Below are 144,179 nucleotides of genomic sequence, written 5' to 3'. Positions count from 1 at the left end.
TCGTGAAACGGCGCGAGCGGGTCCGCGGTGAAGGCACCGAGGCTGCATCCACTACAGTGCATGCCGCCCGGTGCAGGATCCTCAGGGACGTGGAGGAGCATGGTGGAGTACAACGGCAAGGGTGATGTGGAAGGAGACGCCCTGAGCATTTTTTTGGACGCCGCGAGCATGGAATGACCTTACTGCTCCATCTCCAACATAACTCCAGCTGCTATTGCCAGTTTGGTCTTCTCTTCTACATTGATCCGTTTAGGTATTACGCTTCTATTTGTAGTAAAGAAATTATATTGTTTGCATCTGCTGTCTCTATATCATATCAGTAATATCTGCAGATCCCAACTAATCAAGAGATATGAGGACAGGGAGGATGAAGGAGCCGCAGTTGTAAGTGCTACGGCGGGCGAGTAGGGATGCAACTGGAGATTGGTCAGAGACTGCAACATATTGTTAGCTTCATGAGGTTGGGAGCAACTGGATCTGGACCTCCCCGCAACTGACTAGAAAAGTATGCACAATTTATCTTTATCTTCCTAGTTAATCCTTTAGTTTCTTCCCCTTCATCTAGCTCCTTAGTACTAACTTTCCAAAGCTTCCACTCTAACATAAGGAATTTTCAAGAATATTTAACTACTATATTTGATCTAGCAACTATTAATACCATAAAACTAGAAAAGGATCTCATTGTTTCTGGATAGGGCTATTGCACAAATAAGAACATTGTTAGACAAAAAAGACAAGTGCACTAAATTGTTTCCCTCATAGTCCTAACCACCTTTTTTACCATACAGGCATTGCATAATTTAGCAAGTATATTCTGCAAGATATGTCCGGTCATCCAAATTTCCTGACATATTAATTAACCATTGACTTTTGTATGTTTAATCGAGCGGTCTCTAATGCTTTTTGTTGCTGCTGAAATTCCTTATTTTGCTATTTATCTGTTAGAGCATGCAAGAGTTGGCTTCTAAGCATAGATTCTATAAGATTCGCCACTGTTATTAATAACTAGTTGTTTTTCTCTTTGTGCTCGCTGCAACTAGAATAAATTGGTTACTACCTAACTTACTATAGCTGTGTGGATCACCCAGAGTTCATGCCAATTATAGTTTATTACGATATTAAATATCATGTTGTGACAAACTTACCTGCAGCTGCATCTCATTGACCATTATTTCTGGTCTGTAGGATGAGTGAAAAGCAAGAAGTGTACTATATTTCCGACATGTAGCACCTCATTGATCATTATTTCCGACCTGTAGGATGAGTGATCATTATTTTCGACCCGTCAGGATCATTACTTCCAATCAGCTTAAGAATGTGACCTGTTTCGATGAAAACTTCAATGGTTGATTGCATGCTACATAGCAGGACACTGCAATAGCTAGATTGTTATTGATTTTCTTAGTGACATAATTTTCCTTGTTAGAACAAAAATGGGTAGTGGGTTGAACAAAAATGTGATTCGTTGTCCTCTGTCCTTTGCAGGTGTTGACGATGTTCTCTGAACTCTGATCTCTCTCCCGTGTTTTCAGACAACAATGATCAGTAGTCCTTGGCACAATTTTACTTCTCTGTTTGCAGTCTAAAAGCTTGGAAAAAAATGGGGGCCATGAATACCCGCATTGCTCTCATGAATGAAAAAGGGTACATAGTGCCATCATTGTTCATCCTCTCCCTTTGTTGCGAGCGTTGTCTGAATCAACTTAAACTTAGCTGACAAAAAGGCTTCATGTCTAGTTATTCATGCTAGAATTGTATTAACCGGAAACATAATACATGTGTGAATACATAGACAAACAGAGTGTCACTAGTATGCCTCTACTTGACTAGCTCGTTAATCAAAGATGGTTATGTTTCCTAACCATGGACAAAGAGTTGTTATTTGATTAACGGGATCACATCATTAGTTGAATGATCTGATTGACATGACCCATTCCATTAGCTTAGCACCCGATCGTTTAGTATGTTGCTATTGCTTTCTTCATGACTTATACATGTTCCTATGACTATGAGATTATGCAACTCCCGTTTGCCGGAGGAACACTTTGTGTGCTACCAAACGTCACAACGTAACTGGGTGATTATAAGGGAGCTCTACAGGTGTCTCCAAAGGTAGATGTTGGGTTGGCGTATTTCGAGATTAGGATTTGTCACTCCGATTGTCGGAGAGGTATCTCTGGGCCCTCTCGGTAATGCACATCACATAAGCCTTGCAAGCATTACAACTAATATGTTAGTTGTGAGATGATGTATTATGGAACGAGTAAAGAGACTTGCCGGTAACGAGATTGAACTAGGTATTGGATACCGACGATCGAATCTCGGGCAAGTAACATACCGATGACAAAGGGAACAACGTATGTTGTTATGCGGTCTGACCGATAAAGATCTTCGTAGAATATGTAGGAGCCAATATGGGCATCCAGGTCCCGCTATTGGTTATTGACCAGAGACGTGTCTCGGTCATGTCTACATTGTTCTCGAACCGTAGGGTCCGCACGCTTAAAGTTACGATGACAGTTATTATGAGTTTATGCTTTTGATGTACCGAAGTTTGTTCGGAGTCCCGAATGTGATCACGGACATGACGAGGAGTCTCACAATGGTCGAGACATAAAGATTGATATATTGGACGGCTATATTCGGACACCGGAATTGTTCCGGGTGATTTCGGAGAAAACCGGAGTGCCGGAGGGGTTACCGGAACCCCCCGGGGAAGCATTGGGCCTTAGTGGGCCTGAGGGGAGAGAGAGGGCTGCGGCCTAGGAGGTGGCGCCCCCCATGGGGAGTCCGAATTGGACTAGGAGGGGGGGGGCGCAGCCCCCCTTTCCCTTTCCCTCTCCCTCTCTTTCCTCCCCCCTCTCTTTTCCTAGTTGGACTAGGAAAGGGGAGTCCTACTCCCACTAGGAGAAGGACTCCCCCTCCCTTGGCGCACCCCAGAGGGCCGGCCGGCCTCCCCCTTGCTCCTTTATATACGGGGGCAGGGGGGCACCCCTAGACACACAAGTTGATCTTCGTGATCGTTCCTTAGCCGTGTGCGGTGCCCCCTGCCATCATATTCCACCTCGATCATATCGTTGTAGTGCTTAGGCGAAGCCCTGCGTCGGTAGAACATCATCATCGTCACCACGCCATCGTGCTGACGGAACTCATCCCCGAAGCTTTGCTGGATCGGAGCCCGGGGAGCGTCATCGAGCTGTACGTTTGCTAAGAACTCGGAGGTGCCGGAGTAACGGTACTTGGATCGGTCAGATTGGGAAGAAGACGTATGACTACTTCCTCTACGTTGTGTCAACGCTTCCGTTGCGATCTACAAGGGTACGTAGATCATACTCTCCCCTCTCGTTTCTATGCATCACCATGATCTTGCGTGTGCGTAGGATTTTTTTTTGAAATTACTATGTTCCCCAACAGTGGTATCAGAGCCTAGGTTTTATGGTTTGATGTTATATGCACGAGTAGAACACAAGTGAGTTGTGGGCGATATAAGTCATACTGCCTACCAGCATGTCATACTTTGGTTCGGCGGTATTGTTGGACGAGACGACCCGGACCAACATTACGCGTACGCTTACGCGAGACCGGTTCTCCCGACGTGCTTTGCACATAGGTGGCTTGCGGGCGACTGTCTCTCCAACTTTAGTTGAACCGAGTGTGGCTACGCCCGATCCTTGCGAAGGTTAAAACGGAGTCAAATTGACAAACTATCGTTGTGGTTTTGATGCGTAGGTGAGATTGGTTCTTGCTTAAGCCCGTAGCAGCCACGTAAAACTTGCAACAACAAAGTAGAGGACGTCTAACTTGTTTTTGCAGGGCATGTTGTGATGTGATATGGCCAAGACATGATGCTAAATTTTATTGTATGAGATGATCATGTTTTGTAACCGAGTTATCGGCAACTGGCAGGAGCCATATGGTTGTCGCTTTATTGTATGCAATGCTATCGCGATGTAATGCTTTACTTTATCACTAAGCGGTAGCGATAGTCGTGGAAGCATAAGATTGGCGAGACGATAACGATGCTACGATGGAGATCAAGGTATCACGCCGGTGACGATGGTGATCACGACGGTGCTTCGGAGATGGAGATCATAGGCACAAGATGATGATGGCCATATCATATCACTTATATTGATTGCATGTGATGTTTATCTGTTATGCATCTTATCTTGCTTTGATTGACAGTAGCATTATAAGATGACCTCTCACTAAATTATCAAGAAGTGTTATCCCTGAGTATGCACCGTTGCGAAAGTTCTTCGTGCTGAGAGACCACGTGATGATCGGGTGTGATAGGCTCTATGTTCAAATACAACGGGTGCAAAACAGTTGCACACGCGGAATACTCAGGTTATACTTGACGAGCCAAGCATATACAGATATGGCCTCGGAACACGGAGATCGAAAGGTCGAGCGTGAATCACATAGTAGATATGATCAACATAGTGATGTTCACCAATGAAACTACTCCATCTCACGTGATGATCGGACATGGTTTAGTTGATTTGGATCACGTGATCACTTAGAGGATTAGAGGGATGTCTATCTAAGTGGGAGTTCTTAAGTAATATGATTAATTGAACTTAAATTTATCATGAACTTAGTCCCTGATAGTATCTTGCTTGTTTATGTTGATTGTAGATAGACGGCTCGTGCTGTTGTTCCGTTGAATTTTAATGCGTTCCTTGAGAAAGCAAAGTTGAAAGATGATGGTAGCAATTACACGTACTGGGTCCGTAACTTGAGGATTATCCTCATTGCTGCACAGAAAAATTACGTCCTGGAAGCACCGCTGGGTGCCAGGCCTGCTGCTGGAGCAACACCAGATGTTATGAACGTCTGGCAGAGCAAAGCTGATGACTACTCGATAGTTCAGTGTGCCATGCTTTACGGCTTAGAATCGGGACTTCAACGACGTTTTGAAAGTCATGGAGCATATGAGATGTTTCAGGAGTTGAAGTTAATATTTCAAGCAAATGCCCGGATTGAGAGATATGAAGTCTCCAATAAGTTCTATAGCTGCAAGATGGAGGAGAACAGTTCTGTCAGTGAGCATATACTCAAAATGCCTGGGTATAATAATCACTTGATTCAATTGGGAGTTAATCTTCCAGATGATTGCGTCATTGACAGAATTCTCCAATCACTGCCACCAAGCTACAAGAGCTTCATGATGAACTATAATATGCAAGGGATGAATAAGACTATTCCCGAGCTCTTCGCGATGCTGAAAGCTGCGGAGGTAGAAATCAAAAAGGAGCATCAAGTGTTGATGGTCAACAAGACCACTAGTTTCAAGAAAAAGGGCAAAGGGAAGAAGAAGGGGAACTTCAAGAAGAACGGCAAGCAAGTTGCTGCTCAAGAGAAGAAACCCAAGTCTGGACCTAAGCCTGAAACTGAGTGCTTCTACTGCAAGCAGACTGGTCACTGGAAGCGGAACTGCCCCAAGTATTTGGCGGATAAGAAGGATGGCAAGGTGAACAAAGGTATATGTGATATACATGTTATTGATGTGTACCTTACTAATGCTCGCAGTAGCACCTGGGTATTTGATACTGGTTCTGTTGCTAATATTTGCAACTCGAAACAGGGACTATGGATTAAGCGAAGATTGGCTAAGGATGAGGTGACGATGCGCGTGGGAAACGGTTCCAAAGTCGATGTGATCGCGGTCGGCACGCTACCTCTACATCTACCTTCGGGATTAGTATTAGACCTAAATAATTGTTATTTGGTGCAAGCGTTGAGCATGAACATTATATCTGGATCTTGTTTAATGCGAGACGGTTATTCATTTAAATCAGAGAATAATGGTTGTTCTATTTATATGAGTAATATCTTTTATGGTCATGCACCCTTGAAGAGTAGTCTATTCTTATTGAATCTCGAGAGTAGTGATACACATATTCATAATGTTGAAGCCAAAAGATGCAGAGTTAATAATGATGGTGCAACTTATTTGTGGCACTGCCGTTTAGGTCATATCGGTGTAAAGCGCATGAAGAAACTCCATACTGATGGGCTTTTGGAACCACTTGATTATGAATCACTTGGTACTTGCGAACCGTGCCTCATGGGCAAGATGACTAAAACACCGTTCTCCGGTACTATGGAGAGAGCAACAGATTTGTTGGAAATCATACATACAGATGTATGTGGTCCGATGAATATTGAGGCTCGTGGCGGATATCGTTATTTTCTCACCTTCACAGATGATTTAAGCAGATATGGGTATATCTACTTAATGAAACATAAGTCTGAAACATTTGAAAAGTTCAAAGAATTTCAGAGTGAAGTTGAAAATCATCGTAACAAGAAAATAAAGTTTCTACGATCTGATCGTGGAGGAGAATATTTGAGTTCCGAGTTTGGTGTACATTTGAAAAATTGTGGAATAGTTTCGCAACTCACGCCACCCGGAACACCATAGCGTAATGGTGTGTCCGGACGTTGTAATCGTACTTTACTAGATATGGTGCGATCTATGATGTCTCTTACTGATTTACCACTATCGTTTTGGGGATACGCTCTAGAGACGGCCGCATTCACGTTAAATAGGGCACCATCAAAATCCGTTGAGACGATGCCTTATGAACTATGGTTTGGCAAGAAACCAAAGTTGTCGTTTCTGAAAGTTTGGGGCTGCGATGCTTATGTGAAAAAGCTTCAACCTGATAAGCTCGAACCCAAATCGGAGAAATGTGTCTTCATAGGATATCCAAAGGAAACTATTGGATACACCTTCTATCACAGATCCGAAGGCAAGACTTTTGTTGCTAAATTCGGAAACTTTCTGGAGAAGGAGTTTCTCTCAAAAGAAGTGAGTGGGAGGAAAGTAGAACTTGACGAGGTAACTGTACCTGCTCCCTTATTGGAAAGTAGTACATCACAGAAAACTGTTTCAGTGACACCTACACCAGTTAGTGAGGAAGCTAATGATGATGATCATGAAACTTCAGATCAAGATACTACTGAACCTCGTAGATCAACCAGAGTGAGATCCGCGCCAGAGTGGTACGGTAATCCAGTTCTGGAAGTCATGCTGCTAGATCATGATGAACCTACGAACTATGAAGAAGCGATGGTGAGCCCAGATTCCGCAAAATGGCTTGAAGCCATGAAATCTGAGATGGGATCCATGTATGAGAACAAAGTATGGACTTTGGTTGACTTGCCCGATAATCGGCAAGCAATTGAGAATAAATGGATCTTCAAGAAGAAGACTGACGCTGACGGTAATATTACTGTCTACAAAGCTTGACTTGTCGCAAAAGGTTTTCGACAAGTTCAAGGGGTTGACTACGATGAGACCTTCTCACCCGTAGCGATGCTTAAGTCTGTCCGAATCATGTTAGCAATTGCCACATTTTATGATTATGAAATTTGGCAAATGGATGTCAAAGCTCCATTCCTGAATGGATTTCTGGAAGAAGAGTTGTATATGATGCAACCGGAAGGTTTTGTCGATCCAAAGGGAGCTAACAAAGTGTGCAAGCTCCAGCGATCCATTTATGGACTGGTGCAAGCCTCTCGGAGTTGGAATAAACGCTTTGATAGTGTGATCAAAGCATTTGGTTTTATACAGACTTTTGGAGAAGCCTGTATTTACAAGAAAGTGAGTGGGAGCTCTGTAGCATTTCTGATATTATATGTGGATGACATATTACTGATTGGAAATGATATAGAATTTCTGGATAGCATAAAGGGAAACTTGAATAAGAGTTTTTCAATGAAAGGCCTCGGTGAAGCTGCTTACATATTGGGCATTAAGATCTATAGAGATAGATCAAGACGCTTAATTGGACTTTCACAAAGCACATACCTTGACAAGATTTTGAAAAAGTTCAAAATGGATCAAGCAAAGAAAGGATTCTTGCCTGTGTTACAAGGTGTGAGGTTGAGTAAGACTCAATGCCCGGCCACTGCAGAAGATAGAAAGAATATGAAAGATGTTCCCTATGCTTCAGCCATAGGCTCTATCATGTATGCAATGCTGTGTACCAGACCTGATGTGTGCCTTGCTATAAGTTTAGCAGGGAGGTACCAAAGTAATCCAGGAGTGGATCACTGGACAGCGGTCAAGAGCATCCTGAAATACCTGAAAAGGACTAAGGATATGTTTCTCATATATGGAGGTGACAAAGAGCTCATCATAAAAGGTTACGTTGATGCAAGCTTTGACACTGATCCGGACGATTCTAAATCGCAAACCAGATACGTGTTTACATTAAACGGTGGAGCTGTCAGTTGGTGCAGTTCTAAACAAAATATCGTAGCGGGATCTACATGTGAAGCGGAGTACATAGCTGCTTCGGAAGCAACGAATGAAGGAGTCTGGATGAAGGAGTTCATATCCGATCTAGGTGTCATACGTAGTGCATCGGGTCCAATGAAAATCTTTTGTGACAATACTGGTGCAATTGCCTTGGCAAAGGAATCCAGATTTCACAAAAGAACCAAGCACATCAAGAGACGCTTCAATTCCATCCGGGATCTAGTCCAGGTGGGAGACATAGAGATTTGCAAGATACATACGGATCTGAATGTTGCAGACCCGTTGACTAAGCCTCTTCCACGAGCAAAACATGATCAGCACCAAGGCTCCATGGGTGTTAGAATCATTACTGTGTAATCTAGATTATTGACTCTAGTGCAAGTGGGAGACTGAAGGAAATATGCCCTAGAGGCAATAATAAAGTTATTATTTATTTCCTTATATCATGATAAATGTTTATTATTCATGCTAGAATTGTATTAATCGGAAACATAATACATGTGTGAATACATAGACAAACAGAGTGTCACTAGTATGCCTCTACTTGACTAGCTCGTTAATCAAAGATGGTTATGTTTCCTAACCATGAACAAAGAATTGTTATTTGATTAATGGGATCACATCATTAGTTGAATGATCTGATTGACATGACCCATTTCATTAGCTTAGCACCCGATCGTTTAGTATGTTTCTATTGCTTTCTTCATGACTTATACATGTTCCTATGACTATGAGATTATGCAACTCCCGTTTGCCGGAGGAACACTTTGGGTGCTACCAAACGTCACAACGTAACTGGGTGATTATAAAGGAGCATTACAGGTGTCTCCAAAGGTAGATGTTGGGTTGGCGTATTTCGAGATTAGGATTTGTCACTCCGATTGTCGGAGAGGTATCTCTGGGCCCTCTCGGTAATGCACATCACATAAGCCTTGCAAGCATTGCAACTAATATGTTAGTTGTGAGATGATGTATTACGGAACGAGTAAAGAGACTTGCCGGTGACGAGATTGAACTAGGTATTGGATACCGACGATCGAATCTTGGGCAAGTAACATACCGATGACAAAGGGAACAACGTATGTTGTTATGCGGTCTGACCGATAAAGATCTTCACAGAATATGTAGGAGCCAATATGGGCATCCAGGTCCCGCTATTGGTTATTGACCGGAGATCTGTCTCAGTCATGTCTACATTGTTCTCGAACCGTAGGGTCCGCACGCTTAAAGTTACGATGACAATTGTTATGAGTTTTATGCATGTTGATGTACCGAAGTTAGTTCGGAGTCCCGGATGTGATCACGGACATGACGAGGAGTCTCGAAATGGTCGAGACATAAAGATTGATATATTGGATGACTATATTCGGACACCGGAAGTGTTCCAGATGAATTTCGGATAAAGCCGGAGCACCGGGGGGTTACCGGAACCCCCCGGGGGGTTAATGGGCCTTATGGGCCCAAAGTGGAGAAGAGGAAGGGGCTGCCAGGGCAGGCCGCGCGCCCCCTCTCCCCCTAGTCCGAATTGGACAAGGAGGGAGGGGCGGCGCCCCCCCTTTCCTTCTCTCCGCCCTCTCTCCTACTTGGACAAGGAAAAGGGGGAGGAGTCCTACTCCCGGTAGGAGTAGGACTCCTCCTGCGCCCACCTCCTGGCCGGCCGCACCCCTCCCCTTGGCTTCTTTATATACGGAGGCAGGGGGCACCCTAGGACACAAAAGTTGATCCTCGTGATCGTTCCTTAGCCGTGTGCGGTGCCCCCTGCCACCATATTCCACCTCGGTCATATCGTTGTAGTGCTTAGGCAAAGCCCTGCGTCAGTAGAACATCATTATCGTCACCACGCCGTCGTGCTGACGGAACTCATCCCCGAAGCTTTGCTGGATCGGAGCCCGGGGAGCGTCATCGAGCTGTACGTGTGCTAAGAACTCGGAGGTGCTGGAGTAACGGTGCTTGGATCGGTCAGATTGGGAAGAAGACGTACGACTACTTCCTCTACGTTGTGTCAACGCTTCCGTTGCGATCTACAAGGGTATGTAGATCATACTCTCCCCTCTCGTTGCTATGCATCACCATGATCTTGCGTGTGCGTAGGATTTTTTTTGAAATTACTACGTTCCCCAACAGATAGACAAACAGAGTGTCACTAGTATGCCTCTACTTGACTAGCTCGTTAATCAAAAATGGTTATGTTTCCTAACCATGGACAAAGAGTTGTTATTTGATTAACGGGATCACATCATTAGTTGAATGATCTGATTGACATGACCCATTCCATTAGCTTAGCACCCGATCGTTTAGTATGTTGCTATTGCTTTCTTCATGACTTATACATGTTCCTATGACTATGAGATTATGCAACTCCCGTTTGCCGGAGGAATACTTTGTGTGCTACCAAACGTCACAACGTAACTGGGTGATTATAAAGGAGCTCTACAGGTGTCTCCAAAGGTACATGTTGGGTTGGCGTATTTCGAGATTAGGATTTGTCACTCCGATTGTCGGAGAGGTATCTCTGGGCCCTCTCGGTAATGCACATCACATAAGCCTTGCAAGCATTACAACTAATATGTTAGTTGTGAGATGATGTATTACGGAACGAGTAAAGAGACTTGCCGGTAACGAGATTGAACTAGGTATTGGATACCGATGATCGAATCTCGGGCAAGTAACATACCGATGACAAAGGGAACAACGTATGTTGTTATGCGGTCTGACCGATAAAGATCTTCGTAGAATATGTAGGAGCCAATATGGGCATCCAGGTCCCGCTATTGGTTATTGACCAGAGACGTGTCTCGGTCATGTCTACATTGTTCTCGTACCGTAGGGTCCGCACGCTTAAAGTTACGATGACAGTTATTATGAGTTTATACTTTTGATGTACCGAAGTTTGTTCGGAGTCCCGAATGTGATCACGGACATGACGAGGAGTCTCGAAATGGTCGAGACATAAAGATTGATATATTGGACGGCTATATTCGGACACCGGAATTGTTCCGGGTGATTTCGGAGAAAACCGGAGTGCCGGAGGGGTTACCGGAACCCCCCGGGGAAGTATTGGGCCTTAGTGGGCCTGAGGGGAGAGAGAGGTCTGCAGCCTAGGAGGTGGCGCCCCCCCATGGGGAGTCCGAATTGGACTAGGAGGGGGGGGAGCGCAGCCCCCCTTTCCCTCTCCCTCTCCCTCTCTTTCCTTCCCCCTCTCTTTTCCTAGTTGGACTAGGAAAGGGGAGTCCTACTCCCACTAGGAGAAGGACTCCCCCTCCCTTGGCGCACCCCATAGGGCCGGCCGGCCTCCCCCTTGCTCCTTTATATACGGGGGCAGGGGGCACCCCTAGACACACAAGTTGATCTTCGTGATCGTTCCTTAGCCGTGTGCGGTGCCCCCTGCCACCATATTCCACCTCGATCATATCGTTGTAGTGCTTAGGCAAAGCCCTGCCTCGGTAGAACATCATCATCGTCACCACGCCGTCGTGCTGAAGGAACTCATCCCCGAAGCTTTGCTGGATCGGAGCCCGGGGAGCGTCATCGATCTGTACGTGTGCTAAGAACTCGGAGGTGCCGGAGTAACGGTACTTGGATCGGTCGGATCGGGAAGACGTACGACTACTTCCTCTACGTTGCGTCAACGCTTCCGCTTCGGTCTACGAGGGTACGTAGACAACACTCTCCCCTCTCGTTTCTATGCATCACCATGATCTTGCGTGTGCGTAGGAATTTTTTTGAAATTACGATGTTCCCCAACAAGCTGCACAAAGGAATCAGGTGTGGAGTTAATGGGTGACGATCATCAGTAGAAGTTTTACTAAAATATTGTCACACTTACAACCTATAGTTTACTAAAGCTAACACTGTCATATCAAAAAAAATACAGTTTAATGTAAAAGCACTGTTGGAGACACGCATGTTCCAGTTTAGTGTAAATGATATGTTTGTGCAGGCAACACTCTTTTAAGTGGAAATTTGAAGGGAAAACCAGTATTCGCAAAGTGGTTCAGTTCGAGAGAAGGTTGGAACTCGAGATATATTGGAAATTATAATATGACGATTTGAAACATAGATAAAAAAGATTCTCACATCATTTCATCCTTTGGAGAACAAAACTTGAAGTGAATGTCACTAAGGATACCTTTCATCCTGACCCGTGCGGATATGGAAGACAAAAATTCAAAGCCTACTAACAAAAACTTAAACCTACTAATGAACCATTCAACATCATCCTCGTTCTTAAGTTCTCTCTGCGTGCAGAATGATCATACTCGTTCGGGCTCACTAGTACCAAACTTAGAAGGACCCATAAGTATCGCTCTTAGTGGTTTGGGCCCACAAGTACTGATCTTATTAGTCTGAGCCTACAAGCATTGATCTTACTCGTTCAGGGTCACTAGTATTGATCTTTCTCGTTCGGGCTCACTAATATCGATCTTACTCACCAGGGTCCACAAGTACCAATCTTAGTCGTCTGGATCCACAAGAACAGATCTTAGTCCTTCGGACCCAAAGTATCTCTCTTAATGGTTCAGGCCCACAAGTATCCATCTTAGCAGTCCGAGCCTACAAGTACCGATGTTACTTGTTCGGGCTCACTAGTAACGATCTTACTCGTTCGGGCTCATTAGTATCGATCATCTTCACCAAGGTCCACAAGTACCGATTTTAGTGGTTCGGGCCCACAAGTATCACTCTTAGTCGTTTGGACCCATAAGCATCGATCTTAATCGTCCGGGCCTACAACTACCGATCTTAGTCATTTGGACCCACAAGTACCCGTCTTAGTTGTTCAGGCGCACAAGCATCACTCTTACTCTTTCAAGTCCACAAGTACTGGTCTTACGCATACATGCCCAAAAATACCGCTCTTAGTCGTTTGGGCCCACAAGTACCACTCTCAGTCATTCAGGGCCACAAGCACCGAACTTACTCGTTCAAGCTCACAAGTATCGATCTTAGTTGTTCGGGCCCACAAGTACTGATCTTACTTGTTCGGTCTCACAAGTAACGATCTTACTTGTCTGGGCCCACAAGTACAGTTGTGCTAGTGTGTCGAGACTACCTGTTAAGGTAGTTGTGGTTCCGGATGACTAAGAGCGATACTTGTGGGATCTAGAGTCCTAGTAGATCGAATGACCCATAGTGCTAGTTGTGTACCCATAAGTACCACTATGGCTCGTCCGGGCCACCAATACCTCTCTACGCTATCCAGGCCACCAATACCACTACTAGTAGTCACTCTCAATAACCCTTACCAACAAATACCACTAGAAATCACTCTGGGTCGTCAGGCCCCACATGCACCACTACAAATAACCGTGAGTCGTCCTAGGTCAAAAGTACCACTCTCTGAGTCGTCCGAGCTCACAAGTACCGATCATAGCTGTTCAAGGTTAAAAGTACTGCTCTTAGTCGTCCGGACTGGCAAGTATAGCTCTGAGGCGTTCAGGCTCAGAAGTATGGATCTCACTCGTTCGAGCTCATACGCTTACAAGTATCAGTCGTTCATGCCTATAAGTGTCGATAATACAACTTTGAGTTGTAGTATCTATTTTAGGTGATTTCCTTTAGTGACATTATAATGTAGATTATTTATGCCCCGCGGGTTGCCACTGCATCACAAGTGTTTTCCAAGTTTTTGAAACAAGAAGCTCAACCTCTGTCTAAGGTAGGAACTGATGTATAGTTATAAGCAAAATATATGGACTACAGATTGAAGAACAGATGGAAGAATCAGTTGCTGGTTCCAACTTATGACAAATCATACATATCAAGTTTCCTCGTTTAGCTGCAGAATACTGATAGGGAAATGCATATGTGCAGTAACTTCTTATAGACAAAGTATAGTAATTGCAAAGTAGATGGATCTTTTTTTGCCAAATCATCTCTTTCCATATCAACGTGGTGCTGTGATCCTCCACTGATCCAACATAGATGATGACGCCATGCACCATCCCGTGCTTTTCTACTGGCGGTGAGGCTGGGTCGTCTGGCTCCGGCAGCTCCATGTGCCAATTTTTTGCACGTTGGAGGGGTCCTTCATCCACACCTCCACGAGAAGATACTATATCTCACAGCTAGGAGAGAGCACTTCTGCCAAATATCTTCCCAGGTAAGGATATGTTGACTGGAGCCTCATCGTATATTTTCCTAGGGAATATAAATGATCACATATACCTTGATCTTCTCCCTCTGGCTCTAATGATGTGCTTTCGTATATGTCCAGGTCTGCAAAATAAACACTACAAGAAATATGTCAACTTATGACCACCACTATTGGTCACTGAAAGGTCACAAATTTCCATTTATGACCTTTTTGTGACCAAAAACATAAGGTCAAAAGCTGGGCGTCATAAACTGACTATAGCGACCTTTCTTCTGGAATGGTCGCAAACATTTATGACCAAAATACGTCTACTGTGGCGTTTTGGTCACTAACAACCTCCCCAGGCCACGTAGGCATCCAGCGTGGCAATCTGACGTGGCACAAGATTCAGCCCGGTCCAATTCGATTTTCTACATGGGCCTAGCCCAACAATTCGGCCTTTTCAATATATATTTATTTCTGTTAATTTTCACTAGCTACATGGGCCTGGCCCAGTAATTCGGCCTTTTAAATTTCTTTGCCTATCCCTTTTGACAGATTTTTTTGGTCTTGTTTTTTCTGGGCCATTTCTTTGCTGGGCCTCTCAAGTTTTCCCCTCAAAAATAATTGTTCAATATATCTTGGGCTGGGCCGAAATAATTGATCCAATCCAACTTCTTTTATTATGCCATTGACATTACAACACATCACACTACAAGTTATCTTGGGCCTAGCCCAGTTCCGATACATTTTCAAAGCAACATGAAATATTATAGGAGCCCAAAATATAGTTACATGCATTCATTCTAGCAGTACATATCTTTACATCCAACTAGTAAGTGCCAAACAGAACTATTCTACAACAAAGAAAAGAAAATAGATGACAAGACATCACAGAAGTTCCTATTGTCCTCCTCCTTCAACATTTGAAAACCTTCACCTGGCAGTAGATCAATCATGAGTGAGAAACAATACAGCAGCAAAACAATACAGAAACAATACGGTTGATTATTCAAAGAAATTAAACTAAGTGCAGGTCACCCAAAGCTGAATTTCTTGCAATCCAAACAACACAAACAGTAGGAAGATGGTTGCATAGATACAAATCCATGTGGTAGCAGCAAAATTGGCCAATCTGGACAGCATCTTCTCTGTTTGGTACTAACTAAAAAAACTGGACTTGTTCATACAAATCCCTCTTGAATTCCTTGCACAGCCAGGATTTGCATCAAATATTCCTTAATTTAGCGGCATTTGTAAGCAGAGAAAGAGAGGGAGGGAGATGGGGATGCTACGTACCTTGTCCTGAAGTTCCAACGACCAGACCAGAGAGAAGTTGCTCCTCGTCTTCTTTCCTCAGCCCCAAATTTGCCTGCAATAACCACAATTCATTGCATCAACCAGCGATCTGATCTCACAAGCAATCTGATCTCACAAGCCCCACCCAGGTGGTGGACTGGTGGTAGTACAGCAGCTAGAAGGCTCATCACTCACCAGTTGAAAAGCTCGACCCGGTACTCCATCTCCTTCTCCGCCATCCCGAACATCTGCATCGCACAACCACCACCATCAATTGACCTCAATCACAAGCTCGAAATCGAAGAGGAAGGCATATACGCACAAAAAAAGAACATGAAAATTCCAGAAAAGGGCGACTTGTAGCTGCCAGCAGCAACTTGAGAATGAATGATTGATATCCTGGAAGTTGTAAACTGGAAGCCAGAGAAGCTACTAGTCAGGTTAGTTTCCACAGGTTAATTAGTTTCAAGTTCTGAAACTGAATGCATGGGGTCGAGTATCAGTATTCTGTGTAAATTAGTCATATGATGTACCTGTAGTTACGCAATGATTTTGCTCACGTTAGATAGCATGTACTTCTATACGAGAGAAAGAAGGATTGCTAGCAAATCTGCTACATTTTATTGTGCAATGTCAGTCAGTTTGTGTAGCTAAACTGCCAACAATGAACCAACCAAGTGCATATATACTGCTCGTGAGCATGACCAATTTTTTAATCAGACAAAACCAAATATGTTGCAGAATAAAAAATCTACAAGGTGAATAGTAGAAGCCGAGTTTTCAAAGAATGTATCACTTTCAGCTATACAAGATTGCCCATCCTCAAGAAAACAATTACAATTTCGAGTCATGGCCTGAACAGCCCCAGTAACTCATCCTCAAGAAAACAATTATAAAAGACTAATCTTAACCCACTGGTAGCAGTCGAACACTAGCAACTAGTGAGCACTGAAGAAACAACACAATGAAATAGCTTACCCTGATGGTGTCAGCGTAGTTCCATCTGACCTCCTTGGAGAGCTGGCCGAGGAGGCAGTACCTGTGCGCAGGCTGCAGCCTCAGAACCCTGCAAAACCACAAGCAACGTCAACATCAAACACACATACAAGACACATGCCAAGATCTAGAAGGCAGTCCAACGCTGACGTACTTCAGCGTGTCGGGGATGACCATGCGCTTGGTCCTGTCATACGGTGGTGGTGCGCCCTCGTATGCCTTAGCCTGGGCGTCGTCCTCGAGGCCACCAGCGGCCCCGGGCGCGGCATCCGGCGCAGACGACTAGCAGGCGAAGCTGAAGCTGCTGCATTGGGACAGTACAAATAGTGAGCCATATGCCTGGACCCTAAACCTTGAAGAAAGCTGTACAAAATTGCACTTCGTATAGGACTGTCATGCAGACCAAAGTAAGCATGAACCGAGTAGATCCCACTAGCATTATGCTTTCTAAAAGATTGCTCGACTAGCATTTTTAAAATTGTCGTGTTGTAGAAACTGAATTGAGGGTAGTGAAAAGGTCCAGAATGTATGAAGATAAGAAAGAAGTTCTTCCCTGGACTGGTTAGTTTTAGAAGCTTTAGCGCAAAATCGACTCCAGGAAAGATCGACGATCCAATTCAAAGATGTAGAGAAAAGTAATACTTAAAAACGGGAAAATGTCTAAACAGCAAGCTAGCTGCACGTTATACAGCGTCAGCTTATTTCACTGCTCCATGGATGGAGCTTACAATACACTAACCACTTAGACGCACTAATGCAGATTAAAGGGATATGCATGTTTTGTGCCTGTTGGTTTAGGTAGATCTATTCTGGATACCAATGTTTATCTCCTTAGACCATAGGCATTCCATCAAACAGGTATGTTACAACAGACTGAATAATTCAAGGAATCACCTAGTAGTGGCAAGAATATACAATTGTACAGATGCAGTGCAAGAAGACTAACTACACGACAGTAACTTCCTAGAGAAGGCAATGTAAAAAGATGTGAATCTCAAATCTATAGCAGCTGTAGTGGTTCAATATAGTTTATGAAATATAATTTAAAGAGAGAGCAGACTGCCTTTATACGATTTTGGTTACTACCAATTTTCAGTACAATTGCATTAGTGCGTTAAGACGCTGAATAATTTATGCTATCGTTCCAACAGTTTATGCTACAAGCCAACAATATATAAGCCCGTGCCAGTGCTGCTGTTCCGCTGCTCTGCTCCTTGTGCTGCCGCCAGAGATCCCCCGATGGCCTAGAAGAAAAATACTGTTAACTGACAATTTCTCAATAAAGTTTCTGTACAACAGCACAAGGTGGTTAACATAAAGGGGAAACAAAGAATTAACATGGCAGCAGAGCAAACCAATACAGCTTGCAACTAATAAGCACATGATATTTCTTGGCAAAAGAAGCCACCAGGATCCAAGTAGATCTAGATTTACAGGTGCAATCTTCCATAACTATTAAAGCCATAATTACCACTACAACGAACACAAACAGAATTATGTACAGATGGAGCAACGGAGTCTATCGACTTGCCCAAAAAGTACATGCAAAAAAAGAAGGAATGCCAGTATCATCATCCATACAAAATAATCACTAGCATGGACCTAGCAGTAATCATCAGCATGCAACCCATCGCCTGACGCGACTGGGGAATCCAAAGCACTAGATCTAACAGGCAGTGCCTAAATCCACTCGAAAACAACGTAACTGCTAGAACCAAGCAGATCAAAGCACAACGCGTACGGATGACATATCCTGCATCGGATAATGCTCAGGAGAGAACCTACTGCGAAGTTTAAACATGCAGCTAGCACGGGCGGGACAATGCTCAGGCAACTCACCCCGCAGGCGAACTTGAAGAAGACCCCGAGCTACTAATCGAGCGAGAAGAGGGGCTCACTGGTGTGCCTTTGCTTGGCGGCGACGTGGAAGACGTCGAGGTCGAGGCGGGAGCGGAGCTTGGCGGCCTCGAGGTCGTAGAGCGGGAGGAGGAGGTGCACGACCTCGAGCGCGCCGGCCTCCGCCGCGACGTAGAGCGCGGACTCCTTGGCGACGGCCAGGAGGCGGCGCACGGCCTCGGCGTCCGCGGATCGGACGGCCGCGAAGAGCGCCTGGTGGGAGAGCGGCAGGAGATCCATCGTCGGGTGGGCGGCCAACCGGAGAGCCGGCGCGGAGCTGACCAAACGGAACCCTAGCGCGTTGGCCGACCTGCTCGACTCGATCTGGGGCATAGGGTAGGGAGAGATGGTGAGGGGAGGGAGGGACGAGGTCGGCGGCGGTGGTGAGGAGGGCTGCGAGGTTGGCGGTGGGTGGGAGCGGCGGGGAGAGAACTGGATTGGGGAAAGGAGGCCGGGGAGAGGACTGGATCGAGGGAGGAGGTGGCGGCGGCTGCGAGGACAGGAGGGGTGCGATGGGGGGAGTCGATGGGATCTGACCTAGGGTTTGGGCTGCGGGTGGGGGTATCTCTTTTTCATTTTATTTTCCTTTTTTTCTGTAGATGGATGGATGGATGGATGTGGGATGGAGAGATGGATGGATGGATGGATGGGCGCCATGTCATCGATCCGTGGGAAGAGTCCTGATTGGTCGAAAAAGCAGTGATTTAAAAAAGTGTCTAAGTACTAAAAATAGAGGGATTTTGTGAAGTAGCTATTCAAAATATTTTGCAAAATGGCACCACACAAATTTTCACTAGAGTTAGACCACATTTTATGGATAAGGACGAATTTCTATGCATTTCTGATCTTTCTAGCTATTTTTAATCATTTTCTGAGTGCCCGAAAGGAGGTTTTTTTGTGAGGAACTACCAAATAATTGTTGCAAAATTGGACCAAATCAATTTTCTAAAATACTAGGACATATTTAATGCACAATTGACAAAATGGTTGGGTGTAAATAGTTTTGATCCACCTCTCGTGAAAAAGACAAATTTCCGCCGATTCAGTTGGAAGCGGGTCAAATTTGAACTGCAGCTGCCTCATAGTTTGCTATTTATTTTTTACAAAAAATCATTTCTAGGTACATAAGTATCTATTTAATCAGAGAAACACCAAAAGTTTTCCAAGATTCAACCACTAGCTAGGAACAGTCAAGCCCGTCGTTTTGACCGCATTTTGAAACGGGTATAAAAAATTCAAAAAAAATCAAAAATTGGGAAACCTTCGCATTGTGTCATCATATGTGGCCAAGTTCCTAGGAAAAATAACAAACTTGTAATACATCAATTATTTTAAAAAAGTGTTCTCAGAAACGAGCTATCATGTGTGGAGATCAATGGCTTTCAAGCCAAATGATCAATCTTATGGCCACATTCATGGCATAGTTTGTTCAAATGATCTCATATTGTGCACAAGGGTGCATATTGGAATGGCAAACAATGTTGCCTAAGGAAGTTTTCATTCTCGTTGGACGAAAAAACCATTTTCCATTTTTCGAGTGCCCGAAAGGAGTTTTTTTGTGAAGGAACTACCAAATAATTGTTGCAAAATTGGACCGAATCATTTTTATGAAATACTAGGCCATATTTAATGCATAATTGACAAAATGGTTGGGTGTAAAATTTTTTGATCCACCTCTCGTGAAAAAGGCAAATTTCCGCCGATTCAGTTGGAAGCGGGTCAAATTTGAACTGCAGCTGCCTCATAGTTTGCTATTTATTTTTTTCAAAAATCATTTGTATGTACATAAGTATCTATTTAATCAGAGAAACACCAAAAAAATTCCAAGATTCAACCACTAGCTAGGAACGGTCATTCCCGCCGTTTTGACCACATTTTGAAACAGGTATAAAAAATTCAAAAAAAAATCAAAAAATTGGGAAACCTTCGCATTGTGTCATCATATGTGGCCAAGTTCCTAGGAAAAATAACAAACTTGTAATACGGCAATTATTTTAAAAAAGTGTTCTGAGAAACGAGCAATCATGTGTGGAGATCAATGGCTTTCAAGCCAAATGATCAATCTTATGGCCACATTAATGGCATAGTTTGTTCAAATGATCTCATATTGTGCACAAGGGTGCATATTGGAATGGCAAACAATGTTGCCTAAGGAAGTTTTCATTTTCGTTGGACGAAAAAACCATTTTCCATTTTTCGAGTGCCCGAAAGGAGGTTTTTTTGTGAAGGAACTACCAAATAATTGTTGCAAAATTGGACCGAATCATTTTTATAAAATACTAGGCCATATTTAATGCAGAATTGACAAAATGTTTGGGTGTAAAAAATTTTGATCCACCTCTCGTGAAAAAGGCAAATTTCCGCCGATTCAGTTGGAAGCGGGTCAAATTTGAACTGCAGCTGCCTCATAGTTTGCTATTTATTTTTTTCAAAAATCATTTCTAGGTACATAAGTATCTATTTAATCAGAGAAACACCAAAAAAATTCCAAGATTCAACCACTAGCTAGGAACGGTCATTCCCGCCGTTTTGACCGCATTTTGAAACGGGTATAAAAAGTTCAAAAAAAATCAAAAAATTGGGAAACCTTCGCATTGTGTCATCATATGTGGCCAAGTTCCTAGGAAAAATAACAAACTTGTAATACGGCAATTATTTTAAAAAAGTGTTCTGAGAAACGAGCTATCATGTGTGGAGATCAATGGCTTTCAAGCCAAATGATCAATCTTATGGCCACATTCATGGCATAGTTTGTTCAAATGATCTCATATTGTGCACAAGGGTGCATATTGGAATGGCAAACAATGTTGCCTAAGGAAGTTTTCATTTTCGTTGGACAAAAAACCATTTTCCATTTTTCGAGTGGCCGAAAGGAGGTTTTTTTGTGAAGGAACTACCAAATAATTGTTGCAAAATTGGACCTAATAATTTTTATAAAATACTAGGCCATATTTAATGCACAATTGAAAAAATGGTTGGGTGTAAAATTTTTTGATCCACCTCTCATGAAAAAGGCAAATTTCCGCCGATTCAGTTGGAAGCGGGTCAAATTTGAACTGCAGCTGCCTCATAGTTTGCTATTTATTTTTTCCAAAAATCATTTATAGTTACATAAGGACCTATTTAATCATAAATACATGGTTTGGTGGCGATACGTCGAGGTTTGGGCGGTGGCCGAGGGCCTCAACTCTAGAGCGCGTAAACTCGCATGCCCGTCGCGTGGTCACCGCGTGACCGTAATGTTGCCATGTGTTCTGGGTGGCTTAGGCATGTCTAGTGGGTTGGGCACTCCCCAGGTTGGTGCTAGGAAGAAAATTACAACATAAGATTCTCACGAGAAGACCGATCGATGCTCAAACATGAATTAGCAGCCAAGTGTTTGATTAGCGGTATGGGAAATGCACATGGCCAATGGGCGTGAGTTTTGGCTGAGGATGATCATCTACTAAGGAGAATGTATTCACAAATTTTTAGCTCAAAAGGAGGATCCTAGGTGGTACTTGCTTTGCAAAGTACCACGCTGGACAAAAATATGAATGTTGAAGCTGGGCTCAAAATAATGAATGGATTGAGCTGAAATTTTGTGGAGGATGGTTATTTGGGCATAGGAAAGCATTGTAGAAAATTGATACCATTTGGACATGCCAAAGTAGTACTTCCTTCACAATGCTCTTCTGTGGACAGAAACTTGGGAAAACTAGTGAGAGAGATTGGATGAATGAAATGAGCTCAAAATTGGTGTAGGTAAGTTACTTAGGTATGGTCATGCGCTGGTCAATTTTCAGATCATTTGGGTAAGTCTAGCTAGTACTTACTTCACAAAGCTTCTCTCGAGGTAGAAACTTTGGAAATTTCCCGAGAAAGATTTACTAGGAAAATTGAGCTGAATATTATCATGTGGCAATGATTTGGGTATGGAAGAGTGCCCGAAAAGTTTGAGGGTAATAGGAGGGGTCTATATAACACTTGCTTTGCAACGTGCCAATTTGGCCATAAAATATAAATTGAACCTGGGCTCACATAGATGATTTGACTGAGCTGCAATTTGTAGGAGGGTGATAATTTGGGAATATGAAGAAACTGTATAAATTTCATGTCATTTAGAGATATAAAAAAGGTACTTCCTTCACAATGCTTCTAGGTGGACAAAAACTTTGGAAATTTGCCGAGGAAGATTTGCTAGGAAAATGGAGCTGAATTTTGTCATGAGGTAATGATTTGGATAGGAAAGAGTGCCCAAAAATTCATAGGGCAATCAAGAATATAAATAGCACTTCCTTCATAAAGTGTTGTTGTGAACATAATAGGAAAATGAATATTGTTGAATTAGTTTTGAACTAGGCAAGGAAGGATTTTTACATATTTGATGAAGATATGACCCAAAGAATTTATGAGATTTTTTTGGGAATTTTGGGAATGATAGAAATATAGGTTGCTTCACAACCTAGGGCAAAAACTGCCACATGGACATGACACATAGGCAAAACTGATGAGATGGCGCCTAGTCATCACAACTCACCACAATCTACAAGGTTATGACCATCTATATTGGTCATTAACAACTAGAAATAAGGTAGCGGACTAGCACTGTTTGCTTTGTGACCATTTCATGTAAGGAAATTACGACCTTTCTGACCAAAATGGTCGCAATGGTTTAGGGTTTGAAGCCTCCTGAACAGCTTTTGACCAATTGGTCTAAAATGGTCATAAATTTATGACCAATTCTTTGAGGGTCACTGACAGAAGGTCATAAGTTGACATATTTCTTGTAGTGAAAAAACACAGAAATTATGAGATTAATTGTGGTAATCAATTACGTGAAGAACAAAAGAAAAACTTACTAGCTAGTTGTTCTGAGGCTCGACCCTGGAGCAAGAAAAACTGCTCATGTGTAGTCACTCAGGATGCGTCCTCCGGAAATAAAAGCATACTCAAAAGACTCTGTGAACACCGAAGTAAATGCATTTAGAAAACAGTAGTAGCGGTACATATATAATGTGATACTGGGTTAAACAGAAGTATATAACAAAGAATGGAGCGGCTTCCAGATAAACACGTAATATATGAGAGATTTAATATTTTCTTATGAAGCGAGAGGCACCAGAAATTTTGAGACATAAATATAAAATCATCCTAGTAGATCAACTTCAGTACTGACCGCTACTGCTACTGCTTCTGCAATTCAAGCTATTCAGATAGTTCAAGCTAGCTTGTTGTGGAATTTAGTTGGGCATGGCACTGCAATGCAAAGAGTTCAGGTTAGTTGCAATCCAAGATAGGCAAACAGAGCTTTAGAAATTCATCAGAAAGTATGTAGAGACTAGAGGACATGAAGTAATGTAAGCAGAATGAAGTGAGCAAGTTAAATGTGTCTAGCAAACTGGGCATATTTAGTTTCAGAGGATTCCAATCAGTCAGTTCTACCGCTTAATTTCTATGTATGACTTGAAATGTAAATTATGACCTACATGATTTCCTTGTCTTTTAACCACTTATTTCCTTGGAGACTCAACCATTTCCTTTTGATTTAGAATATTTTCTCTTCGGATAGTTCTAGTGATAATTTATTTTACATTTTGAGTACATGAACAGAAGAAAATATTACTTCTTATACTAACCATTTTTGTGCTAGATCTGCAATTATGAACTTAGTGACATAAACTCTGTAGCCTACCAGTTACTGTTAATTTTCAACACTTGTAATATTCCTCTTGTATCTCCTGTTATCTAGTACACATATGTGGAGTTTCTAGTGTTCTAGAATTATGTTTGCCACGGAAGCACATCAGTATCATGATTCATGCCATTCTGGTATAAGATGAACTAAACCTTATTCATCAACTCAACAAATGAAAATACTACATCCTATTTGTACAGATTATGTGTTCTATTATCCTAATGAAACAAGACCTCATTGATGTGTTCGTGTTCCTACTCGAACCTCGAACCTGCAGACCATCTAGAGAATATGCTAATTGGAGAACAAAGGGGAGAACTTGGAGCTTTTATGCTAATTGGAAGAGGGGGTTTACCTTATTGTAGATTGTTACAAATTCTTCTCTGACGTTGCAATCATCTAGTCCTCTTGGATCTTGATCTTGGGGATTCATGTCAGCCTCTTCCAGCGGACCTTGCCGGCGATGGGAATGGTCGGATAGGGGGATGGATTGGTGATGGGAAGAATTGTTGGGGGCCATGGTCGAGGTAAACAACGGCACTGGGCTGAGCACGGTGGAGGTAGGCGGGGTGGACATGGGGGAGGTGGAGAGCGGCGCCATGGCAGCCACGGAGGAGGTGGACAGAGGCGCTAGGCCGGTCATGGCGCACGTGGACGGCGGTGCTAGGCCGGCCATGGCGGAGGTGGACGGCGGCGACGTGGCCATGGCGGAGCCATGCGGTGGCGATCCCTAATCCCCGCGGCGGCGTGGCCGGCTAGGTAGATACGTGGGTTCAATGTGGGCACCGCAGGCTATCGTGTGACGGATTTACCCTCGAAAAAATCAACTGGTCCCACTAAAATTTTGTAACGGTGGGTAATTTCCTGTAATTTTAGTTTTGTAGCTCCGTGTTACTCCTATTTCCCCACCGTCAGATCAGGGTGGATGGACGGCTCATAAAATCGCCAATCACCATAACGGTTGTAATATATATATATATACCTAAAACTCATTTTCTAAATATTCCAACCAATAATACATAATTTTAAATATAAGGGAAAAACACAAGTGGAAATAACATGGAATTGGGTGAAAATATAAGTTGATTGATCATTTTTTTTCGAAATGTAAGCTGATCAATTTCTTTTTGTTCACACACTTGATGGAATAAAATATCAATATGATAGTGAAATACGTGAAAATAAGTGCATACTTTTTGTGTGGATTAGATATACAAAATCGTACTAGTTTTTTGTGTGCGTGGGCAGATGCTAGTTCAGTAGTGCTAAAATTGAGACGTACGCGCGCGGAGTTCGTTGGACGCGCCGTATCTTGCCCGCCAATTTTTTCTCATTTTCACGCGAGCTCACGCAAATTGGTTGTATGCGTGCATCCCTCCCCGACGCGAACTTTTCCCCCGAATCCCAACCCCGTGCCGAGAGCACCGCTAAAATACCACCAAACCCGCAGCGGCGCAACTCATCCATCGCCAGGCCGCCCGTGCCCTCCTCAAGCCGTCACCGTTGCTGGCAGACGCCGCCGCCGCTGCAGACGCAGGGTGCCGCCGGCACTGCTGCAGATCTTGTTCCCGCGGCAGCTGCTTCAGAGGCAGCCGTCGCCGTTGCTGGCAGACGCCGCCGCTGCTGCCGACGCAGGGTGCCGCCGGCACTGCTGCAGACCTTGCTCCCACGGCAGCCGCCTCAGAAGAAGCCGTCGCGTCGCTGGCGGACGCCGCAGCCGCTGCAGAAGCAGGGTGCCGCTGCCGCTGCTGCAGGCCTTGCTCCCGCGGCAGCCGCCGCCGTCGTGTACCTTACAGATCTGCCACCCTCAACATCATCAGACGCAGGCGGGGGCCTCCGCCGCTGCAGACACAGTCGCTTCTGCCGCTGCGGTCCTCAACCGACCCTGCCGTCCTCGACCGAGACGTCCTGCAACCTGCCACGTCCGCATACGAGCTTCAACTTCAGAACCAATGCTCGATTAGGTGAGCTCGCATGGCCTTCTTTCCTCATGTTTCTATATGCGTCTGATCCATGCAGTTTAGGGATCAATTATAAATTGTCTATCTATCTCGTGATTAAACAAAGATGAAGATTTGTCCTTTGCATTAGTTAATTATAAGGAGAAGTAAACCTATTGGTACATATAAAAATAGGCTAATTTGCTAGCATGTGTACAGTACTCTGAACTGGTAATTTTCTTAACATTTTTTTTTGTAAAAACCATTGCTTTAACCTTGTCTAATGTAACAAAATGAAGTTTGTTGGTCCTTTGACGTCTGTACTGTGCTGCCAACTATTCTACCAGGTCTCTAGAAGAATAGCATAGTTGGATGTACAGTGGGTGAAATGAACAACGGAAATATTCTGAAGAGTGGGTGCGCAACATAACAACTTTTCTTGACCATGTTATTCAGATTATGCCTAATGCAGACCGGTTTGGTGTGAGCTGACCATGTTTCTGGCTGTTTCCCTGTGTTGAACTTAAAGTTGTATCTCGGGCACTTATTTTTTCTCTAGTTGTTTTTTGACCCGATGCACATTTTTCTACTGCTATATATACATTTGCCAACTTAGAAATGTGTAATTTTATTTATTTGTTTTTCTGAACCTTACTAATGCATTTTATTTCAATTTACAGGAGGACTTTTTGTGTTGATTAATTGGTAGCAAATGGTTGTTACCAGGAGCAACCATGACAGTTAGCTGTTAGGCCGTGCACTTGGCGATGGTTGTGATTTGTTGTCCTAGTGACTTATATATCATGCACAGTCAATGTATTCGAGGTTACTAATTGGACAATCCAGGTTACTAATTGAAAAATCGTATGTAGATGACATTTTGTGAGGTCTACGTACTGAGTTGAGCTAGATGCCATCTTTTGTAAAGTCTGGTAATATTGTGTCACTAGTAGAAAAAGGGTCAAACGTGAAGCACATTAGTGCCGGTTTGAATTTGAGCCGGCACTAATTGTACTATTAGTGCCGGTTCGAACGGCTATGCATTAATGCCGGTTCGTGTTGAACCTTTAGTACCGGTTCGTGCCACGAACCGGTACTAAAGGGGTGATGGCAGGCTGGCGTCAGGCCGGGGCCCCACGATCACCTTTCACTGGTAGAAAAAGGGCCTATAGTCCCGCTTCGTAAGGGCCTTTAGTCCCGGTTCCTGAACCGGGACTAAAGTGTCGGTACTAATGCCCCGATCCTTTAGTCCCGGTTCAATCCAGAACCGGGACTGATGGGCCTCCACGTGGGCAGTGCGCAGAGCCCAGGCAGGAGACCCTTTGGTCCCGGTTGGTGGCACCAACCGGGACCAATAGGCATCCACGCGTCAGCATTTCTGTGGCTGGGGTTTTAGTTTTTTTTGAGGGGGGGGATTGGGGGTTTTGGGGGGTTAATTTAGGTGTTTCATATATTGTGTTAGCTAGCTATAATTAATAGAGAGAAGTGTCCTCTCTTATGTCCGTGCTTGGTTGACGCTACGTACTATACATACGTATAGAGAGGACTAGACACGCTGGCTAGCTAGTAAGCAAACGAAGGAAACAGAAGATCGTCATGAACATATATGCATACAGAGAGAAGTGATATCGACCACCTCTCCTTCTCCAAGAGATTGGTCGAACAACAAGTTCTCGTATATCTATCTGACACTACCGGCTACATATATACAATAATTATCTCTTACAAAAATAATCATACGGACTCAGGGTCCACATAGAATTCTCCGTTTTCATGGATCACGTGGTCAAGAAAGAATGCCGCCAATTCCTCTTGAATTGCTCGCATGCGAGCTGGTTCTAGGAGTTCATCCTGCTTCTGAAACATCTAATTTAAAGAAGGGGGTCAATACATATATATATATATATATATGAATGAATGAAACTCAACACAAATGATGGTAATAAAATAAAATTGTGAATGTTGTTATTTACGTACTTCATATTGTTCTTCAGTGTAGCCCCGCTCACAGGTCGTGTGGCGGATGGACTCGCAAACATAATATCCACAGAAATCATTTCCTTGTTCCTGCCACAACCACTATACAAGAAATAGAGGTTAATCAAACTGATATACAAGAATGCCAAATGGTATTGATGAAACTAGCGCTTGAATGACTAGTAGATGCGCTTAAAATGCTACTATAGTACTTACTTTCGGGTATCTAAATTGCAGCTCCTTCGGCAGTCACGGAGCTTTTCTGGTGAATTTTCTCCAAACCCTGCCGGACAAAGAAAACAATTACTTGATACATCAGGAAATGAACAAAGTTGCTGATATGGTGGATAATGATCGATTTAGCTTACTTCTCGAGTATTTTAGTCATGTCTGCATAGTCCTGGGGATCTTTTCGTCTTGAGTCTAAGACGGTTACTAGTCCCTGCTCAAGCTTAATCTGTAGGAGAATATAGTGGAAGCTGCACACGCATGCATAACTCATCAATTACATTACTATAACCTTGACTAATATATAAGGGAAACCGAATACGCACAAGACAGTAACACTCACTTGAAGTTGTAAGGAAAGAGTATTATATCTTTGTTTTGATTTATTACAAACGATCGTAGCAAGTTGGCCTCGGTAGCTGCGGCATGAAATTTAACCTGAGTTGCATCTATGAGATATGTGTTAATGAACCCAATATCACCGACTTGTCTTTTCTTCAATTCGGTGATCTTCAATCTGCATAATATAGTGAGGATGATTATAAATACATGCAATGAAAGAGCTAAGCTATATAGAGAAACTTAATGACAGAAGTAGTACTACTTACGGACAGTAGCAGGTGACCGTTGTTTTATCGAGGGCCAATTGATTGAAAAACTGATAGAACTCCTCAAATGGAACAGGCAACAGATCAATTCCAACAAGGTCATGCTCCTTTTTAACTTTCACATACAAAGTACTCCTCCCCCCAGAGTCTCTGCAGATTTTCAAGTACCAATCATGCAATCTTCGCATCATCGTTGATAGAGATCTTTCATCTTTGACGAGAGGCTTCCCGTACTAGTATCTTTGTATCTGCATGTCCATGGGTTCATAATGTACTTCGTCGGGAAGGTAATCTGCAAGATTGCTATAACCGGGCACCATCCTCGGATCATTAGCGACGTTGTGGCTAGGCACCTTGAGCGGGGGGCACGATTGATTCGCTTGTTCGCCGAGCTGGGCAATTTGTTTCCCAGCTCGTCGTTCTTTCAGCCTTTGATCACTGACAGTACTTCCCGACCGCTCCGCTTCGGCAAATTCCTTTCCAATAATGCGCTCATAGTTTCCTTTCGGCGGAGACTTCGGTGGTTTTGTCAGGGCAGCCAGAGTGCGCTTTGCTTTCACCGCATCTACCTTCTCCTCCGGAGGTGGATGTCTCTTTGCTTTCAACCCTTCAAAGAAGTCCTTCACTTTGATCCGCACGATCTCGGCGTTCTCCTCCGGGGTCCTCTCATATGGTAACTTCTCTGGAGTCTTCAGAGAAGGACCGAATCTGTATGTCCTCCCGCCTCTGGTTGTACTGCTAGACGCCAACCGAGCAGACGGAGCGGTTGTCTTCTTTACTTACTTAAGAGGCGGAGGAGAAGGACTACGACGCGCCGGAGTAGCTGGAGTGGCGGCAGGTCTCTTCCGCCCTTGCTGACGAGGCGGAGAAGGAGGAGGCTGGCAGCTCGGGCGCGTCGGCGCAGGCGGAGAAGGAGGCGGAGTGCCGCCACGCGCCGAAGAAGGAGCCGGCCGAGGGCCCTGATCGTCACTCGCCGGAGGAGGAGGCGGTGGAGGAGGCGGAGTGCCCTGACTCGCCGGAGGAGGAGGAGGAGGCGGAGGCGTCCAGTTCGGAAGGTTGATGAGCTCCTTCCGCCATAGGCATGGAGTCTTCAGAGCAGACTCCAGCCGAGTCTCCCCTTCACCGGTAGGGTGGTCAAGCTGGAGGTCCTCAAATCCCTCCGTTATCTCATCCACCATCGCCCTAACATATCCTTTTGGAATCGGCCGGCAGTGAAAAGTTGCGCCGGGTTCAGTAGGATAAACAGAGCCAACAGCCGCCTTGACCTTCAAATTCATCCATTGCGTCATAAGGTGGCAATTTTGAGACTCCGTGATAGCATCCACGGGATAGCTGGCAGGAGCCGTCAAGGCATGCTCCGGCTGAAGCAGCTCGGTGGAAGCCACGCTGCTTCTGCGCTGAGATGACGGGGTAGCTTCGGGGTTGGCTTCGGCAGTACGTTTGCTGCGATTTGCTTCTCGTTCCTCTATCGCGTCTACCCTTGCTTGCAGCGTCTGCATTTGGGTCTGCTGCACTTTTTCCTCCTCTCATGGGATTTGTAACCGCCTGTGTCCGGAAACCCAACCTTCCACGGAATGGAGCCTGGCATGCCTCGTGTCCGTCCAGGGTGCTCAGGATTCCCGAGGGCCATTGTGAGCTCGTCGTTCTCTCTGTCTGGAAAGAACGTCCCTTCCTGCGCTGCTTCGATATACTGCTTAAGCTTACTGACTGGTATGTCCATTTGATCGTTCGTCCAAATGCACTTCCCTGTTACAGGGTCCAAGGTTCCGCCAGCCCCGAAGAACCAAGTCCGGCAACGGTCTGGCCAGTTAATTGTCTCTGGTTCGATCCCTTTATGTAACAGATCATTCTCAGTCTTGGACCACTTAGGCCGGGCTACGAGGTAGCCACCTGACCCCGTGTGATGGTGAAGCGTCTTCTTCGCAGCATTTTGCTTGTTTGTCGCCGACATCTTCTTACTCTTTTCCGATGTCTTGTGGGCCACAAATGCGGGCCAGTGATCTCTGATCTTCTCATATCTGCCCTTAAATTCTGGTGTCTCATTATTTTCGACAAACTTATTCAGCTCTTTCTTCCACGTCCTGAATAGTTCTGCCATCCTCTTCAGAGCAAAAAACTTGATTAATTTCTATTTAACTGGGTTTTCTGGATTATCCTCTGGCGGTAGGGTGAAATTTGACTTCAACTCAGTCCAAAGATCATTTTTCTGCATATCATTGACATAAGACACCTCAGGGTCTTCTGTAGCCGGCTTAAACCATTGCTGGATGCTTATCGGGATCTTGTCCCTAACCAGAACCCCGCACTGAGCAACAAATGCGCTCTTTGTCCGGAGGGGTTCAATAGGTTGGCCGTCGGGCGCGATTGCTATGATCTCAAACTTTTCATCCAAGCTCAGCTTTTTCTTCGGGCCTCGTCTCTTTACCGAAGTTGTGCTTGATTCGGAGGGCTAGAAAAAAGAACAAAGACTTAATTAATATGTGTACATACCAAAACAATGAATGCATCAATCAGCTAGTCAGCATAGGCTTAACTAATATATATACCTGGCCGGACTCGGTTCGGTGACCGCAGCCGTCATCACGGTTTCCTTCTTGCACCGGCATTGGGTCAGCGGAGCCGTCCTCATGTTCTTCTTCTTGCACCGGCATTAGGTCACCGTAGCCAGCTTGTTCACCCTCTCCTTCCAGACCATCGGTTTCATTGAGAAACAACGAGATGGCATCACTTCCTTCTGCGATTATGTCCCTCAACAACGCTTCTTTTGTTGCTTCGTCTAGGGCGGTGTCCATAGTTTCTACAAATATTTACAACATGGCAATTATTATTCAAACATGACAGATGGATATATTAGTGCCAAACGTAGAACTAGCTACCTAATCATAGTAAGCTATCGGGAGGGGGTATATATCGACAACGACGACACTACATCTATGTCCCTCGACGACCCTCGTTCCCGATAAAAAAAGAGGAAGAAGAAGAAAAAAAAGAGGAGAAGAAAGAATAGAGGAGAAGAACTCCTCTATTCTTTCTTCTCCTCTTTTTTTCTTCTTCTTCCTCTTCTTTTTTTATCCTCTTCTTCCTCTCATGTTCGAGAGGATCGCCGAGGGGTCGGGAGGTTGCCTAGTGTAAAAGGATTCAACAAAACCATGTCTTCATCATTAGGCGAAACTAACATGTGCATGATGGTACGAAGCTCTTCAAAGTTGTTCTGGAACGGAGTCCCAGATAGGATAATTCGCTTTTTGGTACAAAGTTCAGAAAGAGCCTTCCGAATATCGCTATTTGGAAGGCCTTTGCTGAATTCGTACCAAAAGGCGGATTATTCTATCCGGGACTCCATTCCAGAACAACTTTGCAGAACTTCGTACCAACATGCCCTGGTTACTTCCGGCTAATGATGAAGGCATGGATTTCTTCAATACTTTGACACTAGGAAACCTCTCTCGACCCCTCGGCGATCCTCGACCCCTCAAACCCTCGACGACCCTGGAACCCTCGACCCCTAGACGACCCTCTTCTTCCTCTCATGTTCGAGAGGATCGCCAAGGGGTCGGGAGGTTGCCTAGTGTCAAAGGATTCAACACAACCATGTCTTCAACATTACGCGAAAGTAACATGTGCATGATGGTACGAAGCTCTTCAAAGTTGTTCTGGAACGGAGTCCCAGATAGGATAATTCGCTTTTTGGTACAAAGTTCAGAAAGAGCCTTCTGAATATCGCTATTTGGAAGGCCTTTGCTGAATTCGTACCAAAAGGCGGATTATTCTATCCGGGACTCCATTCCAGAACAACTTTGCAGAACTTCGTACCAACATGCCCTGGTTACTTCCGGCTAATGATGAAGGCATGGATTTCTTCAATACTTTGACACTAGGAAACCTCTCCCGACCCCTCGGCGATCCTCGACCCCTCGAACCCTCGACGACCCTGAAACCCTCGACCCTTGACCCCTTAACGACCCTCGACCCTCAACCCTAGTTCCCGACCCTCGACCAATAAAGGAGAAGAAGAAAGGAATAGCTAGAGGAGAAGATCGAAGAAAAAAAAGAAGAAAAAGAAGAGGAGAAGAAGAAAGGAATAGTGGAGAAGAAGAGAAAATAGAATATTCTATTTTCTCTTCTTCTCCACTGTTCCTTTCTTCTTCTCCTCTTCTTTTTCTTCTTTTTTCTTCTTCTTATTTATTTCTCCTCTTCTTTCCTCTCCTCTTCTTCTTTCTTTCCTCTTCTTATTTTCTTCTTTCCTATCCTTCTTTTTCTAAAATTGTAACTTTTGCATATATAAAACTTTTCTAAAATTGTAACTTTCTATATAAAACTTTCCTATCGGGAGGGGGAGAAGATCGAAGAAAAAAAAGAAGAAAAAAAGAGGAGAAGAAGAAAAAAAAATTCTATTTTTTCTTCTTCTCCTCTATTCCTTTCTTCTTCTCCTCTTCCTTCTGTTCCTCTCCTCTTCTTCTCCTTTTTCCTCTTCTTTTTTTCTCCTCTTCTTCCCGACCCTCGCCCCCTCGAACACTTGGCGACCCTCGACCCTCTACCCTAGCTAGTTCCCGACCCTCGCCCCCTCGATCCCTCGAACACTCGGCAACCCTCGACCCTCTACCCTAGTTAGTTCCCAACCCTCGCCCCCACGAACCCTCGAACCCTCGGCGACCCCCTCCCCCCATCATGTCGAAGTTATCGGGGAGGGGGTATATCGACCCCCCTCATGTCGAAGTTATCTGGTACACACATATACATACATACACATATACACTACACACATGCATACATACACATACATACACATACATATACATATCTGCATGCACACACATATACACTGCACACACATACACATACATACACATATACACTACACACATGCATACACATATACACACTACACACATATACACTGCACACACATACACAGGCGGGCGGCGGCGCGACAAGCGGAGCACGGCCATGCGGCGCGGCAAGCGGAGCGCGGCCATGCGGCGGCGTCGAGGCAGAACACGACGGACGGCGGCGGCGAACCAGCGGCGGCGCGGCAAGCAGAGCACGGTCAGGCGCCGTCGTCGGGGCAGAGCACGGCGGGCAGCGGCGTTGGGGCGCGGCAAGAGAGCACGGCTGGCGGCGGTGGCAGGGCGCGGCGGGGGGGAGAGGAGGAGAGGAGGGGAGCGGCACGGCGGCTCATAGTGGGAGCGGGCCGGGAAGGCGTCGGGGTAGGGCTCGGCGGCGGCGAGGACGGCAAAGTGGAGCAGCCTGACGGCGTCGGGGCAGGGCTCGGCGGTGGCGGAGGCGACGATGAGGGGCAGGGCTCGGCGGCGGCGACGACGCGAGAGGGGCAGCCTGGCGGCATCGACGATGAGGAATGGGAGCAGTTGGCGGAAATTTCCCAAGTGTTGTATATATAGCCAGAGCAATGGTCCCGGTTCGTGGCACGAACCGTGACCAATGCCCCCCTTTGGTCCCGGTTGGTGCCACGCACCGGGACCAAAGGCCAATGTTCAGCAGCCCAAAGGGCGGGAAGCGGCGGCCTTTGGTCCCGGTTGGTGGCACCAACCGGGACTAAAGGGGGGCATTGGTCCTGGTTCGTGGCACCAACCGTGACCAATGCCCCCTTTAGTCCCGGTTGGTGCCACCAACCGGGACCAAAGGTCTGTGCTGTCCCGAACCCAAAAGTTTAGTCCCACATCGCTAGCTGAAGGGCGTCGACACCTGTTTATAAGCGCTGGTGTGCCTCCCCATTCGAGCTCCTCTCTAATGCAGGCTTTCGGGCCTAAACTTGCTACTGCCTGTGGGCCTATTGGGCCTTCTGCGGGCCTGAATCCTGGCCCATGTAGGGTTTCTAGTCGTATTCAGGCCGTGGAGGCCCAGTAGGTGGCATTTTTTTTTGGTTTTTTCTTTTTTATTTCTACATTTTTTTGGTTTTTTATTTTTTTATTTCTACTTAAAACTAAATACTTACAGTTTTTTAGTGATTTCTTTTTGCTTTTAGGTCACAAAAATTATAAAATTTCTGTTAGTGCCATTAGTTTTAAATTTTGAATAGTTTAAATTTGAATTTTTAAAAATTTGTGTGAATCACTAGTTTATGAATAACTTTACTATAAAAATAGAATTTTTTTTCTATTTATTTTTTATTTATACTTACAACTAAATACTTATAGTTTTTTAGTGATTTCTTTTTGATTTTAGGTCACAAAAATTATAAACTTTGTGTTAGTGCCATTAGTTTTAAAATTTTGAATAGTTTAAATTTGAATTTTTTAAAATTTGTGTGAATCACTAGTTTATGAATAACTTTACTATAAAAATAGATTTTTTTTTCTTTTTTGCTATTTATTTTTTATTTATACTTACAATTAAATACTTATAGTTTGATTTTAGGTCACAAAAATTATATTCTTTTTGCTATTGAAGAATATTATAGTTTTATTTTAGTTGATCATAACATAATATTTTAATTGATTGTTTTTATTTTCATAAAAGATTTGTAGTTCATTCTGTTTGCTATTAATTCATTCTTTAAGCTAAATGACTCTGAAATTGGAAAGCATTTAAAAATGAACTCTGAAAAGGTTGAAAGTTGGCATGGTATCATCATTTCACCCACATAGCATGTTCCAAAAAGTAGAGAGGGTTACGACAAAACTTGATGCACTTCGTGTACAAAATGGACAATCACTTTCGAAGTATCAAAGTTTCGAACCATAAGACATGAAAGCATTTCAAATGAACTCTAAAAAAGTTGAAAGTTGGGATGGTATCATAATTTCACCCACATAGCATGTGCATGTACAAAACGGACAATGGTAGCATGTTCATCTGTTACAAATTTGGCATGGTATCATCATAATAGTTGCGGGAGAAAGTCTTCACTTTTTCTTCGCTTGTGTCATTTGCTTATTGCGCCGTAACCATGGATAATCTTCATTGTTTATCAGGATGCTTGGGTCAGCCTTGACATTGAAGGGAGGAATTTCATGAAACTTTTCATAATCTTCAGACATGTCCGTCTTGCCGTCCACTCCCAGGATGTCCCTTTTTCCTGAAAGAACTATGTGGCGCTTTGGCTCATCGTATGATGTATTCGCTTCCTTATCTTTTCTTTTTCTAGGTTTGGTAGAAATGTCCTTCACATAGATAACCTGTGCCACATCATTGGCTAGGACGAACGATTCGTCAGTGTACCCAAGATTCTTTAGATCCACTGTTGTCATTCCGTACTGTGGGTCTACCTGTACCCCGCCGCCTAACAGATTGACCCATTTGCACTTAAACAAAGGGACCTTAAAATCAGGTCCATAGTCAAGTTCCCATATGTCCACTATGTAACCATAATATGTATCCTTTCCGCTCTCGATTGCTGCATCAAAGCGGACACCGCTGTTTTGGTTGGTGCTCTTTTGATCTTGGGCGATCGTGTAAAATGTATTCCCATTTATCTTGTATCCTTTGTAAGTCAATACAGTCAAAGATGGTCCCCTGGACAACAAGTACAACTCATCACAAACAGTGTTGTCACCTCTGAGACGTGTTTCCAACCAACTGCTGAAAGTCCTGATGTGTTCACATGAATCCAGTCGTCGCACTGCTCCGGGTGTTTGGAGCGCAGACTGTTCTTGTGTTCATCGACATACGGGGTCACCAAGGTAGAGTTCTGTAGAACTGTGTAGTGTGCTTGAGACCAAGAATATCTGTCCCTGCATATTATTGAGTCTCTTCCAAGAGTGCCTTTTCCAGTCAGTCTCCCCTCATACCGCGATTTAGGGAGACCTATCTTGTTAAGGCCAGGAATGAAGTCAACACAAAACCCGATAACATCCTCTGTTTGATGGCCCATGGAGATGCTTCCTTCTGGCCTAGCGCGGTTACGGACATATTTCTTTAGAACTCCCATGAACCTCTCAAAGGGGAACATATTGTGTAGAAATACGGGCCCCAGGATGACAATCTCGTCGACTAGATGAACTAGGACGTGCGTCATGATATTGAAGAAGGATGGTGGGAACACCACCTCGAAACTGACAAGACATTGCGCCACATCACTCCTTAGCCTTGGTATGATTTCTGGATCGATCACCTTCTGAGAGATTGCATTGAGGAATGCACATAGCTTCATAATGGCTAATCGAACGTTTTCCGGTAGAAGCCCCCTCAATGCAACCGGAAGCAGTTGCGTCATAATCACGTGGCAGTCATGAGACTTTAGGTTCTGAAACTTTTTCTCTGGCATATTTAGTATTCCCTTTATATTCGACGAGAAGCCAGTCGTGACCTTCATACTGAGCAAGCATTCAAAGAAGATTTCTTTATCTTCTTTCGTAAGAGCGTAGCTGGCAGGACCTTTATACTGCTTCGGAGGCATGTCGTCTTTTTCGTGCAAACGTTGCAGGTCCTCCCGTGCCTCAGGTGTATCTTTTGTCTTCCCATACACGCCCAAGAAGCCTAGCAGGTTCACGTAAAGGTTCTTCATCACGTGCATCACGTCGATTGAGGAGCGGACCTCTAGGTCTTTCTAGTAGGGTAGGTCCCAAAATATAGATTTCTTCTTCCACATGGGTGCGTGTCCCTCAGCGTCATTCGGAAAAGCTAGTCCACCGGGACCCTTTCCAAAGATTACGTAGTGTAAATCATTGACCATAGCAAGCACGTGATCACCGGTGCGCATGGCGGGCTTCTTCCGGTGATCTGCCTCGCCTTTGAAATGCTTGCCTTTCTTTCGACATTGATGGTTGCTCGGAAGAAATCGACGATGGCCCAGGTACACATTCTTCCTGCATTTGTCCAGGTATATACTTTCAGTGTCATCTAAACAGTACGTGCATGCGTGGTATCCTTTGTTTGTCTGTCCTGAAAGGTTACTGAGAGCGGGCCAATCGTTGATGGTCACGAACAACAACGCCTTAAGGTTAAATTCCTCCTGTCTGTGCTCATCTCACGTACGTACACCGTTTCCATTCCACAGCTGTAAAAGTTCTTCAACTAATGGCCTTAGGTACACATCAATTTCGTTGCCGGGTTGCTTAGGGCCTTGGATGAGAACTGGCATCATAATGAACTTCCGCTTCATGCACATCCAAGGAGGAAGGTTATACATACATAGAGTCACGGGCCAGGTGCTGTGATTGCTGCTCTGCTCCCCGAAAGGATTAATGCCATCCGCGCTTAAAGCAAACCATACATTCCTTGGGTCCTTTGCAAACTCATCCCAGTACTTTCTCTCGATTTTTCTCCACTGCGACCCGTCAGCGGGTGCTCTCAACTTCCCATCTTTCTTTCGGTTCTCACTGTGCCATCGCATCAACTTGGCATGCTCTTCGTTTCTGAACAGACGTTTCAACCGTGGTATTATAGGAGCATACCACATCACCTTCGCAGGAACCCTCTTCCTGAGGGGCTCCCCGTCAACATCACCAGGGTCATCTCGTCTGATCTTATACCGCAACGCACCGCATACCGGGCATGCATTCAGATCCTTGTATGCACCGCGGTAGAGGATGCAGTCATTAGGGCATGCATGTATCTTCTCCACCTCCAATCCTAGAGGGCATACGACCTTCTTTGCTGCGTATGTACTGTTAGGCAATTCGTTATCCTTTGGAAGCTTCTTCTTCAATATTTTCAGTAGCTTCTCAAATCCTTTATCAGCCACAGCATTCTCTGCCTTCCACTGCAGCAATTCCAGTACGGTACCGAGCTTTGTGTTGCCATCTTCGCAATTGGGGTATAACCCTTTTTTGTGATCCTCTAACATGCGATCGAACTTCAGCTTCTCCTTTTGACTAATGCATTGCGTCCTTGCATCGACAATGACCCGACGGAGATCATCATCATCGGGCACATCGTCTGGTTCCTCTTGATCTTCAACAGCTTCACCCGTGGCAGCATCATTGGGCACATCGTCTGGTTCCTCTTGATCTTCACCAGCTCCCCCCGTTGCAGCATCACCGTATTCAGGGGGCACATAGTTGTCATCGTACTCTTCTTCTTCGCCGTCTTCCATCATAACCCCTATTTCTCCGTGTCTCGTCCAAACATTATAGTGTGGCATGAAACCCTCGTAAAGCAGGTGGGAGTGAAGGATTTTTCGGTTAGAGTAAGACCTCGTATTCCCACATTCAGTGCATGGACAACACATAAAACCATTCTGCTTGTTTGCCTCATCCGCATCGAGAAACTCATGCACGCCCTTAATGTACTCGCGGGTGTGTCTGTCACCGCACATCCATTGCCGGTTCATCTGCGTGCATTATATATAATTAAGTGTCCAAATTAATAGAAGTTCATCATCACATTAAAACCAAAGTGCATACATAGTTCTCATCTAACAACATATAGCTCTCCAGAGCATCTAATTAATTAAACCATACATTGAAACTATGTAAAACATTACAATGCGAAAACAAATGCGATCATAATCGCAACCAAGGTAACAATTGATCCAACGGCATAATGATACCAAGCCTCGGTATGAATGGCATATTTTCTAATCTTTCTAATCTTCAAGCGCATTGCATCCATCTTGATCTTGTGATCATCGACGACATCCGCAACATGCAACTCCAATATCATCTTCTCCTCCTCATTTTTTTTATTTTTTCCTTCAACAAATTGTTTTCTTCTTCAACTAAATTTAACCTCTCGACAATAGGGTCGGTTGGCATTTCCGATTCACATACATCCTAGATAAATAAAATCTATGTCACGTTGGTCGGCATAATTTTCATAAACAATAAATGAACCAATAGTTATAAAGATAATATACATACCACATCCGAATCATAGACAGGACGAGGGCTGACGGGGGCGGATACCAAAACCATCGCACTATATAAGATGCAATAATAAATGTAAGAAAATGATACAAGTATCTATCTAAACATACAAGTAAGAATATTTTTCCTTTCAGAAAGAAGATAAGAACAAGAGGCTCACCACGGTGGTGTCGGTGATGAGATCGGCGCGGGTGATCGACGGCGGTGAAGACGGGGACGGGGCGTGACGGACCGCTAAATCTAGACAAATCTCAAGGAAAATGGAGCTTGGAGATCGAGCTTCGAGAGGAGAAAGCTTAAGTAGTGTGGCTCGGGCATTCCATCGAACACCTCATGTGCATAGGAGGTGAGCTAGAGCACTACAAAGCCCTCTCCCCCTCGGCCAGAAAAAACAGAGCACTGTGCTCTGCTCTTGCGCGAGGGGGTATATATAGGCACCTCATTGGTCCCGGTTGGTGGCATGAACCGGGACTAAAGGGGAGCCTTTGGTCCCGATTCAAGCCACCAACCGGGACCAATGGTGGTGGGCCAGGAGCGAGGCCCATTGGTCCCGGTTCGTCCCACCAACCGGGACCAAAAGGTCCAGACGAACCGGGACCAATGGCCCACGTGGCCCGGCCGGCCCCCTGGGCTCACGAACCGGGACCAATGACCACATTGGTCCCGGTTCTAGACTGAACCGGGACTAATGGGGTGACCCGGCCTGGACCAAAGCCCTGTTTTCTACTAGTGTTTAGTACCGGTTCGTGTCACAAACCAGTACTAAAGGACCAACCTTTAGTACCGGTTTGTGCCACGAACCGGTACTAAAGGGGTCTGACCTATAGTACCGGTTTGTGACACAAACCGGCATTATAGGGCAATTTTCAAACTCTACCCCCCACCCCCGTGTGTCGCCATTTCAGTTCTGAAAAAATCAAAAGAAAATGATAAAAACTTCAAAAAAAATAAAATTCTTCGAGAGGTAGTTATATTACTACATCTACTAGTTAGGAAAATTTGAAAACTTAAATTTGGACATGTTTTGCAAAAAGTGTAGGGAAAATGTAAAACGGCTATAACTTTTGCATACGATGTCGGAAAAAAACGTATAATATATCAAAAAATTCAGCACGAAAATCCGCATCCGATGGAGACAGCCCACGGCCTGTTTGGAATTTTTTAGAATCCTCAGATTCCAAAAGAAAAAAAAGATATGGTCAAATTTCAGTTTTTTTAAAAAAATTGTTAAATCTGGTCAAACTACTTATTCAAGAAGTATTAATGTTACTACATAATTATTCAAGAATATTAGTGTTACTAAATAATTATTTCAATTTTGGTCAAATCTGGTCAAACTATGGTCAAACTTATTCAAGAAATATTAGCGTTACTAAATAATTACTGTTTTTTTAGAATAATAGTTTCAAACTCAAACGGTGAAATGTGTGACTTCATGCTCAAGCTAAACTCCTGAGGGTTAATAGGATTAACATCTTACTATTGTCAGGAAAACAACAAGTGCAGACTTGAAAACGAAGGAGAATAGAACCTGAAAGTTAAGCGTGCTCGGGCTGGAGTAGTGAGAGGGATGGGTGACCGGTCGGGAAGTTAAATGATTTGGAATAAGTGATCCACACTTGAGCAGTTAAGAGAGGTGATTAGAGACTAAATCATCAAATAATTCAGAAAAATTAAAAATCGAAAAAAATCAAATTTTTTTTCCAAAATTTTCAAAAAAAATTCAAAATAAAACCTTTAGTACCGGTTGGTAACACCAACCGGTACTAAAGGTCCCTCATAGCAGGGCGTGAGCTCACGCCACGTGGTGGCACTTTAGCGCCGGTTCGTGCCGAACCGGTACTAAAGGGGGGGGGGGGCTTTAGTGATCACACTTTAATGCCGGTTTCATAACCGGCACTAAAGGCCCTTACAAACCGGTTTTAAAGCTCCGTTTTCTACTAGTGTGTGCTCTAATGGATGTTGTCATGTGTAATGATGGTTGAAATATATAATTTACGAGCTTTTGTGTCTTCAACCTTTTGGAGGTATTATGTACATTTGTCATTAGTAGTTACATTTGTGCAAATCAAATATTAAGTTGTGTAATTCGTTGCAATACTTATAAATATTAATTTCATAAGGTTCGTAAACCCAAGGGCTGGATGGACTAATGGTTGCTGAGTCTTTCCCTAAGGAGTGGAACTAACCCAAAGAATATCTACTTTACAAGTCAGCAGCCATGCCACCTATCCCTTGTTTCCCTAGGGTACAAAGCCCAAGGGAAACTAAACAATGCCTAGGGTATCCCTTCGAAACTCAAGGAAAACCAAGATTTCCCCACCACTTGACCCCTAGGGCGATTTCCCTAGGGTATACACTAGGGGAACAACTTTTCCTAGTGTTTTTGCCCTTTTGCTTAGGGTATCTAGCCCTAGGGCTATTTGCATATTCTAGTAGTGACATTTGCTGGAAATGTAGAGCAGCATCCAAGACAATAACAGAGTCTTAACTGCTGCAAACGCAGGCTTTATTATACAATAAAATTCTTGTTTATAATAAACACAAGTCTTGAAAGGTAGGTATAGCAACCAGTTGGCAACGACACAACTTACAGGAAAGAAGTAAACAGATTTGAAGAAAGAACCAAACTAGAAACATCACTTGTGAAACAGATAATGAACCAAATCAACCTCCTGTAAGCAAGCGGATTGGCGAAACAGAGTGATCACTCGTATTTCACTACAACCTTGATCTGATCGGATTTTGGGCGGCTCATATTCACTGCCTTTACTTGCTCCACTCCACGGTCAAATGCAGGGTTGTGTCTCGTACCGGTGAGCTTCACCTCTTTAAGGTTTGTCAAATGCTCGATGCCAACAACTGTTTTATCCTCTCTCTCCCAAAATTGCAGTATAAGTCTCTCGAGCTTTACCATTGATTTTTCCTGAAATTGGACAGCTTCCATATTGTCTCCATTGAAGTCCACGGACAGTTCCTTGAGTGCCGGAAAGGTGTGGGCAGTTCGCGCAACCAGCTCTCTATCGCCGTAGCAGTACACCTCCAAGTGCATGCGCTCCAGATTTCGCAGCTTACATACTGGTTCGAATAGTTGGTCACCAGTTAAGAATGTCCAGGCAATGAAAAGATCAACGACATTATTCAGTGACCCGATCCAGTCAGGTAATTTGCTGATGCCGGCGCCGATCCTAAGATACTGGAGGAGCCGCGGCGGCGACTTGACGTCATGAAGAAAGTTCATTGCATTCTTGTCATAACTCGTGCTGCGAATATTGAGCCACCGGAGGGAAAACATCTTGCTCAAGGACTCGGCAAGCTTTTGGTTAACTTCCTGAACAAGGGGACTGCTCATGTCAGTCATGTCCACGACAATACCCAACTCTCTCAACTGTTGTAGGCCACCGATCTCTTGGGCAGCATTAACATCACATTTGAGAACTAGTTTATTCACCGTCCGTAGTGCCTTCATCCTACCCTGTCCCCGGCGTGCAATCCAACCATTATTGTTACCATGGTTGGAGATCTGCAGGTGTTCAAGTTTCTGCAACTTCGACACAGTTTTTGGCAGATCTTTAAGGTGCGTCTCACGTGCATCAAGCATCTCTAGATTTTCTAGTTCACCAACTTCTTCAGGCATCTCACTTATAGCTGTACCTTTCAAGTTCAAGAACCTTAGAAGGTACATCCGGCAGATATATCTCAGATGCTCTATTTTAATGCCCGTGCAGTATTCCAAGTCAAGTACCCTGAGCAGGGTGAACTTGCCTAGACGATCAAGCACCTTCATGTGATCTTCGGGGTCAAACATGCTCAGCGATCGGACTTGCTCCATTTTCACCCCCTCGATGTCATTCTTCCTACTATGCCCTGCCTCAGTTTTGTTGGATGGAGAGTCTTCGGTTGCCTCTTCTCCGCCATGGATGGATAGGCGGCGAATCCTATCATATGACATCCCTTTGTACGGACCACCTACTATGCTAACAAAGTTAGACTCTAGGGATTTGGACACCATGACCTCTAGCATCATGTCGTGTACCCGACATGTCTCAACCCTCCCATCATACCAGGTGACAATATCACCGGCCCGATCAATCATACTTCTACTCACCAACTCATTGTAGTAGGCTTCTGCAACCTCCATTAAGGTCAATCCACGGATCTCAACAACCAATCCTTCTGCGATCCATCTCTTCAGGAGACGATCCTTGGGGATGACATAATCCTCTGGGAAAATGCTGAGGTACATCATGCAACCCTTAAGATAATAGTGCAGGTGGTTAAAGCTGAGAATAACTATTTGTCTCATCCCCTCAAGGGTAGGGTGGCTCTCCATGTGAGAGCCAATCGACTTGCGAACTCTTTCCCACATATCTTTGCTCTCTGATGATTTATAGCTCGCCAACAGGCTGGCAATGCTAATAATGGCCATTGGAAGGCCACCACATTTTTTTAAAATTTTGTCCACATGCTAATAATGGCATCCTCGCGACCAAATGCTCTACTAAGGAACAACTTTTCGGAATCTTCAGTATTCAGGTGCTTGATACGATAAATGCAGTCTCCATCAACACTAGCATCACTGCAAGCTTCGGCCACAGTCTCTATCCTAGTGGTCACAATGATCCTGCTGCCGTTGTTGTAGTCTGGCAACTTGGATCTGATTGCGTCCCATGTTGCTACTGTCCATACGTCATCGACAACAGTGAGGTACCTGGTTTTATCACAGGATTTCATAGTTAATTAGAATGCGTGGAAACAAAATTGGAATGCGTGAAGAGCAAATTAAATGATATTTTTGTCACAATTTTGCCTTAGTTACCGAAACACAAACGCTTAAGGGCATATAAAAGTGATATCAGTTGTCTCTTCATTTTTGAGACGTAGGATAATAGATGTAGAACTAATTGTATAATTTTATATTGTTTTGATAATTATGCAATATTATCTTTACTGTAGGAATTAAAAAGACTGGAGCAACCAACTATTCTAATGAGGGTTCACTAGATCGACCGCCTTAAGATTTTTAGTTGCAGTTATGAGGAAAACTAGCCAAAGTGAACGCAGCTCCTTGTATACCAATGGTGTTGAAATACCTTAGTATGCACCCTGGGCGAGGATAATCAACAAAAAATGGGCATGTACTGTAGATGCAAGCATCAGCTCATAGATGAACATCAATCGAACTAGACGTGCAACTAACAATAGTTAGCCAACTACTCAGGTTGTATATTAGGTTTGCAGAAGGATTCATGTATGAAGTCTAAACCCTACCCGTTCCGTGTCACCCCGCATGCGACAGGAAGGGAACTGTAGCCGCCGATGGCAGGCCCCCCCTCCGTTTCGTCCTCCTCCCTCGCCTTTACCATTGGGCACGGCCAGGCGAAGCCTGGTCAGCGCTGGTGGCAGTGGGAAGCTCTCATCTCCTGGCGCGGGCCGGGGCAGAGGGGCTAGGGTGTGTGCTTGATGGCAGGCGCATCAGCTCGGTGGCGCGCCAATGCATTTTGCGATGGCGTCATGACAATGTCTTGATGGGTAGCGTGCATGGGTGTATGTTTGGGAGCTAGATGCGGTGGCGGCTCATCCTATCTGGCCCTGCAGATGGGGCAGGGCAGGACGGAGGGGCTGGGGTGCGGTGCTTGATGGCAGGCGCAGCAGCGCGGTGGCGCGCCAACGCATTTTGCGACGGCGTCGTGACAATGTCTTGACGGGCGGCGTGCAGGGGTGCATGTTTGGGAGCTAGATGCGGTGGCGGCTCATCCTGTCTGGCCCTGTAGATGGAACCGGCCGTGGGCGGCCGGCTATGGTGTTTTGGCCCTCTCTCTTTGCTACTCATGGTGTTTAGTTCAACGATTGGTGGCGAGATTGTGGCAGGGGTGCTCTGGGGAGGAAGGCAGGGGGCCTCCTGGCCTTGTCGTTGTGTGAGGTGGCCCTGATCTCTGGTGTGCGTCTTGGCTGGCGGCCGCTGACAGCCATTCCCTGCCTAGATCTTGCCGGCTCGTCCCTGATCTCGTCAAGGGGCTCGTCTCGGGGTGGAGGGAGGGACTTCTGCCCCTCACCAATCGGTGGTGGCTGAGGACCATGGAAACGGTTGTGGGGCGGTCTTGGAGGCCTGGGCGGCGACTTGTGTTGGGGGAGCCGCTGTGCTTGTGGGCAGGGCTCGCAACTTGGGTGCTGGATAGCTGCCATGCTTGTGACATCGGCGTGACGGGTAGTGATCGGCCATCAGTGGTGGGGGTGCTACCGGTCTTCCCACGGCTGCTCGTAACTCGTTTCAGTGGTGGATAGTGCTAGCCGTGGTGAAAACTTTGTGTGACTTTGGCCAAATTGGGGGAAGTGGTGTCTGTGGTACTGCACCCTTCTTGAAGCCACCGTGGCAGCTGCTCTTGGTGCTCCGAGACACCTTGGGTGAAAACCCTGATCCTTTCGATCGGGTCGTGGCGGCACTATGGTGTTGTGACCTCCCCGAAGGCGCCGCATTGGAGTTCTCGTTCCGTCGATGTTCGACTTCATCTCTTCGTGGGGTCGATCACATTTGAGGGCTCCATCGACTTATCGGTGCTTAATTTTCCTATGTTTAGTTTGCTGGGAGTTGCTTGGAGTAGTGTAGTTGTTCTATAGCGCACCTATGTATCCAGCTTTGGGTGTGTGTGGGGTGTGTGTTGTATGCGGTGGGTTGTTTGTTGGTCGTTGCTTTATATATATAGCAGGGCAGAAGTCTTTTTCGTTACATTAGGCTTGTAGAGGTTCTATCTAGTCAAACTCTTAAAACCGGTGAGAGGAGTAAAAGTTTGCTTTTGAGGGGCTAAAACCGGACCTAGCCAATCCCTTATCGGCTCTAGAGGAGTAAAAAAAATTACTCCTCATGTCGGCCGGCCCGTATATTTACTCCTCCGCGGTCGTAGCCACTTCTCAGGATAATTTCAGTTCCCCCTTGCCGGCGCTCTCCCCCGTGCGTCTGCCAGCACAACCCCACATGTCGACTGATACCCAGCAACCTCGCCGACCTCCTGCCGCCAAATTCCGGAGAGATTTCAGCGAGAATCTGACGATATTTTTTGTTGACTTTTCTGCCATCTTCGGCCATGGCACCCTGATTAGCATGCCTCGCTGGCTCGTGCATCGCGTTTCCTACGACACACATCTCGACCTACCATTCGCCTATACTTGTTGGCTGCCAGCATGGACAAGAGGCACCTTCACCGCACCCTCTCCTCACACCTCTCTCATCCCATGCCCCCACCCCTCCACCGCTCGCAATCTCCCTCACAACATCCGCCATGCTAGGCCTTCGCATCACACGAAACGAGTGCCGCACTGCGTTGGGGCCATTTTCCTGTGTGTTTGATTTGTCGCCGGAGTGCAGCCCCTCTGCTGATCAGGATCTTCGCGAGAGCCTTATGGAGATCGCACTATGGCGATAGTTAGATGCCGTGTTGCGCTCGTCGATCAGATTTTTGGTGAGGAGTTGTGCATGTCGTGGAGAAGCTACTCTGGAATTTATGGATAATGATTGGGAGAAGGAAGTGACGTACCCGATGGAGAAGAACATGTGCCGAAGAAGAAGGGCACGTAAATGACATGTTGGGCTGAAGGAAACATGGGCCATATGTCATTGGCCGACATGGGGTGAGTCAGGTGTGGTTGGTGGAATTGAATTCATTGACGTGTCCGATTTTTTGCTTTTTCTTATAAAATGCAACACACACACATAGTTATTTGGTGGATTTGTGTTCATATATTTGTGTTAGTAATCCAACTTTATGATTGTTTTACTATATATGAAAAAAATAAAATTCAAATCGTCTGGAAAATCCAAATTTGTATCATTTTCAATATTGTTTTTCAGAACTCATTTTCAATATTGGTGGGCCCAGATCAGTGGCACAATGGAAGTTATGGCCTCTACAGCGCCCCCCATTACAGCCACAACCATCAACGAGTCTCCTCATCAATATTGGTGGGGCCATATCAAAGTAGAAAAAAATAGAAATTGCGCCCTCAATGGTGGCCCCCACATCGGCCGGTAGGGCCAACCGAGTCTCCTCATCACTGACTTTGATGTGGCGAAGTGGTTGGTCTTAGATGAAAGGAAACACAACAAAGTCGACTACAACGCGACAACAACCGAGGAAGGTTCCGAGTAGGTGCATACTGACAGGGTCATTAATCTAGGGTGCCTAACGTAAAGGAGCCCGACCTCGACCTTGACCAAGGCCTAGAGAGCATCAAGGTACCCCTGGAGGTCCCTCATGGCACTCACCCCGGCCTCCGTCAGCGAGGCCTCGCGCACTTTGCAACCCTCAATGCATGAATGAGTGTCCACAACACAGCCACTAGCGGCCTCCAGTCGCTGCTGCAAGTCAGCTACCGCCTCCTGATTTTCCTTCAACTACAAACAGAGGCCCCCAGTGATAACCTGGTTATCAGGCAGCAACTGGTCGCCGTCTGATTATAACAACTTTTGGTAGGAGCGGGCTTCGGCGCCCTTTGCGTCTGCAGCATCCTGCGTGTGAGTCGCGACCCCACGATCCGCATCTACTTGAGCTTGCAACTGCTGAAGTTGCTTAAAGGTTGCAAACAAGGAACACAACGGGACACTCAAACACAAAACCATTGTCAGCAACAACCAGATCCAGGATTAGATAACTCACAGCAGACATCTGCCGTTGTCCTTTGTAAGCGGGCAACCCACCCTTTCTCCACCACGACCTGCCGTTCGAATTCCTAGACCTGCAGCTCTAGCTTTTCGGCACGGCTCATGGAGACCTATAACAAGCCTCAAGTACATTGATAACCAATCCACTTAAGGCCCGAGGGCTACTGGAAGGGGCAAGGGCTACCTCACCTTTCTTCTGGCCTCCAACGCTCGGCGGAGATTGGAGATGGAGGTCTGCACAAACCGACCGGAGGAACAACCTAGTTGGAGAGCAGCTTCCAGACAATGCAGAGCCGAGAATCCGCCTAAAACAACCCTAAGGGTCATGATCGATTGAACAGGGGTACCTTCTTCCCGTCAAGAGCAGCATCTCCTAGCGACCCTGAAGAATCAAGCGGCCACTTTTCTAATGGAAGCAAGATCGCGGGCGACTGAGGCGCCCGAAGGCTTGTGATCCTCTTTTTGGCTGCAAGCTTCGGTCTCTGCGATGGGATAATAATGGACCCCGTCTCCATGGGACCTATAAGAAGTAACGGCGCCTTGCCGAGGGCCCTGGAAAGGTCAGAAGAAGGCGTCGGGCAACCAGATCTGCTGGCCCCATTGAGCATGACGAGGTCAAAGCACGACGTCAAACGCGCGACCGTATCGATTGGGGAGTTGTCCAACGATCCGTTGGGCCTTTTATTTTTGCCCTCTCTTCCAATGCCATGGCCTCTATAGGCACAACTCCTAGAAAGACATCAGAGCCCGTGTCACACGGAGCCCCGATCGCAGCGGGTCCATAGCTGGCATCTGACATACATCTGTCCTGAATGGTGTACAATGCTGCAGCAGGACCTCTTGGTTGGGGAGGATTGGACACAAGGCCGTCGAAAGCCTACAAAATAAGCATGGTAAGAAAACATATATGGAGCGGATGCAGCATTAGTCTAGCGACGCCTTACCCGTGATCAGGGGATCCGTAGGCTGAAGGGCTCATAGGTGACCCCCATTTGTATATCACCAAGAGGAAGGCCGGTCACGAAGCTCGTACAAGCCTCAACTTCACTTTTGGGGAGCTCCCTCCTAAGGAGGCGATTTGGGTCATCTAGACCTCGATTCTCGAACATGAGGGACATCCTGGAACCAAGGGGAAGGATGCTCCTCTCCATCCATGTCTTCATGAGCTGGATGTCGTCCAAACCCCTATCGCGCATCTCGAAAACCGCTTGGATAAGGGAACCGATCTTGGGTTCAAAGTTCGTCTTCGAGCTCCACCCTGGGGTTGTGCGGCACGGGACGTCGGAGAAGACTAGCAGCCCAACCTAACGGTGCCCCTGAGCGATCTCCCCAACGCACATAGAACCATCTGCTTTCGCATGCCTCTAGGCCTTCGATGGCCGAGACCTCAAAGAAACCTGCAACCGGGTGAGGTCGGAGCTCTGCGCTGCCACATGAGGGGATCTTGCGCCTCTTTAGACGAGGGATCACCTCGAAGAAATATCTGAAGAGATCGAAGTGGGGCAGAATTCTAAGGAAGCACTCGCAGAAAGTTATAAAACAAGGCAAATATAGTACCCCGCTCGGAGTCAGATGATACGGCTAAAGCCCATAGTGGGTGAGGACCCCTCGGGCGAACGTGCTCAAAGGGAATCGGAGCCCGCAAAAGAGGAACGCCTCATGCACCACTGGGTTCCAGAGAAATGGGCGCAGTACCTCCTCGTCCTTACCAGGTGCTAACCACGACATTGAAGATTTCTCCAGCAGCCATCCCAATTCCACCAGCCGCTCCAAATCGCTCCTAGTAACCAGAGATTTTTTTTCAGTCCCTGGCCCACTCTGGCGCGGCGTGAGGGTGATCCGATGAAGAACTGTCTTGGTGATCCTCTCGGGGACGACTGGAGGAGGAGGAGGCGGCCATTTACGTCGACAACCCTAGACGCGAGGCGATAGAGACGGAAGGCGAGCAAGAATGATGGGGGTCGCTCTCCAGAAGCATCGCTCTCTGTTTTTTCCTTAAATGGGAAGCAAGAATACGAATCGTGCTCCGGACGAAGCTTGCACAGCTGGCGGGCCGGCCCATGGACTATCTATTCGGCCCAGTCATCCAAAGAAGGGAACAACGACAACGCCAACAAGACGAACGATGGGCCTGCCCCATAAGAACTTGAGAGGGCCGGAGACACAAGAAAAAGAGCCCGACAGAGACCTTGGAGCCCGGATGCTCACGATCTCCATCACGCTCGGGAGCTACTGACGGGGTACTTGACACCGGGTGCCTAACGTAAAGGAGCCTGGCCTCGACCTTGACTAGGGCCCATCAAGCCCAAAGAGCATTGAGGTATCCTAAGAAGGAGAGGGTGGCGGACATACACCCCAAGGCAGACGGCGGCGGCCAGATCCATCCGATATCTTCTCTATGTAAACCCTAGACCTCTCATGTCTATATAAAGGGAGTTCTAGGGCTCTCAATGGGGATAGAATCTATAACAAACTATCGGTAGACATCTCAAACCATGATTGTAATCTTCTGCATGAGGTATCCCATCTCCATGAATACCAAGATAAAGCAGGACGTAGGGTATTACTCTTCAGATGCCCGAACCAAGGTAAATTGTGTGTGCGGACTCTGTTTCGGTACTTCCGGCCTAGTCATGAACCCTACTGAGAGATCTGACGGGAATTCGCTCCATCACATACACCTAATTGTTTTTTGAGAAACATCCAAAGTAGGGTTAATCAGTCTTGTTACAATCATCTAGCGGGATCTGATTCATTTTCTCCAAAGCAGTCCCTAGGTGGAAGAAGTCTCCAACCCTCCTGACAAGAGAGGCCAGGCAGCGGGCAGATTTGTTCTTGTCCAATTTTGAACGACCTGAACCCACGCAGTACTGCGTTGATGTCCACAATGATTGGGAATAGACAATACTTGTTTATGGATCTCGAGGACATCACATTGGCTAACGAGAGGTTGTCCACCTCGATTTGAACTGGGCCATTCAAATATTTCGCTAGCACCCGCAGGCCATGCAGCAAGGACAAGCCTTCTGCCTCCTCCACACTCACATTGGTTCAGTTACTGTCCCAACGTGAGAAGGGCTTGGTCCTGGGTGTTCTTGGTGATGGCCCCGACACACACACTTATCCCGGGGGCAACCTCGAAGGTTGTGTCTATGTTCAGTTTGGCCACTTCAGGAGGAGGGATCCACTTCAGGATGATTGGTGCTGGCGGTGTTAGTCTCTGATCCCCATATAGATTCTCGAGGCAGGTGGTTTATGTCGCTTCTGTCTTTGTCCTTGGTCGCTCTAATTTCTTCAACACATTTAAGGAGGAATGCTACTGATCCCGAGATTGTTTCCTTGCCATTTCCATGCACAATATTCTCTTGGAGGTGCCAAGCACGCCATAACAAGATGAAAATTTTATCTCGCATGTCACCCACACATGAGTTTGGGAGACCATGGAGTCAATCCTCTCCCGTATACCAGACGACATTCCTTTGGTAGGTTCCAGAGATTCCTCATCTCTTGGCGTAGAGCTCTGCTCTTAGTGCATGCCACGGTCGCGTGGTACTCATACTCATTTGTGTTACTGCATATGCCACAGGTGTTGTCAGTCACTAGTGTCCTCTTACACTTGTTTATTCTTGGTTGCAAGTGTATTGGTGGCCACCCTCCAGGTGATTTTTTATCTCTCCCGGGACACTCGCTTTCCATATTAGATCCTAACTACTTTGATCATCACTATTTGTAGAAGAGCTAGAGGTTTGTGGGCCGTCTCCCTTGTCCATCATGGCGAGTTTGTAAGCACTTCTTAATCTCAACTGAATGCCCTGGATTTCTCATAGTGCTATGCGATGTAGTCCTCCAACTCCCCTTGTGGGATCCAGATCTTGAGTATTTCGCAGCGTTGAAAGGACTACAAATCCTGCTTATGAGCTATTCTTTCCAACATCTAGACGTAGGGTCAATGAGCTAATTTACCCATCTAATGCGTGATCTGCATGTGAAGCTAGCCGCTTTGAGGCCTTCCCTCCACAAGTACCCACTGGTCTCTCTGCACTTGGATGTTTTTACCATTTCGAACTCGCCAGGTTGCCTTTCTTAAGAAGCTCCAAACCAAACTCGATTCCTCTCTATGATTGAGACGTATCCGGTGTAAATACTGTGTCATGTAGCCCACCATTGGGATAATATTTTGACTTCATCCCTCTGAATCTCTCCTGCGATTCATTGAATCGCTTTGATAGCCTTGCTCCTCATCACGTACCTACGCACCATGTTCCTGGTTTTGGTCCATGATTCCCTCAATCCTAGCGGATCCTCTGTATCTCCAATCCTGTCTCTGCACCCTTGGCCTCTCGGATTCTCTCTCGTGATTCAACCTCAGCGAATCTGCCCGTTGATTGTCCCTCCGTCACCAAGACAGGGGCACCGTAATTTCCGCTAGCAGTCGTTTTCCGTTGCCGATGATCACTGTTTTTAGGCAATCCCCACATCTCAAATACTTCCTTGGCATACACCTAATTTCTTGGCAACGACAAGGACTAGTGGCATAGACTTTTTTTAGAACACCAAACACTAGTATATACGCGCGTACGCCCCTATAAAAAGGCTGAAATAGGAATGTTTGAGTGACATTACTACCGGAACAGGGCTCTACCCGACGGTCTAAACAATGCCGACGGCCCCCGTCGGCCTATGCCGAGCTATGCCGACAGCCAAGACCAGGCCGTCGGCATATCCAAGCCGTCGGGCTATCTCCAGGTATGTCGATGGCTGTCCTCGGCACAGATAAGCCATCTGCATAGCCTTGTCTACGCCTATGGCAGCCATCGGCATACTTGGCCCATCGACATACATGTGGGCCCGGCGACCCGGCATGTGACGGGCGGTTCATGCCGTCAGCTCTATACAGACGACAGGGACGACGGCCGTCGGCATAGCTGTGCCATGTCATTGATTCGCCGCACATGCCATGTCATTGATTCGAGGCACGGATCTCAACTACCCCGGCCGCAGCTTGTGCCGTCGGCATACATATGTATATATTTTTTAGTTTTTGTATATGTTTTTAAAGTTTTTTATGTATTATTATTTGATTAACTTAAATGTAGCATATGTAAATATAAACATGCATACATTATTTATTGATTTGGTGAAACATTTTCCATAGATTATGAATATATATATATATATATATATATATGTAGTTTGTATTTTTTTCAAGTATGTTAATAATATGATCTCATGTTATTTTGAAATCAAAAAAGGCTATGCCGACGGAAGAGTTGTGGCGGTTGCAATCGCTCGACACACATTTTCGGAGTGTGACTCCCCTCACAGACGGCGCCACCGCCGACACTTGGAGGGGGGAAACGGCCGCGTCGGGTCTATACAGAGGGGATCTTGCTATGGGTTTGGCTAGGACGTTGCTCCCAAGTTTTCCTATGGTGTGGTGGCATGTCTGAAGAGGCAACACGCGTCTCCAGGGTGTGCCCCCCTCATGGACGGCGCCGCCGCAGGCACCTGGAGGGGGGAAACAGCCGCATCGGGTTTATGCGGAGGGGATCTTGTTGTGGGTTTGGCCCAAACTTTGCTCCCAAGTGTTCCTATGGGCTGACCTACCACAACTGGGTGGAGAAGTCCATTGGTCAAAGCCCGTCCGGGGAAAGTCAAAGGGTTAGATCTCGTGGTCAACCGCTCCAGGGTTAGGCAGGACGGGGGCCTTGGGGGTAGCAATGCCACCGGGGCGTCGCACCGGGCCCTCATACATGCCTTAAGGTGTGGTGGCATCTCTGAAGTGGCAACACGCGTCTTCGGGGTGTGGCCTCCCTCACGGATGGCGCCGCCGCCGGCACCTGGAGGGGGGAAACGGCTGCGTCGGGTCTACATGGAGGGGATCTTACTATGGGTTTGGCCCGGACAATGCTCCCAAGTGTTCCTATGGGATGTCCCGCCACAACCGGGTGAAGAGGTCCATTGGTCAAAGCCCGTCCGAGGAAAGTCAAAGGGTTAGATCTCGTGGTCAACCACTCCAGGGTTAGGCAGGACAGGGGCCTTGGGGGTAGAAATGCCACCGGAGCATCGCACCGGGTCCTCATACATGCCTTCAGGTGTGGTGGCATGTCTGAAGAGGCAGCACACGTCTCCGGGGTGTGGCCCCCCTCACGGACGGCGATGACACAGTAGTAAAGGTTCTGCGATAACGGTGTGGTGTGAATATTATTGAACACTCGGAGCGTGATAAAATCATGAGTTTTTTACACGACGTGGGTACATGTGATATAGGACGGATGGTAATTTTTCATAATTTTTGGTGATGACAGAAGTATGTGAACAGTTCCCTCTACGCGGATTGCTCTTTGCGTGTCTACGATTGTGGCCGGCGGCCTCTGGGGGCTAGCCATGCCGCCAAATCTTGCGTCGGCGGCCTCTCACAATTCTAGAAGTGTTGTGGCAGTTGCAAACGCCAGGCACGCGTCTTTGAGGTGTGGCCCCCCTCAGGGACGGCGCCGCCGCCGGCACCTGGAGGGGGGAAACGGCCGCGTCGGGTCTACACGGAGGGGATCTTGTTGTGGGTTTGGCCCGGATGTTGCTCCCAAGTGTTCCTATGAGCTGACCGATCACAACTAGGTGAAGAGGTCCACTAGTCAAAGCTCGTTCAGGGAAAGTCAAAGCGTTAGATCTCGTGGTCAACCGCTCCAGGGTTAGGCGGGACGAGGGCGCTGGGGGTAGCAATGCCACCGGAGTGTCGTACCGAGCCCTCATACATGCCTTAAGGTGTGGTGGCATGTCTGAAGAGGCAGCACGCGGCTCCGGGGTGCCCACCCCTCACAGACGGCGACGACACGGTAGTAAACGTTCCGCGGTAACGGTGCGGTGTGAATATTATTGAACACGCGGAGCGCGATAAAATCATGAGTTTTTTTACACAAAGTGGGCACATGTGATATAGTACGGATGGTAATTTTTCATAATTTTTGTTGATGCAGAAGTATCTGAACACTTCCCTCTACGCGGATTGCTCTTCGCGTGTCTACGATTAAGGCCGGCGGCCTCCGGGGGCTAGCCATGCCGCCAAATCTTGCGTCGGCGGCCTTCTGTTTGACGCATTCTTTTTCTTCTTTTTACCGTCATGTTCTTATGTATGGCTAACTTCTGTTTGACGTTGCAGGAGGACAAGTTGAAGAGGCCGCTCTCAGACATGGAGTCGTGGAAGCTGGCCCGTGCGCGGAGTGATCGCATGGAAGGTGAGAGCGAGTACTACGGCAGGACCGAGGAGCACCTCGAGTCTTACAAGGAGTTTAAGAAATTACATCCATCTGGTCCGGATGCTCCTGAAGTCGTTCAGTCTCAGATCGACGACACGACGGTGGTGGCCATCTAGCCGAAGTACCATGGCCGCTGCCCGTGTTTAGATGGCTAGATCACTCCTTTTGTCTCCTACACCCGGCTTTGACCTACCAATCCGATTGTTGGGGAACGTAGTAATTTCAAAAAATTTCCTACGCACACGCAAGATCATGGTGATGCATAGCAACGAGAGGGAAGAGTGTTGTCTACGTACCCTCGTAGACCGAAGCGGAAGCGTTGACGCAACATAGAGGAAGTAGTCGTACGTCTTCCCGGTCCAACCGATCCAAGTACCGTTACTCCGGCACCTCCGAGTTCTTGACACACGTACAGCTCGATGACGCACCCCGGGCTCCGATCCAGCAAAGCTTCAGGGAGGAGTTTCGTCAGCACGACGGCGTGGTGACGATCTTGATGTTTAACCGTCGCAGGGCTTCGCCTAAGCACCGCTACAATATGATCAAGGTGTAATATCGTGGAGGGGGGCACCGCACACGGCTAAGGAACGATCACGAAGATCAATTTGTGTGTTCTCGGGTGCCCCCTGCCCCCGTATATAAACGAGTGGAGGAGGGGAGGGCCGGCCCTCTCTATGGCGCGCCCTAGGGGAGTCCTACTCCCACAGGGAGTAGGATTCTCCCTTTCCTAGTCCAACTAAAAGTCCTTCCATGTAGTAGGAGTAGGAGACAAGGAAGGGGAAGGGAGAAAGGAAGGAAGGAGGGGGCGCAGCCCCTCTCCCTAGTCCAATTCGGACTAGGCCTTGGGGGGCGCGTGGCCTGCCCTAGGCAGCCCCTCTCTCTTTCCCGTATGGCCCAATAAGGCCCAATACTTCTCCCCCGTATTCCCGTAACTCCCCGGTACTCCGAAAAATACCCGAACCACTCGGAACCTTTCCGATGTCCGAATATAGTCGTCCAATATATCGATATTTACGTCTCGACCATTTCGAGACTCCTCGTCATGTCCCCGATCTCATCTGGGACTCCGAACTCCTTCGGTACATCAAAACTCATAAACTCATTATATAACTGTCATCGAAACCTTAAGCGTGCGGACCCTACGGTTCGAGAACAATGTAGACATGACCGAGACACGTCTCCGGTCAATAACCAATAGCGGGACCTGGATGCCCATATTGGCTCCTACATATTCTATGAAGATCTTTATCGGTCAGACCGCATAACAACATACGTTGTTCCCTTTGTCATCGGTATGTTACTTGCCCGAGATTCTATCGTCGGTATCTCAATACCTAGTTCAATCTCGTTACCGGCAAGTCTCTTTACTCGTACCGTAATACATCATCCCGCAACTAACTCATTAGTTGCAATGCTTGCAAGGCTTATGTGATGTGCATTACCGAGAGGGCCCAGAGATACCTCTCCGACAATCGGAGTGACAAATCCTAATCTCGAAATACGCCAACCCAACATGTACCTTTGGAGACACCTGTAGAGCTCCTTTATAATCACCCAGTTACGTTGTGACGTTTGGTAGCACACAAAGTGTTCCTCCGGCAAACGGGAGTTGCATAATCTCATAGTCATAGGAAGATGTATAAGTCATGAAGAAAGCAATAGCAACATACTAAACGATCGGGTGCTAAGCTAATGGAATGGGTCATGTCAATCAGATCATTCAACTAATGATGTGATCCCGTTAATCAAATAACAACTCTTTGTCCATGGTTAGGAAACATAACCATCTTTGATTAACGAGCTAGTCAAGTAGAGGCATACTAGTGACACTCTGTTTGTCTATGTATTCACATATGTATTATGTTTCCGGTTAATACAATTCTAGCATGAATAATAAACATTTATCATGATATAAGGAAATAAATAATAACTTTATTATTGCCTCTAGGGCATATTTCCTTCACCGATCCCATGCGAGAGTACGGGGCGTTCGCAGCCTCTCTTAGCCCGCCAACATGCTGTAAGTATTTCCCCCTTATCTTCTTTCGTTCTCACTTTCTCACTTTATTTTCAGCATTGATCACTTAGAAACAACCTAAATTTTGTAGGCATATAAGGCCTTTGTCGAGCTTAGGAATCTCAAGGTGCGGGAGTATTTGCAATGAGTGAAGGCAATCGAGGATTACAACCGTCAGATGATGGCGGTTAGTTTTGCCCTCTTAGACCAAGCTAACATCTACACTTTCATTTCTTCTGACCTTCTAGTTTGCTTGATTAACTAACATCCATGCTATGTTGGTGTCTTGGACTAACCGCACAGATCCACCACAAATGGGACCCATGCCACCACCTACTGGAGAACCCCCACACGTGTCCATGTTCGATGAATGGGTGGCACTAGGCAGTGAGACTTTGGTTAGTACATTTGCCTAACTACTGACAAACTAGTTCTCGTTCATTCAACACTATCATATCATATTTACCCTTACAATCTCTTTTCAAACATGTAGGGGACCGGTGGTTCGACTCCAGTCACTTCGATCTAGCAAGGTGGTGCTGGTCTTGGCGGTGCTCAAGACGACGATACCCGTCTTGGCTGATGTTTTGTTCCATGCATGTCGTGCTATACTTCCATGTTCCGTAGTTCCTAGCTTTAGATGACTACAATGATGTCCGTGTCTCATACTTATGTTCATGAAGTTTCGCTGATGATGATGTTGATCTTTAGATGATGATGATGTTGATGATCTTTAAATGATGATGTTGGGTGATCTGTCATATTTCTGTCTATATATTGTTTTTGTCATATTTGTGTATTTAATTGCTGTGAATTTGAATGAAAATGGCAAAAACAGAGCATGTTAAAAAAATAACATAACTATACCGACGGCATAGCCATGCCCAAGTGAACCAGGTGCCGCCATGTGTCAGGGCTAAGCCGACGGCCTAGACGGCCAAGCCGTCAGCTTACATCTCTGCCAGAGCCGTCGACTTAGCCTTGACACGTGGCCTCTTGTGATAGGGCTGTCGCGGTGATGGTGCCATCAACTGATGTCTCATGAAAATCGGCGCCGACAGTCAATCTATACCGACGGCTGTACGGAAGGCATCGGCAAAGGTCTCTATGCCGATGGCATATCTATGCCGACGGTCTGACAAGACTACGCTGACGTAATCTATGTCGACGGGTCTAAGCCGATGGCTGCCATCGGCTTATGCCTATGCCGATGGTAAAGGGGTGTATGCCGACTGCCGCAGGCCGTCGGCATCATGGGTTGTTTCGGTAGTGCATGATGCGAATATCCAAGTTCAGTAGTTACACAGACCAAAAAATGCCAAAAGCCCGTGTCGTCTTTCCTCTCTATTACTCGCTTTAGGTATTACACTCATTGGGCTCAAGATAGCAATATACTAAACCTATAAAGAGTGATATGCTATTCTAAGAGGAATTTACTGTAAAAATAGATTGCTCCTGCTCGACTTTTCATGAGACGGTTGGCTGGGAACGAAAACATAAGAGCATCTATAGCGGACATGGTAAATCTGACTCCTCAAACGCCTGCAGATGCGCCCAGACGCGTCCACGGCTAGTGATCGGTCACCCTTCAAAAAACACATTTCACATCCGGATACCTCAAATTAGAAACCTCAAATCCATATTATTACATACGACGCAACCATCTTTGACGGGAGCTTCAATCGGTTCCGCTCCCTCCCGCCCTGGCCATGTCCGTCGGCTGCCTGCGCCCCTCAGAGTGTTGGTCCGATCGTCGGTAAGGTAAGGTAGGGCATGGGACACGAGCCGGCTCACGGGACTCAAGGCGCCGCCGTCTCCCATGCCCTACTCTTCCTCATCGGAGACCGGAACCCAAACGGTGCCGGTGGATGTCAGATAAATGATGGATCCCTCCGGGGATGAGCCGCAGACGTCCACCATGATGCGGTTGCAGCGTCCGGACTAATGCGCCAACGTCCGCCATGGCCTCGTGGGACGATGGTGCGTCCCTAATATCGGCGCGCCACCGGAGGGGTTGCGCGTCTGCCAGCGTGTTTCGGATGCTAGATGGACTGCACGGCCTCCGGCGGGGCAGCTACGGCCGGCCTAGCGCCGGATACATGCCCCATTTGGGCGGACGTAATGGATTCCCGATGGATGAAGTCCGAGCGCAGCTGTCCACGGGCCTCCTCCCGGGCACGGCGGAGCGCAAGCCGGACGACCATCTCCTCCTCCGGGCCGCGTGGGATGACCTCGGGGTCGACGTATCTGGAGGTGAAGAACTCGGATCCACTGCCTGCCATGCCGGAGACGAGCTTGGGTGGCGGAGGAGAGTGGAGTGGAGGGGAGTGAAGTGGCTAGGGTTTGATCCGACGAGCGGATGGGGAGGATTTTATGTGGGGTCAGGTGGGCCAGCATGGGCCGGATCCGACGTGACGGGCGTGCCGGGCGCCCCCATATCCGCCTCATATTTAGGCTGAATATGAGGGTACCGGTCAGCCCAGGCGTTTGAGGGCCATTTAAGGGGCCGTCTGGGTCAAAAAATCGTGACCGGACAGTGACCGGGCGGCCCATCCAAACGTATAAGACGGGTTTGAGGCGCCTGGTTGTAGATGCTCTAAAGAGTAAAAGAAACTGGCTATGATTCAATTGACCGCCGAAGCTCTTCCAGGAACTGTCATTTGAGGGCTATTTGAGAGGTTGTCTTGGTCAAAAAATCGTGACCAAATAGTTATTGGATGACCCGTCCAAAAATATAAGATGGGTTTGAGGCATTCCGCTGTAGATGCTCTAAAGAGTAAGAGAAACTGGCTATGATTCAATTGACCCCCGGAGCTCTTCGAGGAACTGTCGGACGCGCTCGTGACGATCCTCCCTTAATTAATCACCGCATCGATTAAAAGACTAGTTTCTTAATAACTCTATTAATTTACGTAGATGGATCAAAATACCCTTTTCAATCTTTTGAATGGGGCCCGGAAGCACCTCCAGTAAAAAACAATACTCCGAGGTACTCGGATCCATTGATAAAGTTGGCATTCTTGCGAGAGCTCACCTTTCACTTCAGGGGGGTGATTTGGGATCGTCTGTCGAGCAAATCTAGTGCCAAAATGATGGTACGGAGAGAGTACCATTATCTTGAACATGTGATAAATTTGACTAGATTGGTCCTATCAAACTGAGTAGGCAATCTACTTCATTTTTTTTTCTAGTTAGCCGGGGTTAATCTTTACTCGAATGTAGATCTCACCAGATGGAGTAAATAGTATAAAACTACTACAATTCGCTATGGTTCCACAAAACTATGCTGATAACTATCAAGTTAGGGTTGGCTGTTTTAAAAAAATCCAAAACACTCGTTGCTAGCAATTTCAACCGTTTTATGACAGGTCAGGCCTACTTTAAACAATCCGTTTGTTTGACCGTTACCTTACATGTGGGACCCACGTGTAAGTTGTCTCTTCTTCCTCTATCTTCTCTTCTCTCCTCTGGCTCTTTCTTCTTCCTCTTCCCCTGCCCGACTATCCCCACCCACCGACGGCCACCTCTACCATTCGTCGCATGCTTAGACAAGGTCGACCGTGGGAACGAAGGCCGCACGAAGGAGCAGTTGCAGCGCAGGAGCACGGGCCACTGCCATCCGTGTGCCATGGCCAGGACGTAGCGCCTAGGAGCAAGGGACGCCGCCAGCCGCGCCATGGCCAGGGACTCGGGCTGCCGCGCACAGGAGCACGGCCACCGCGCGCCATGGCCAGGAGCAGCGACAATGGTCGGCAGGGACCTCCGCCACCCAGTCTATCGCCCGCCTTGCGCCGAGGAACGCGGTGGCTGAGCTGCCTCCTTTCTCCTGGCCGGCGACCTGGCCACTGGCGAGCTGCCGGTGCCGTTTCTCAGGGCGCACGCGAGTGATCCTCAAGAGCCCGGTTGCTTGTTCTAAAAACATTAAGGGACCGTTTTTTTTTAAATTTACGGGGGTTATCTGTCAATGTATAAAAGAACAGATATTTTATTAGGATATGACAAAGGGACACTGACATTTGGGCCCCACATGTAAGGTAATAGTCAAACAAACATGTTTTTTACATGCGGGTCCCAATTGTCATAATTGCGATCAATTCTAAAGCACTCTGATTAGGGATTTTTGAAACAACCAACCTCTCACTTGGTAGTTATCCGAGAGAAATTAAAAAACGATATTTTTTGAAACCTTAGCCCGTATTGTAGTTTTTTTTTCTGTTTTTCGAAAAGGAGGAATACCCCCGGCCTCTGCATCTGGACGATGCATACGGCCACTTTATTGATTATAACACAAGACCTTACAAAGTCGTACAACAGTAAGACCAAAGCCACCATCTTCGCAACCTCTGTCGCTACTCCTATCTAACTGATGAAGGGGCGCTGATGGTCTGGGCCTAATACCAAACAGATCTCGCAGCCAAACCTAACGTCTGAGACCTAAGGTCCCAACCAGGACTCCTTCCGGGTATGGGCACCCACCAGTCCGGCGTGCTCTTCAACCAGGCCCTCTGCCGGGTATGAGGCCGCCGCTGCCACGTACCATCAATCCATCTTCAGAGCTGTACTGTTGCATGAACCGTGCCAGGCCTCTCTGCCATCGACGCCACCACGACGCCAGACAGCGCCACCATCCTGCGCTCGTCCATCATCACACGCCCACCGGCGATACCCCTACTGCTCCAGGCCGCCGAGACTCGCCGTTGTCGACGTACCAGATGCCACGCCGCTCCTCCGACGCGAACACCAAAAACAGGAAACACCCTAAAGATACAAGGGGCACTCTGCACAACAAGAAAGCCGCCGCGAGCAGCTGCAGAAATCCAGCCGGCAGCCAAAGCCCCCACCTTCATGAGCCCACACCCGAATCCTAGCTCCCCAGGCAACGCCTCCAAGGAGGGGATGACGCCCATGGCGCCACCGCTGCCCAATCCAGACCGGATTTTGGGTTTTCACCTGGGAGAGGACCGGAGGTGACAAGAATAAGGACCACGACACCGCCTTCAGGAAGGATGCGTCGCCCGAAACCGACGCCGCTGTCAAGCCGAACCAGCCGGCCTAGGGTTTCCCCCGATCCCAATCTGCACCACCATCCCCAGAAGCACCGGAACCAGCAGCATCCACCGGCCACAAGCGCAAAGGGGAAGGAGCGGGAAGGAGGGAGTAGCAGGCCTCCAGATCTGGCGAGGACGAAGGCCCCTGAACTGCCGCCGCCAAGCGCCGACTCCCCACCACCCGAGCGGTCGAGGACGCCGGGCAGAGTCCCCGCGCACACCGTCCAGAGCGCGAACGGCGGCGCTGAACCAGCAGGGGCCGCCGCCCCGTGGATCCAGATCTCCGCGAAGGGACGGTGAAGGCCTCGCCGCCACCTTCCTCGGCAGCCGTGCGACACATCGGCGGCTCCTCTAGTGGCGACGAGGAGGAGAGGAAGGGGGAGGGGGACCGCCGGCGGCGGCTAGGGTTAGCCGCCCGTGTCGCCCCTGTTGGAGCGACGCGGGGGCGGGGGCGGGGGAGCCCGTATTGTTGTAGTTTTATGCTATTTATTTACTCCACCAGACGAGAGGCACATTTCTTGTTCTTCCATTGATTAACTTGAGAACTAGAGAGATTAATCCTTATTGACATACTGATAATGGTAAGGGAGAAAAAAAAAAGCCGACAGAAAGTTACTCCTAGATAGTTTGTGTTTTCTTCAATATGTACCTCGTGCCCATGAGAAGTTCCTCGAGCTTGCCGGTGAGCTCGTCTACCCCCATAGTGTCGATGCCATCTAGGGGGTCCTCTTCCTTGATGCCTTGTGCGTTATCTGCTTTTGGCTTCACGATCTGCTGAAGCACACGCTTCAGCAATCCCTCCATATCCTTCCTGCCGCCGAACGCCTGGGACACTGACACTTGCGCTTGGCGTTGAAAATCCGCCTCCAGGTGCCGGCACACCTCCATCGCCAGCGTAGTCTTCCCTAGCCCTCCAAACCCCACGATAGAGAACACCTTGAGCTTCATGTCGCGCTCGTTGTTACTCATTGACTTCACCATGTCGGCCAGGGTGTTAGCCTGATCCGTGATGCCAACGAGATGGTGAGGGTCGTTTGCTGCCGGCCGGCCGAGCGCATGACCAGACACTGGCGCGGGAGCAGCTAAAGAAGAAGTGGTGATTCGCAGCAGTGCCTCACGGCTGACACCGTAACGCGCATGGCGCTCGCTGATCACGACGGCACGAGCGCGGAGCGCATTGATCTGACGAGCCAGTCGGCGACGAGGGAAGAGTGTCGCGACAATACGTTTGGTTTTGGACCAGACAAGGAGGCCGTCTCTCCGCCGGCACCGGATGCGGAAGATGTAGAGGTGCACGCAGTCCTCCGCGTCGTAGGCGAGCTCCTGCACCTGCTTCATCCACACCCGGATGAAGTGGTCCACGGCGCTCTCGTCGGCGTCGGACAGCATGCGGAGGATGGCGTTCATGGTGTCCAGCTCGTCGCTGAGCTCAGCCACCTTTCCACCAACGCGGCGGAGCTGCTGGTACTCCTCGCCGACCAGCCGCCCGGCGATGGTCATAAGCTGCGTCGCGCCCTGCATTCCTGCTTGTTGATTTGCTGGACTCTGGGAGGGTGTGGATGGCTGGATCGGAGATGGAGAGCTTTGCGCTGTGGTTTGCGAGTCGGATGCTTATTTATCATGGACAGAGGACGTGGTTGGTATGATGAGAAGAAAGGAAAGGACACTACTTTTTTTTGCAACAAAGATAAAGACGATTCAGTGTCCGGGTGCATCCGCGCCTGCGTGTGAACAGTAAATTTTCAAAAAGTAGTACTCCATGAGACCATGATATCGAAGATGCTCTAGTGCGCTAGGTCAAAGCAAAATTTCATGGTGAATGAACATTTGAGGAGCTCTTAGAAAAAAAGCACAAATTTCAAGTCTCAATTAAACTTTGAAAAACACTGTTGAGAGCTGATTTTGTCTTTTTTTTCTGAGAGCTTCTCTTTTTTTACCATGAAATTTTGCATGCACCTAGCTTAGCATCTTCTATGCCAAAATAGATATTTTTTTAATAAAAATTTGCTGTGTTTTTCAAATTTACAATGGGTACAGATGAGCCTAGGCTCGGACATGGATTACACCGGCTGACGCTGCATTATATCCCTACAATACATAAGCTCCAGGGAAATAGGGAGCTCAGCATTCCTCGCGGTGGACCCAGCTCACCCAGCTGGTGAGTGTTAAGTCGCATATTCTCACAAAAAAAAAGTCGTAGCAAATTTCACTTTTTTGTGTCCATTCCGCGTCAATGTGGGTCATGTCGTCATCCCCTCCACGCGAAAATTCTACATTGAAGAAATTGATCTAGGCTCTTCCCTCCTTTCCCATCCCCAATCTCCTATATCTTCTCTTTCTCAAATCGTTCAGATCTGGCCATCGTTCCTGGAGAGCAAGAAGATGGCATGCCCATGATGGTTCTACGAGGGGGGTGGACATGGTGGATGTGGCATAGAGGAGCTATGTGTTACACGTTGGGCAGCACCTGACGTTGAATGTGATGGGGCAGGTGGGCCAGAAGGTGACCTGGCCATTTGTAGTACGTTCCTTGATCCGAATGGAACACATTTTTTCACAGCTTCGTCGATAATCTGATTTCCCTGTCCATGCATGATTTGGTACATGAAATTTGTATTTGTATGCATTGCCGTTGGTGTAACGATTCATTCCACAAAAGATACCTGGCCATTTTGCAACGGTGGAAATTTTCTTCAAACCTTACTTGGCTAGAGAGAAAGGAAGGCGTTTTTTTATTTAAGATCAGCAAAGTTCGGTTAGCTGATCTATCACTATTTTGTTATAGTTTTATTGATGACAGTGCTACTGGTTTCAGTTTTGAAATTATTTGACCTCTAGTTTGGTATATGTTTCCTTAATGTGACTATCAATTATTGTTCCTGGTCCTGTACAAACAACAATTGAGATGTTTGTATATGCATGATGTTTTAATAATTCTCAATTTGTTGTTCGTTCAATACAACAATGGGTAGTAACTCTTGGTTTGTTGTTCGTTGAAATCAACGATGACCACAGAAAACAGTCGTGGCAAAGCTCGCATTTGCTTTTAGATACTATACGAAGCAATTAACTTGCACCAGTAACAACCGCGTATGGCAAAGGTGGCGAGCACTCTCAACTAATGATAAACAAACATGCACTACCAACAGCCATTCCAAAAGGGTGCGCATGATCGACAACATTTACTGAAAAATTAGCCTCACGTCAGAAAGCTCAGCCAGCGTACTATCTTCTAGATGAACGGGGAATACAATATAGAAGACTGACCAAATAATCTCACCTGCTAAGATAGCGCGCCGCCGTCTCCACTACCACCACCTACTATAGTTTCTATAGTTAATTAATGGACGCATATGCATATCCTCATGCTAAAATTGTGAGGGAAATAGCAACACGTTCATAATCTATGGTCATACTCTTACGTTGCCTACCAACCATAGCAGCCTCACTTTGTTCTCTCAAAATTGTTTATAACTGTTTGCTTTCTAGCCACACTTCACCATACATGTGTTAGTTAGCAAATCAGCAAGCACATTGGCAAGAACAAAACAAACCAGCATAACGAGGCACCCATCTAAGTCACTAGTGGATATTGACGCTATTACCCCCCCCCCCCCCCCCCCCCCCACACACACACACACATGCATGTTCTCTTGGCAGAGGACGTGTGTGTCTAATCACAAACGTGTGTAAGTCGGACCCCCGCCCCACCTGGTACAATCAAGAGATGCAGCACACCGGATAGCTGAGTTAGCAAGGAACCTATACTTGGTCCACAGGCTAATGCAATACCTGTATGAACAATAACAAAAGCAGCCAACTTTGCTTGTGAATTATACAGATGAAGGGGAAGCAACGTCCAAGAGGAGAACAAGTCTAAATTGCCGCGAATTACAGCTTCATTACACAGTTATAATGCTTGTCTAACAACCACAAGTCTTAAACTGCCGAGGACGCCCAGCTAGGTCTACAACACAAGAAGCAAATAACACCACAACGGTAGGTAGGGATAACCAGTTGGCGAAGTCAAATTACAAGAAAGTAAATACTAGTTCACAAGAAAAAACTGCTCAAACAACACATATGAAACAGGTAATGAACCAAGCCAGACCAGCTTCCAGCAAGCAGAATGGCATAATAGAGTGATCACTGGTATAACACTGCAATCTTGATCTGATCGGTTTCTGAGCGGCTCCTGTTCACTTTCTTTAGTTGCTCCGCTGCACGGACCAATGCACAGTTTCCTTTCTTACCTTCGATTACCACCTCTTTAAGACTTGCCAAATGCTTCATGCCTTTGACTCTCTTGGTTTTTCTTCGTAGAAATCTCACGTGGAGTTTCTCGAGCTTTGTCATTGAACTTCTCTGAAATATGAGAACTCCCATACCTTCCAGATCGAAGTTCAAGTACATGTCCTTCAGGGCCGGAAAGCGGGCAGCTTTTGCAACCAGTGCTCTTTCCGTGTAGACGTACGCCTCCAAGTGCAAGTACTTCAGCTTGGGCAGCTCACATATTGGGTCGAAAAGTTGGTCACCACTAAAGTATGTCCAAGCAATGGAAAGCTCAACGAGATCATTCAGTGACCCGACCCAATCAGGCAATTTGTCAATGTGGGAGCCGATGCTAAGATACTGGAGGAACCGTGGCGGCGGCTTGACATCATGTAAAAAGTTCAATGATTCCTCTTGTTGACCACGGTTACTAACGTTGAGCCACCTGAGGGAATATAACTTGCTCAGGGATTCAGCAAGCTTTTGCTTAGCATCCTGATTAGGGGGATCGCTGACGACGGCCATACGTAACTCTCTCAACTGTTGTAGTTGACCGAGCTGTTTGGCAGCATCAGAATCACAACCAAAAACTATTTCATTCACCGTCCGTAGTGCCTTCATCCTACACAGGCCCCTGCGGGCAATCCAACACTTCGTGGAAATGTTACCCTTGTTGTTGATTAGCAGGTGTTCCAATTTTTGTAGCATTGACACAGTCTCCGGTAGATCTTCAAGGTACGTCTGACGTACATCAAGTGTCTCCAGATTCGCTAGCTCACCGACTTCTGGAGGCATCTTATTGATACTTGTACCTTTCAAGCTCAGAAACCTTAGTAAGTACATCCGGCAAACTTGTTTCAAATGCTTGTTTTCTATGCCCGTGCAGTCTTCCAGGTCAAGTACCCTAAGCAGGGTGAACTCGCCCAGCCGATCAAGCAACTTCGTGTGATCTTGGTGCCGAAACATGCTCAGTGATCGGACATTATCCATCTGTTGGGGAACGTAGTAATTTCAAAAAAAATTCTACGCACACGCAAGATCATGGTGATGCATAGCAACGAGATGGGAGAGTGTTGTCTACGTACCCTCGTAGACCGAAGCGGAAGCGTTGACACAACGTAGAGGAAGTAGTCGTACGTCTTCCCGATCCGACCGATCCAAGCACCGAACGGACGGCACCTCCGAGTTCTGCACACGTTCAGCTCGATGACGCTCCCCGGGATCCGATCCAGCAAAGCTTCGGGGAGGAGTTCCGTCAGCACGACGGCGTGGTGACGATCTTGATGTTCTACTGTCGCAGGGCTTCGCCTAAGCACCGCTACAATATAACCGAGGTGTAATATCGTGAAAGGTGGCACCGCACACGGCTAAGGAACGATCACGAAGATCAACTTGTGTGTCTATGGGGTGCCCCCTGCCCCCGTATATAAAGGAGTGGAGGAGGGAAGGGCCGGCCCTCTCTATGGCGCGCCCTAGGGAGTCCTACTCCCACCGGGAGTAGGATTCCGCCTTTCCTAGTCCAACTAGGATTCCTTCCATGTAGTAGGAGTAGGAGACAAGGAAGGGGAAGGGAGAAGGGAAGGAAGAAGGGGCGCAGCCCCTCCCCCTAGTCCAATTCGGACTAGGCCTTGGGGGGGGGGCGGCCTGCCCTAGGCAGCCCCTCTCTCTTTCCCGTATGGCCCAATAAGGCCCAATACTTCTCCCGGCGAATTCCCGTAACTCTCCGGTACTCCGAAAAATACCCGAATCACTCGGAACCTTTCCGAAGTCTGAATATAGTCGTCCAATATATCGATCTTTACGTCTTGACCATTTCGAGATTCCTCGTCATGTCCCCGATCTCATCCGGGACTCCGAACTCCTTCGGTACATCAAAACTCATAAACTCATAATATAACTGTCATCGAAACCTTAAGCGTGCGGACCCTACGAGTTCGAGAACAATGTAGACATGACCGAGACACGTCTCCGGTCAATAACCAATAGCGGAACCTGGATGCTCATATTGGCTCCTACATATTCTACGAAGATCTTTATCGGTCAGACCGCATAACAACATACGTTGTTCCCTTTGTCATCGGTATGTTACTTGCCCGAGATTCGATCGTCGGTATCCAATACCTAGTTCAATCTCGTAACCGGCAAGTCTCTTTACTCGTTCCGTAATACATCATCTCGCAACTAACTCATTAGCTGCAATGCTTGCAAGGCTTAAGTGATGTGCATTACCAAGAGGGCCCAGAGATACCTCTCCGACAATCGAAGTGACAAATCCTAATCTCGAAATACGCCAACCCAACATGTACCTTTGGAGACACCTGTAGAGCTCCTTTATAATCACCCAGTTACGTTGTGACGTTTGGTAGCACACAAAGTGTTCCTCCGGCAAACGGGAGTTGCATAATCTCATAGTCATAGGAAGATGTATAAGTCATGAAGAAAGCAATAGCAACATACTAAACGATCGGGTGCTAAGCTAATGGAATGGGTCATGTCAATCAGATCATTCAACTAATGATGTGATCCTGTTAATCAAATAACAACTCTTTGTCCATGGTTAGAAAACATAACCATCTTTGATTAACGAGCTAGTCAAGTAGAGGCATACTAGTGACACTCTGTTTGTCTATGTATTCACACATGTATTATGTTTCCGGTTAATACAATTCTAGCATGAATAATAAACATTTATCATGAAATAAGGAAATAAATAATAACTTTATTATTGCCTCTAGGGCATATTTCCTTCAGTCTCCCACTTGCACTAGAGTCAATAATCTAGTTCACATCGCTATGTGATTAACACCAATAGTTCACATCTTTATGTGATTGGTTCACATCTCCATGTGACTAACACCCAAAGGGTTTACTAGATTCAATAATCTAGTTCACATCGCTATGTGATTAACACCCAAAGAGTGATCATGTTTTGCTTGTGAGAGAAATTTAGTCAACGGGCCTGCCAAATTCAGATCCATATGTATTTTGCAAAATTCTATGTCTACAATGCTCTGCACGGAGCTACTCTAGCTATTTGCTCCCACTTTCAATATGTATCCAGATTGAGACTTAGAATCATCTGGATCAGTGTCAAAAACTTGCATCGACGTAACCCTTTACGACAAACCTTTTTGTCACGTCCATAATCGAGAAACATATCCTTATTTCACTAAGGATAATTCTGACCGCTGTCCAGTGATCTACTCCTAGATCACTATTGTACTCCCTTGCCAAATCAGTGCAGGGTATACAATAGATCTGGTACACAACATGACATACTTTATAGAACCTATGGCCAAGGCATAGGGAATGACTTTCATTCTCTTTCTATCTTCTGCCGTGATCGGGCTTTGAGTCTTACTCAACTTCACACCTTGTAATACAGGCAAGAACACTTTCTTTGACTGCTCCATTTTGAACTACTTCAAAATCTTGTTAAGGTATGTACTCATTGAAAAAACTTATCAAGCGTCTTGATCTATCTCTATAGATCTTGAAGCTCAATATGTAAGCAGCTTCACCGAAGTCTTTCTTTGAAAAACTCCTTTCAAACACTCCTTTATGCTTTTACAGAATAATTCTACATTATTTCCGATCAACAATATGTCATTCACATATACTTATCAGAAATGCTGTAGTGCTCCCACTCACTTTCTTGTAAATACAGACTTCACCGCAAGTCTGTATAAAACTATATGCTTTGATCAACTCATCAAAGCGTATATTCCAACTCCGAGATGCTTGCACCAGTCCACAGATGAATCACTGGAGCTTGCACATTTTGTTAGCACCTTTCGGATTGACAAAACCTTCTGGTTGCATCATATACAACTCTTCTTTAATAAATCCATTAAGGAATGCAATTTTGTTTATACATTTGCCAGATTCCATAAAATGCGGCAATTACTAACATGATTCGGACAGACTCAAGCATAGATACGAGTGAGAAACTCTCATTGTAGTCAACACCTTAAACTTGTCGAAAACCTTTTGCGACAATTCTAGCTTTGTAGATAGTAACACTACTATCAGTGTCCGTCTTCCTCTTGAAGATCCATTTATTCTCAATTGCTTGCTGATCATCGGGCAAGTCAACCAAAGTCCAAACTTTGTTCTCATACATGGATTATATCTCAGATTTCATGGCCTCAAACCATTTCGCGGAATCTGGGCTCATCATCGCTTCCTCATAGTTCGCAAGTTCGTCATGGTCTAGTAACATGACTTCCAGAACAGGATTATCGTACCACTCTGGTGCGGATCTCACTCTGGTTTACCTACGAGATTAGGTAGTAACTTGATCTGAAGTTACATGATCATCATCATTAGCTTCCTCACTAATTGGTGTAGTAGTCACAAGAACAGATTTTTGTGATGAACTACTTTCCAATAAGGGAGAAGGTACAATTACCTTATCAAGTTTTCTACTTTCCTCCCACTCACTTCTTTCGAGAGAAACTCCTTCTCTGGAAAGGATCCATTCTTAGCAACGAATGTCTTGCCTTCGGATCTGTGATAGAAGGTGTACCCAACAGTTTCCTTTGGGTATCCTATGAAGACGCACTTCTCCGATTTGGGTTTGAGCTTATCAGGATGAAACCTTTTTATATAAGCATCACAATCCCAAACTTTAAGAAACGACAACTTTGGTTTCTTGCCAAACCACAGTTCAGATTGTGTCGCCTCAACGGACTTAGATGGTGCCCTTTTTAACGTGAATGCAGCTGTCTTTAATGCATAACCTCAAAAACGATAGTGGTAGATCGGTAAGAGACATCATAGATTGTACTATATCCAATAAAGTACGGTTATGATGTTCGGACGCACCATTATGCTGTGGTGTTCCAGGTGGCATGAGTTTGTGAAACTATTCCACATTGTTTTAATTGAAGACCAAACTCGCAACTCAAATATTTGTCTCCACGATCAGATCGTAGAAACTTTATTTTCTTGTCACGATAATTTTCCACTTCATTCTGAAATTCTTTGAACTTTTCAAATGTTTCAGACTTATGTTTGATCAAGTAGATATACCCATATCTGCTCAAATCATCTGTGAAGGTCAGAAAATAATGATACCTGCTACAAGCCTTAATATTCATCGGACCACATACATCAGTATGTATGATTTCCAACAAATCTGTTGCTTGCTTCATTGTTCCGGAGAACGGCGTTTTAGTCATCTTGCCCATAAGGCATGGTTCGCAAGCATCAAGTGATTCATAATCAAGTGATTCCAAAAGCCCATCAGCATGGAGTTTCTTCATGCGCTTTACAACAATATGACTTAAACGGCAGTGCCACAAATAAGTTGCACTATCATTATTAACTTTGCATCTTTTGGTTTCAATATTATGAATATGTGTATCACTACGATCGAGATCCAACGAACTTGTTTCATTGGGTGTATGACCATCGAAGGTTTTATTCATGTAAACAGAACAACAATTATTCTCTGACTTTAATGAATAACCGTATTGCAATAAACATGATCAAATCATATTCATGCTCAACGCAAAAACCAAATAACACTTATTTAGGTTCAACACTAATCCTGAAAGTATAGGGGAGTGTGCGATGATGATCATATCAATCTTGGAACTACTTCCAACACACATCGTCACTTCACCCTTAACTAGTCTCTGTTTATTCTGCAACTCCTGTTTCGAGTTACTACTCTTAGCAACTGAACCAGTATCAAATACCGAGGGGTTTCTATAAACACTAGTAAAGCACACATCAATAACATGTATATCCAATATACCTTTGTTCACTTTGCCATCCTTCTTATCCGCCAAATACTTGGGGTAGTTCCGCTTCCAGTGACCAGTCCCTTTGCAGCAGAAGCACTTAGTCTCAGGCTTAGGATCAGACTTGGGCTTCTTCACTTGAGCAGCAACTTGCTTGCCGTTCTTCTTGAAGTTCTCCTTCTTCCCTTTGCCCTTTTCTTGAAACTAGTGGTCTTGTCAACCATCAACACTTGATGTTTTTCTTGATTTCTACCTTCGTTGATTTCAGCATCACGAAGAGCTTGGGAGTTGTTTCCGTTATCCCTTGCATATTATAGTTCATCACGAAGTTCTACTAACTTGGTGATGGTGACTAGAGAATTCTGTCAATCACTATCTTATCTGGAAGATTAACTCCCACTTGATTCAAGCGATTGTAGTACCCAGACAATCTGAGCACATGCTCACTAGTTGAGCGATTCTCCTCCATCTTTTAGCTATAGAACTTGTTGGAGACTTCATATCTCTCAACTCGGGTATTTTCTTGAAATATTACCTTCAACTTCTGGAACATCTCATATGGTCCATGACGTTCAAAACGTCTTTAAAGTCCCGATTCTAAGTCATTAAGCATGGTGCACTAAACTATCAAGTAGTCATCATATTGAGCTAGCCAAACGTTCATAACGTCTGCATCTGCTCCTGCAATAGGTCTGTCACCTAGCGGTGCATCAAGGACATAATTCTTCTGTGCAGCAATGAGGATAAACCTCAGATCACGGATCCAATCCGCATCATTGCTACTAACATCTTTCAACACAATTTTCTCTAGGAATATAAAATAAACACAGGGAAGCAACAACACGAGCTATTGATCTACAACATAATTTGCAAAATACTACCAGGACTAAGTTCATGATAAATTTAAGTTCAATTTAATCATATTACTTAAGAACTCCCACTTAGATAGACATCCCTCTAATCCTCTAAGTGATCACGTGATCCAAATCAACTAAACCATGTCCGATCATCACGTGAGATGGAGTAGTTTCATTGGTGAACATCACTATGTTGATCATATCTACTATATGATTCATGCTCGACCTTTCGGTCTCCGTGTTCCGAGGCCATATCTGCATATGCTAGGCTCGTCAAGTTTAACCTGAGTATTCTGCGTGTGCAAAACTGGCTTGCACCCGTTGTAGATGGATGTAGAGCTTATCACACCCGATCATCACGTGGTGTCTGGGCACGACGAACTTTGGCAACGGTGCATACTCAGGGAGAACACTTTTATCTTGAAATTTAGTGAGGAATCATCTTATAATGCTACCGTCAATCAAAGCAAGATAAGATGCATAAAAGATAAACATCACATGCAATCAAAATATGTGACATGATATGGCCATCATCATCTTGTGCCTTTGATCTCCATATCCAAAGCATCGTCATGATTTCCATCATCACCGGCATGACACCATGATCTCCATCATCTTGATCTATATCAATATGTCGTCACATGGTCGTCTCACCAACTATTGCTCTTGCAACTATTGCTATCGCATAGCGATAAAGTAAAGCAATTATTTGGGCTTGCATCTTATGCAATAAAGAGATAACCATAAGGCTTTTGCCAGTGGCCGATAACTTCAACAAAACATGATCATCTCATACAACAACTTATATCTCATCACGTTTTGACCATATCACATCACAACATGCCCTGCAAAAACAAGTTAGACATCCTCTATTTTGTTGTTGCAAGTTTTACGTGGCTGCTACGGGCTTAAGCAAGAACCAATCTTACCTACGCATCAAAACCACAACGATAGTTTGTCAAGTTGGTGCTGTTTTAACCTTCGCAAGGACCGGGCGTAGCCACACTCGGTTCAACTAAAGTTGGAGAAACTGACACCCGCCAGCCACCTGTGTGCAAAGCACGGCGGTAGAACCAGTCTCGCGTAAGCGTACGCGTAATGTCGGTCCGGGCCGCTTCATCCAACAATACCGCCGAACCAAAGTATGACATGCTGGTAAGCAGTATGACTTATATCGCCCACAACTCATTTGTGTTCTACTCGTGCATATAACATCAAACCATAAAAACCTAGGCTCGGATGCCACTTTGGGGAACGTAGTAATTTCAAAAAAAATTCCTACGCACACGCAAGATCATGGTGATGCATAGCAACGAGATGGGAGAGTGTTGTCTACGTACCCTCGTAGACCGAAGCGGAAGCGTTGACACAACGTAGAGGAAGTAGTCGTACGTCTTCCTGATCCGACCGATCCAAGCACCGAACGGACGGCACCTCCGAGTTCTGCACACGTTCAGCTCGATGACGCTCCCCGGGCTCCGATCCAGCAAAGCTTCGGGGAGGAGTTCCGTCAGCACGATGGCGTGGTGACGATCTTGATGTTCTACTATCGCAGGGCTTCGCCTAAGCACCGCTACAATATGACCGAGGTGTAATATCGTGGAAGGGGCACCGCACACGGCTAAGGAACGATCACGAAGATCAACTTGTGTGTCTATGGGGTGCCCCCTGCCCCCGTATATAAAGGAGTGGAGGAGGGGAGGGCCGGCCCTCTCTATGGCGCGCCCTAGGGAGTCCTACTCCCACCGGGAGTAGGATTCCCCCTTTCCTAGTCCAACTAGGATTCCTTCCATGTAGTAGGAGTAGGAGACAAGGAAGGGGAAGGGAGAAGGGAAGGAAGAAGGGGGCGCAGCCCCTCCCCCTAGTCCAATTCGGACTAGGCCTTGGGGGGCGCGCGGCCTGCCCTAGGCAGCCCGTCTCTCTTTCCCGTATGGCCCAATAAGGCCCAGTACTTCTCCCGGCGAATTCCCGTAACTCTCCGGTACTCCGAAAAATACCCGAATCACTGGGAACCTTTTCGAAGTCCAAATATAGTCGTCCAATATATCGATCTTTATGTCTCGACCATTTCGAGACTCCTCGTCATGTCCCCGATCTCATCCGGGACTCCGAACTCCTTCGGTACATCAAAACTCATAAACTCATAATATAACTGTCATCGAAACCTTAAGCGTGCGGACCCTACGGGTTCAAGAACAATGTAGACATGACCGAGACACGTCTCCGGTCAATAACCAATAGCGGAACCTGGATGCTCATATTGGCTCCTACATATTCTACGAAGATCTTTATCGGTCAGACCGCATAACAACATACGTTGTTCCCTTTGTCATCGGTATGTTACTTGCCCGAGATTCGATCGTCGGTATCCAATACCTAGTTCAACCTCGTTACCGGCAAGTCTCTTTACTCGTTCCGTAATACATCATCTCGCAACTAACTCATTAGCTGCAATGCTTGCAAGGCTTAAGTGATGTGCATTACCAAGAGGGCCCAGAGATACCTCTCCGACAATCGGAGTGACAAATCCTAATCTCGAAATACGCCAACCCAACATGTATCTTTGGAGACACATGTAGAGCTCCTTTATAATCACCCAGTTACGTTGTGACGTTTGGTAGCACACAAAGTGTTCCTCCGGCAAACGGGAGTTGCATAATCTCATAGTCATAGGAAGATGTATAAGTCATGAAGACAGCAATAGCAACATACTAAACGATCGGGTGCTAAGCTAATGGAATGGGTCATGTCAATCAGATCATTCAACTAATGATGTGAGCCCGTTAATCAAATAACAACTCTTTGTCCATGGTTAGGAAACATAACCATCTTTGATTAACGAGCTAGTCAAGTAGAGGCATACTAGTGACACTATGTTTGTCTATGTATTCACACATGTATTATGTTTCCGGTTAATACAATTCTAGCATGAATAATAAACATTTATCATGAAATAAGGAAATAAATAATAACTTTATTATTGCCTCTAGGCCATATTTCCTTCACCATCTTCATCTCCTCGACGCCATTCATCCGGCTATCCCACGCTGCAGTTGTGTTCTATGGAGAATCCTCGGCCTCTTCTCCGCCGTGGATGGATAGGCGGCGAATCCTATCATACGGCATCCCTTCATGCAGACCACCTACCAGGCTAACAAAGTTACACTCCAAGGATTTGGACACCAGGACCTCGAGCATCATGTCGTGTACCCGGCACATCTCCACCCTCCCATCATAGAAGGTAACTACTTCACCGGACCGATCAATCATGCTTCTACTCACCAACTCCTTGTAGTAAGCTTCTGCAACCTCCATCAAGGTCAAACCCCAGACCTCAGCAACCAATCCTTCAGCGACCCATATTTTTAGGAGACGATCCTTTGAAATGGCATAATCCTCTGGGAAAATACTGAGGTACATCATGCAAACCTCGAGGTAATGATGTAGGTGGTTATAGCTGAGAGTAACTATGTCTGTCATCCCTTCAAGGGTATGGTGGCTTTCCATGTGAGACCCAATCGATTTGCGAATTCTTTCCCACATATCTTTGCTCTCGGACTGTTTATGGCTTGCCAAGAGGCCGGCAATGCTAATAATGGCCATTGGCAGCCCACCGCATTTTTTCAAAATTTTGTGCATTTCAGTTTCCAGGCCCTTGGGGCAAGAGGCATCCTTGGGACCAAATACTCTGCTGAGGAACAACTTCTTAGAGTCCTCCAAATTGAGGGGCTCCATCAAATAAATGCAGTCTTCATCAACACTACTAGCTTCACTACATGATGTGGCCACGGTCTCTAACCGAGTGGTCACAATGATTCTGCTTACCTTGTTGTTCTCTGGCAACTTGGATTTGATTGCATCCCATGTTGGTATTGTCCATACATCATCGACCACAATGAGGTACCTAGGTTTGCAAACAGAATTCCTTATTAATTAGGATGCGTGAAAAGCAATATCTACCTTCATTATGAATATATCTTGCTTAATGACAGAAACATGGTATCTTAAGGGCATCTACAGAGATGCGATATTGGCTAATTATTTGTTTTCGAGACATAAGATAATGGGTGTTAAAACATTTTTGTTTTCTACCATAGTAATTACACAGCTGCATAAAATTATTAAGTATACCTTTAGTTCCCCTTAGTTGCCAGAATACCTAATATAAGCTGCTCCTTTTTCTGAACTAGTACAGCGAGTACAACCACTTGTATTTAGCACTTATTAATTAGACTACATAATTTCATAATACCAAAGTGCACCATATTACAATGATACTTCATCCAGCACCAACACCTTGTTGTCTCTTCTATATTTTAGATGAATTGAGATGGAGAACAAATGATGCATATTTTTTTGGATAGGTCAAAGATAAAACTTTAGTCATAGGAGGATCTTTGGAAGTGAATAATGATTTTTCTTTCCATTGAGAATGTATTTTTTTTCGTGTGATTGCCAAGCTGAAAGCCAAAACTCATTTTAAAATATAGGAAGGAGAACTATTTAGAAATATAAAATATAAAATATGCTTTCTACACTCCAAAAGCATCATCTAAAATCGTTTATAAATGAAACAAATACAGTGCTATACTAAATCCCAAATTCTTTGTACAATTTTCACTTTTCTATATTTTTTAGGAGAAATAATCTCAAGTCACTACTAATCCATGCATGTATTTTGGTCCTTCACCAAGTCCACCAAACAGAACATATTTCTATTGTACACAAGGGGGATGTCGGTGAGTAAGGATACCTAGTCCAGGAGGGTACCCTATGGGAGTCCGTGGACCGAATCACCTGAAAGAGTGTCTAGAACTCTCGAGTCACTCACCCGCTGTGCTCGAGTAGGCACTCTAAGAGGATAAGGACGGGTATGCCATGTTGGGATCTGGTTATTATAGGATATATGTTCTCCATATTAATACTGGGATCAGTTGCTCATACCGTATCCCCCGGAGATAGCTACCACAACTAGCATCCATCTACCTATATGAGAAACATATGGACCTCTGCCATGAGATCATCAACTTCAGAGGCAACCTACATTTAAGCTGGGTCTTCGTAAATTAGATCTACACCATTGTAATGTACTCATTGGTCTATAAACCCCGGTAGGGAGGACGTAGGTCTAGAAACCACCGAGTGGCCTGAATTTGGGTAAACCCACCACATCACTTTTATCACCATTGAGATTCCTTCGAGCACCACACAACCCTCTACTATATTCCATGGTTCGGAGTTGATCATGGGATTGGTGGTGTATTAATCATCGATGTTTCACGATCACCATGGTGCTTGAGCTTATAGCATCAATGACAATGACTATGACTTCCCCGATGCTTCCCTCCATCATCTTCCTCGAGCAGTGCTTCTAATTTGACTTGAACCCTGCTGCAGAAAACGACATGCAACAGCTCGCCGAGGGCTTTGCCATCCTTGATTTGTGGAAGAGTATTAACCTTGGACCCCCTATTGAGCTCTTATATGGCCCAAATGAACCTTTCGTCGGCAAGGCCTTTGTACCAAAAAGGGTCAAATCTGGGAAGAAGGGGGAGACCGACAAGAAGAAGAACTTCAGGCGGTGGTTGCGCCACCAAGGGTGATCTGGGTGAGTTTTTCAATCAGCTTGATCTGAAGGATGAAGCCTTCGACGATGTTGTGATGGCAATGATCCAGCCTTGAAGGAGAGTGTGAGATGGCTTGCCCTATCTAGGGTTCATATAGATAAAAAAACCAGTCAAGGCACTTTCTACAAGGACATGCGTGCAACATGGAATCCGGTGTAGGAAATTTGCTTCCGCCCCGTCGATCCTAACCTATTTGTTGTCCAGGTAGCCTGCCCTGGCGATTGGTAAAGGATGCTGCTACAGGGGTCTTAGTTATTCAGGAGCTGGTCAGTGTTGTTAAGTCCATATGATGACTTTAGTACTGTGGAAGATGTGAACATAGTGCATATGCCAGTTTGGCTATAATTCCAGCGGCTCCCGGATGGTTTTTCAAAAAGGAACTTGCCAAAAAAACTTCTGAGAAACGCAAGGCAAATTCTAGAGATGCAGTTGAATGCCAATTCATGTGGAGATTATGTTCGTGTTTGTCATGATGTGCGGCAACCTAACAAAGTGGGTCAGTATAGTCCGTGGTAAAGAGCGATAAATGTTCTTTAGTAGATATGAGAAATTGGCTCGATTCTGTAAAGTGTGTGTTCTGATTGGCCAAGACTACAAAGACTGGTGCAGGTGTTCATGAGGACAAGGATCTCAAGTATGGTGACTGGTTATAGGTTGAACCTCCAAACAAAGCTAGAACTGATGGTGGTTCCTCCTCGGAGAGCCATGGAAATCCGGATACTTAACGGAGGTGCATATGTGAGTAAGATTCGGGGTGCAAATAATGAAGTGGTGGATCATGTGACAACTCATACATCGCGTAGTCCAAGGAAAATTAATGTGACAGATTATAGAGTGAAGACTGAATAAATCAGCTCATATCCAAGGTATAAATCTAGATTGGGTGTGAAATGTTTCACTAAAAAAGGGTATCGACTTTGATGAAATATCTTCTCCATTGTTCAAGATGTCTTCAATATGAATTGTGTTTCGGATGGCTGGTACCATGGACATGGAAATTGAGCAAGTTCATGTGATGTCAACATTCTTACATGGTTACATGTGTGTGCGTGTGTCCATGGTTGCAGTCAAGGAGCACTTAGTTTGCAAATTGAAGAAGTGTTTGCATGACTTGAAGTAAACTCCTCGACAGTGGTATAAGAATTTTGGGTCTTTTATGACCGGGCTAGATTATCATAAAGCATAACCTAATCATTGTGTTTTTATGAAGAGGTACGTCGAGGGTGGTTTTATTACTCTCTTGCTATATGTTCATGAAATTTTGATTGTTGGAAATGACACAAAGATGATTGCTCTCCTTAAGAAGGGCACCGAGTAAATCATTTGATGTGAATGATTCGGGACCAGCTAAGCAAATATTTGGCATGAAGATCAAAGAAGTTGTTTCCGCTCTCGCATGAAAGATACATTGAGAAAGTACTTGAAAGGTTCAATATGAAGGATGCAAAAGTTATGAACTCTCTGCTTGCAATGCATCACAAATTAACTGCTACAAAATGTCCTACAATCAAGAAGGAGAAATAATAAATGAATAAAATACCACACCAATTTATGGTGGGCACTTTAATGTACGCCATGATGTGCACTTGGTTTGATATTGCCTATGCAGTTGGAGTTGTTAGCCGGTTCATGGCAAAGCCATGTAAAGCTTATAGCAAAGCAATGAAGTGAATTCTTAGGTATCTCAAAGGAACTTCTATGTCATGTTTATGCTTTGGAAGCAGTGATCCTGCATTGCAAGGATTTACAAATGAAGATTATGCTAATGACATTGATTGTAGGAAGTCCACCTTTGGATACCCGATGACTTGTGTAGAGGAGCATTGTCATGGCAATCAAGATTGCAGAAATGTGTTTCTATGTCAACCAGAAAATTAAGTATGTAGTTGCGGTTGATGGTTGCAAACAAGTGATATTGATGAAGAACTTCTTGCAAGAGCTTGATGTGAAGCAAGATAAGTATGTTCTATTTTACGACAGTCAAAGTGTTATTCACCTTGCCAAAAATTCAAGCAATCACTCTCGATCCAAATGCATTGGTGTGAGGTACTGTTGGATGTGAGATGTTGTGAACTCCAAGTTGCTACAACTTGAGAAGATCCATACCGACAAGAATGATTTTGATATCATGACCGTCGCATGGCAGTGCCCCCCTCATGAGTCAGAGGGGTAGAATGCTTGGCATATCCTACTGATGAGGGTTGTGGGGGTATGGCCATTTGAAGGTTTTAGGCAACTCAAAACTATGCAAGAGCCAACTAACCATTAAGGTTATTACCTAGTGCCATTTTGAATTTTATATGTGTGGGAAGGGGGGTGTCTAGCCTCCCCTCCAGCAGCCACCAAGCAGAGGTAGGTGTTTGAGTTTTAGCCTCCATTCAATAAGAGAAGAGAAAAGCAAGAGAGAATGGGAAGGAGAGAACAATTGAAGGAAGGATTTTTCCATCAAGCAAAGGGATCTAACCCCCAAGGTCATGAAGTTCAGATCCACCACCTTGTCTCCTTCAGGTTGCGGTTCCACCAATCCCTAGCTCTTGTAACCCAAAATCTTGTTGTTGCTAACCATGATGTAGAGATCTTGATGTACGATTGCATCTAGTGCTACCTACAAAAGAACTTTTTATACCCACCATTTGATAATGCGGAAGAAGATTTGGGTCGCTTCGTCCATGGTTTTCCGTCCCAATTTGGGGGCTTTTCATGTTAAAAATCTGATGTCAATATGCTAATGTTAAGATAGGGGTGTTGCGAGAGCTATTTCCACAATATGTCTTGTTGGATATGCTTTCTTCCGTGGCGAGCAATGATCCTTAAATTATTACGTGAACTGATGCCAGGATTAAGTTGTTTCCTTTGTAGTTTTAGACCATAAATATTCGATAATTCTCAACAGGGATTCTCGATGCTGTGTAACAAATGAAAAACTCGGTAACATCTAGGTTTGTGTGGGCCATTCTGAGTTCGACTTGTCATTGATTACAATGGTTCTTCCAAAAAATCCAAAAATCAGAATGCATTTGATTCAGACTTCAATTCAATTTCATTCACCACCTCAATAATGGAAGTTTTTTAGTACCATAGTAAACATCGATTTCAACATAGATTTCAAGAAGGAATACAACGATTCTCTGGTAAACTATGAGCTCCTGATCCTCTTGGTAAACTACGAGCTCTTCCATATTAAACACGTGACTTCTGCGGCCATGCGGTCGACGAATGCTTGAGTGTCCTGGATGCGAGGTAATAAGGCCACATTCTTGAGGGATGAAGTGAGTGTGGCGACCATTTTTGTGGTGTGGCAATCGACATGTGGTCCAAGTACTCGAGGGTGGCGCGGAGGTGGGCGTGGCGACGGCTGATTTAGCCTTAAGGTGTGCCTCATCCTCGACCCACTCCGTGTGCTCCCACCCCTCTCTCAGAACTCTCTCTCAGCATGGCCCTCTTCGATCTCATCACAGAAGCTTCCACGAGGAGGTCGCGACTGTGACATGGTCGACGTGGGTGGCGGTGACAGGGGTGAGGCGACACTGGGGGGGGGGGGGGGGGGTGCGTCTAGCAATTAGGGTGTGTAACAAAAAAATTTGCCTTGCATGAAACGAAACACTATGTATTTTTGAAGAGCTATTTTAGGGTAATTTAGGTAGAGAGAAAAATTAGCCGGCCTCCCGACCAAGCGAACCCGTTCGTTCTCTTCCCCTTTTTCGCTCCGCCGCATGCATGCAGGCACCCGCCGGCTAGGATTCCGACGGCCGCCTCGTCGCGTTTACACTGTCGACCGTGTTCGTCGACTGCAGCATGCACTCACGGCCCACATCATCTTCCTTGACGAGGCTTCCTCTCCCTCCCGCCATGCTGGTGGACCGAGCGCTCAGCGGTACGGCACAGTTGAACGAGTTCATGGACACTACCGTCGGACGCCGACTAGGAAAATTAGATGTAGCTAGTATTTCAGAAGCTACCAATCGACGGACTCCATCGATCAACCAAAATACAGCATCACCATCGACCAGGAGTTGAGTGATTAATCACCATACCAAAGCCAGAGAAGGTGGGAGACGTTGCAATCTGTACTATATTTTTCTTTTGGGAAGTGGCATGTACTGTACCGACTAGGACATGGACAAGTGAGGGCGATGCGTGTGGCCTTGTGGGAGGCGCGGCCAGAGGTGCCAGGAAGCGGCGGCTAGGTCGACGGGCGTCCAACGGTCCAGGTCAAGCACCCACGGAGGGTGGTGGCGGGAGCGCGTTGGGAAACAGGGATGCGGCGGCGAGTTCAACGACGGCGGAGCCGGTGGGCCACGTCAAGTTGGCGACGGCGGGTAGAGCAATCGCCGATCGCTCAACCAGGGCGAACAGAACGGCCGATTTCTGATGGGCTGGCGTTATCTTGGAAAACGGGAAATGACTAGAACTATCCTCACGAAATCAACTGCGGATGATTGTATACTGCTACCTCCATCTTTAACAGTTTACCGTCGGGGATGGTCCTCTCTGGCTGCATAGTTTAAAAATCCGAACAGGAAGTCGAACCGGAAAGGTTGTCGATTCAGGTTTTTACCGGTCGGACTGTCGGTTCACCGGTTCAATTGTTGGTTATTTAAGAAATAAAATAATATATATTGATTAATATATGTGCTAATATAGAGTGAAACAATGGTAAAATAAAATTATAACCATGTAGTGGACAACAAAGTAGCACAACCAAGTTAGTTATTGGGCCATGGGCAGGCCCCGCCTACTGCTCACATGCCATTAGATCGAATCCCACTTTCCCAATTACTATTCAAACTTTTTTCCTGGTTTTTCCCAGTTCAACTACCCGGTTTTTTCACTGGTTTTCCAGAAAACCGGCCGGTTCGATCGGTTTTTTCCGGTTTGATTGCATATCGGTCTTATTAGCTTAAAAACACGATGAGGCTGCCGGTTCCGGTTTTCCAGTTCGACCGCCGGTCCGGTCCGGTTTTTTAAACTATGTCTGGCTGACGCGCTGTTTTTTCACCGCTCCCCTGACGAAGTCGGCTTGGCCTTGTCGATGACAGTTGGAAAGTATTTGTGCACGTGTCTCTAAGAACCAATTCCCTGGAGCCGCAGTCATCGCCGTTGAACCCTTGAATAGATTCAAGATCCGAAGCAACTGACACCAAATCTCGCCGATCGCGCACCCACAAGAGAAATCGTAACCTTGCCGTCCCAAGGAGGCAACGTGATTTCACCGGAGCTCTGTTGACTATGTCCATGGATGAGCTCAAGGATCGGAGGATCAAAACCCGAAAGACAAACTCGAAGAAGAAGTGTCGTCATCCGCCCGAACGTCGCACCTGCAAGGATTAAAAACTCTAACGTAAACTACTAGCTGGAGTCAAGGCACCGGACTTCCGCTCCTTGCAACCGGCCGCCAGAGCGGCAAACAGAGGGGAGACAAATCCACAAGCTCGCTGGTAAAGTCTGGAGGGGAGAGTTTGTCCAGCCGCCAAGGGGAAGGGGAGAAAACGCTTGGAGAAACTCTCATGATCTAATAAATATATAGAGATATACTGTACTATATAGATAGTTTGTGTGTAGTGTTTTATACTTACCTCATGTCCTCGAGAACCTCCTCGAGCTTGTCGGTAAGCTTGTCTACACGCATGATGTCGATGCCATCCAGTGGATCTTGTTCATCGTCGTCGTTGATGCCTATCTTTCGTGGCTTGACGATTTGAAGAAGTATGCGCTTCAGTAATCCCTCCAAATCTTTCGTGTCGCGGAACGCCTGGGACACAGACACTTGAGCTTGGCCTTGGAAGTCGGCCTCCAACTGCCGGCACACCTCCATCGCCAGCGTAGTCTTCCCGAGCCCCCCGAATCCCACGACGGAAAAAACCTTGAGCGTCATGTCATTGTCACTCACCGCCTTCACCATGGCGGCCAGTCTGGTAGCCTGCTCCGTGATGCCGACTAGATGGTCAGGGTCGTTTGGTACCGGCCTGAGCGCATGGCCGAGCAGCGGCGCTGAAGCGGAAGGAGAAGTAGAGCGCCTCAGCACCTCACGGCTGAGCCCGTAGCGTTCCTGGCGCTCGCTGATCACGACAGCACGGGCGCGGAGTGCCTTGATCTCTCGAGCAAGCTGGCGGCGAGAAGAAAGCGTACCCAGCATGCGTTTGGACCACACGAGGAAGCGGTCTCTGGACCGGCACCGGATGCGGAAGATGTAGAGGTGCACGCAGTCCTCGGCGTCGTAGGCGAGCTCGCGCACCTGCTTCATCCACACCCGGATGAAGTGGTCCACGGCGTCCTCTTCTGCTTCGGACAGCATGCGGAGGATGGCTTTCATGGTTTCCAGCTCGTCGCTCAGCTCAGCCACCTGGGCACTCACGCCGCGGAGCTGCCGGTACTCCTTACCCACCAGCTGCCCGACGATGGACACAAGCTGGGTCGCGCCTTCCATTCTCCCGCTCTCTTGATTATCGACTCTGTGGGGAGGGTGGATGGCTGGATCGGAGATGCAGAGTTTCCTGCTGCTCTTCGCGATTTGCAGATGCTTTATCAAGACTGAGAAGATAGAAAAGAAAGAAAAGACAACGCGTCGATGATAATAAGAATCTGCGCGGCGAACCAGGATGAGGCGACGTGGTGATCTGCTGGAGATGCTGCTCCATGGTTCAAAAAGCTATTTTGAGTTACCTCCCCCCCTTACGTGGGTTTGAACTTTGTTGCTCTGCTGTGTGCGAGCTTTATGTCTTGTGTTCTTTTGGGGCTTTAGGCCTTGGATACTAGCTACTGTGATTAGGTGTCGTCGGGTTTTCGCCCCGTGGTGAGTAATCTCGATGGCGAGTGCTCACAGTGGGTTTCCCGGGTTTTCCCGGCGATGCGTTGGACTCGCTTCCCCTTTTCTCCTTTTTTTTGAACTGCTGTATTTCCGTTATGTTGCAGTAATGGAAAGGGGTAATGCCCGGTTCAAAAAAAAAAGAAAAGACGAGTCATTGGCTGACAGTGCATTATGTTATGAAGCAAGTAGCATCATCAACAGCCATGGCCGGCTAGAGGCACATGATTGACCTAAAATATAGTTGAGGGGAGAGGGAGCGGTTGACTGGGGCACGGAGATGGCTGAGATCCAGCGGTGAGGAATTAGCGCTAATTATAAGTGGGTAGACAGGAGAGATAGGGAGAGCTGAACCGTGGTCAGCGCTCTCGACCAATGATATACAAACTTGCAATACCAGCGGCCATGGATGCCAAGACGCTGCACATGGTCGACCGGTTGCTATAAATCCGTTGTATTTTTTAAAATTGTATAATACGTGTCTCATTTATTTCATATAAAGATCGCAGTACAAATTATGTAAACACTAACCTAACAAAAATAAAGAGATAACAAAGCGCTAGATTTTGCACAAAGAAACACTGGCCAAGAAATGCAGCTTTGCGGACCTTCAAGGTAGCTCACCAAAGGTGAAATCATTACCATTGAACGAATTAGACCGAGGTAACACCACGGACATGCCATCGAACTCTAGATCTGGCACCCCTACATGACTAAGACGTCGAAGGAGGAAACCACACCTGCCATCCACGAACCATGAACCCAGCACACGATCCACCATCTTCCAGATGCCGACGATGTAGACCACAATCTGCATCCACTCCCAGACTACCTCCCAAGCTCCGCGTCGGTGCTGGAGCAAACGCCGTCGCAATGGAGGGGCCCGAGGACACAAGTCCATTACAAAGATGCCGCCGCCACAACATCCTTACTTGAACAGACTGATTTTCAAATTCATCCCTAACCATAGGTCGATCACCTTGTTGGGAAAGGATCTGAAGAATATTTATTCAGCGCCGCCATCGCTGCCGCCAAAGCTAAAGAGGACGGACAGCCTAAAAACAAAGCTACTTTGACCTAAAACTATCCACACGTGTGGATCCGGGACCTCCCACACCATCAACGACCGAGGTCGTCGGTGGAGGGGAGCCGCCATCCTCGAAGGAACTCTCCCGACGGGAGACCCTGGCGAGATCGCACCTTTTCTTAGTTAGGAAGAAAGAAAACGACCCGACTTGTGTCCTATGTCTATAAATCCATTTACTCCCTCCGCCCCATAATATAAGATATGTGGTGTCGTGTTAAAAAATATCTTATATTATGGGATGGAGGGATTAGTACTTATCTTCTTGATGAACAGGGAATACAATACTCCCCACTAGCTAGTAGTACTTCCTGGTTAGCATTCAGACCTGGCTCGAACTGACTTTTCTTCTCGACCACTAGACTAGCTAGAGGATGAATGGACGTGTTCCATTATTTATTCTTTTGGTGGCTGCTGTGGTGGCGTCAGAGGCAGGTGATAGGTGTTGATGTCAAGTTCAGAGGATTCTTCGATTTTGTTTGTAATTTTACTTTTTTGGCTGGTGTTTTGTGCAAAGACTAGCAATGTATCATCTTTTTCAGTTTTGTCAGGTCGGTATGTACATGGCTTGTGTTATGATCTTTATAATATATAGAAGAATGCCCGTGCGTTGCAATGGGATAAAAATATTCTAGTACGTTAGCTTGTGATTTACCTTTCAATAATAATGCGATTGTAAATAAATGTTGAGAAGGTAAGTAAATTAAGGTAATTGATTATCATATACATGGAAGGGTGGACGAAAGGATGGTAGGAAGAAAGATAAAATGAGAACCTTACGTTCTTTTTAAGTAGTAGAGAAGAGATAGAGATAAATGAGACACGTATTACCATGCAAAAAAACAAGATGCAAGACCTGACCAAATAAGGCCCCTCCCAATGCTCCATCTTGTACAGGTGCTAAGCCTTCCACGTAGGCAAAAAATCTGATGTGGCAAGTTATTTAAGAGGAGAGAGATGAGTGTGGTGATCCCAGGAAGAACCAATGCTAAGCGCGTGAACCTAGGCAAAATGTTTAAAAAAAGGAAGTCCACCAATACATGAAGAGTTTTAGTTGCTAAATCATTAAATGAAGCAAGCTTAGCAACCATAAGCTAAGCACCTATGCATTGGGGAGTATAGTTGCTAAGCTATTTAATGTGCTTAGCACCTCATCTAAGCACTCATGCATTGGCAGCAGCCTAACATGGCTTGATAAGATACTAGTCCCCTACATGGTTCTATTTAATAGTGAATGTGTATGTGTATGTTATGTGTAATGCATGTTGGTATCATGTAGAAAATTAATTGCACATTGACATTAGGCAGAAAATTAATTGCATGTAATTACGTGGATATTCTTATTTGATATGTTATTAATTGCATGCTAAACATGTTGAACGCTCGTCATTGGAGAAATATAGGTCATCATATCGATAGTCTTTGATGGTTGAAATTTGTTGGATCTTCTCCTTTGAGATTTTTTTATATTAGTATAGTTATAGATATAAATATAGATAATACATAGTAGTTTGTCTCTCACTACCACATAATAGCGTTATGAAGACACATCTATAGGAAGGGACGGTTACAGAATCTTCAGAGAAACAGAAACAAATGTGGACAAGGCTTTGGAAGCTCAAAGTTGTGCCGAAAGTGTGAGTGTTTTGGTGGTGAGTGCTAAGGGGAATTCTTCCCACTGAGTGCACTTTAAAGCATAGACACATAGCTGTTTTGGCAAGGTGCAAAGTCTGCCTTGATGCATATGAGGACTTATATCACGCATTGATCAAATGCACTCATGTCAAGCTTTTCTGGAAGGAGGCACGAGAATCCTTATCTGTTAAACTCCCGGAGCTTCATACAGAAAGTTGGTCAAGGGACATCTTGTGTGACCCTAGGTTTGATGATGTGGATCAAGCAAAAATTATCACTATCATGTGGCCGATCTGGACTTCCATGAATAATATAACACATGATAGAGACAACTTGCATCTGGCTCGCTCAATAAAGATGATCAGAGAGACCTTGTCTTTGCTAGAAATACCTCAACAACATGCAAGGATCTTACCGGGTCATGGTTGGAGACCTCCTGAAGAAGACTGTATTAAAATCAATACGCATGCTAAAATATCTATGGAGGCAAGGCTGTGCGGTCTGGGAGGTGTCGTCAGATCTCCTGACGCTTTCTTGACCGCCTGGTGTAAACCGGTCCGGGGTATTACTGACCCACTAGTAGCGGAGGCTCTGGCTCTCCATGAGGGAGTGGTGTTTGCTCAGCTACGAGGCTTTGTGCGAGTAGAGATGGAGACCGACAGCTTGGAGGTCGTCAATCTTTGGAGCTCGTGTCGTTCTTCGCGCTCGCTAATAGAGTCTGTGTTACTTGATATTGAGGGACTAGCTCCTTCATTTTCCTTTTTTTTTACTATTAGTCATGTAAAGAGACATGCCAATATTCCTGCTCATCTGTTTGCAAAACATGCTTGCACATCGGAAGCGACGGATTGTTAGATGAACAATCCTCTGAGCTTGCTGATCACCAGTCTTCTGGCTGACAGCGCTGGAGCCCTTTCGTTTGAATAAATCCCTCAATTCCCCGCAAGAAAAGAAGACACATCTATAGCACATCCTTAGACTGAATTATGTGCGATGCAGGCATCGCAGTTTATGGTTAAAACAAAATGCGTGTCCAGAAACGAAAATGTCCAATTACCCCATCCATCGGGCACGATATCTATATGTAAACAATTTGGGCTACATGGCACACAGTTTGCCATATAGAGACGTGTGCGAAAAGTCGTGGTAAAGCACATGATAGAGCGAACGTTCGCTCGGTCGATTTCACGCTTCCACCAGCGACACATTCTTTGTCACTAAACCACTCACACGCTCACGCCAGCACCTTATCTCCTCTATGAATCAGTGTGAGAAAAGGAGACGTCCAGTCCCTTCCTCATCTCTGTGCAAGAGTGCTGACAAAAAAGAGAAACACCTCACAGCTCCCCAGACTTCGTGGGGCATCCTCCCTGTCTCATGGTAGAGCGCCTCAGACTAATGGCCTCTGCCTCCTATGCTGCCTCCTCGCATCAGCTCCTTCTCACGGCAAGCCGCCTCGACGCCCTCAGCAGCTACTCGATGATGCCGCACAACCCAATTCCGTGCCTTTCTTGTATCAACGGATTGCCTCTATTACCAAGTTTTCTCCTTGTCGTCTTCCACACGATTCAAGTGTTGCCCAGTCACATACTTATCCATGAGAGGTATGAATAATGACCCCCCCTCCCCTTTAGTTCATACGAGGTTAATTTTAGGAGGATTTTCACGAGGTGTTTGTAGGGGGTGGCACATGATGGACTTGTATGATGAGGTCGCATGGTGGAGGAATATCTCACCATGGTGTGTGTTCAATTTGGAGAGGAAGTGAAGGCGCGGGGTTGGTCATGCTTGCTTGACCGCCTAGGTGGAATTGAGAGGAGAAAGGAGATGTTGGTGGTGGAGGTTAGGTCATGTGAGCTACAGGGGTATCGATGTGTCGAATGCAGTAGGGAAGAGCCTATAAGTTCCCCATGTTTAAAAAGAATTGGTGTTTAAACAAAATTAGGAATGACTGTCCGAGTGATAAAATTTGATGAGGATTTTAAGCTTTTGAGCTTCAATATTAAGACAAATGAAATAACAGGATTTTCCCATGTTAGCATAAAAGATTTCGTTTGCTTCTTCAAAGTATCCAAACCCAATCCCAATTCCAACAATGGTTGGAAGGTTTGAATAATTTTTTGGAATTTTAATTAATACATTTCTTAGAATATTAAAAGATCATATTCCCATTCAAAAATTGGGAAGAGAGAGGAAGTAGCAATGATTCCTCATATATAAAGAGAGTTAGAAATTGCCTTTAAATATTAATTCAGATTGTGTGATTTGGAGTACAAATGTACCTTTTGCTATTTAAATCCTAAAATTAGTTTTCAAACTATTTTGTAAGGCCTATTACAGCCTTTATTTTCAGAAGGACGTTTTTATAATACATTTAGGTCAGCAAATATATGAAGAAGGCTCTATATTTGTGATTTATTTTAAATATTGTTTTAAAAAATATGATCATTTTTTGAAATTTAAAAAAAATCATAAGATGAACTTAAAAAAAATAAAAAAAAACAGAAAATGAGAAAAAGAAACAAAAAAGGAAATAATGAAAAAGAAAAAACGAAAATTGAAAACCCCATGAAGAAACAGGAAACCCAGTAAAAAGTAATAGAAAACCATTCTCCCCATTCGTATAATGGGCCGGCCCATTGCTAGAGCTGCCAGGTATCGCCTGTGTGTTGTATCGACAATTCGACGCAACAAGCGGCGAATAGCGTTTTCTGTAAATGATATGTATCGCTTATACTGATATTTATCAGTGGAAATTGGTCACAGGCGTCCTGATGACGGCGAGCCCATGAGGGAGGCACTACGCATTGGTTTTCAGAAGGTTTGAGAAGCTTCTCATCTGGTTTTGGCAAGCTCCCAGGCCGGGGTTTTCCCTCCTGTTTTTATTTTGGTTTTTAGTTTTGAGTTTATTTATTTTCCATTTCTTTAGCATTTATTTTTATTTTAAAAAATCCTTTTCATTTTTCACTTTTTTAAAATTCTTGAAGAATTTTTAATACTTGTGAATATTTTTTAAATTCCATGACTTTTTTAATTCATAAGCATATTTTGAATGTGCAAAAATCTTTCAAATTCACAATCATCTTTTAAATTATTGAACACTCTTTGAATTCACAAAACATTTTTCAGAAAAACAAATTGACAGAAACATTTTTCAAATTGCAGAAGATTATCTAAAATTCATAAACATTTTAAAATTTGCAAACATTTAAATAATCTATAAATGTTTTTTGCAAATGTTAGAACATTTTTCAAATTCATGAAAAAACTGTATTCGCAAGCATATTTTAAATTTGTGAACACTTTTGAATCAATATAAAATCAACTGAACAAAAAGGATATTAAAAAGTCAGAGAAAAAAGAGTTGACTTGGTGGGAGCATTGCGTGTACCATGGGCTGGCTCAATGGGCCATGTCGATGTACACGACGCGAGGCTAAGCGGCGCGAGCGACGCCATAATGCTGCTCGAGTTAAGCCATACATATCAGCCCCCCACATGACAACCGTCCAATCTAGACCGAACATCGAGTGCATCACCTGTATCTCTTTCCTTCGTTTTCTCTCTCTAACATGTGGGGGCCACCCAGCCTCTCCTTCCTTCAGATGGAGTCTGAGCCCCTCTCACGACATCCATGGCATGTCCACCTTAGACACAACCGTGCATGGCCTTCCCGTGATTCCTCAACCTTCAATAAATAAGCCAAGACCCCCGTGACCAAGGGCACAACTTGTACCCCTCTAGGAATCGAGCATCCCAAGCGTCGTTAGATCTAGATTATATCACTTAAGCGCACCAAACCGGCACGCAATCATGACCATAAATCTCAGATCGAGCGCTATGATTTAAAACCGATCTACTGCACCAGGACGTGCCACGTGCCATGTGTCCAATTCCCGCCTGTGGACTATCACCTTGCAGAAAAGCCCCTAGAACTTCGAACTACCATAAGTTTTTACTGGTAGCTCCAAATTCAGCAAAACTTTTTGCATATTGTTTCTTTGAATTTGTCTAACTTTTCAAATGATCCATCTATATTTTCGTAATTGTTCAAATTTGAATCTAACCTTGTTATGGTTATAACTTTTGATCTATAACTCCTTTGGAAATGAATCTTTTTTGCATAATAATCTACTCAAACTTTTCATTGAATAACACTGAGTAGCTACAGTTATGATGAGAGTTACTTCTAGTTTTTTATCTTGATTTATGTTTATTTTAACCTAGCAAAAGTAGTTCCAATTATTTTTAACATGTTTTTAAAAGGGGTTATAAGTGGCAACCAAATCATGTGTTTTATTCCATCAAAGGACCAAAAATAGAGTTTTGGTGGTGTCCAAGAGACGACTCTCTGAAGGAAGTTTGCAAGATGCAAAGCCAATAGATACTACTTCCAAGCAACAATACTAAAATTCTTATTTGGGAAATGCGTAGCTTTGCACTATTGTACTGTATTTCTTTTCAAATGAGATTTGCCATGACACACATGGAAACTCAAAACCCAGAGCTTGGGAAAAGAATCAAGTTCATCCAAAGTTATGATCTACTCCATCCGTTCCTAAATATAAGACCTTTTAGAGATTCCAATATGGACTACATACGGAGCAAAATGAGTGAATTTACACTCTAAAAGGTCTGTATTCAAATCTCTAAAAGGTCTTATATTTAGAAACAGAGAAAGTATTAAGTTTTCTAACACTCATAGACTTCCATCTATTTGGTAGTTTTTTTCGCAATACATTGACTGTGGCAAGTAGCTCATACAGCGCTTCCTCGATGATGGCATATCTAGTTGGGCAAGGGAAGGAGCCATCCACGTGAGAGAAATGTACCTTGTTCCGATGAGATGAGGAAGGGCATATTGAATGACGAGAGACAAAAAAAGAACAATAATTGGGAGAAAGAATATGGAGTTAGGAGGAAAGCCGCACCACTTACGTTAAATCCAATGTTCTAGAAACAATTGTTGGCCTTCGATGTGTGCAATTTTTTTTCCTTACTACGATAATGGGAACAAACCACGTGACACGTGCTCTTCAATGTGATGATCTTTGAATCGAACAAATTGGCAAATTCACCCTCAAAATTCTTGCCCTGGCCTATATATACATTGAAATTCCTTAATTTACTATTTGGTCTTGCCAACCCATGTAAGATATAAATAGATCACCTAGCCAAAAAATAAACATTTATAGAACTTTGAAGATATATCACTTGGCAAACATGCTATATTTACCACACTATATCCATCAACACATTTTATGCGACATGTCTTAAACATGTTAAACATAAATGGAACAAGCTATTTAGGTTTCATCATGACACATTTTAATTAGAAAAGGTAGGAAAAAAGCGGAACACTAAGGCCCTGTTTGGGACACGTGATAGGAAAAACAAGGTCATAGAAAAATTGTAGGAATTAGATGACATGTCTTTTATATCATTAGTGGCAATTTAAATTTCCTAGTGCAAAATGTAGTTCTAACCTTGTTCTTTTCCTATTGCTTGGTGCAAAACAATATAGCCTTGGATCTAGGTCCAAACTTGCACTTACTTACTATACTATAATTCATGAACGTAATTACTGGTATATGTGTATCTAGAGACAAATTAATGCTTTTATCTGCCATCGTTTTTCGCCATTTTAGTTTTTTAATGAATTCCTCAATTACAGTAGCAGCCATTCATATCTCATCCATTATATATAATGGTTGCCATTGCAAAATTTCTCCATCACAACCTACCAAGACAACTATCGACATCTCTTATCAACGCCACAACATTACCACAATGAGGACAACCCTTATGCTACTCCTGACCCTCGCTTTCGTCATGCTACCATCAGGTATAGTCCATTCATGCAACAACTTGCTCCAACGATACATCGTAGCAAATTATAGTAATAATGTTCTTTTTGTGGAGATGCTTTTCACACACGGCGGATTGGTAAGGTTGTTGGGCATTTATTATCCCACCATTGACGACATCATGTAGTCCCAACGCTTGCAGCAACTCATGAGGTGACTGGTATAACCAGAGGTGGAGGGAGAAATGCAAATAAGGTGCCAAGTGTGACTGGGTGTCCCACTGTGTTCCTAACGGCTGCAATTGCGCACTGTGCGGTGATTTCAACCTTCCACCCACGGGTCCTATGAAGAAAGTAATATTAACCAGACAGGGTGTGTAGTTTTTGCAAGCATATGATGTGTAAGTCACATGAGCATAAAACCCAATGATTGTACATCTTATATCAACATGGTTTTTGTTAGTGGAATATGATTCGAAATAGTTGCATTTTCAAAAGGTATCGCAATGGGGGCTCCATTATAAATTCATGTATTTTGCTTACTTTGCAAAGGAGGATCCCTAATTGTTTTTCTTTAAGATCTATGATGGTAAAATATCTTAGAAAGAGCGGACACGAGCAAGATGGGCCCAAACGAAAGCCCGAGGATGGTTTGGGCTGAAGATGGGGTTTTCTAGTTTGTGTTTTTTTCATTTGGTTTGGGTTGAAGCTGGAGGATTTGTTGGTACAGGCTCAAATGAAACGGAACTGGGTTCAGATAGTTTATAGAGCTCCCGCTCTGCGCTTAGCTAGGAGAGCCAGAAGGCGCCCATGCACCCCACAGTCATGGGCCAACCGACCACATGCGACATGGTCAATCACCAGGACTCACACACCTAGATCGTTCAATCAACAGTTCACATAATGCAAAAAATAAAAATCATGAATTCAAAAAAGTTCACGAGTTCACATATTTGAAAAAAGTTCATCGTAAATTTGGAAAAAGCTCAACAATTTTGAAAAAAAAGTTCACAAATTTGAAAAAGTGCATGGATTTTGGAAAAAATCATAAATTTGGAAAAAGTGTGTGGGTCGAATATATTCATGCATTTTCGAAATGTTTGTGGATTCAAAAAAGTTCACAAATTAGAAGAAATATTTGCATCTGAAAAAAGTCCACAAATTTATGTCCTGACATATTTTTATTTAGTAGATTTTACTCAATTTTTATGTGGAGTTTATATTTTGAAATCAACTTCTAAAATTGAAATTAAAATGGCAAGTTTCTCAAATGGTATGTTAATTTAGCAACATATTACCATGTTTCTGACTGAATTTAAAAACTTTTTTGTGTTCTTTGAATTTTAAACCAAAAATTTGAACTTGAAACTGAAACATTCTCTCAAATTGTATGTAAATTTTAGCTCAGATTTTACCACATTGGTTACTGACTATGCTTGATCTGCTTATTGTTTTCAATATTTCTTCGCTCTTCAAATTTTTATTATGTTGTCGAAATACTAACGAAACAAGAAATAGAAAATATTCAAAGTGCAATGTTATGAAACAATTATAGTAAATCAAACATATTACATTGACCAATTTCATAAAATATGAGTTGGAATGACATATAGTATAAGTGGAGCTTGTTGTATTAGTTTTTAAGTTCAAACTTTTGGTCCAAAATTTAAATTGCACAAAATAGTTAAAAATTCTAGTAAATCAGGCATACTTTAGTGAGCAATCTGATATTACAGTTGATGTCTTAAGTTCAGTCATGAGGAAAGGAAAAAGAGATTACGTGATAAAGAGGAGACAAAAAAATTCTGATGACCCTGATGACTAACAAAACCATTAGTAAAATCCAACTAAGAAAACAATTCATAAAAAAGGCGATAACTGACAAAACCGAGGTCAAGAGCAGTTAATTAAGAAGGTGCGAAGTATTGTGAATGGTTTTGGGAGATCATAGTGCAATCTGAAGAAGATCAAAATTCGAAATTGTAGATTGAACCCTAGGAAATGTTCGATTGGCAAGGTACACTTTTGTTCCCATTGGGAAGTCAACTCATAAGCCGAGTCGTTCGACATAAGAGTATATTTTAGGTTGATCGCGTGCATCTAGCTGGCCATGCATGGCTGTTGGTGATGCAAGTTGCTTCAGAATATAATGCACTCTGTCAGCCAACGACTCGTCTTTTGTCCCTTTTCTATGTTCTCAATCTTGATAAAACTCGGCATCTCCGATCCAGCCATATCCACCCTTCCAAAGAGTGGAGAGAATCGAGAGAGGGAGAATGGAGGCCGCGACGCAGCTTGTCTCCATCGTTGGGCAGTTTGTGGGTGAGGAGTACCAGCAGCTCCGCGGCGTCGGTGGGCAGGTGGCTGTGCTGAGCGACGAGCTGGACACCATGAACGCCATCCTCCGCATGTTGTCCGACGCCGAGGAGGGCGCCGTGGACCACTTCATCCGGGTGTGGATGAAGCAGGTGCGCGAGCTCGCCTACGACGCGGAGGACTGCGTGCACCTCTACATCCTCCGCATCCGGTGCCGGCCGAGAGACCGCTTCCTCCTCTGGTCCAAGCGCGTCCTCGCGACGCTCTTCCCTCGCCGTCGGCTGGCTCGCGAGATCCAGGAGCTCCGCGCTCGTGCCGTCGTGATCAGCGAGCGCCATGCGCGTTACGGTCAGCCGTGAGGCGCTACTGAGATGCACTACTTCTTCTATAGCCGCTCCTACGCCCGTGCTCCGCCATGTGCTCGGCCGGCCGGCAGCAAACGACCCTGACCATCTCGTCGGCATCACGGAGCAGGCTGATAAACTGTCCAACATGGTGAAGATGGTGGGTGGGAATGAGCGTGACAGGAATCTCAAGGTGTTCTCCATCGTGGGATTTGGTGGCTCCGGAAGCTGGACGAAGAGTTCCCACACCAAGCGCAAGTGTCTGTGTCCCAGGCGTTCGGCGGCACAAAGGATCTCGAGGGATTGCTGAGGCGCATTCTTGGACAGATCGTGCAGGCGAAAGCAGATAATGCAGAAGGCATCAAGGAAGAGAACCCCCTTGATGGCATCGACAACAAGGATGAAGGCGCCCTCACCAGGATGCTCCACGAGCTTCTCAAGGATAAGAGGTATATATAAGCACACACAAACTATATATCTACATATTACTTAGTTATTTTTTTAATTTATCATTTTGTCTATTAAGTTTAATCTATCTCAAAGTTCTCAAAAAATAATCAATGAAAGAAAAGGGAAGTGTGTATAGCCTGTCATTTATGGGATCAAGATATAAGATAAAACCAGCAAATCATATGAACATGAACAAATTATGGCTAATTTCAATATGAGCAAGGTCGTTGAATTTCCCCGAGTACCGAGCCAGAGATACAGATGATGTGGCCAACTGTGGTGTCGAGTGGGCAGGACAACGATGCCGACCCGGGGTTGCTGGGGGGTTTGATTGTAGGCAAGTCGATGGTTGAGTTGAGACGTCTGCTCGCAACATCCATGAAGGGGAAATCCACTTATGTTTTATCCTATTTTTTCCCAAGGAACTAAGGTTTCGCTAGTCCCTTAATTAATTTTATCATCCCACGTGCATACCGTGTGAGACTTATCTCACGTGCAAGATAATACATCAAGGTAGATTTATTCAAGAAAAGACATGGAATCAGTCAATGACATGTGACAGTGGGTATGACAAATCTGAGCAACAAAGTTCGGGAATCACTTACTCATGGGTGATCGTTCACAGGTCAAATCCAATGATTTTAATTTTATCCATGGATATGCATATGGATACGGAGATATGTGGACGCCTTGACGGTTATGCATTGGTACGGTATCAGGAAAACTTTTGCCCAATAATTGATCAGTTTGTCTAATTCACATCTAAATGTTTTAAAAAAATGTCACATCTAAACTTTCACAAATAACACATCAACAAGGAACAAAAAAAACTGAGACAAAAAAATAGACCACAAACATTATGGACATCAGGTTAGATGTGACATAACTATGTCACATCTTATGTCACATTTAGATGTGTTCTAGACAGATCCATAATTAATCTGCGGCAGATGCCTGTGAATTTGCTTGTTGGGCATGCACGCAGATTTTTTTTTATGGATATCTGTTGGATACGCGTATAGCTATATGGCAGCTTTTACAGTACCCTGGTACTCCCTCGGGTAGAGAAAGAGTACCCTTCAAATCTGACAGTCCACCTAAAGGGGTAGTTTAGTCTTTTTTTTCTCGCGGCCTTATCTGACCCTGATCAGATCACGCCAGATAACCCCTTGGCAATGCGAATCGTGATCGGGCCATCATGCACGGCATTAGTTACGCACGCTGCCAACAATGGAATCCTTGCGCATGCCTTCCTTCCTCGGCTGCATGGTGGTGTCGTCCTCCCCAGGATGACGGCGCTATTGCCGCTGCTCTCATTTGCAAAGCATCACAAATAAGTTGATAACAACACAAATTGTTGCCCAAATCAAAGAAGTATGGCAAATTGTATCAATCAGTGGAAAGATCTTATTTTCTTTGCGTTGGAACTTATCGATCAAACAGACCATGACTAAAAATTATGGGAAAATCACACAAAATCGCTCATGTACACAGACAATTAAAACAAAAAAATACATTCTTAGGCTGGTCATAGTGGGAAGTAACTTAGACTAGTGTCATATGCATGACACTAGTCTAAGTTACTACCTTCATAATACAAAGTAACATAATAGTAATATCATAGATGGCTTCATTTATTAACTTATAGACTCATCTTGTCTCAGGAAGCGCTATGTTACAGTAACATATTATGTTACTACCTCTCATTAACTACTTGTCACATAAGCAAAATTTTCTTGAAGTGCGTTATGTTACTATCTAAGTTACTCCCACTATGACTAGTCTTATGGGACACATGGGAGGGACTTCTAGCATCCAACTCGGTCATGACGCCCGCGGATCCCACATGTTTAACCTTATTGGCCAGATCAACGGCACATTTGAACGCCGAGCACTTGGACAAAACCCACATGATAGAGCTCCAGCCAGCCTAGTGATCCGGCCTCCACCTGATCATTGCTCACGTGGTAGGTTACCATACCCGTTTGACGCGGCTCCGACGAGTCCTTGGCTTGGCGACCATGCCTTGGTGATCGTCTGTCTCTCTAATGTGCGCACACCATAGTCACCGCCTCACCGGTGGCTATCCCGGTGAGGATTTGTTTTTTTATGAAGCCCTGTGAAGACTTAGGGTTCCAGATATGAATAATCATGATTGAGTTGAATTGTTACCACTCCTACGATAATCACTGCGAATATTAAGTTGCAACCGTGATGTACGATGAGATGAGAATAAAAATAAAATAAACAAATTGCTCCTCGATTACGTTTTTGCCACTATGCTCGAGGTACTCCCTACCTTTTTCAGCTGGTACTCTCTCATACAAGTGTTGGAGTACCAATTAAGATCATCCGTTGGATTAATGAAAATGGATGGCTCATAACCATTTAGGGGTACCGTAAAGGAGCTCAGCTATATATGTTTAGGGCTTCTGAAAATTTAGTATTCCAAAACCAAAATGAATATTGTACTATAAGAAAGGGCACGAAAGGCAGCAAATTTTCACATGAACTTCTACTCGCAGCACCAGTCTTTTTTATTAGCCACCTAGTCTTGGAATCCACGAAGCCTGAAAAACATCATATGTGACCTGTTCCAGCACCTAGCATATTGGCACAGTTCTTTTGTCCGATTCTCTTAGAATCTTGAGAATCGGACCTTCCCCGGGTTCTCCAAGAATCTTAAACCCATATTTGTTTCACAATCCTAGGTAGTCCGATTCTTAAGATTCTTGAAGAATCAACCAAAAAAACTGGGCCTGGCCAGCATGTATGGTGCGCGACCAGGGGAAAGTGAAAAATTATGATTGTGCCACTGTCAAGTGTTTTGGCTGTGTCATCCTGTCCCGTACCTTCAACGGTGTGCCTCACTGTGAATGGTACCGTGCAGTGCATCTCCTCGCCATTGCAGTTGACATGACAAGTGACGCATCCCATAGAGGAGGAAACTAGTCAAAGGAGACAGCAACAAGGGGCTAACCTCACAGCAAGTCATGAAGACAGCGCGCTGGGTCTTGTGAAAATTTTCTTTGGAAGCGTTAGTGGCACATACACAATTCATGAAATTCTAGTGGCTGTCATGGAACTTTGGAACTGGAAAGTGGCACAGACCAAATTTTTATTTAGTCTTTGGGTGGACTCTTGCATGACCAGGGAGAAGAGAGTGAGCTAGTATGTCTCCCAAAAGAGAATGCCAAAAACTAAAATTATTGTAGCATCTGATATCATTGTAAAGTAATTGTTTGTCACACGAGATTAGGATGATATGGCATATAATAAATAAGAATGGATAATAATGCTATATGTAGTGAACCAACCAACCTCGTACAAGTGTCGTATGGTCTCCAGTTAGGGGGGGGGGGGGGGGGAGTATGGCCGGCCTCGCCAGAGGGAGTGAGGGTGGAATCGAAAAGAAGGAAATAGGGTCAAGGGTTAGGGTTTCCCTGCCGAGGCTTATATAATGCCTATCTATCTGAGATGAGCCTAGATAGACATCCATTAATAGTTTCTGTATGTGAGATGGGCCTCTTCTTTGGTCCGCTTGTAATTGTTTTCAAGGTAGGCCTATCTGCTCGCCTGCGTTGGAAAGATCTAGTTTTCGACACGCACGTTTCTGCCTTTGACCTTTCCGAGATATAGGCCCAAGAAAACCCATCTCAAATAGCCTATTTTGTGGTAAGCAGAGAGCGAGCAAACGCAGACCTCAAGCAATGCACGCTTTGCGTGGCGGGTTAGCCTACCTAGTTGGGAATTTCGGAGAAGTGAACAAAAAAAAAGATAGGAAATCTGAAAAACAGATAAAAAAATATATAATATTGCAAAACAATAGAAAAATATGGAGGACTTATAAAAAGTTGGTACAAAATAAAATTGTTCCCGGATTTTAAAAATATTTGCAAAGATGAAAATATGTTCCTTAATTTCAAAAATGTTTATTCATTTACAACATGTTTGGTAATTTTTAAAATTCTCTTGAACGTAAAAATATTCGTGAATGATTTTCCTAAATTCCCACAAATGTTCAGGAATTTTTAAAAATGTATTTCGCTTTATTTAAAATTTTCAATGTTCCTTGTTTTGTAAAAAAAGATTTGAGAAAATATTCACGAATTTGTAAAATTTCCATGAATTTTAGAATATGCTCATGATCTTTAAAATGTATCTGAATTTTTAAAAAATTCAAGAAACTAAAAAATAATCATGAATTCAAAAAGATCTCATGAATTTGAAAATGTTCTTGAATTTCAAAAAATATACATGAATTTTTTTTTATGGATTTAGAAAATATTCTGAAAAACATGAACTTGTAAAAATGTTCACATATTTTTAATAATTTTGAATTTACAAATATACATAGTTTCAAAAATGTTCCCAAATTTAAAGTGTGTTATTGATTTTAAAAAATCACATATTATAATGTAGAACAAAAAATTGAAGGAGATAATGAAAAGAATAAACAGAAAATAAAAACTGTTAGAAGAAACAGAAAAAAGGAAAAAAAACCAAATAAGGTTCTATAACCTTCTTAAAAACGTCGGGAGAACGAATAAAAAAAGATAGTGAGCCACCTATATAGCTGCTAGGGTGCTTGTTTGGTCAACATTCTCTGCATTACAAAAGGAATAGGGTTTGCCTTGCCGGCCGTCTTAGAAACTCCCTTTGATGCCCTTAGTGTAGTAGTGAGTATTATTGATCCATGCATTAGTATGTACCGTAAAATCATCATAATATTTTTTTTCTTGGTATACATATTTTCCTTCAGCTAACCAATACTACTCAGCATTAACGTACATGTATGTCCCTGGGAAGAAAACTCAAGCCTAAGTGTTTCCCTAGAAAACATACATATTCCATAAAAAATGGAACACATGCATCGCTCTAGATGGTCATGCACAAAGCTCTTAAGGTGTGCTGATGTAACGTCAGTGACCGGGTACGGAAACCATAAACTTTGATGCACCGATAATTTAGTTAACAAAGTATTATCAATTGATCTTCAAAACTGCACGGACAATTCTTCAAGCGATCGATCTAGTGAACTCTTATTACAATAGTTGGATATTGATATATTTTATTACTACGGTAAGAAAATACAAAACATTAAACATTTACATTATTGTATAATTATTACAATAATAAAAACATATACAAAATATCTACATTGATTATCTCATGTCTTGAAAATGAGGAGTTAGGTAATATCATGTATTTTTATATGCCCTTGTGTAGTCGTGTTTACGCAATTAATGGCGATTTATGAAAAAGGCAATTAACTATGGAATTCCTATGATAAAACCAGGTACCTCATTGTGGTTGATGATGTATGGACGGTAGCAACATGGGATACAATCAGACCCAAGTTGCCAGACAACAAAAACGGCAGCAGGGTCATTGTGACCACTCGGATAGAGAGTGTAGCCGAAGCATGCGGTGATGCTAGTGTTGATGGAGACAGCATTCATCAGATGAAACCCCTTGATTTTGATGACTCCAAGAAGTTGTTCCTCAGCAGAGCATTTGGTTCAGAGAAAAACACTTTGCACAATGATCTGAGAGGTGAAATGGACAAAATCTTAAGAAAATGTGGTGGGCTACCAATGGCCATTATTAGCATTGCCAACCTCTTGGCGAGCTACAAATCACCAGAGAGCAAAGATATGTGGGAAAGAATATGCAAGTCAATTGGTTCTCAAATGGAGAACCACCCTACCCTTGAGGGCATGAGGAAAATAGTTACTCTCAGCTATAACCACTTGCACTATTATCTCAAGGGTTGCATAATGTACCTTAGTATTTTCCCAGAGGATTATATAATCACCAAGAAGCGGCTCTTGAAGAGATGGATCGCTGAAGGACTAGTTGCCGAGATCCGAGGTTTGACCTTAATGGAGGCTGCAGAAGCCTACTATAATGAGTTATTGAGTAGGAACATGATTGTTCAGGCCGATGATCCCAAATGGACGGTGGAGACGTGTCAGGTACATGACATGGTCCTTGAGGTCATGGTGTCCAAATCCCTGGAGGCTAACTTTGTTAGCCTAGTAGGTGGCTCATATGAAGGGATGTCCTATGGTAGCATTCGCCGCCTGTCCATCCATGGTGGAGAGGTAGTATCCGAAGGCTCTCGGTCCAACAAAATTGCAACCTCACATGGTAGGAAGAATGACATCGAGGTGATGAACATGGAGCATGTCCGATCACTAAGCATGTTTGGCCCTGAAGATAACATGAAGATGCTTGATCGTCTAGGTGAGTTACGTTTGCTCAGGGTACTTGACCTGGAAGACTGCACGGCCATAAAAAAACATTTGAGACATGTTTGTCGCATGTACCTTCTCAAGTTTTTGAATTTGAAAGGAACAAGTATTAGTGAGATGCCTCCGGAAGTCGGTGACCTAGAAAATTTGGAGACCCTTGATGTACGTCAGACGCACCTTGAAGATCTACCGGGAACGGTGAGAAAGCTAGAGAAACTGGAACACCTCCAATTCAACAAGAAGGACGCCATAATTTATACGTCTTGGAGAGCAAGCAAGGGCCTTGGTAGGATGAAGGCACTACAGACGGTGAATGCAGTAGTTTTCGGAAGTGATGCTGATGTTGTGGAAGAGCTCGGTAACCTACAACAAGTGAGAGAGTTAGGTATGGATGTGGACTGCGGTCCCCTTGATCTGAATGTTAGGAAAAATCTTGCTGTGTCCGTGGGCAAGATATATTCCCTGAGGTGGCTCAACGTTACCGACCATCCTTGGGTCAACCGTACCAACCCTCATGGGCACCCACGATATTTGGACTTCATACATGAAATCGACCCCCCGCCGCGGCTCCTCAGATATCTTAGGATCGGCTCAGGCATTAGCAAATTGCCCGACTGGGTCGGGTCTCGGGTCACTGAATTATCTTACTGAGCTTTTCCTCTCTTGGACATACTTGGTTGGTGACCAACTGTTTGGCCCAGTATGTAAGCTGCCAAATCTGTTGGGCATACATTTGGAGGCGTACTACTACGTTGCTCCAGAGCTGGTTGCACAAACTGCCCACAACTTTCCAGCACTCAAGAACCTGTACCTGAACTTCGATATTGACTTTATGGAAGTTCTCAGATTTGAGGAAAAATAAATGTCAAAGCTCGAGAAACTCCAGGTGAGATTTCTACACAAAGAATCTACGATGCTCGAAGGCATGGAGCATTTGACAAGCCTTAAAGATGTGGTTCTCGATGGTAACAAAGACAACCCTGCATTGCACCGTGCAGTGAAGCGATTAAAGACGATGAACGGGAACCGCCAAAAATCCGATGAGATCAAGGTTGTGGTTAAATACGGCGCCGTGCAGTGGCCCAGTGTGTAGTTAGATGTGGTGATCGCTCTGTTTTGTCACTCTGCTTGATTACAGGAGTTTGGTTTGGTTCCCTTTTATTCAGTATCTGTTTCACAAGTGTTGTTTTTTGAGGTTTTTCTTCATATCTCTTTACTACTTTCCTGTAAGTTGTCGTTGCCAACTGGTTATCCCTACCATTGTGGTGTCGTTTGCTTCTTGTCCTGTAAAGCTAGCTGGGGGTCCTCAGCAGCTTAAGACTTGAGTTTGTTAAACAAGAATTATTATGATTATGTAATAAAGCCGAAGATTGTGGCAATCTAGACTGCTGTTGTTTTCTTGGTCATTGATTTACCTTTCCAAACAAATGTATATTTCTTAAACTCAGTTCCCCGTCGCTTTCCCCGTTATCTGTTTGATTCACAACCGTCAGACTTCATTGATTTAATTCTTGTTATTGTTCTTACTGTATTGCATTAGCTTGTGGTCCATGAATAGGATCCAACTCAACTTAACAAGACTCGTATTGTTAATAAGCTGAAACTAAGGAAACAAACAATCAAGATGCCGCCCTTGTAACTTTGTAAGTAAAATTCAAGCTTGCCTGAGCAGACGACGAGGAAAGCAATTGTGAGAAGAAAAAAGTGCAGCAAACTAGTGCCAAGGAAAACTAGACCCAAGAACAAGGACAAACGAGGCAGATAAGGAGCGTACCAGGCCTGTAACAACACCTTTTAGCACGCCGTAGCTTCTGCGACCAGAAGGCTAAACAGGCCATTAGCCTGCCTCGAACGACACTCCGGACGAAATAACTGTTACAATATGAACGAATGGTCATTGGGTGCCGTGGTAAATATTCAAGGGCAACCACTGAACTGATACAGGGTTATGGCCAATATACTCTGTTGAGAACAACCCAGGACCCCGCGTCGCCAGCCCCTGGCGACACGGGGGCGATCTACAGCCGCCGCCCTAGGCCTCCGCTCCTCTCTTCCCGCTCCTGCCGCCGCCCGAGGCTATGCCGGCGTAGCCTGGCCAATGACGGCGGCGGCGGGGCCCTCCCCCTCGTGCGGTGGTGGCGATCTCCTGTCGGCGGCGGCTCATGGATCGGCGGTGCACCGGCGGCAAGGAGCAGCGGGCGCCCGGCGGCGAGTGTGACGGCAACGACAGCGCGGGCGCGTTATCCCCATGGCTGAGGAGTACCTGTGGTGGCGGCCCAGATTGCAGGCCTCGTCCGCGGGCCGGCAGATCTGGAGGGCGTCTACAGGCGGGCATGGTGGGCCTGACGGCGCCGGTTTAGGCACCGCGGTGGTGCCGTGGCCGGTTAGGCGGCGGCGGCCTGGATCCATCGTCCAGTACCCGGCAGAGATGGCGGCGATCCGTGCACAAGATGCTTGGTGGAGGTCCTTCTAACAGATCCGGGTGAAATCTTGCTTCCGGCTTACTGCCAAAGCCGGCGGTGGCGGCGCTATTTTGCGACATTCCCTTCTTGAAGGCATCGCCAAGGAGAGTTTCAAGGTCACTGTCTGCTACCTCCGAGGGAAACTCTAGATCAGTAGATCAAAAGACGGCGGCGTTCTTATGTCGTTTCTCCCTTGGGGGCGTCGTTCTTGGAGGTGTGCACGGGCTCGAGGGACCAGTGGACCGCATCTTGGTGGAGCGGTGCTTCATCCTACACATTAATGGCGATAGATCTCGACGGCGTGGAGCGGTGTAGATTCGGCATCCGATGTGTGAGGATGGACTCGTGCAGGAGGAAGACGTTGTCTGGCGTCGTGGTGGCGTCGATGGCAGAGAGACCTGGCACGGTAGATGCAATAGTACAGCTCTGAAGATAGATTGGTGGCAGGTGGCTACGGCGGCCTCATACCCGGCAGGCGTCCTGATTGAGAAGTGCGCCGGATTGATGGGTGCGCCATACCCGGCAGGCGTCCTGGTTGGGTCATCAGGTCTTAGATGTTAGGTTTGGCTGCGAGGTCTGTTTGGTATTAGGCCCAGACTATCAACATCCCTACATCAACTGGATAAGAATAGCGACAGATTTTGTGTCGCTTTTGCCTAGACGGTAGTTTTAGTCTTATTGTTGTATGACTTTGTAAGGTCTTATGTAAATAATTAATAAAATGGCTACATGCATCATCTAAATGCAGAGGCCGGGGGTCCTCCTCCATTTAAAAAACAAGATTATGGCCAATACTCCTACAGTATTGATGAAGGTAACTTAGGTTAATAATAAAACCACATACAGCAAGCAAATACTGCCGGCCTGCCTGACCATGATGTCAATAATTTTTACAGAAAAAAATCCCACTTCGCACTCTTCATATCTGTCACAAATCTTTGGCCCAGAATGCAGCGAAACAGGAGAAGTGCTCACCTTCCCTTGTTCTGTAGAGAACATAGTTGGTATAATGAGAACAAAAAATTGGTATGAAGGACAGAGAGAACATAGCTGGTATGACGGAGCATTAATATATGATGAAGCAACTAATTTGCACCACCAACAAGGCAACAACCATGCCAAAGACGCTGCACATAATTGACTGACTAATTATAACTATCTAAAATATAGACTCGTGTCCAAAGACTCGGCCAGCGTATGTGTTGTCCGGTCTATATATTCAACTCATGGATGCATATGCCCATTGCGAGGGAAATAGCAACTTGGGCATACTACTCCCTGTATCGAAATACTTGTAATTGGGGGAAACTAGTACCTTTTATAGTGAAATACTTGTGATGGGGGGAAACTAGTACCTACAAGTATTTCGATACAGAGGAAGTATATGGTAACACTCTGGAAAAAGGATGGTTGAACGTTGCCCAGTGTAGCAACATGCCAACATCTACCATACTGGCCAAGCTCGCCACTAGGTTATTTCAAAATAGTTTCTGTCCAACTGCTCTCTAACTACTCTCGGGATCTGGCATGGTATCTGTCTAACCCTATCTCCAGGTCTGTCTACAGCCACTACACCACGACACCTTATACCAGTGTTATCGCACTATCTGTACCTTACCAGCAGGCAAGTCGGATCTGTTTTGCCCCAGCCCGGGACCAAGAGATGAGCACGGGGAGCTACAGTTCGGCCCCAAACTTAGAGCACCTGAAGAGAAGAAGAAACCCGTCTCTGGCGAGAGCTCGTCTAAGGATCAGAACACACGTACGAGCAGTTAGAGGGAGTCAAGAAACTCTTCCAATGCAGGCAAGGAACATGTTGAGGTGACCTCTCCTCTAAAAAACAAGTCACATACTAACAAGAGGAAAGAGGTGCCAAAGCAAGTTTACCGGCCAGTTGTAAACCGTCAGCTTCTCCTAACCGACGGAAATAACCCATCTAGCAGTGTCATCCGTGAGGGAACCCCATCGGGAGGAGAAGGCCAAGAGTTGTCTGATGATGACATTGAGCGAGATGCAAAGAAAAAAAGACCTACACCTGAGAATTCGGCGGAGGCTGCGGTGCAGCCCTGCCGGGCCCAATGAATTGCATGAGCTGGAACTGCCGGGGGCTTGGGAACCCCGAGGCAGTTCGCGAGCTTCGCAGCATTGTGAAGCAAGAAGTTCCTGCCCTGCTATTCGTAATGGAAACCAAAATCAGGGCAAAGCGAGTTGAAGATCTACGGCACCAGCTTGGTTTCGTGGGATGTTTTGCGGTTGATAGTGAAGGACTGAGAGGAGGTATTGGCCTCTTTTGGTCTAAGGACTTTGAAGTACAATTGAAAAATTATAGTTCCGGCCATATTGATGCGACGGTGCGGACGAAAGACACAAACTCCATGGAATGGAGATTCACAAAATTCTATGGAGCGCCTAGAGCGGAGAACAGACATCACAGCTGGCGCTTCCTCAGAACTTTGTATGCATTGCCACATGCGGGTTGGTTGTGCATGGGCGATTTCAACGAAACTTTGTATGGCGATGAGCACTTCAGTCGAGCGGCTAGACCGGAATGGCAAATGCGCGCCTTCAGAGATGTTGTTGAAGAAGTAGGTTTCCAAGATTTGGGTTGGTCTGGACTACCCTATACTTGGGATAACAGACAAGCCGGAGGTGATAACGTGAAGGCAAGGATTGATCGGGCTTTTGCAAACGAAGCCTTCAGGCAGCGTTATGAATCAATTCGAGTGCGTCACATCAGTGCGGTTGAATCCGACCATTGTTTCGTTGTTGCTGAGATCCGAGACAAGCCGCATGACCATGGTGCACGTCGACACAAACAGTTCAGATATGAAAACGTATGGCAGACCCGTAGGGATTATGAGGATCTTGTCACGGAAACTTGGCTGAAACAAACTCGTACCCCGGGCTTACAAGGCATCGCAGATTCGCTGGGGGCACTCCAACGCACGCTGGAGCCGTGGGGGGTACGCGAGTTTGGTTGCCCTTCACGCAATGTGAGACAGCTTCAGAAGAAGTTGGAGAAGATACGGGAACAGTCCATTGGGCGAGGCCCGTCCGAGGAGGAGAAAAAGATCGCTGCAAAGCTTCGAGAAGCGCTAAAGCAAGAAGAGATCTGGTTGAGGCAGCGGTCGAGAGTAAGCTGGCTGCGAGAGGGAGATCGCAACACAGGGTACTTTCAAGCACAAGACAAACAACGTCAGCGCATGAACAGAATATGTGGGCTTCGACGAGCTGACGGTTCGGTGTGTGCTGATCCCGAGGAAGACAAAGCGGAAATACAGTCATTCTATCAGAATCTCTACACCTCGCAAGGGGCTTTTGATATGAGTGAGTTGTTGGACCATGTCCCCGAGAAGATGACACCGGAGATGAACCAGCTGTTTGATCGGCCATTCGATGCAAAGGAGGTACATACAGCGCTTTTTCAAATGGCCCCATCCAAGGCTCCTGGAGTTGATGGATACACAGCAGGATTCTTTCAAAGGCACTGGCAGCTTCTGAAGAACGATGTGACAGATGCAGTGCTTGGTTTTTTGAACGGTTGGGATATTCCTTTGGGGTTGAATGCCACGTCTATAACTCTTATACCAAAGGTACGGCACCCACAGACGATATCTCAATTTCGCCCTATTGCATTATGCCCAGTTTTGTACAAGATAGTGGCCAAGGCGATTGCGAACCGCTTAAGATGCTATATGGACGATATTATCAGCGAGGAACAAAGCGCCTTTGTTCCTGGCCGCTTGATCACTGACAACGTTTTGGTTGCTTTCAAAAGTGTTCACACTTTGCGAAGAAGGAAGAAGGGAAGGAATACTGCATGTGCATTAAAGCTGGATATGATGAAAGCTTACGATCGGGTGGAGTGGCACTATCTCGAGGCCATTCTTCTCAGGCTCGGCTTTAGCAACGCACTTGTCAGGTTGATAATGAAATGTGTGACTTCTGTGCGCTTCTCGGTACGAGTAAATGGAGAGTTACAACCATATTTCACTCCTTCGAGAGGTCTCAGGCAAGGATGTCTAGTTTCACTATTCTTCTTTCTATTGTGCGCTGAAGGTTTTTCCTCTCTCTTGAAATATTATGGTGGCAACATTGACAGAGGCGTCAGAGTAAGCTTTCGATCGCCATGGATCAGCCATCTTCTTTTTGCAGATGATTGCTTGATTTTTCTCAGTGCAGATGCAACCGGTGCACAGCGACTGAATGCCATATTGCGGATATATGCGGAAGCATCCGGGCAGTGTGTGAATCATGACAAAAGTGCCATCTACTTCAGCCCGAATACTCCACATACCATCAGGCAAGCTCTAAAAAATATTCTGGGGGTGAACGTTGAAGCTTTCAGCGAGAGATACCTCGGTCTCCCCACAGCAGTGGGCAGAATCACTAGCGGGACTTTTGATCACATAGGTGATCGATCAAGAGGCAAGATGCAAGGCTGGTCTGAAAGGCTCTTTGCATGCGCGGGGAGGGAAACACTTTTGAAATCCATAGTACAAGCAATCCCCACGTTCAGTATGAGCTGTTTCCTACTTACAAAGAAGGTGTGCAAAAGCTTGACTTCCAGTATGGCTAAATACTGGTGGAGCAGCTCTATCGATAGAAGATCTCTTCATTGGATATCATGGAAAAATCTCACGGTACCAAAATGCAAAGGAGGTATGGGATTTCGTGATTATCATCTGTTTAACTTGGCACTATTGGGGAAACATGGGTGGAGGTTTATGACCAACCCCAACTCACTATGCGCCAGAGTTTTGAAGGGGAGGTACTTCTCCGATAGTGATTTTATGCAGGCTCAAGTGCCACACTCTGCATCGGCTGTATGGCGTGCCATCATTGCCGGGCGTGAAGCTCTTGAGGCGGGAGTGGTTCAGCGTGTTGGCGATGGCTCTACCATCAATGCCTGGACTGATAAATGGATCCCAACTACTGTCTCCAGGTCACCGATCCTCAAGCCAGCGAACACAAGTGTTGAACAGGTGAGCGATCTGATTGATAACACTAACTGGACTTGGAGACGAGACTTAGTTCGAGGTACTTTTGCCACACCTGATGCTGATGCAATTCTGAATATACCACTTCGGCAAGGTGGAGGAGAGGACTTTCTTGCATGGGCACACCAGAAATCTGGTAACTACAGTGTGAAATCAGCGTACCGAGCTTTGATGAACCGCAACGAGCAACAAGCTCTAGGCGAAGGGCCCGGCACCGGAACTTCAGTGGATCAAACACATATGTGGAAAGCACTTTGGTCTCTCAAAGTTGTCCCCAAGGTACGTGTCTTCTGGTGGCGTGTCATGCGTGGCATTCTACCTGACGAGAAGACGCTGCATTATAGACATATTCGAGATGTCAGTTTATGCAAACTCTGTCAAGCATATGAGGAAGACCTTGAACATGCGTTAATCCACTGTTCGCATGCGAAACAGTTCTGGGACAAAGCGCGCCTTGTTCTGGACATCAAGCTACCACGATTGCATCCGTCTTCATGGGCTGGCGATATCTTATGTGGGTCTATGTTCACCGACAAGGAGCGAGCAACGATAATCACTATAATATGGTCCATCTGGAGTTCTCGCAATAGATGGACACATGACGGTGAGAAGTACGACCCGGTGAACTCCATCAAACTCACTAGAGAGGCTTTGGCCTTACTTGATGTACCTAAACAACAAGCTGCAATGCTACCGGGACATGGTTGGCGGCCACCTGAATCGGATCACGTAAAGATCAACACCGATGCAGCTGTGCGGTTCGCAGAGGAGAAAAGCGGAGCGGGTGGTGTCACACGCTCCCAGACAGCACTGATGGGCGCTTGGTGCAAGCCCCATCTTGGGGTCACTGATCCTATGATCGCTGAGGCACTAGCCCTACGGGATGGAGTAATCTTCGCAAATCTGAGAGGCTATGCCAATGTGATAATGGAGACCGACAGTCTGGAGATTGTTAATCTCTAGAACACTCGTCGCAACAGTCGCTCTGTTGTGGCACCAGTTTTCTTCGAAATTGATGAGCTAGCGGATAGTTTCCATTCTTTTGTAATTCAGCATGTTAGTAGATCTGCAAACGGTCAAGCACACTTGTGTGCCCAGCGTGCATGTAATGTGTCTGTAACCGAGAGTTGGCTCTCTGAGACTCCAAGTTTCCTGGTTAGCAGCCTATTGGCTGACTGCCCAGCGAACACTTTTGTTTGAATAAAGCTCAGAAGTTCTATGCAAAAAAAAGCAGGCAAGTCGGCAACCTATGAGCCAGTTCGCTTCGATGGTCAGATAACATACTCTACATGTAGTAAGTATCTTCAGCTTTTCTCATTGTTCTCCGCAAAAATGAAAAGCTTCTGACATTATTGTCTCGAGGATCGCTCATGGTGGCTGCCATGGCATGGATCTAACAGAAAAATGTCTTTGAACACGAGGCTATATTTTACAGTTAGCGCCTTAGCGGTTAATCATGTGCAGTGTCCAGCTAGGCATGGCTGTTGGTGGTGCAAGCTTGTATATCATTGGTTGAGAAGAAGCCACCGAGCTAATAACTATGGATCCGAAGGTTTGTGGTAAACTACTCACACATCATCGAAGAGGCTATGGTGTTGATATAGAAGCCCTGCGTGATCGATTCCCCCTCCGGAGTGCCGAAAAAGGCTCCAAGATGAGATCTCACGGGTACAGAAGGTTGCGGCGGTAGAAATAGGGTTTCGTGATGCCCTTGGATGTTTTCGGGGTATATGAGTATATATAGGCGAAAGAAGTAGGTCGGCGGAGCCATGAGGGACCCACGAGGGTGGGGGGCGCGCCTACCCCCTGGGCGCGCCCTACTACCTCGTGGTCGCCTCGTTTCTTCCTTGACGTCCACTCCAAGTCTCCTGGATTGCGTTTGTTCCAAAAATAACTCTCCCGAAGGTTTTCATTCCGTTTGGATTCCGTTTGATATTCCTTTTCTGCGAAACACTGAAATAGACAAAAAAACAGTAATTTGCACTGGGCCTTTGGTTAGTAGGTTAGTCCCAAAAATAATATAAAAAAGGTATATTAAAGCCCATTAAATATCCAAAACAGATAATATAATAGCATGGAACAATCAAAAATTATAGATATGTTGGAGACGTATCAACTGGTACCAAGCGCGCGGAGCCTACTTGAGTCCATACAAGGACCGTGAAAGCAGGCACACGTGGTCGGGAAGCGCTGGGTCAACAAACCCGGTGGGCTGCTGGTAGAACACATGCTCCTTGAGGTGACCATGGAGGAAGGTGTTGGAGACATCCATCTGGTGCACCGGCCAAGCACGGGAGACCGCAAGGTGGAGAACCGTGCGTATCGTACTGGGCTTGACGACCGGAGCAAAGGTGTCGGTGAAGTCGATGCCAGCACGCTGTCGGAAGCCATGAACGGAGCTTGTGTTTAAAGAACCATTTCCTGGTAGCCGATGAAGATGCAAGCGACAGAGCGAGGTGCAGGCTTGTGAGGAGCGGAGTCGGCAGTGCTAGGATAGCAAAGGCACCCGAATATACGCAAACCATCATAAGAAGGTGGCGTATCGAACAGGAGGTGATGAGGTGCAATATTCCACCGTGGTCGGCATGGTCGAAGGTTAAGGAGAAGGGATGCAGTAGCAAGCGCGTCTGGCCAGAAGCGAGGCGGCACGTTAGCATGAAACAGGAGCTTGTGAACATAGTCATTCAGAGTGCGAAGGACGCGTTCGGCTCGACCGTTCTGTTGTGAAGTGTACCGGCATGTGAGGCGGAAAACTATGCCATGATGCGACGAAAAGGTACAGAAAGCGAGGTTGTCAAACTATTTTCCATTGTCTGTCTGAAACGCAAGGATGAAACACCCAAGTTGCGTGCGGACATAGGAGTAAAAAGCCATCAAGGTGGAGAGTGCATCCGACTTTTTGCGCAAAGGAAAAGTCCACACGTAATGAGAATAATCATCAAGAATGACCAGATAATATAAATAGCCTGAATTATTAGGAACTGGAGAGGTCCACACATCGCTATGAATCAACTGAAAAGAAAAAGAAGCAATGGTGGTGGAATTATTAAACGGCAGGCGAACATGTTTGCCGACTCGACAGGCATGACAAGGGTGATCCTTAATCTTATTACAACTGGAACTGAAACTCTTAAAAATATGACGAAGTGTAACGGGGTTGGGATGACCCAAACGAGCATGCCAGAGATCGACGCCAACGGAAAGAGTGACCGATGTGGTGGTAGTGGAAGAAGACAGATACACCGGATAAAGCTCGACGGGGCTGTCACATTGGTGGAGCACCATCCTAATTCAAGCGTCCTTGACATAAAAACCAATGCTGTCAAATTCAACAGTAACAGGATTTTCACGAGTGAAACATTTAATAGAAACAAGGTTCTTAATAAGATCAGGAGACACAAATATGTTAGACAAAGATAAAGGTGTAGAGTTAGAAGGAAAAGAAGCGTGCCCCACGTGCGTGATGGAAAGTGTGGAACCGTCGCCGACAATGATACGACGGTCGGTGGACACAGGAGTGAAAGAGGCAAGGTTATCAGGATGAGCAAACATGTGAGTCGTAGCACCGATGTTCATGTATCAGTCACCACCTCCAGTGTAGTTGTTCGGCGTAGGCGCAGTGTGCAGCGCAGCGAGGAGCGCCGGATCCCAAGGTGCCAGCGGCAGGGCCGGCGAGGGCGGCGACGGGGCCGCAGGAAGACCGTAGGCGCCGCTCAGCTGCGGCAGTGGGTATCCGCCGTACGGCTGCGAAGCCGTGTAGTACGCCTGATGCGCCGGCGGATGCGGCACGGGAAGGGTCGGTGCAGGAGCCCGTGGAACCGGCATGGTGTAAACATGAACAACACCGGTCCACGGGTTGTAGCCAGAGGCCCATGGAGGGGGCACCTGGAACTGCTTCTGCTGCTGCTGACGGGGCTGGCCGGCGCCCTGTGGCTGACCGCCGCGGCGGCCCCCACCGCGCCGTTCGGTGGGAGGGACGGGAGGGGCGGGCGGCCCATAGGGCAGTGGGAGCAGCCCCGGCTGCTGGGTGTTCAGGTATGACGACGGCACCGAAAACGGCGCCTGGTGGCGCTGCGGCGGGGGCGCGGCCGGGGCGGCTGGAGGTGCCGAGGAGCCGCCGCGGGTGGTACCGATGGCGAGGGCGGTGTGGATGGCCCGTGCCTTCACTTACTTCATCCGCGGCTCCTTCAAGCGGAGGTACGCAACAAACTTAGCGAATGACAGGTTGGGGATGAGACTGAGGTTCGCCGCGGCGTTGCCGAAGTCCTCGTTGAGCCCAGCGGTGAGCGTGCTGAGGAGGAGGTCATCATCGATCTTCGCGCCAATATCACGGAGCTCGTCAGCCAGAGTCTTTAGGCGACGACAGTAGTCATCGACGAAGGTGCTGTCCTAGTGACAACCAAAAAACTCTTGCTGCAAAAAAACGTGACGCTGGAGCTGGTTGTCGGTGAAGAGCCCGTTCAGCTTTGTTCACACGGCGCAGGCATCGTCACCGTCCGCCACGACCATCTGGAAGAGGTCCGGCGAGATGGCGAGGAAAAACCAGCGGATGATCGTGGTGTCGATGGTGGACCACTCATAAAATTCGGGGACGAGGCTGGAGTCGACGATGCCGTTCACGTGATCAATGAGGTGATACTCCCTGAACACGAGGGAAAAATAGATCTTTCACGTGTAGTAGGAGGAGTCCGCCTGCGAGAGATGAACCGACACCCGCTCAAAGATGTTCAGATTGTGGATGTTGTTCACGTTGGAAGGGTTGACGTCAGTGAATGGATTGAAGTTGGTGAACGCGGAAGACGTGACAGACGACATGGCGCTCAGCGACTCGGCAGTAGCAGCGGCTTCGGGTGCAGCGGCGGCTGGCTAGGCGAGTGGACGAGAAGTGCGGCTCCGTCGGTGGTGGCGGAGCACCAACGGCTTGGGATTTAAACTGTAGAGAATGGCCAAGTCAGAGCATCGGAGAAGAAGGTCGCTTGTTTGACGTTAACATTCGTGCTGCCACGCGTTGGCTAGTTGAGTGGGTTTATCGATTGGATCCATACGACCCGGTCGTATAGGATTTTCTTTCCTCTTTTTATGTCTGCCATGGGCAACCCCTTTCCTACGAATTACAATAATTAATAAAAATAATTTTGTATTAAACGAAATTACTTTTGTCTAATCTGTTCTAAATTCATAATTATGAGATGTACTTATTTACATCTCATTTTATGAAGATAAAGACGTATAAGACGTCCTAGATTATTAAATAGGACAATATATGTCTATCCGATGATGTCTGTCACACATCGTACAATCCAGTCCAGCAAACCTAGAATGGGAAGTATCTAGTCGATCATTCTTTGTACATGCTTTTAATTGATAAGAAATTAAAGTCCAAACTATGAGCAGACCGATCATTTGTATGTAGTTTGATACATAAATTAGTACGTGTTCTTATATTCAATATGCTGAATTCGCACGTGTGCTTAGGACTGGACGTCCGAGCGAGCTTTTCATCTCGGCCCGAAACTCGCTCCAGCTCGGCCCATTACAGCTCGGCCCGATACAACAAACGAGCGAGCCCAGTTATGAAAAGAGGCCCGATTCCTGACCGAGCCGAGCCGAGTTTCACCCGGTCCAACTCGGTGACTTGCTCGAGGCCCAACCCAGTTCCCATCGGCCATCCTCGCATTAGGGCACGAGCCCCTCCCTTCCTCTGTTCGGCACAGCCTCATGCCTTAACTCGCCGCGCCTTTCCTCACCACAACAACGCCAGCGGACACGCCTCCCCTAGTTTCTTGCCGATGGCGGTGGACGTTGTCTCCTCCCGCGTGGCTGTTGTTGCTGCCGCTCCTCGTTCTTGACCATGGTGAGGCGGCGGTGATGATGGCAAGACCGTAGTGGCGCACGTTTGTGGGTGGCATGTCTAGTGGAGCGTGTCGGACCGTTCGGGGATGTGGATGTTTGGCGGATGGGAGAAATCTGTGCCGGCTCGCCGGCACCGACGCAGTGACGCCCGTGGGCGCCACCGTTCCTTCCTGAAGAGCGTCCGGTATTCCCCTTCCTCATGCCCCTCCACGTACCAGGGGAAAACCCTAGGACCTGTCCAGGCAGCAGCGTTGTCATCATGTTCCTTCCTGAAGATGCTTCTTGGTATGCGAAGGCTCGAGGTGCTAGGAACGAGGTGGTATATCTTCGGTGGGCGCAACGGTTTCGGGTTATCATCGTTTTCGTCAATCCGACGTTGTTAACATTATTTTCTCTCTTTTTTCTCTTTTGTTTTTTGGGCATGCTTGTGCTGTTTGCCCTAATATTGAACTCTCTGTTGTATCGGGTGGTTGCTATATCTATATAGCAGGACAAAAGCCTATTTCATCTAGTTTCTTGCCGAACGTGACGAGCAGGTACTCTCTCCTTTCTTCCCATCCCTAGCAGTAGCTGGGCGCGCACGCGCCCGGTAGTCACATGCTCCCCTGCACGGGCGCACTGGCGCATGGACGACAAACGATATACATGCTCCCCTGCATGGTTGCGCCTGCGTACGCATGTGATGTAGGGATGGATGGATGAATGCTTCTGCTTGATTGTGTAGAGTGTAGCTGTCGTCGTCCTCGCCATGCCTGATGCCATCCTCCTTGCTGCGCCCGACACTAGACAGTCGGCACCGACCACGGACGCATCCTTTCATCGCCGCGTCGGACACCGCCGTTCGTCGCTAGCCAAGCACAAGCACACACTGCACAGGCGTGTTCCACACGAGCTGCTCGGGCTGGACTGAGCCAGAGGCAAAACGAGCCGAGCCTCTAGAAACAGGCTCGTACAACGAACGAGCCAAGCCGAGCTCGGCTCGCTTTAGGCGAGCCAAAGGCAGGCTCGGTCTGAACTCGGTTCGGCTCGGCTTGTGTCCAGCCCTACGTGTGCTACTACCTCTCGATTGCTCAACGACCAACATCTGCTGATGCCCTATTGCTTTTGCGGAACAATGTCGGTCTTTCTTCCTGCTGCTGTTGATCAATTTGCACAGCTACTTCAAATCTTGCTTATGATATCAGTTGTTAAAATTAATTAATCTAAGGACCAAGTAATCACACGAATATTTATTAACGAGGTTCGCTGTCATGGCTACATCCCGGGGCCGGGCGCTCTTTCTCATTAAACCGTCACAATACTGTACAACGGTCACCCAGGCGCCGGCACACGCCGCCGCCTCTCTCTATGTGTGCCTGTGCTATTATGTTGCTATAGGTTACATCGTGTGTCTATCCCAATTATATATGAGACACGTAGGATATAAATGTCTTAATAACACATGATTCCATACCCTGTAAACACAATACAACTTAGAGTCTAACTGTAACCTACATTGTACACTATATTGGACACAATTTCAATAGCCGCCAACTTGTAACACCTGGGACATCGCCCTGGACCTATCGGACGGCCAGCTTGTAGTGATGCAGAGATCAAGTGTTTAACCTCATTAAAAAAAAAGGGAATTATGGATGGAGATTCTGAGAACATAGTTGGTATGATTAAGAAGTATGAATTGGTATGGACAGAGAGAGCATATAGCTGGTGTGGCGGAGCGTTAGTATATGATGAAGCAATTAACATGCATCACCAACAGCCATGCCAAAGACGTTGCACATGATCGACTGACTACCTATGTATACAATATCAGTTTTGCTAAAGCATATCTAGATGTGTCATAAATATCGCACATCTAAATTCTATGTTCACGTAATCCCTCCATTTGGAATTACTTGTCGCAGAAATGGATGTATCTAAATGTATTTTAGTTCTAGATACATCCATATCCAAGACAAGTAATTCCGAATGGAGAGAGTACAGTATAGAGTCCGCCAGCGTATATGTTGGCCGGTCTTAATCAGCTGATCAATCTTATATATAATTAACTTATGGATGCCTATTCCCCTTGTCAAAATTGCGAGGGAAAGAGCAACTTGGGCATACTCTATGGTCACATTCTGGAAAAACGAATGTTCTGACGTTGCCCAAACTGGGTCAGCTCTCCGTTTAAAAAAAAAACTGGGTCAGCTCTCCACTACGTTTTTTTTTTGCGAGGATAAAAGGAGTTTTATTCCTTAGGTAATAGGATTACAATCAGCTGGCAGAAGCTCCTCAATACAGGAAGCACCTCTTTAAAGCCAAACAGCAGTACACGACTCAGTACGACTGTAATTAGCCAGACAATGCGCTATCCTATTCTGAGACCTAGTAAGCTTTTAGGAAATAAACTCATGACCTTCCACCAGGAACATGATTTCCATTGCCAAGTGCCCATATGCCGACCGTGTAAGAAATACTTTCTGTCCAACTGCTCTCTAACCACCATCAGGACCTGGCATAGTATCTGTCTAACCCCACTGGTAGAAAAAGGGCCTGTTGTCCCGGTTCGTAAGGGCCTTTTGTCCCGGTTCCTGAACCGGGACTAAAGGGTCGGTACTAATGCCCTGTCCCTTTAGTCCCAGTTCAATCCAGAACCGGGACAGATGGGCCTCCACGTGGCCTGTGCGCGGAGCCCAGGCAGGAGGACCTTTGGTCCCGGTTGGTGGCACCAACCGGAACCAATAGGCATCCACGCGTCAGCATTTCTGTGGCTGGGGTTTTTGTTTTTTTTAAAGGGGAAGGGGGTTTGGGGGGTTAATTTAGGTGTTTCATATATTGTGTTACCTAGCTATAATTAATAGGGAGAAGTGTCCTCTCTTATGTCTGTGCTTGGTCGACGCTACGTACTATACATACGTATAGAGAGGACTAGACACGCTAGCTAGCTAGTAAGCAAACGAAGAAAACAGAAGATCATCATGAACATATATGCATACAGAGAGAAGTGATATCGACCACCTCTCCTTCTCCGAGAGATTGGTCGAACAACAAGTTCTCGTATATCTATCCGATACTACCACTCGTAGAAACAGGGCCTGTTGTCCCGGTTCGTAAGGACCTTTAGTCCCGGTTCCTGAACCGGGACTAAAGTGTCGGTACTAATGCCCTGTCCCTTTAGTCCCGGTTCAATCCAGAACCGGGACTGATGGGCCTCCACGTGGCCTGTGCGCGGAGCCCAAGCAGGAGACCCGTTGGTCCCGGTTGGTGGTACCAACCGGGACCAATAGGCATCCACGCGTCAGCATTTCTGTGGCTGGGGTTTTTGTTTTTTTTAAAGGGGGGGGGGTTGGGGGTTTTGGGGGGTTAATTTAGGTGTTTCATATATTGTGTTAGCTAGCTATAATTAATAGAGAGAAGTGTCCTCTCTTATGTCCGTGCTTGGTCGACGCTACGTACTATACATACGTATAGAGAGGACTAGACACGCTAGCTAGCTAGTAAGCAAACGAAGGAAACAGAAGATCGTCATGAACATATATGCATACAGAGAGAAGTGATATCGACCACCTCTCCTTCTCCGAGAGATTGGTCGAACAACAAGTTCTCGTATATCTATCCGACACTACCAGCTACATATATACAATAATTATCTCTTACAAATATAATCATACGGACTCACGGTCCACATAGTATTCTCCGTCTTCAGCGATCACGTGGTCAAGAAAGAATGCCGCCAATTCCTCTTGAATTGCTCGCATGCGAGCTGGTGCTAGGAGTTCATCCCGCTTCCGAAACATCTAATTTGAAGAAGGGGGTCAATACATATATATATGAATAAATGAAACTCAACACAAATGATGGTAATAAAATAAAATTGTGAATGTTGTTATTTACGTACTTCATATTGTTCGTCAGAGTACCCGCCCCGCTCACAGGTCGTGTGGCGGATGGACTCGCAGACGCAGTATCCACAGAAATCATTCCCTTGTTCCTGCCACAACCACTTTACAAGAAATAGAGGTCAATCAAACTGATAAGCAAGAATGCTAAATGGTATTGATGAAACTAGCGCTTGAATCACTAGGAGATGCGCGGAACATGCTACTATAGTACTTACTTTCGGGTGTCTAAATTCCAGCTCCTTCGGCAGTCCCGGAACTTTTCTGGTGAATTTTCTCCAAACCCCGCCGGACAAAGAAAACAATTACTTGATATCAGGAAATGAACAAAGTTTCTGATATGGTGGATAATGATCGATTTAACTTACTTCTTGAGGATTTCAGTCATGTCCGCATACTCCTGGGGATCTTTTCGTTTAGAGTCCAAGACGGTTACTACTCCCTGCTCAAGCCTAATCTCTAGGAGAATATAGTGGAAACTGCACACGCATGCATAACTCATCAATTACATTACTATAACCTGGACTAATATATAAGGGAAACCGAATATGCACAAGACAGTAACACTCACTTGAAGTTGTAAGGAAAGAGTATTATATCTTTGTTTTCATTTTTTTTGAATGATCGTAGCAAGTTGGCCTCGGTATCTTCGGGACGATGTTCAACCTCAGTTGCATCTATGCGATATGTGTTAACGAACCCAATATCACCGATTTGTATTTTCTTCAATTCGGCGATCTTCAATCTGCATAATATAGTGAGGATAATTATAAATACATGCAATGAAAGAGATGAGCTATATAGAGAGACTTAATGACAGAAGTAGTAGTACTTACAGGCAGTAGCAGGTGATCGTTGTTTTATCGAGGGCCAATTGATTGAAAAACTGATAGAACTCCTCAAATGGAATAGGCAACAGTTCAATTCCAACGAGGTCATGCTCCGGTTTAACTGTCGCATACAAAGTACTCCTCCCCCCAGACTCTCTGCAGATTTTCAAGTACCAATCATGTAATCCTCGCATCATCGTTGTTAAAGATTTTTCATCTTTGACGAGAGGCTTCCCGTACTCGTATCTGTGTATCTGCACCTCCATGGGATCATAATGTACATCGTCGGGCAGGTAATCGTCAACATTGCCATAACCGGGCACCATCCTCGGATCGACGATGTCGCTAGGCACCTTGAGCAGGGGGCACGATTGCTTCGCTTGTTCGCCGAGCTGGGCAATTTGTTTCCCAGCTGCTCGTCGTTCTTTCAACCTTTGATCACTGACTGTACTTCCCGACCGCTCCGCTTCGGCCCATGTCTTTGCAATAATGCGCTCATAGTTGCCTTTCGGCGGAGACTTGGGTGGTTTTGCCCGGGCAGCCAGGGTGCGCTTCACTTTCACCGGATCTACCTTCTCCTCCGGAGGTGGATGTCTCTTTGCTTTCAACCCTTGAAACCAGTCAACCACTTCGGTTCGCGCGATCTTCGCGTTCTCCTCCGGGGTCCTCTCGTATGGTAACTTCTGTGGACTCTTCAGAGAAGGACCGAATCTGTATGTCCTCCCGCCTCTGGTTGTACTGCTAGACGACGGCCGAGCAGACGAAGCGGTTGTCTTCTTTACTTGCTTACGAGGCGGAGGAGAAGGACTACGACGCGCCGGAGCAGCTGCTGGAGCGGCGGCAGGTCTCTTCCGCCCTTGCTGACGAGGCGGAGAAGGAGGAGGCTGGCTGCTCGGGCGCGCCGGCGCAGGCGGAGTGCCGCCACGCGCCGGAGAAGGAGCCGGCCGAGGGCCCTAATCGTCACTCGCCGGAGGAGGAGGCGGTGGAGGAGGCGGAGTGCCCTGAATCGCCGGAGGAGGAGGCGGTGGAGGAGGTGTAGTGCCCTGACAGTCCGGAGGAGGAGGAGGAGGCGGAGGCGTCCAGTTCGGAAGGTTGATGAGCTCCTTTCGCCATAGGCATGGAGTCTTCAGAGCAGACCCCAGCCGAGTCTCCCCTTCACCGGTAGGGTGGTCAAGCTGAAGATCCTCAAATCCCTTCGTTATTTCATCCACCATCACCCTAGCATATCCTTCTAGAATCGGCCGGCAGTGAAAAGTTGCGCCGGGTTTAGTAGGATAAACAGAGCCAACAGCCGCCTTGACCTTCAAATTGATCCATTGCGTCATAAGGTGGCAATTTTGAGACTCCGTGATAGCATCCATGGGATAGCTGGTAGGAGCCGTCAAGGCATGCTTCGGCTGAAGCAGCTCGGTGGAAGCCACGCTGCTTCTGCACTGAGATGGCGGGGTAGCTTTGGGGGAAGCTTCGGCAGTACGTTTGCTGCGATTTGCTTCTCGTTCCTCTATCGCGTCTACCCTTGCTTGCAGCGCCTGCATTTGGGTCTGCTGTACTTTTTTCCTCCTCTCATGGGATTTGTAACCGCCTGCGTCCGGAAACCCAACCTTCCATGAAATGGAGCCTGGCGTGCCTCGTGTCCGTCCAGGGTGCTCAGGAGTCCCAAGGGCCATTGTGAGCTCGTCGTTCTCTCTGTCTGGAAAGAACTTCCCTTGCTGCGCTGCTTCGATATACTGCTTAAGCTTCCTGACTGGTATGTCCATTTGATCGTTCGTCCAAATGCACTTCCCTGTTACAGGGTCCAAGGTTCCGCCAGCCCCGAAGAACCAACTCCGGCAACGGTTTGGCCAGCTAATTGTCTCTGGTCCGATCCCTTTATCAACCAGATCATTCTCAGTCTTGGCCCACTTAGGCCGGGCTACGAGGTAGCCACCTGACCCCGTGCGATGGTGAAGCTTCTTCTTCACAGCATTTTGCTTGTTTGTCTCCAACATCTTCTTACTCTTTTCCGATGTCTTGTGGGCCACAAATGCGGGCCAGTGATCTTTGATCTTCTCATATCTGCCCTTGAATTCTGGTGTCTCATTATTTTCGACAAACTTATTCAGCTCTTTCTTCCACCTCCTGAATAGTTCTGCCATCCTCTTAAGAGCAAAAGACTTGATTAATTGCTCTTTAACTGGGTTTTCTGGATTATCCTCTGGCGGTAGGGTGAAATTTGACTTCAGCTCAGTCCAAAGATCATTTTTCTGCATATCATTGACATAAGACACCTCAGGGTCTTCTGTAGCCGGCTTAAACCATTGCTGGATGCTTATCAGGATCTTGTCCCTAACCAGAACCCCGCACTGAGCAACAAATGTGTTCTTTGTTCGGATGGGTTCAATCGGTTGGCCGTCGGGCGCGATTGCTATGATCTCAAACTTTTCATCCGAGCTCAACTTTTTCTTCGGGCCTCGTCTCTTTACCGAAGTTGTGCTCGATCCGGAGGGCTAGAAAAAAGAACAAAGACTTAATTAATATGTGTACATACCAAAACAATGAATGCATCAATCAGCTAGTCAGCACAGGCTTAACTAATATATATACCTGGCCGGACTCGGTTCGGTCACCGGAGCCGTCATCACGGTCTCCTTCTTGCACCGGCATTGGGTCACCGGAGCCGTCCTCATGTTCTTCTTGCACCGGCATTAGGTCACCGTAGCCAGCTTCTTCACCCTCTCCTTCCAGACCATCGGTGTCGTTGAGAAACAACGAGACGGCATCACTTCCTTCTGCGATTATGTCCCTCAACAACGCTTCTTTTGCTTCGTCTCGGGCGGTGTCCATAGTTTATACAAATATTTACAACATGGCAATTATTATTCAAACATGACAGATGGATATATTAGTGCCAAACGTAGAACTAGCTACCTAATCATAGTAAGGAATCATATATATTAATTAGTGGCCTCGACGCTGCTTCTCTAGGGTTTGGGGTGGCCTCAACAACGCTTCAAGGGTTTGGGGTGGCCTCGAGAACGCTTCAAGAGGGGGTAATATCGACCCCCCACGTGTTGAAGCTATTGGGAGGGGGTATATATCGACAACGACGACACTACATCTATATGTCCCTCGATGACCCTCGTTCCCGATAAAAAAAGAGGAAGAAGAAGAAAAAAGAGAGGAGAAGATCCCTCGAACCCTCGACGACCCTGGAACCCTCGACCCCTCGGCGATCCTCTTCTTCCTCTCATGTTCGAGAGGATCGCCGAGGGGTCGGGAGGTTGCCTAGTGTCAAAGGTTCAACAAAACCATGTCTTCATCATTAGGCGAAAGTAACAGGTGCATGATGGTACGAAGCTCTCCAAAGTTATTTTTGAACGGAGTCCTAGATAGGATAATTCGCTTTTTGGTACAAAGTTCAGCAAGAACCTTCCAAATATCGTTATTTGGAAGGCCTTTGCTGAAATTCATACAAAAAGGCAAATTATCCTATCCGGGACACCATTCCAAAATAACTTTGGAGGACTTCGTCATGCCCTGGTTACTTCCGGCTAATGATGAAGCCATGGATTTCTTCAATACTTTGACACTAGGAAATCTCTCTCTCGACCCCTTGGCAATCCTCGACCCCTCGAACCCTCGACGACCCTGGAACCCTCGACCCCTCAGCGATCCTCTTCTTCCTCTCATGTTCGAGAGGATCGCCGAGGGGTCGGGAGGTTGCCTAGTGTCAAAGGATTCACCAAAACCATGTCTTCATCATTAGGCGAAAGTAACAGGTGCATGATGGTACGAAGCTCTCCAAAGTTATTTTCGAACGGAGTCCTAGATAGGATAATTCGCTTTTTGGTACAAAGTTCAGCAAGAACCTTCCAAATATCGTTATTTGGCAGGCCTTTGCTGAAATTCATACAAAAAGGCAAATTATCCTATCCGGAACACCATTCCAAAGTAACTTTGGAGGACTTTGTCATGCCCTGATTACTTCCAGCTAATGATGAAGCCATGGATTTCTTCAATACTTTGACACTAGGAAACCTCTCTCGACCCCTCGGCAATCCTCGACCCCTCGAACCCTCGCCGACCCTGGAACCCTCGACCCCCAGACGACCCTGGAACCCTCGACCCTCCACCCTAGTTCCTGACCCTCGACCCCTCGGCGATCCTCGAAGAAGAAGAAGAAGAAGAAGAAGAAGAAGAAGAAGAAGAAGAAAGAGGAGAAGAAGAAAGGAATAGCTAGAGGAGAAGATCGAAGAAAAAAAAGAAGAAAAAAAAGAGGAGGAGAAGAAAGGAATAGTGGAGAGAAGAAAAAATAGAATATATTCTATTTTCTCTTCTTCTCCACTATTCCTTTCTTCTTCTCCTCTTCTTTTTCTTCTTTTTTCTTCTTATTTATTTCTCCTCTTCTTCCTCTCCTCTTCTTCTTTCTAAGTCATGCTTATATACACAGAGTATTGGTCCCGGTTCGTACCCCTCTCGACCCCTCGTCCCTCTCTCGACCCCTCGACAACCCTCGTCCCTGATAACATTTTTTTCTCCCCTCGACCCCTCTCGACCACTCGTCCCCCTCTCGACCCCGCATCATCATCTATCACCCCCTCGTTTTCTTTAGCATATATCCATGAACAAAAAATAATTCATATATAGAAAAAATGCTATATGAACATACATACATATGAGCATATACAGAGAGCATATACATAGCCAAATCCATATACAGAGAGCATATACATACATACGTACATACATATGAGCATATACATACATACATAGACAAATCCAAATACATATGAAAAAATTTATCACACACAGAGAGCAGCGGCGGCGGCGCCGATGGTCAAAGCGACAGGGATCGATGGGAAGGGGCGGGGAGCTCACTGGGGGCGCGACGGGGAGGAGGCCGGTGACGGGGAGGAGGCCGGCGACGGCGCAGGGGAGGCCGGCGACGCGACGCGGGGCGACGGGGAGGGGCCCGGAGATGGCGCACGCAACGACGAGGAGGAGGCCGGCGACGGTGCACGCAGCGACGGGGAGAAGGCCTGCGGCGGCGCGGGGCGACGGCGACGGGGAGCGGGCGACGACGGGCTCGGGGCAGCGACAACGACGACGAACGGCCTGGCGGCGTCGGGGGCGAATGGGAGCGGTTGGCGAAATTTTCACAAGTGCTACCTTATATACCTAGAGCAATGGTCCCGGTTCGTGGCACGAACTGTGACCAATGCACACCTATGGTCCCGGTTCGTGCCACCAACCGGGACCATAGGTCTCTTTTCAGCAGCCGAAAGGGCGGGAAGCAGAGGCCTATGGTCCCGGTTGGTGGCACCAACCGGGACTAAAGGGGGGCATTGGTCCCGGTTGGTGCCACGAACCGTGACCAATGCCCCCTTTAGTCCCGGTTGGTGCCACCAACCGGGACCAATGGCCTTGTGCTGCCCCGCGCCCAAAAGTTTAGTCCCACCTCGCTAGTTGAGAGGGCTCGGGAGTGGTTTATAAGTGCTGCTGCGCCCACCCTCCCGAGCTCCTCTCAACTACAGGCTTTCGGGCCTAATCTGTCACTACAATGCCTGTGGGCCTACTGGGCCTGCTGCGGGCCTGAATCCTGGCCCATGGTAGGGTTTCTAGTCGTATTCAGGCCATGGTGGCCCAGCAGGTGGCATTTATTTTGTTTTTTGTTGCTTTATTTATTTTTCTTTTGTTTTTTGCTTTATTTTTTAATTCTTTATGGTTTTAGTTTTAGAAAAATTATAAACTTTTTGTTAATGCCATTAGTTTTCAAATTTGAAAACACTTTTTTGGTTTTTTGTTTTCTTTGTTGCTTTATTTATTTTATTTTGTGATTAACTTTACTATAAAAATAGTTTTTCCTGTTTTTTGATTTGTTTTTTGCATTATTTATTTTCTTTTGTTTTTTTCTTTAATTTTTAATTCTGTTTGCTTTTAGGTTAGCAAAATTACAAACTTTCTGTTAGTGCCATTAGTTTTAGAAAAATTATAAACTTTCTGTTAGTGCCATTAGTTTCCAAATTTTAAAACACTTTTTTAGTTTTTTTGTTTTCTTTGTTGCTTTATTTATTTTATTTTGTGATTAACTTTACTATAAAAATAGTTTTTTCCTGTTTTTTTGATTTGTTTTTTGCATTATTTATTTTCTTTTGTTTTTTGCTTTAATTTTTAATTCTGTTTGCTTTTAGGTTAGCAAAATTATAAACTTTCTGTTAGTGCCATTAGTTTTAGAAAAATTATAAACTTTCTGTTATTGCCATTAGTTTTCAAATTTGAAAAAACTTTTTTAGTTTTTTAGTTTTCTTTGTTGCTTTATTTATTTCATTTTGTGATTAACTTTACTATAAAAATAGTTTTTTCCTGTTTTTTTGATTTGTTTTTTGCGTTATTTATTTTCTTTTGTTTTTTGCTTGAATTTTTAATTCTGTTTGCTTTTAGGTTAGCAAAATTATAAACTTTCTGTTAGTGCCATTAGTTTTAGAAAAATTATAAACTTTCTGTTAGTGCCATTAGTTTTCAAATTTGAATTCTTTGAAAATTGTTTGAATCACAAGTTTGTGATTAACTTACTAAAAAAATGAGAATAGATGCGCTTATAGAGAAAACTTGATGCACTTTGTGTACAAAATGGACAATCACTTTCAAATGAACTCTGAAAAAGTTGAAAGTTGGGATGGTATCATAATTTCACCCACATAGTATGTGCATGTACAAAACGGACAATGGTAGCATGTTCGTGTGTTACAAAGTTGGCATGGTATCATCATAATAGTTGCGCGAGAAAGTCTTCACTTTTTCTTCGCTTGTGTCATTTGATTATTGCGCCGTAACCATGGATAATCTTCATTGTTTATCAGGATGCTTGGGTCAGCCTTGACATTGAAGGGAGGAATTTCATGAAACTTTTCATAATCTTCAGACATGTCTGTCTTGCCGTCCACTCCCAGGATGTCCCTTTTCCTGAAAGAACTATGTGGCGCTTTGGCTCATCGTATGATGTATTCGCTTCCTTATGTTTTCTTTTTCTCGGTTTGGTAGACATGTCCTTCACATAGATAACCTGTGCCACATCATTGGCTAGGACAAACGGTTCGTCAGTGTACCCAAGATTTTTCAGATCCACTGTTGTCATTCCGTACTGTGGGTCTACCTGTACCCCGCCGCCTAACAGATTGACCCATTTGCACTTAAACAAAGGGACCTTAAAATCAGGTCCGTAGTCAAGTTCCCATATGTCCACTATGTAACCATAATATGTGTCCTTTCCGCTCTCGGTTGCTGCATCAAAGCGGACACCGCTGTTTTGGTTGGTCCTCTTTTGATCTTGGGCGATCGTGTAAAATGTATTCCCATTTATCTCGTATCCTTTGTAAGTCAATACAGTCAAAGATGGTCCCCTGGACAACAAGTACAACTCATCACAAACAGTGTTGTCACCTCTGAGACGTGTTTCCAACCAACTGCTGAAAGTCCTGATGTGTTCACATGTAATCCAGTCGTCGCACTGCTCCAGGTGTTTGGAGCGCAGACTGTTCTTGTGTTCATCGACATACGGGGTCACCAAGGTAGAGTTCTGTAGAACTGTGTAGTGTGCTTGAGGCCAAGAATATCCGTCCCTGCATATTATTGAGTCTCTTCCAAGAGTGCCTTTTCCAGTCAGTCTCCCCTCATACCGCGATTTAGGGAGACCTATCTTCTTAAGGCCAGGAATGAAGTCAACACAAAACCCGATAACATCCTCTGTTTGATGGCCCATGGAGATGCTTCCTTCTGGCCTAGCGCGGTTACGGACATATTTCTTTAGGACTCCCATGAACCTCTCAAATGGGAACATATTGTGTAGAAATATGGGCCCCAGGATGACAATCTCGTCGACTAGATGAACTAGGACGTGCGTCATGATATTGAAGAAGGATGGTGGGAACACTAGCTCGAAACTGACAAGACATTGCGCCACATCACTCCTTAGCCTTGGTACGATTTCTGGATCGATCACCTTCTGAGAGATTGCATTGAGGAATGCACATAGCTTCACAATGGCTAATCGGACGTTTTCCGGTAGAAGCCCCCTCAATGCAACCGGAAGCAGTTGCGTCATAATCACGTGGAAGTCATGAGGCTTTAGGTTCTGAAACTTTTTCTCTGGCATATTTATTATTCCCTTTATATTCGACGAGAAGTCAGTCGTGACCTTCATACTGAGCAAGCATTCAAAGAAGATTTCTTTCTCTTCTTTCGTAAGAGCGTAGCTGGCAGGACCTTTATACTGCTTCGGAGGCATGTCGTCTTTTTCGTGCAAACGTTGCAGGTCCTCCCGTGCCTTAGGTGTATCTTTTGTCTTCCCATACACGCCCAAGAATCCTAGCAGGTTCACGCAAAGGTTCTTCGTCACGTGCATCACGTCGATTGAGGAGCGGACCTCTAGGTCTTTCCAGTAGGGTAGGTCCCAAAATATAGATTTCTTCTTCCACATGGGTGCATGTCCCTCAGCGTCATTCGGAACAGCTAGTCCACCGGGACCCTTTCCAAAGATTACATAGTGTAAATCATTGACCATAGCAAGCACGTGATCACCGGTGCGCATGGCGGGCTTCTTCCGGTGATCTGCCTCGCCTTTGAAATGCTTGCCTTTCTTTCGACATTGATGGTTGGTCGGAAGAAATCGACGATGGCCCAGGTACACATTCTTCCTGCATTTGTCCAGGTATATACTTTCAGTGTCATCTAAATAGTGTGTGCATGCGTGGTATCCTTTGTTTGTTTGTCCTGAAAGGTTACTGAGAGCGGGCCAATCGTTGATGGTCACGAACAGCAACGCCTTAAGGTTAAATTCCTCCTGTCTGTGCTCATCCCACGTACGTACACCGTTTTCATTCCACAGCTGTAAAAGTTCTTCAACTAATGGCCTTAGGTACATATCAATTTCGTTGCCGGGTTGCTTAGGGCCTTTGATGAGAACTGGCATCATAATGAACTTCTGCTTCATGCACATCCAAGGAGGAAGGTTATACATACATAGAGTCACGGGCCAGGTGCTGTGATTGCTGCTCTGCTCCCCGAAAGGATTAATGCCATCCGCGCTTAAAGCAAACCATACATTCCTTGGGTCCTTTGCAAACTCATCCCAGTACTTTCTCTCGATTTTTCTCCACTACAACCCGTCAGCAGGTGCTCTCAACTTCCCATCTTTCTTTCGGTTCTCACTGTGCCATCGCATCAACTTGGCATTCTCTTCGTTTTTGAACAGACGTTTCAACCGTGGTATTATAGGAGCATACCACATCACCTTCGCAGGAACCCTCTTCCTGGGGGGCTCGCCGTCAACATCACCAGGATCATCTCGTCTGATCTTATACCGCAATGCACCGCATACCGGGCATGCGTTCAGATCCTTGTATGCACCGCGGTAGAGGATGCAGTCATTAGGGCATGCATGTATATTCTCCACCTCCAATCCTAGAGGGCATACGAACTTCTTTGCTGCGTATGTACTGTCGGGCAATTTGTTATCCTTTGGAAGCTTCTTCTTCAATATTTTCAGTAGCTTCTCAAATCCTTTGTCAGCCATAGCATTCTCTGCCTTCCACTGCAGCAATTCCAGTACGGTACCGAGCTTTGTGTTGCCATCTTTGCAATTGGGGTATAACCCTTTTTTTGTGATCCTCTAACATGCGATCGAACTTCAGCTTCTCCTTTTGACTTTCGCATTGCGTCCTTGCATCAACAATGACCCGGCGGAGATCATCATCATCGGGCACATCGTCTGGTTCCTCTTGATCTTCAGCAGCTTCACCCGCTGCAGCATCATTGGGCACATCGTCTGGTTCCTCTTGATCTTCACCAGCTCCCCCCGTTGTAGCATCACCGTATTCAGGGGGCACATAGTTGTCATCGTAGTCTTCTTCTTCGCCGTCTTCCATCATAACCCCTATTTTTCCGTGCCTCGTCCAAACATTATAGTGTGGCATGAAACCCTTGTAAAGCAGGTGGGAGTGAAGGATTTTCCGGTTAGAGTAAGACCTCGTAGTCCCACATTTAGTGCATGGACAACACATAAAACCTTTCTGCTTGTTTGCCTCAGCCGCATCGAGAAACTCATGCACGCCCTTAATGTACTCGCGGGTGTGTCTGTCACCGTACATCCATTGCCGGTTCATCTGCGTGCATTATATATAATTAAGTGTCCAAATTAATAGAAGTTCATCATCACATTAAAACCAAAGTGCATACATAGTTCTCATCTAACAACATATAGCTCTCGAGAGCATCTAATTAATTAATCCATACATTGAAACTATGTAAAACATTTCAATGCGAAAACAAATGCGACCATAATCGCAACTAAGATAACAATTGATCCAACGGCATAATGATACCAAGTCTCGGTATGAATGGCATATTTTCTAATCTTTCTAATCTTCAAGCGCATTGCATCCATCTTGATCTTGTGATCATCGACGACATCCGCAACATGCAACTCCAATATCATCTTCTCCTCCTCATTTTTTTTATTTTTTCCTTCAACAAATTGTTTTCTTCTTCAACTAAATTTAACCTCTCGACAATAGGGTCAGTTGGCATTTCCGATTCACATACATCCTAGATCAATAAAATCTATGTCACGTTGGTCGGCATAATTTTCATAAACAATAAATGAACCAATAGTTATAAAGATAATATACATACCACATCCGAATCATAGACAGGACGACGGCCGACGGGGGCGGATACCAAAACCATCGCACTATATAAGATGCAATAATAAATGTAAGAAAATGATACAAGTATGTATCTAAACATACAAGTAAGAATATTTTTCCTTTCAGAAAGAAGATAAGAACAAGAGGCTCGCCACGGTGGTGTCGGTGATGAGATCGGCGCGGGTGATCGACGGCGGTGAAGACGGGGACGGGGCGTGACGGACCGCTAAATCTAGACAAATCTCGAGGAAAATGGAGCTTGGAGGTCGAGCTTCGAGAGGAGAAAGCTTAAGTAGTGTGGCTCGTGTTGGAAATATGTGACACCCCCAAAAAATATTTGGCCTTGTTTTATTAAATTAAATTTTTTGCCAGGAATTAAAACTTTGATTTTTTGGACTCCCTTTTAATTTTTTTAACATTTCCTTTCTTATTATCATTGAGTTGTTCCCTAAAGGGAAAACATTTCAAATATGTTATTGGACTTGTTTAACCTCTCAAGAAAAACTTTTCTTTTATCAGTATAACTAATTACATAATTAATTTGCTTGATCTTTATTTTCTTGAAAAATGGTTTTTTCAAGGTTATATGGCCATAATTGAACTACAACCATTTGATAAATTCACTTAAAATTCCAACCAAAATTTGGAGTTGTCATGTGATATTTTTAAATCACTTTTATACAAAAATATGTTTTTTTTCATGAGATATTTTGAGCTCTACACCCAATTCTCTTCTCTGGTCCAGAGTGCAATTTTGCACTACAACCATTTAAATATTTCTTTCTGGCCTCCACCAAAATTATGGGATGTTGGTAGTAGCATATGATTCAACTTTATGCAAAAACCCAGTGATGTTATTTGAAAAATTTGAGTGAATCAACCTCATTTTCATTCTGGTCCAGCCTTGTGATTTCTACTGCAACCCTATTTATTTTTGCTCCAGTGACCTTGTGCCTTCTCCTACTTGTAGTCAACCCTACAAGACCCCTAAGTCCAGGAGCATGCACCCATTTGAATATTTTTGGTTCATGAAATACTGCCATTTATCTCCTGTCCAGAACTGGAGTTTTGCAAAACTTGCACTAACAGGTTTGTGCTTTTCACAAACTAACCTCACCACTCTCTCTTTCATCTAAAGAGACCCCACTCTGGAAGTTTTGGCCACTCCAAGAAATGCCTAGGTGCCTGTGGCATTTTGTCAAACACCTAGAGTGCATGATCAGATTTGACATGAATGGTTGCTTGCATTATGAACTTGACCACCTGACCAAACCACCTTGTCCCTTGTTACCCTTACTAAACCTAGGCTAGTCCTGTTGCTTGCCAACCTCACCTGTGACCTGTAGCATGCCACGACATTGTATCGAACACCTTCCGTGCGTGCACTGGACGCGCCCAGAGCGCGCGTATTGCACGAACCGCGCCCGAGCCGACACGCTGGCCCCCCTGGTTTTGGCCCACTCTGCAGCACCACGCCACGCACTTTACCCCCTCACAGCAACGCGCCAAACCACCCTGGCAGCCTACAGCGACGCCGACAGAGCTTTTGGCGGCACACCGGCGTCCGCAGCGCCTCTTCCACGGTCGGCGCCGCCAAAGCCACCCCGGCTTGCCACCTGCCCCTGGGAACAGCGCAAGCTTATCCCCTCGCTCGCCGGCTAGCTCCCGTCATCGCCACGACGCCCTGACACTACAGGGAGGCGGTTCGCCGTCGTCCTTATCGCCGGCCGCCTCGGACCCGACCTCCACCGCGTATATAAGGACCCCGGAGCTCAAGAGAGACCTCGAGCAACCTCATATGATCCTCCTAGTGCTGCCTTGGCCAGCAGTCGAGAGAGGGAAGGCCTTCTTCCCCGAGTCCGGCCGGTTCGGCCGCCGCCAAGTTTCGGCCGATTCCGTCGCCACCAGTGCCTCTCCCTCTCCATTCTCTCCACCAAGAACTCTCCCTCCCTCTCGCGAGCACAACCCCACGCTCAATTCTGGCCGGAGACCACCGCAGCCCCAAACCCACTTTGTCCCCGAAGCCTCCTCCGCCGCGGAGCTCGTCGCCGACGGCTCCCTCCGTCCCCATCACTCCCTCGACCACCGGGAGGACCGCCTAGGAGTGGCGGATCCATCCCTGCACTCGGATGCCCGCGAAGAACCGCCGTTCGCCGGCGGCGATCGCCAGACGCCCCGCCTCTGCTCGGGCAGAGAAGAGGAGGGAGTGGGGACTGGTCAAACCTGACCAGTGGGCCCCTGGACCCACTGTCAGAGACCCAGCCCCGCCTCCCCGTGTTTAAGTGGAAGCGCAAAACCCCGAGTATGTCTCCCCTGTTCGAAGGCGTATTCTGCCCGAAACGTTTTATTTTCTGTTTTGTTTTAAATAACAGATTTTGACCAAACTTTGACTGCTTATAACTTTTTAAATATAACTCCAAATAAATTAATTCTTTCTCCTACCTCTTTCAAATATGGTCTAGTTTATTTTAAGATTTATTTAAAAAAATTCAAAACAACTTTTTGTGCTGTTTTGATTTTGTGTGTTAATTTAAATATATTCTTTTAATAGGATTTTTGAAGATTTCAAGATGTTTTGGATTGCACCCTGTTTTCCCATGACCTGAAGGCAAGCATTCTGAACCCCGGCATAATATTTTTGGTGTGTTAGTTGACTCGTTTATAACACCATCTCATTTCGGAGAACTCGTTATTTTATGTGGCGATGTGATCATTTGCATGAAGGCATATTAGTGATTTCCTTGCTGTTGGAAATGAATATACTTGTGATGGTAATCATCCTCATGTGCCTTGCATGCATGCCGGAAAGGAATTCGGGAAAGCCTCTGCCTTGGGTAGGAGTGAGCTTGTCGCCAGTCCCCGTCGGGACGGTTATGTCCGGTATGGCATAGTAAGGTATAATGGGTGGTGATTTCGTCGGTTGAAATATATTTGATATACATGTCATGCAGGGAACTTATAAGCCTCCAGAGTCAGCCATAGATCGAGTCTTGTTCCAGTAACCCCCATATTTGCCTCGTACTACCACTCGTCCCTACCGCACGTAGGGTACGGTTTAGTAAGTCGTCAACCCCTTTCCAGCACACACCGTACAGAGAGGCCATGGTGGAAGATGTCGGTTGTAGCCGGTAGGCATGCCACCTAGTCAGGGGGCATGGGTGTTTCCGGTTGGGACCGAGAGGGGAGGCCACCCCTTAGAGCGCGCGATATAAATTTGATCCCATGCTACGCGAGGTTGTAGCCTCCCCACTTAGAGTTTTGCTTAACAAGTGTCGTGGGTGATTCCAGACACCGATGAGTTAAGCTGGTGTGTGCAAGTTAGGCGTGTTTTCAACTAAAAGGCCGTAGACGGAATTTGTCCCGATGGACTAAAGGAATCCGTTACTCGTGGGTAAAGAGTACACCCTCTGCAGAGATTAAACCTATTCGAATAGCCGTGTCCATGGTTAAGGACTACAGTCTGGGATGGGTCAAGTGTCGGTCTTAGTGACGGTCTTCGGAGGAGAAACTACTAACCCGAATATTGATTATGACTTGTGATATATGATGGTTATGATTATTATCATTATGGACTAACCGTTTGCATTGTTTGAAATAATGAATATCCCTGGGACGGTACCACCCCCTGGATATTCACTATGATTAGGTTTATATATATATAAGCCCTTTATGTGGCGTCGCTCAGACACCCGACTGTGGCAGGTTCGTTAATTCATTTACTTACAAGCCCTTTATGTGGTGTCGCCCAGACGCCCGACTGTGGCATGCTTGTTATTTTATTTACTTCATAAGCCCTTTATGCGGTGTCGCTCAGACGCCCGACTGTGGCATGCTTGTTATTTTATTTACTTCATAAGCCCTTTATGCGGTGTCGCTCAGACGCCCGACTGTGGCATGCTTGTTATTTTATTTACTTCGTAAGCCCTTTATGTGGTGTCGCTGAGACGCCCGACTGTGGCATGCTTGTTATTTATTTACCTTATAAGCCCTTTATGTGGTGTCGCTAAGACGCCCGACTGAGGCATGTTCACTTTTACTATCCTTTCGAGACGTCGCTTCAGACATCCGATCGGTGCATTTTATTTCTATTCTGTCATTGCATTTTCCGGTTGCATATAAATAACCTGCTTGCATGCATCAAGATTTTATTTATGACTGACGATGTGATCATAGAATATTTCAGTGTATGTTGATCAATTATACTATACCTGTGTTCTTAATGTTTGCGAGTACATTCAAAGTACTCACTAGCTTGTCCTTGGCTATTGTCTTGGCCAGATTGCTTGATTGGAGAGGAGCGTGGCGATGACAGCCTCGGGACCTAAGCAACGGTGATAGTAGCCTCACGACGATAGGAGTTAACCTGGTCAGCTGTTCCTGTGGGAAATGGAGTCCCATAGACACTGACGACTCACAAACCGCTTCCGCCATCGACCACTAGAAACCCAATTGTTGTACTCACAGGCCAGAATGGTCTTGTACTACATATTTTGTATTTTTGCTTGGAATTTCTGTATCAAGTTGGTGCCTCATCAGCTAACAGTAATCCTGGGGCTGGTGAGCACAACGGCCATTTTCTGGAAATTTATACCCGGAAAACCGGTCGTGACAGACTTGGTATCAGAGCCAGGCTGACCATTGGTGAATCCTATCTTAGCCAGGTCAATAAACTTAGGCAGACCAACCCATCAAGCCATAACCGAACCAAGCTTCTCATACAAGATAGCCCCACAGTGACCCGACACCTTTTGGCAGTCGGTGCCCAACCTATCAACCTAAACCTGTCGCTCATGCGCCAGTGACCGGCCCCTAAATAGTCCTTTCTCTCAAACGTGCGAAGGAAGACTCCATCCCCTTTTCCTATAAAAAGGGGCACGCTAGCCCCAACACAGCCCAGCACAGCCTCTACCCCAAACCAAGCTACAATGCCTGGCCCTATCGTGCACAATGAGACCACGGCAACCAACCTTGGAGGCTTTGTGACCATACTCGCAAACCTCACCCGTCGTGCCTATGCGTTAGAAGAGCCCCCAGAATATGTTGTGTACCAAGGACCCATGAGCGGTGAGAACCGTCAATTCTGGGCCACTGTACACATCTACGATAGGGGTCTAGCACCCGAACGCCCCTACAGGTTCACCGGAAGAACGACTTCCTTTGAGCCACAAGCCACCCAACTAGCTGCTCGAGAAGCTATAGTTCATCTCCGGCACTTGTCGCCCAGAGTTAACTGTCGCTCGTTCCATTACTACCCCAGACATGAAGGGTATGGTAGACCACCCCAAGTTGCCAACGGAGATCACGAGACAGATCCTGCATTGTTGCACCTAGTGCGCTATGTAAGTGCACTAGAGGAACCGTGCGATCAAATCACTATTGATCTAATCGCAGCTCGTGGAGAGCTGGTTCGTCGAGCCCCGGCGAGAGAAGAGAACGAGCCCAACGCCAACAACCCAGTCGTGCTGTTTGGACACCCGATCGAGTCCCTGAGGCCTGCCCCAGCCATCGGCCAAGGTGCTGTGATAACCCCACAAGTGCTTCGTCGCATATTGGGAGCACACTCCAACGGGGTTGTGGCCAACAATCCCCGAGATGGTCCTCATCGCTACCCCGAGCCTGCAGCCCCTCAACCCACTCCAGCTAATTCCGATGGCGAGACCCGTGGAGAAGCCTCGACATCCACAAGGCACGCCCGCTTGGATGTAAACGAGGTAGACTAAGTCACTCGAGTAGTGTCGAATCTTAGTGTATTTCCCTGCTTTGTAATCGTGAGACTACGTAAATAAATGCCGCCTGTTGTCGTGCCTCTGTTTTAATAGTAGCCTTGCCTGGATACGCCAGTATGCAGTATAAGATTTCTATCCCAGACACAGTTACCAAAAACCTCCCCGACAACCCCCATAGTAACACATCACTATAGTGAAATGTGTGAATCTGTGGCTTGACCCCGACCCTTGGAACAGAGCTGAAAATTTTCTTTACCATTCACCACGGTAAGAATGACCCAGCTCCGGTGCTATAAAAAGGCCACCGCGTGACCTTGCCAAGCACCTCTCACCTTGTGCACCACCCTCACAACCATTTCTTGCCATGCCGAGCCCCAGCATTTATCTGAGAACCCCAGATGCAACCCCGGGTAGTTTTGTCAAGATATTGTGGGATTTTACCTGCAGTACCATGGGCGCTACCCAGCCACCCCAGTACGAGTTGTTCAAATCGAGAATCACCCCTTCCACCTCGAGATATTGGGCAGCAGTACACATCCCTCCCGTAAACTCAAACCAAGATCCAACGGAGGTCTCCTTCATGGGGAAATCTATGCCAACCCCACATATGGCCATAGAAGCTGTTGCATACGAAGCGCTTGCTCGCCTTCGATTCACAGTACCCTATGCCAGCGAACGAGGGTATTATTACTTCCCGAGCCGTGCAGCACTCGGAGGAGTGACATATTTTCCTGGTGGACGAATTGAGAGAGACCCAGTCCTGGCCAACCTTGTCCAGTACGTCATCGCTCAAGAGCGTTTAACCCAACGTGTGATGGGTTATCTCCAGAGCCTCGCAGATTTAAATCCTTAGATCGCCATCGGCAGAGCACTAAGGCCCGACCAGGAGAGACACGTGCATCAACTGGTCAATCCACTTCCCCCGATAGAAGAGGAGTGTATTCCAGTACCAGAGACGTTTTCTAGGGACCCCGTCCAGTTACCGTTTCCATTTTAGACGTCGCTGCGGTGTTCATTATTGCAACATTTATTTATGTGTGTGACTTATGCGTGATACCCTGAGTTTGTACGACGAGTCAATTATTTGGCTTCTACTAATGTGTGTAGTTTTTGTTGTGGTTTATGCTCCTTTAAATTAACCGATTTCCCTCGCGAAAAATTCCGGAGTAAGATTTCTTTTCCCGGAGCTGCTGCATCGTATGTCTTCTCACGGCATGGGATTTTTTTCCACAGCACCACGGTAGCAGACTCACAACCATAATCATTTGAACACATACATTGTTTGCAAAACTTTGCAACGGTGTTACATCCAGCTAATCACCCCCTAACAATAGTTAGCACCCGGCACACCCCATCTACTCCTCGTGATCACCACCACTGCGGAGAGCCAACACCCGAGCAGCAGCGTCGCGACGATCGTCGAGGATCATCGCGCACAGGAGCACGGAGAGCCCCAGCAGTGTCGCCAGCCCTCCGCATATCAGGATCGCAAACCAGTCCGGCATCGCCTCCGCCATTAGAGCCTAACCCGAGCTTTTGTAAGCAGTAATGGAGGAAGAAGGAGGAGGAGAAGTGAGGCCAGGTGTGAGGAAGAAGAGAGGGGCACCCCAGCCGTTTTATAGCTCGAGCTCGGTGTACGGTGGGCGAAGTCCACCAACGCCGCTCGTCGCCGATCGCCGGTGTTCGGAGACGAATCCGCGAGCAATGCCGACAGCGCGCTGGCCCGCGAGGTGAGTGCACGCTGCACTGGCAGCTAGCACGCCGCGCACTACTGCGGTACGGCCTAGATGCCCTACGCGCTAGGCGTCGCCGGTGGAGAAAGCGCGGGAAAGCGCGCGGGAGAGAGGAAGAAGAAAGAACCAGAGGGAGAAGAAGAGGCTGACAGTGGGCCCCGGGTCCACCTGTCGGCCAGAGAGAGCACTGTGCTCTCGGGTACGACCAGCGTATATTTAAATTTAGAAGTTATTCTAAATTTATATCCAGCATAGAAATCTCACGTTTTGTCCCGAACCGTAGATTTTTCCACGCAGCACCAGTATTCACACTGTGGTTTTTCACCACTTATTGCCCTCTCACTGTAGCCACATTTTTATTGCGTATAGTTTTTCTTAAAACAACTTTGAACAAATCTCGAGGACGAGATTTTTCTTAAGGGGGGTGGTGTTGTGACACCCCAAAAAAAATTTTGGCCTTGTTTTATTAAATTAAATTTTTTGCCAGGAATTAAAACTTTGATTTTTTGGACTCCCTTTTGATTTTTTTAACATTTCCTTTCTTATTATCATTGAGTTGTTCCCTAAAGGGAAAACCTTTCAAATATGTTATTGGACTTGTTTAACCTCTCAAGAAAAACTTTTCTTTTATCAGTATAACTAATTACATAATTAATTTGCTTGATCTTTATTTTCTTGAAAAATAGTTTTTTCAAGGTTATATGGCCATAATTGAACTACAACCATTTGATAAATTCACTTAAAATTCCAACCAAAATTTGGAGTTGTCATGTGATATTTTTAAATCACTTTTATACAAAAATATCTTTTTTTTCATGAGATATTTTGAGCTCTACACCCAATTCTCTTCTCTGGTCCAGAGCGCAATTTTGCACTACAACCCATTTAAATATTTCTTTCTGGCCTCCACCAAAATTATGGGATGTTGGTAGTAGCATATGATTCAACTTTATGCAAAAACCCAGTGATGTTATTTGAAAAATTTGAGTGAATCAACCTCATTTTCATTCTGGTCCAGCCTTGTGATTTCTACTACAACCCTATTTATTTTTGCTCCAGTGACCTTGTGCCTTCTCCTACTTGTAGTCAACCCTACAAGACCCCCTAAGTCTAGGAGCATGCACCCATTTGAATATTTTTGGTTCATGAAATACTGCCATTTATCTCCTGTCCAGAACTGGAGTTTTGCAAAACTTGCACTAACAAGTTTGTGCTTTTCACAAACTAACCTCACCACTCTCTCTTTCATCTAAAGAGACCCCACTCTGGAAGTTTTGGCCACTCCAAGAAATGCCTAGGTGCGTGTGGCATTTTGTCAAACACCTGGAGTGCATGATCAGATTTGACATGAATGGTTGCTTGCATTATGAACTTGACCACCTGACCAAACCACATTGTCCCTTGTTACCCTTACTAAACCTAGCTTAGTCCTGTTGCTTGCCAACCTCACCTGTGACCTGTAGCATGCCACGGCATTGTATCGAACACCTTTCGTGCGTGCACTGGACGCTCCCAGAGCGCGCGTATTGCACGAACCGCGCCCGAGCTGACACGCTGGCCCCTGGTTTTGGCCCGCTCTGCAGCACCACGCCACGCACTTTCCCCCCTCACAGCAACGCGCCAAACCACCCTGGCAGCCTACAGCGACGCCGACAGAGCTTTTGGCGGCACACCGGCGTCCGCAGCACCTAACGTGTGATGAGATGATCAAAGCGTTTGGGTTTACGCAGACTTATGGAGAAGCCTGCGTTTACAAGAAAGTGAGTGGGAGCTCTGTAGCATTTCTCATATTATATGTAGATGGCATACTTTTGATGGGAAATGATATAGAACTCTTGGACAGCATTAAGGCCTACTTGAATAAGAGTTTTTCAATGAAGGACCTTGGAGAAGCTGCTTATATATTAGGCATCAAGATCTATAGAGATAGATCAAGACGCCTCATAGGTCTTTCACAAAGCACATACCTTGATAAGATATTGAAGAAGTTCAATATGGATCAGTCTAAGAAGGGGTTCTTGCCTGTGTTGCAAGGTATGAAGTTGAGCTCAGCTCAATGTCCGACCACGGCAGAAGATATAGAAGAGATGAGTGTCATCCCCTATGCCTCAGCCATAGGTTCTATTATGTATGTCATGCTGTGTACCAGACCTGATGTAAACCTTGCCGTAAGTTTGGTAGGAAGGTACCAAAGTAATCCCGGCAAGGAACACTGGACAGCGGTCAAGAATATCCTGAAGTACCTGAAAAGGACTAAGGAAATGTTTCTCATTTATGGAGGTGACAAAGAGCTCGTCGTAAAGGGTTACGTCAACGCTAGCTTCGACACAGATCTGGATGACTCGAAGTCACAAACCGGATACGTGTATATTTTGAATGGTGGGGCAGTAAGCTGGTGCAGTTGCAAGCAGAGCGTCGTGGCGGTGTCTACATGTGAAGCGGAGTACATGGCAGCCTCGGAGGCAGCGCATGAAGCAATTTGGGTGAAGGAGTTCATCACCGACCTAGGAGTCATACCCAATGCGTCGGGGCCAATCAAACTCTTCTGTGATAACACTGGAGCCATTGCACTTGCCAAGGAGCCTAGATTTCACAAGAAGACAAGGCACATCAAGCGCCGCTTCAACTCCATTCGTGAAAATGTTCAAGATGGAGACATAGAGATTTGTAAAGTACATACGGACCTGAATGTAGCGGATCCGTTGACTAAACCTCTCCCTAGAGCAAAACATGATCAACACCAGAATTCCATGGGTGTTCGATTCATCACAATGTAACTAGATTATTGACTCTAGTGCAAGTGGGAGACTGTTGGAAATATGCCCTAGAGGCAATAACAAAAGCATTATTATTATATTTCCTTGTTCATGATAATTGTCTTTATTCATGCTATAATTGTGTTATCCGGAAATCGTAATACATGTGTGAATAACAGACACCAACATGTCCCTAGTAAGCCTCTAGTTGACTAGCCCGTTGATCAACAGATAGTCATGGTTTCCTGACTATGGACATTGGATGTCATTGATAACGAGATCACATCATTAGGAGAATGATGTGATGGACAAGACCCAATCCTAAACATAGCACAAGATCGTATAGTTCGTTTGCTAGAGTTTTTCCAATGTCAAGTATCCTTTCCTTAGACCATGAGATCGTGTAACTCCCGGACGCCGTAGGAGTGCTTTGGGTGTACCAAACGTCACAACGTAACTGGGTGACTATAAAGGTATACTATGGGTATCTCCGAAAGTGTCTGTTGGGTTGACACGGATCAAGACTGGGATTTGTCACTCCGTATGACGGAGAGGTATCACTGGGCCCACTCGGTAATGCATCATCATTATGAGCTCATAGTGACCAAGTGTCTGGTCACGGGATCATGCATTACGGTACGAGTAAAGTGACTTGCCGGTAACGAGATTGAATGAGGTATTGGGATACCGACGATCGAATCTCGGGCAAGTAACATATCGATTGACAAAGGGAATTGTATACGGGGTTGCTTGAATCCTTGACATCGTGGTTCATCCGATGAGATCATCGAGGAGCATGTGGGAGCCAACATGGGTATCCAGATCCCGCTGTTGGTTATTGACCGGAGAGTCGTCTCGGTCATGTCTACATGTCTCCCGAACCCGTAGGGTCTACACACTTGAGGTTCGGTGACGCTAGGGTTGTAAAGATATGTATATGCAGTAACCCGAATGTTGTTCGGAGTCCCGGATGAGATCCCGGACGTCACGAGGAGTTTCGGAATGGTCCGGAGGTAAAGAATTATATATAGGAAGTGCTGTTTCGGCCATCGGGACAAGTTTCGGGGTCACCGGTATTGTACCAGGACCACCGGAAGGGTCCCGGGGGTCCACCGGGTGGGGCCACCCATCCCGGAGGGCCCCATGGGCCAAAGTGGGGAGGGGAACCAGCCCATAGTGGGCTGGTGCGCCCCCTAGGCCCACCCCATGCGCCTAGGGTTGGAACCGTAGGGGTGGGGGGCGCCCCATCTTGCCTTGGGGGCCACTCCAGCCCTGGCCGCCGCCCCCCCTAGGAGATCTCATCTCCTAGGGCCGGCGCCCCCCTAGGGGAGCCTATATATAT

General features: G+C 45.9%; 3 protein-coding genes and 2 pseudogenes across 5 annotated transcripts; 2 read left to right on the top strand and 3 right to left on the bottom strand.

The window, feature by feature from the left end:
* Positions 1-42,350: 42,350 nt before the first annotated feature.
* LOC125538376 (disease resistance protein Pik-2-like) lies at positions 42,351-44,442 on the bottom strand. Its single transcript, XM_087545417.1, has one exon. The coding sequence runs from the start codon at positions 44,165-44,167 to the stop codon at positions 42,446-42,448; it is 1,722 nt and encodes a 573-aa protein (XP_087401543.1). The 5' UTR covers positions 44,168-44,442; the 3' UTR covers positions 42,351-42,445.
* Positions 44,443-60,505: 16,063 nt separating this feature from the next.
* On the bottom strand, positions 60,506-64,295 carry LOC125540306 (disease resistance protein Pik-2-like). Its single transcript, XM_048703914.2, has 2 exons — positions 63,362-64,295; positions 60,506-63,257 (listed from the first exon to the last, which is right to left on the bottom strand). The coding sequence occupies exons 1-2, from the start codon at positions 64,231-64,233 to the stop codon at positions 63,203-63,205; spliced, it is 927 nt and encodes a 308-aa protein (XP_048559871.2). The 5' UTR covers positions 64,234-64,295; the 3' UTR covers positions 60,506-63,202.
* A 2,563-nt stretch (positions 64,296-66,858) lies between these two features.
* Positions 66,859-86,002, bottom strand: LOC125534514 (disease resistance protein Pik-2-like; annotated as a pseudogene). Its single transcript, XR_015617704.1, has 3 exons — positions 84,795-86,002; positions 76,598-77,495; positions 66,859-67,974 (listed from the first exon to the last, which is right to left on the bottom strand). The product of XR_015617704.1 is annotated as a disease resistance protein Pik-2-like (transcript).
* Positions 86,003-96,708: 10,706 nt separating this feature from the next.
* LOC125540308 (disease resistance protein Pik-2-like) lies at positions 96,709-105,286 on the top strand (annotated as a pseudogene). Its single transcript, XR_015617703.1, has 2 exons — positions 96,709-97,656; positions 102,957-105,286. The product of XR_015617703.1 is annotated as a disease resistance protein Pik-2-like (transcript).
* Positions 105,287-108,454: 3,168 nt separating this feature from the next.
* LOC147987662 (uncharacterized) lies at positions 108,455-112,339 on the top strand. Its single transcript, XM_087542469.1, has 2 exons — positions 108,455-111,655; positions 111,812-112,339. Exons 1-2 carry the CDS (start codon positions 108,455-108,457, stop codon positions 112,337-112,339), a joined length of 3,729 nt encoding a protein of 1,242 aa, XP_087398595.1.
* The last annotated feature ends 31,840 nt before the right edge of the window (positions 112,340-144,179 follow it).

This window comes from Triticum urartu, chromosome 2A, assembly GCF_056163025.1.
Source record: "Triticum urartu cultivar PI428250 chromosome 2A, HENAU_Tu73, whole genome shotgun sequence".
Classification (NCBI taxonomy): Eukaryota; Viridiplantae; Streptophyta; class Magnoliopsida; order Poales; family Poaceae; genus Triticum; species Triticum urartu.
This window is presented reverse-complemented; position numbering and strand designations above follow the sequence as displayed.

Excerpts from the sequence above, each read along its gene's own strand:
- LOC147987662 (XM_087542469.1), top strand. The coding sequence starts at position 108,455 with ATGAATTGCATGAGCTGGAACTGCCGGGGGCTTGGGAACCCCGAGGCA. Across the intron at positions 111,656-111,811 it reads CTCTCAAAGTTGTCCCCAAG|TTCTGGGACAAAGCGCGCCT; the intron begins GTACGTGTCTTC and ends CATGCGAAACAG.
- LOC125540306 (XM_048703914.2), bottom strand. The coding sequence starts at position 64,233 with ATGCAGGGCGCGACGCAGCTTATGACCATCGCCGGGCGGCTGGTCGGC. Across the intron at positions 63,258-63,361 it reads GAACTTCTCATGGGCACGAG|TTCTCAAGTTAATCAATGGA; the intron begins GTACATATTGAA and ends TAATCTCTCTAG.
- LOC125538376 (XM_087545417.1), bottom strand. The coding sequence starts at position 44,167 with ATGGCCATTATTAGCATTGCCAGCCTGTTGGCGAGCTATAAATCATCA.